At 40.8% G+C, this 144179-nt stretch overlaps 4 protein-coding genes across 6 annotated transcripts; 3 read left to right on the top strand and 1 right to left on the bottom strand.

Annotated features, from left to right (window-relative positions):
- Positions 1-20452: 20452 nt before the first annotated feature.
- LOC131709676 (uncharacterized) lies at positions 20453-31476 on the top strand. Of its 2 annotated transcripts, none has more exons than XM_059012324.1 (3): positions 20453-20630; positions 28410-28491; positions 28935-31476. In XM_059012324.1, exons 2-3 carry the CDS (start codon positions 28412-28414, stop codon positions 30034-30036), a joined length of 1182 nt encoding a protein of 393 aa, XP_058868307.1. In that variant the 5' UTR covers positions 20453-20630; positions 28410-28411; the 3' UTR covers positions 30037-31476. The 2 variants fall into 2 exon arrangements, with proteins under 2 accessions (XP_058868307.1, XP_058868308.1); XM_059012325.1 differs by lacking the exon at positions 20453-20630 and adding an exon at positions 21195-21257.
- A 58982-nt stretch (positions 31477-90458) lies between these two features.
- On the top strand, positions 90459-93220 carry LOC131709682 (CD276 antigen-like). Its single transcript, XM_059012339.1, has 2 exons — positions 90459-90571; positions 90958-93220. Exons 1-2 carry the CDS (start codon positions 90492-90494, stop codon positions 91880-91882), a joined length of 1005 nt encoding a protein of 334 aa, XP_058868322.1. The 5' UTR covers positions 90459-90491; the 3' UTR covers positions 91883-93220.
- A 4774-nt stretch (positions 93221-97994) lies between these two features.
- Positions 97995-128050, bottom strand: LOC117398802 (CD276 antigen-like). Of its 2 annotated transcripts, none has more exons than XM_059012370.1 (3): positions 127153-128050; positions 101929-102010; positions 97995-101463 (listed from the first exon to the last, which is right to left on the bottom strand). In XM_059012370.1, exons 2-3 carry the CDS (start codon positions 102006-102008, stop codon positions 100845-100847), a joined length of 699 nt encoding a protein of 232 aa, XP_058868353.1. In that variant the 5' UTR covers positions 102009-102010; positions 127153-128050; the 3' UTR covers positions 97995-100844. The 2 variants fall into 2 exon arrangements, with proteins under 2 accessions (XP_058868353.1, XP_058868352.1); XM_059012369.1 differs by lacking the exon at positions 127153-128050 and adding an exon at positions 115372-115661.
- Positions 128051-138886: 10836 nt separating this feature from the next.
- On the top strand, positions 138887-140221 carry LOC117967172 (uncharacterized). The gene is made up of 2 exons (XM_059012363.1): positions 138887-138964; positions 139298-140221. Exons 1-2 carry the CDS (start codon positions 138891-138893, stop codon positions 140046-140048), a joined length of 825 nt encoding a protein of 274 aa, XP_058868346.1. The 5' UTR covers positions 138887-138890; the 3' UTR covers positions 140049-140221.
- The last annotated feature ends 3958 nt before the right edge of the window (positions 140222-144179 follow it).

Raw genomic sequence — 144179 nt, 5'->3', positions numbered from 1 at the left:
GGAGAAGGTGAGGTCCAGTTGACGGCCAGCTTTGTGGGTAGGAGGGGACGGAGAGAGACAGAAGTCGAAGGAGTGCAGGAGAGGGAGGAATCCAGCAGAGTGGCTGGGGTTGGAGAGATGGATGTTGAAGTCACCCAAAAGGACAGTCGGGGTAGACAGGGAGGGGAGGGAGGAGAGTAGATAGTCGAGTTCATCCAGAAAGTGAGTGAGAGGCCCAGGGGGGCGGTAAAGAACAATGAGCAGGAGTTGACAGGGAAAGGTTAGTTGGACTGCATGAAATTCAAAGGTACTGACAGAGAGTGAGATGAGATCGGAGGGGACAGAAAAGAGTAAGGAGGGAGAGAGGAGAAGACCCGTCCCACCTCCCCGTCCAGTGAGGCGCGGGGTATGGGACAGGACGTAGAGAGAGGACAGGGCAGCAGGAGTAACAGTGTTATCAGGGGACAGCCAGGTTTCAGTGAGAGCAAGGAAATCCAGCGAGAGGTGGGAGGCAAAGGCAGATATGAAATCAGCTTTGTTAGCAGAAGAGTGACAGTTCCAGAGTGCACCAGAGAGTGTGCGGGAGGGGGGGAGAGGCAGAGAAATGAGGTTAGAGGGGTTGGAGGAGCAGCAGCGGAGGGAGGGCAGAGGACGAGGACGGGAGGACAGAACAGGGATGTGAGAGACAGTCATAGCAGGACAAAAGGCACAGTAGGAGCAGTAGGGTGGAGGGTACAGACCTGACTAGTAGATAGCTTCTTCTAGAGCCCCGGTAGGTTTGGATCTATTGGAACAGTGTCTCAGTGCAGGCCTCCCCTTGCTGGACTCCCACAGCTAGACTCCCGGCTCTTTTGTTGAGGCTCTTCAGTTGGCTGGCGCTTCTGGCTGGCGCTAAAATAGGCTGCTTAATATATAAAAAACAACTGCGTGGAAACCAATCAGATAGCAAAACAACTTCTATTCAATTAAACCACTCACCTGGTACTAATCACACACCAACTCAGCTAATTCAAACACCACCTTACAGAGTTACCAAATGTAGTTAATTAAAGATTACTTGAAGCAGGAGCTAGCCTATCTGCCTCAGTCCCTGGTTCCTGTAGACTGACCACTATTATATGCACACCCTTAAATGGGTTCCACCTCACTTTGCAAGGGGACTGGCACAACTGCTAACTGCTCTATTGACAATACTTTTACACACTTCAAAGGGGATCACACCACTACAGGAGGCTGTGTGGAGACCAATCCAAATGCAAACCACCCTCCCTGAGAAATTACAAATTGCAAATCACCTTAATATTCAAATAACCACACTACCTGGTTTAAAATCACATACACACACTCCTCCCTAAATTGAAACACCAACTAATAAAAATAATACTTAAATAGTTAATTAAAAAATTAGTAGGAGCAGGACCAATTACCTATCTTGCCTCAGACTCTGGTGACCTGTAGACTCCCACAGCTAGACTCCCGGCTCTTTTGTTGAGGCTCTTCTGTTGGCTGGCGCTTCTGGCTGGCGCTAAAATAGGCTGCTTAATATATAAAAAACAACTGCGTGGAAACCAATCAGATAGCAAAACAACTTCTATTCAATTAAACCACTCACCTGGTACTAATCACACACCAACTCAGCTAATTCAAACACCACCTTACAGAGTTACCAAATGTAGTTAATTAAAGATTACTTGAAGCAGGAGCTAGCCTATCTGCCTCAGTCCCTGGTTCCTGTAGACTGACCACTATTATATGCACACCCTTAAATGGGTTCCACCTCACTTTGCAAGGGGACTGGCACAACTGCTAACTGCTCTATTGACAATACTTTTACACACTTCAAAGGGGATCACACCACTACAGGAGGCTGTGTGGAGACCAATCCAAATGCAAACCACCCTCCCTGAGAAATTACAAATTGCAAATCACCTTAATATTCAAATAACCACACTACCTGGTTTAAAATCACATACACACACTCCTCCCTAAATTGAAACACCAACTAATAAAAATAATACTTAAATAGTTAATTAAAAAATTAGTAGGAGCAGGACCAATTACCTATCTTGCCTCAGACTCTGGTGACCTGTAGACTCCCACAGCTAGACTCCCGGCTCTTTTGTTGAGGCTCTTCTGTTGGCTGGCGCTTCTGGCTGGCGCTAAAATAGGCTGCTTAATATATAAAAAACAACTGCGTGGAAACCAATCAGATAGCAAAACAACTTCTATTCAATTAAACCACTCACCTGGTACTAATCACACACCAACTCAGCTAATTCAAACACCACCTTACAGAGTTACCAAATGTAGTTAATTAAAGATTACTTGAAGCAGGAGCTAGCCTATCTGCCTCAGTCCCTGGTTCCTGTAGACTGACCACTATTATATGCACACCCTTAAATGGGTTCCACCTCACTTTGCAAGGGGACTGGCACAACTGCTAACTGCTCTATTGACAATACTTTTACACACTTCAAAGGGGATCACACCACTACAGGAGGCTGTGTGGAGACCAATCCAAATGCAAACCACCCTCCCTGAGAAATTACAAATTGCAAATCACCTTAATATTCAAATAACCACACTACCTGGTTTAAAATCACATACACACACTCCTCCCTAAATTGAAACACCAACTAATAAAAATAATACTTAAATAGTTAATTAAAAAATTAGTAGGAGCAGGACCAATTACCTATCTTGCCTCAGACTCTGGTGACCTGTAGACTCCCACAGCTAGACTCCCGGCTCTTTTGTTGAGGCTCTTCTGTTGGCTGGCGCTTCTGGCTGGCGCTAAAATAGGCTGCTTAATATATAAAAAACAACTGCGTGGAAACCAATCAGATAGCAAAACAACTTCTATTCAATTAAACCACTCACCTGGTACTAATCACACACCAACTCAGCTAATTCAAACACCACCTTACAGAGTTACCAAATGTAGTTAATTAAAGATTACTTGAAGCAGGAGCTAGCCTATCTGCCTCAGTCCCTGGTTCCTGTAGACTGACCACTATTATATGCACACCCTTAAATGGGTTCCACCTCACTTTGCAAGGGGACTGGCACAACTGCTAACTGCTCTATTGACAATACTTTTACACACTTCAAAGGGGATCACACCACTACAGGAGGCTGTGTGGAGACCAATCCAAATGCAAACCACCCTCCCTGAGAAATTACAAATTGCAAATCACCTTAATATTCAAATAACCACACTACCTGGTTTAAAATCACATACACACACTCCTCCCTAAATTGAAACACCAACTAATAAAAATAATACTTAAATAGTTAATTAAAAAATTAGTAGGAGCAGGACCAATTACCTATCTTGCCTCAGACTCTGGTGACCTGTAGACTCCCACAGCTAGACTCCCGGCTCTTTTGTTGAGGCTCTTCTGTTGGCTGGCGCTTCTGGCTGGCGCTAAAATAGGCTGCTTAATATATAAAAAACAACTGCGTGGAAACCAATCAGATAGCAAAACAACTTCTATTCAATTAAACCACTCACCTGGTACTAATCACACACCAACTCAGCTAATTCAAACACCACCTTACAGAGTTACCAAATGTAGTTAATTAAAGATTACTTGAAGCAGGAGCTAGCCTATCTGCCTCAGTCCCTGGTTCCTGTAGACTGACCACTATTATATGCACACCCTTAAATGGGTTCCACCTCACTTTGCAAGGGGACTGGCACAACTGCTAACTGCTCTATTGACAATACTTTTACACACTTCAAAGGGGATCACACCACTACAGGAGGCTGTGTGGAGACCAATCCAAATGCAAACCACCCTCCCTGAGAAATTACAAATTGCAAATCACCTTAATATTCAAATAACCACACTACCTGGTTTAAAATCACATACACACACTCCTCCCTAAATTGAAACACCAACTAATAAAAATAATACTTAAATAGTTAATTAAAAAATTAGTAGGAGCAGGACCAATTACCTATCTTGCCTCAGACTCTGGTGACCTGTAGACTCCCACAGCTAGACTCCCGGCTCTTTTGTTGAGGCTCTTCTGTTGGCTGGCGCTTCTGGCTGGCGCTAAAATAGGCTGCTTAATATATAAAAAACAACTGCGTGGAAACCAATCAGATAGCAAAACAACTTCTATTCAATTAAACCACTCACCTGGTACTAATCACACACCAACTCAGCTAATTCAAACACCACCTTACAGAGTTACCAAATGTAGTTAATTAAAGATTACTTGAAGCAGGAGCTAGCCTATCTGCCTCAGTCCCTGGTTCCTGTAGACTGACCACTATTATATGCACACCCTTAAATGGGTTCCACCTCACTTTGCAAGGGGACTGGCACAACTGCTAACTGCTCTATTGACAATACTTTTACACACTTCAAAGGGGATCACACCACTACAGGAGGCTGTGTGGAGACCAATCCAAATGCAAACCACCCTCCCTGAGAAATTACAAATTGCAAATCACCTTAATGACATACCAAAGGCATGCAAGTATACATGATAAAATAGCTTTTAATTTCATCACTTTTCAGGAGGAATGAAGCATTATTTCAATGAGCTGTAAGGGTACCAACAAATTTGAGTACGTCTATATCTATAATCGTTTTTGCGATATATTTTAATATAAAATGTATACACTATTGCAGTTTTGTTAGAGGATACATTAGTTTATCTCTAATGTAATCACAGTTTTACATATAGACTGCCCCTGTTTTCATTTACGTCCCAAATTCTGGGCCGCTTTGGTTTTTAGATAACTTCCCAAATTCTGGGCCGCTCTGATAACATCCCAAATTCTGGGCTGCTCTGGTTTTTAGATAACGTCCCAAATTCTGCATTTTCGAATTTAGGCCAGTTTTTGAGATATTCTGCTCAGCTGACAGCCGAGTTTCTAGTCATGCATGCACAGTTTACCATAAACTGGACCGTTAATTCATTTAAGAGTAACCCTTAGTACATGAATCAAAGTTAATGTATTTTTTACTCTCCCCAGAAAACATTTAGGAACATGGTATACCAAAAAAGGACATCTCATTTGCTTATGTAATGTCCATCAATATATAGTGAGGTGGAGGGGTTTATCAGAACTTCTGGGTTTAAAAGACCAGTGCCCTTCAACAACTTCAACAACTTTTATTAGCAAAATGAAAAAAAATAAATAAAAGGCTTTTTGCAATTTTAAACTACAGTTCAAAAAGTCTGTGATTTACAAACGTATGATTAACTAAAAATATATAAAAAATAAGGACATGTGGTTTCATCCCAACAGAATTATTAAAAAAAGATCTCTCCTTCCCGACTTCAAAACACACATCATATTACTAACCCTGCCTCGGAGCATGAACACAAAGAGATCAGATTGATACAAAAACAAAATAGAATAGATGTCAAACCTTGAGGTGCTCTTTCCTTTGAAGTGGTTAATGTCATGTTTAATAACTGCTGTGTCTGTGTGCCAGTGTCTGAGTTAATGTCATGTTTAATAACTGCTGTATCTGTGTGCCAGTGTCAGAGTTAATGTCATGTTTCATAACTGCTGTATCTGTGTGCCAGTGTCTGAGTTAATGTCACGTTTAATAACTGCTGTATCTATGTGCCAGTGTCTGAGTTAATGTCATGTTTAATAACTGCTGTATCTGTGTGCCAGTGTCTGAGTTAATGTCATGTTTCATAACTGCTGTATCTGTGTGCCAGTGTCTGAGTTAATGTCATGTTTCATAACTGCTGTATCTGTGTGCCAGTGTCTGAGTTAATGTCATGTTTCATAACTGCTGTATCTGTGTGCCAGTGTCTGAGTTAATGTCATGTTTAATAACTGCTGTATGTGTGTGCCAGTGTCTGAATTAATGTCATGTTTAATAACTGCTGTATCTGTGTGCCAGTGTCTGAGTTAATGTCATGTTTCATAACTGCTGTATCTGTGTGCCAGTGTCTGAGTTAATGTCATGTTTCATAACTGCTGTATCTGTGTGCCAGTGTCTGAGTTAATGTCATGTTTAATAACTGCTGTATGTGTGTGCCAGTGTCTGAATTAATGTCATGTTTAATAACTGCTGTATCTGTGTGTCAGTGTCTGAGTTAATGTCATGTTTAATAACTGCTGTATCTGTGTGCCAGTGTCTGAGTTAATGTCTTGTTTAATAACTGCTGTATCTGTGTGCCAGTGTCTGTGTTAATGTCATGTTTCATAACTGCTGTATCTGTGTGCCAGTGTCTGAGTTAATGTCATGTTTCATAACTGCTGTATCTGTGTGCCAGTGTCTGAATTAATGTCATGTTTAATAACTGCTGTATCTGTGTGCCAGTGTCTGAGTTAATGTCATGTTTAATAACTGCTGTATCTGTGTGCCAGTGTCTGAGTTAACCTCTTCAACTCCAGATTCATAATGAATGTGCACTCCAGGTACCAGATTTAGACATTATTGTAACTGGTAATTTTACCCCTGAAATTGGTATAAAATAATATTTGGAAAAAAATCAATACATATTTTTATTAACCCTTTAGGCTCCTGTGTGCTCGATAGTCATATTCATTAAAGCAAGACAGACACAAACGTTTTTATCTTTTTTTACATTTTATTTTGTAGAACAAACATACATTCTATATATAAAGTTAGCAAAATGTACACTGCAAAATAAATATTACACAAAATATTCAAGTTTTTTTTTTTTTTTTAATGTAAACCACATACGAAATTTTGCATAGAAGGCTGTGTGGTCCAGCGGTTAAAGAAAAGGGCTTGTAACCAGGAGGTCCCCGGTTCAAATCCCACCTCAGCCACTGACTCATTGTGTGAGCCTGAGCAAGTCACTTCACCTCCTTGTGCTCCGTCTTTCGGGTGAGACGTAGTTGTAAGTGACTCTGCAGCTGATGCATAGTTCACACACCCTAGTCTCTGTAAGTCGCCTTGGATCTGCTAAATAAACAAATATTAATAAAAAAAACATTTTTATAAAATATACATATATAAATTTTATGAACAAAAAGTAGTTAGATTGTGAAATATTGCTACACACTTTTTAAGGCTTGGAAATATTTATGTCTTTACCAGTTTAAGCATTGTGAGTGTGTTGTGAGCCCACAGTATAAACTTATTTCTTCATATTTACACAGATTCCTTATTTTCCTATTAATAGTATTTCAAGAGGTTGTTTTGCAATGAAGATGCTTTGCTGGTTCATTTTCCATGGTTTGTTCATGCTTATCAATGTACAAGTTTGAGGCTGAACAATAAATAAAATATGTTTTGATTAAGCTAATACTTATTGCTTTTATAGTTAATTTTAAAAGCATGGTACTGCAAGTGCTCTTTCCTTTGATGTGCATCCTGGAGTTCAAGAGGTTAATGTCATGTTGAATAAACTACTGTATCTCTTTGCTGGATTGTTCTGATATCTTGCAAAGACAACAAGAGTACAGATTATAGTTCAATTGTCTCGGAAACAATGTGATTTTTAAAATTTCTCTTCTACACTGATCACGTTTCCTAATTCAAAGTGACTATTTTGTTTTGGGAGCTTGTATTAAAATGGGTAAATTGAGCAGTGCAGGGGAGCGGTCTGACTTCACTGGGCTCCTTGATCACATCTGATAACGGCACTGCCTGTGCTGGACTAGAAGCCTTGCTGGACTTCCAGCTGTGACCTGCATGTTTTTTATAGAGCCACAGACCGACACAGAGCCCTGCAATCACACAAAGAAGAACTGCTCCTAAACCCCTCCAGTCAGAGCTCGGGACTGTCACATGAGCTGGTGCTGCTGTGGGTGGAGCCGGAACCCCGACTACCGCAGTCAGGGTGGACCCGGACAGTCTGGGAGAGGAAACAGAGCACTCGAGTTTCCCTGAGACTCCCTCCCACTCTTGCAGGAGCGATTTCTATTGGCTCTCGGGAGATCAGTTTAACACACGACGCCTCATTGGCCATGAGAACACCTCTCCTCCCTCTGAGTCTGCTCTGCTGAAAACAGGTCCTAAAACCATCCCATATAGTCTATACAGAATTCCTGTATATACGTTAGTAGTATTTTACCACTGGGCTACATCTGTAAATTTAAGAGCCGCGTTACTTAGCGTTCCTAACTACCCAACTTCAAACTATCCGAAGGGCTTTCAAACTGCAATACAGAGAGGAAAGGGCGTGGCTTAGGAGTGGGTTAGATCTGTGACATCATCCAACTTGAATGACGCCACGCCTCCAACTTTCGAGTCCGACTCAATACTACAGACTATTCAACAATTGTACATGCCCTGATAAATTATAATAAGAATAAGACTCCAATAAATATGTTAGCCAAATAATAATAATTTTAATAATAGTAACTTTTTTCTCTACGTGTATGTCGTTTCTATTCTAATTATGTTAGGGACTATTTTCCTCAGCGGAAGGTTACCTCCCCAAGTTTCTTTACGCACCAGCCAACCCCCCCCCCCCCCCTTCCTGCATGAAGACGCACCGCCTCCAAAAACATGTTTTGAGTCCGACTCAATACTGCAGACTATTCAACAATTGTACATGTCCTGATAAATTATAATAAGAATAAGACCCCAATAAATAAATATGTGAACCAAATAATAATAATTTTTAATAATAATAACTTTTTTCTCTACGTGTATGTCGTTTCTATTCTAATTATGTTAGGGACTATGTTTCCTCAGCGGAAGGTTACCCAACGCTTTATCCAGAGTGGCACGGAAGTCATGCTGGTTTCAGTCAGTCAGTCAGAGTCAGGTATGGAAGTCGTGTGTTTGTGTGTTGTGTGCTCTCAGGTGTTGAAGGTAAAGTGTTTTAAAGTGTATTTGTTTATTTGTAATGTTTGCAAAGTGAATACTGTGCGTCTCGCTGTATTTACTAATTCATTTAGTCCTTTAACACAGAGAGGGAATAATAACGGAGCTATATTTGGGAAAGACGTTCTGTAGTCTGCCCGTTAATCGCAAATAAATCAATAATAATCATAATTCATATTTATCGTGCTGTCAATGGTCTTTGTAAATAAATGTGGATTTGATTTTGTATTGACCTCTTGACGGAGTTTTCTAAGTTGTGTTTTTTTGCTTGGGGGGAGTCGTCATAACATGTATCACAGCATCATAGCACATAAAATCGATGCAATTTGAAGTTATTTATGGTGGGGGATGCACTTCATATAGTATTTTATGTTTTTTTTTTTTTTTTTTAACCGTAATGAAAAATTGCACAAACAACCCCCCCCCCCCCCCCAAAAAAAAAGAAGTGAGTGGACTGCGTTCACCTGCGTTCACCCTCGAGTCTAACCCTGGGTAAATTGTCTGGCAACATTTTTGGCGACTTCACAATGTCTAGTCAGCGACATGTAGCGACTTTGTGGTTTCTCTGGCGACTTTGTGGAATTGGCGAAGCTTCCTCCCTGACTCTCCTCAGCAGCAGTGGGTGCGTTAACCCATTCTTGCCTAAATTTTCTGAATTAAGTTTCCTTTGCTATACTTATGCGCAGATGTGACTTATGAACATTTCTAGTGTTTTTTTTTTTTTTTAAATTAGCCTTAGCAATTTTCAAAGAAGTCATATTTTTTTCTGCGTCCCATATATGGGACGCCAGGCACAGGTGGGTACATGTTTTAATATGCTATATATATCTTACCAATAATAATATTCATGAATACTAAATAAAGTAACAAACCGCAATATTATATAACAATAACTTTTATTTATAAAACAATAACTTGTATTTATTATATATCAATAACTTGTATTGTATAACAAGAACTCTCATTTATTGTAAATCAATTAACTCAAAGTAAACAACTTAATTGTATCAACAAGTATGTGGTAAAAAAAAAAAAAACATAACTCATAGCTAAACCTACTTTACAGCATGTTATAATATAAGTCATTTGATATTTTTACTTCAACCTGATATTCTGTCAAGAGAAATTGAAAACGAACTGGGGACCTCTGACACCACTTTGCCAATTACTGTTGGTGGAATGGTTTGAAACAGTCAATGTACAGTCCAACATGACATTTGCAACATGCAACTTTAGCCTTCTTGCTGCAATGAGCACACCTTCTCTGCGTCTGATTTGTTTTTGGGTAGTGACCTTGTTCATCCCGTCGCACAGCTTTGGGCACTTTCTCCTTTCTTTGGCATCCTGCAGTTAGTGGCTGACCAATGCCAGGAGCATTCATCGCCTCAGCTGAAAACGTTAGCCTGTACACATTTACCACCTCTCTTTGAAAAGCCAGCAGGCCCAGGGATGTATTCTTGTGCCCTGCAGAGTTCCTATACAGAAGCCATGCATTCTGTATGGCCACATCAGGCATGAACATAAAGAAGGACACCCACCACTTCTTTGAGCGGATGGAAATTCTGTAGTAGCTAATGTTTTGGTCCACCCAATGTACTTGTTGTAGCATCAAATTACCTGTGGCTCATCAACTTCAATCACCTTCTTCTCAGCCTGAGAGTAGCCTTTTGCCTTTCCAATAGGCATTACTGGCTGACAATTAGATGACATTGTGACCAAGCTGTTATCATTCCATTGGTAGAATTGGTGAGTATTCAGACACCACAGCTTATAACCAAACTTGATTGGTTTGCTCTTCATGAACTGTTTAGCTGAGTCCTTCCTATAATAGGGAATCATGGCTTCATCTATACACAGATTTTGTTCAATCTGGAAGGCCTTGAGGAATCTCTCACTCATCATTTCATAGAATGGCGTTATCTTGCCAAGCTTGTCTCCAACAGGTAGTCTGCTGTTATCAGCAAGGTGCAAATATCGGAGGATCTCTTTGAATCTATCACGTTTCATCAATTGTGAGACTGCAACATATTACATACATCTTCACTCTGTTATATTACCACAAAAAAAACCTGTATGCATCTGTGCCTGCGACGCTACAAAAACAATGCTCAGTTTAGAAAATATGCAAAAAAAAATTATAAAATGATTATGTACAGCTACGGCACACCCTGACCAACATAAATCCATGAAAAAATAAGAATGAAAGATAATGGCTAAATAGATTTGCATCAATATCTCTAAGCTATCGCTTCTTTGCGTTTTTTGCTCAATTTGAAAGATTGCATTTGGTGCCGAGGGAAGAAAAAACCTGGCAGCCAAATAATAAAAGCAGGAATAATAGAGCTATAAGAGGGGAATATTTTACAGGTTTCATTATTTCATTTCATTCCATATATGGGGCGCTAGGCATTAATGGGTTAAGTAAGTGAGCGGTTCAGAGCGGCTCAGTAAAAGAATCAACTACAGGACTCGCTCAGTTCCGCTCCCGCTGAGCTGTTCCTGAGCATTTCTCATCAGTGATCAGAGTGAGCGGACGCAATGGACACCTGCAGGAAACAAGTGGAGATGACAGGCAGGATTGACAAACACATTTGTCAAGAATGATGAACTGGTTTCGACTTATGAAGTTATGTATTAATTGGCTAAATAAGATAGTATAATTTGTATAATTTAATTTCATTTTTTTTAATGTAGAGCTGTTTTATAGTTATTAATGTATTATTATTAGGCTTGTAGTATTAATATTATTCATAATTATCATTATTAAAGTCGGTATTGCCGGTATTAAACGCAGCCAGATATGAGGTTGTCCAAACAGAGCGCCGAACTCAGCGAGGTCCAGCAGGGGGCAGTAACTTCACACAGGGCCATTTCATCTACCATCACCTCAGAAACACAAACAAGCAAATCATTATTATTCACCATTTTTAAAAGTCGCTCAGCGCTCTCGTGTAGCAGAGCGTAAAGTCATTTAAATCTGCTCAGTGTGCTTTCTGAGCGCCCTCACTTACTTAACGCGCCCAGTGGAGCGTTCCCGCGCTGCAGCTCAGAATCAAACAGGCTGGTCCTGCTCACATACTGAGGGAGCTGATGGGCAAACTGGTCCGTGTTGTCATGGTAACTGTGAATGATGTGGTCCCTTTCTGCTCTTCTCCAGATCACACCTGACTTCTCATTCAAACCCTGTAAAGGGGACAATAACAGGCACGCAAAACAAAGATACAGACCTTAGAACAAGCTCACCCCAATAACAGAGGAATTTAAACAGACGTGTTTAAAAGAGCGAAACAAATGAAAACACGAGAAGAAAAACACTTCCTGACATAAACCTCACAGTGTCGTGTTTGTGTTCAATGGGAGAAGCGAGAGAATTTCACGAGATACCGACCCCTGGATAAACACCTTCCGAATTTCATCTTGTCAGTGAGAAAAAAATAAATAAAATTGGGGACGACTTTGAACCAAGTTTCTACAGCAGCGCAACAAAACAAAACTCAGCCAAAAGAAAACAGCTTAAGAAACGTGTGTGAAATAAAGTGTGTCAGAATATTACTACACAATAATGTTGTGGTTGACCTGTTACTCGTGGCTGCCTGACTCAAAACCATCGAGACATAATATTGTGTGGTAATATATTCTGACCCTGTGCATCCTGTAGCTGAAGTGAAACTGCAAGAGTGGCTCATGGGAAGTGTAGTTTTTCTGGTTGTGAATCTGTAGGCGTTCACAATGACCCTTTCCTTTTGGGTTTAATTTCATGAAACTTTCCTGGAGTATATAGTCTATAACTAAGAGTGCTGTGATGTGTAATAATAATGATAAACAGACAGACGAGTCTTTGAATATTTAGTGACTCCAGTGTGTAACGTGGTATGACTTTAAGATTTCTCTTGTGTGTCGGTACAGAGATGCAGACGGAGCGTGCAAAGAGGATGGACTCTGCAGGAGAAGCGTCCCTGAATTCACCTGAGCTGCCCTGGAACCAGTAAGACCCCCGATCCAGTATTGTACTCCAGGGTTTCTTTTCTCTTGGCTTCAATGTGTGCCCTTCTCGTCCTGCTCTCTGCACTGAGTTTGATGCGTGACTTTCTCCTCTTCTTGTCTTCTGTTCTGTTTCAAGTTTCTGCTCGCTATTGAACTTGTTTCATTGGCACCGGATCACATCAGGCAGCCTGGGAGCAAACTGTCCCAGTGAGTGTCCGAGTCATAAATGTGCTGAACCCTGTGTGTGTGTTTATAACCCTGTGTGTGTGTGTGTGTTTATAACCATGTGTGTGTGTTTATAACCCTATGTGTGTGTGTGTTTATAACCCTGTGTGTGTGTCTCTCTCTCTCTCTCTCTCTTGGTCTCTCCTGTTCTTCTGAACTTTTTGCTCTTCTCCTGTTCAGGCTCTATTTGAAAAGAAGGACAGAGTCCAGGAACCAGTTAAGGAGGAGAGTGTGCTTCACTGGCCCTGCTGCTGCTGCTGTTACCGGGGTATTGGCAATCCTCATACTGGCTGCTGGCAGTGTGAGCAGCGACAGTGAGTTTGTGAAAGTCCCGATCTCAGTGAAGTGTACTGAGGGGCAGGACTGTATCCTGAGCTGCACCTTCTACTACACAGCTGGACACTGGGATGAGAGGTCAGGTGTGATCTGGAGAGAGCAGAAACGGATCACATCGTTCACAGTTACTATAAGAATACAGACCAGCTTGCGGATCAGCTCCCTCAGTATGTGAACAGGACCAGCCTGTTTGATTCTGAGCTGCAGCGCGGGAACGCTTCACTGCTGCTGAGGAGAGTCAGGGAGGAAGATGCTGGAGAATACAAGTGCTCTGTTTACACTCCTAGACTGTCCAGGTCGGGCCTGACTGAGGTAGTCGTGGTTCCGGCTCCACCCACAACAGCACCAGCTCATGTGACAGTCCCGAGCTCTGACCGACATGCCTGGTGGGTTTAGGAGCAGTTCTTCTTTGTGTTATTGCAGGGCTCTGTGTCGGTCTGTGGCTCTATAAAAAACACGCAGGTCACAGGTGGAAGTCCAACTTGGCTTCTAGTCCAGCACAGGCAGTGTCGTTATCAGACGTGATCGAGGAGCCCAGTGAAGTCAGACCGCTCCCCTGCACTGCTCAATTTACCCAGTTTAATACAAGCTCCCAAAACTAAATAGTCACTTTGAATTAGGAAACGTGATCATTGTTGAAGAGAAATTTTAAAAATCACATTGTCTCCGAGACAATTGCACTATAATCTGTACTCTCGTTGTCTTTGCACGATATCAGAACAATCCAGCAAAGAGATACAGTAGTTTATTCAACATGACATTAACCTCTTCAGCTCCAGGATGCACATCAAAGGAAAGAGCACTTGCATTACCATGCTTTTAAAATTAACTATAAAAGCAATAAGTATTAGCTTTATCAAAACATATTTTATTTATTGTTCAGCCTCAAACTTGTACATAGGTAAGCATGAACAAACCATGGAAAATGAACCAGCAAAGCATCTTCATTGCAAAACAACCACATGAAATACTGTTAATAGGAAAATAAGGAAACTGTGTAAATATGAAGAAATAAGTTTATACTGTGGACACACAACACACTCAAAATGCTTAAACTGGTAAAGACATAAATATTTTCAAGCCTTAAAAAGTGTGTAGCAATATTTCACAATCTAACTATTTTTTGTTCCTAAAAGTTACAAAAAATGTTTTTTTATGCATAATTTTGTATGTGGTTTACATTAAAAAAACTTGAATATTTCTGTTATGTAAATAAAATATTTATTTTGCAGTGTACATTTTGCTAAGTTATATATAGATATAGATAGAATGTATGTTTGTTCATACAAAATAAAATGTAAAAAAAAAGAAAACGTTTGTCTGTCTTGCTTTATTGAATATGACTATCCAGCACACAGGAGCCTAAAGGGTTAATAAAAATGTTATAAATGCACTGACTTTTTTCCAAATATTATTTCATACCAATTTCGGGGGTAAAATGACGATTTACAGTAATGTCTGAATCTGGTACCTGGAGTGCACATTAATTTTTGAATCTGGAGTTGAAGAGGTTAACTCGGACACTGGCACACAGATACAGCAGTTAAACATGACATTAACTCTGACACTGGCACACAGATACAGCAGTTATTAAACATGACATTAACTCTGACACTGGCACACAGATACAGCAGTTAAACATGACATTAACTCTGACACTGGCACACAGATACAGCAGTTAAACATGACATTAACTCTGACACTGGCACACAGATACAGCAGTTATTAAACATGACATTAACTCAGACACTGGCACACAGGTACAGCAGTTATTAAACATGACATTAACTCTGACACTGGCACACAGATACAGCAGTTAAACATGACATTAACTCTGACACTGGCACACAGATACAGCAGTTATTAAACATGACATTAACTCTGACACTGGCACACAGATACAGCAGTTATTAAACATGACATTAACTCAGACACTGGCACACAGATACAGCAGTTATTAAACATGACATTAACTCAGACACTGGCACACAGATACAGCAGTTATTAAACATGACATTAACCACTTCAAAGGAAAGAGCACCTCAAGGTTTGCCGTCTATTCTATTTTGTTTTTGTATCAATCTGATCTCTTTGTGTTCATGCTCTGAGGCAGGGTTGGTAATATGATGTGTGTTTTGAAGTCGGGAAGGAGAGATTTTTTTTTTAATTATTCTGTTGGGATGAAACCACATGTCCTTATTTTTTATATATTTTTAGTTAATCATACGTTTGTAAATCACAGACTTTTTGAACTGTAGTTTAAAATTGGAAAAAGACTTTTATTTATTTATTTTATTTTGCTAATAAAAGTTAATAAGAGTTTTTGTTTATTATAGAGTGAAGTAAGTACCTGTTTATTACAAATGCAACTATGAATAACTGAACGATGACAAAACTGCCTCTGAATGTCCCTGCTCAAAATATTCTGGAATGCCCCACTGGTAACTGTATTAACAAAACAAAACGAAGAGGATGCCTTTAATCCTCAAAAATGTGATTTAAAAAATGGATTTCTCATGTGTGCACCGATCCCTGAACAATAGAGCTAATATAACAATGTATATCTTCTGTAACAAGATTTCAGGTTGTAACACAACACACTGTGAAAACATATGCAAGCTGTTTATTTTTATTTTATGTGTTATTACAGTATTATTGGTTTTGTTTTTCTTTGAATAAAATGTAAAAAAAAAAAAAAAAAAGGTTCATAAGGAGCTGTGGGAGGGAGGTGAAATTCACTGGACACCAGCAGGGGTGTACTTTAATAATTCAGCCACAAGGTGGCACTGCGCTGCTGGCTAACTTGAATACCAACAATGATAAACATAAGAACATAGGAAAATTTACAAACGAGAGGAGGCCATTCAGCCCATCTTGCTCGTTTGGTTGTTAAGTAGCTTATTGATCCCAGAATCTCATCAAGCAGCTTCTTGAAGGATCCCAGGGTGTCAGCTTCAACAACATTACTGGGGAGTTGGTTCCAGACCCTCACAATTCTCTGTGTAAAAAAGTGCCTCCTATTTTCTGTTCTGAATGCCCCTTTATCTAATCTCCATTTGTGACCCCTGGTCCTTGTTTCCCTGGGTCGACATTGTCAATACCTTTTAGAAACTCAGACACTAAATAAGGAGCCAATGCTTTCTGCACACACACGCACACGCAGGTGCGTCAAAATAATAATACAAACAAAAGACTAAAGCAAAAAGGGAAAATAAAACACAGCAACCAAACTACAACCTGCGCCCTGCTGTTCTTTTAACTATACATTATGGGGCTGCCCAGGGTTTCCCCGATAACTAATCCACCCCCGTCTGGTCTTTTTCCACGGCTGTCTTGCCTGTCTGTCTCTCCTCCTCGCTTCAGAAGCTGTGTAGGGTCTGGAACGCAGTTTCCAACCACAGCTCCCGCTGTCATGCTTCCTAAAGGGGCAGACCTGAGGAATAGCACAGCATTATTTATATAGGTCGAGTACCCCTCAAGGCCCGCCTCCCGACCACTCACAGAGAGAGAGAGAGAGAGAGAGAGAGAGAGAGAGAGAGAGAGAGAGAGAGAGAGAGAGAGAGAGAGAGAGAGAGAGAGAGAGAGAGAGAGAGAGAGAGAGAGAGAGAGAGAGAGAGAGAGAGAGAGAGAGAGAGAGATCTGAACGCCAGGACAGGCACACTGCCTGACTGTATCAGCACACAGGGAGACAACCACAGATTTGGTCAAAAACCCCTATACTGCACACCCATCAGCTCCCACAGAAACAGTCATGACCGGGAGACAAATAAAAATGGGAGAAAGATACTGCAGCTCTGTCAAGGCCTGGGCCTGTACATTGTCAATGGTAGGTTCCCAGGGGACTCTTTAGGAAGATACACCTACAGCTCGGCTCTTGGTAACAGTGTAGTAGATTACACCATTACTGACTTAGACCCCTCCTGTATTCGTGCATTCACTGTCAGGCCTCAATCCCCACTGTCAGGCCTCAATCCCCTCTGTCAGATCAGGGTCAAACCACTGTGTTCCTTAAAAGAACAGAGCCAAGCTGCAACATGCAGACCCAGCCCAGCAAGCTGTACAACCTCAATCATTCATACAGAGGGGCTCCAAACAGAGCAGAAGAATACCAGAAAGCAACTGGAAACCCAGAAATCCAATCATTAATAGACACCTTTCTGGTCACCCCTTACCCACACAGTAAACAAGGTGTAAATCTGAGTAGATAATCTGAATAATATATATAATCAGACAGCTCTAAAATCTAAATTAAAAATAAATAGGAACACTAAACAGAAAAAAATTGAAAGAAGACAATTGGTTTGGCGAAGATTGTAAGAATTTAAAAAAACAACTTCGACAATTATCAAATAGAAAACATAGACAACCAGACAACCAAGATCTACGCCTCAGTTACAGCGAGACATTAAAAAATTACAAACACACACTCCAAAAGAAAAAGAACAACCACATCAATAAACAACTGACAGAAATTGAGGAGTCCATTAACTCAAACCGATTCTGGGAAAATTGTAACAAACTGAATAAATCAAAACCTGACGAATTGGCTATCCAAAATGGAAATACATGGAAAGAACATTTTGAAAAACTATACAAAACAATGCCACAAAATGAACACATATTAGACCAAAAACAATATTTATGAAAAACTAAAACAAATGGAATTGTCAATTAAAGACAATCCGAACCCCCTGGACTCCCCGATCACTGAGCAGGAGCTAAAGGAGAAACTGCAGGCCCTCCAGAATAGAAAAGCCAGCGGGGCAGACAGCATCTCCAATGAGATGCTGAAACACAGCAGCCCCAAGCTGCAGGAGGCCCTGCTCAAACTCCTCAATATCATTCTAAAGGTGGGTTATTTCCCTGACATCTGGAATCAAGGATTAATTACACCCATATATAAAAATGGAGACAAATTCGACCCCAATAACTACCGTGGCATCTGTGTGAGCAGTAATCTGGGGAAGGTGTTCTGCAGTATCATTAACGCCCGGATACTGGCCTTCCTTACCGAACACAGTGTCTTGAGCAAGAGTCAGATTGGCTTCCTTCCAAAACACCAGACATCTGACCACATTTACACCCTACACACCCTAATAGACAAACATGAAAACCAAAATAAAAAGAAAATATTTGCTTGTTTTATAGACTTTAAAAAAGCTTTAGACTCAATTTGGCATGAAGGATTATTTTACAAACTTATCCAAAGCGGTGTAGGGGGTAAAGTATATGACATCATCAAATCTATGTATACAGAAAATAAATACGGGGTTAAGATTGGCAATAAAAGAACACAATTTTACTCACAAGGGTGGGGAGTGAGACTGGGCTGCAGTCTGAGCCCAACACTGTTCAACATCTATATCAATGAGATGGCCACAGTGTTGGAGCAGTCTGCAGCTCCTGGTCTCACTCTACATGACACTGAAGTTAAATTCCTGCTCTATGCAGATGACCTGGTCCTGCTGTCACCCACAGAGCAGGGGCTGCAGCAGAGCCTGTCACTGCTAGAGCAGTACTGTCAGACCTGAGCCCTGACAGTAAACATGAACAAGACCAGAGTCATGATATTCCAGAAGAAAGCCAGATCTCAGGGAAATAAGTACCACTTCACCCTGGGCAAAAACACTTTGGAACACTGCACACACTACACCTGTCTAGAAATCAGCGTGTCACGGAGTTTCAACCTGGCAGTGAAGGCACTGAAAGAAAAAGCACGCAGGGCATTTTATGCTATTAAGAGAAAAATTCAAAAAAAGATCCCAATTAAAATTTGCCTAAAAATTTTTGAAAGTGTCATCCAACCCATTGCCTTGTATGGCAGTGAAGTGTGGGGTCCGCTCACAGAGCAGGATTTTACAAAATGGGACAAACACCCGACAGAAGCATCCTGCAAATACAAAGGGAAACTCCAAACAATACATGCAGGGCTGAATTAGGCCAATACACACTATTGATTAATATCCAAAAAAGAGCAATTCAATTTTGGCTCCATCTAAAAAATAGTAACATAAACTCTTACCACCATAAAGCCCTGCAATACCAAGAGCAGAGCCCAGAGAAGAGTCCTCTCAGCCAGCTGGTCCTGAAGCTCACTGCACTGAGCCAACATCAACCAGCTTCAGGACAGCTCCACTCTAACACATACAATCAGAGTCAACCAAATTATAGCACAAAACAAGCAAGAATATCTTATTCATTGGGACACACACAATAAAACACAAAGCAAACTGGAATGCTATCGGGCCCTAGAAAGACACTACACCCCGGCTGAATACCTGACCAGGGTGAAAAACAGTAAACAGAGACAGGCCTTAACAAAGGACAGGCTCAGTGAGCACAGCCTGGCCATCGAGAAGGGCCGACACAGACAGACATGGCTGCCCAAAGAGGACAGGCTGTGTGATCACTGTCAGCTCAATCAGGTCGAGACAGAGATACACTTTTTACTGCAGCGCACAAAATATAAGAATATAAGGGAAGCCTTCTTCCCAAAAATAGAAACATCTCTGCACAGATTTCTCAGACTTGCCAGACCCAGAAAAACTCCCCATCCTCCTCAGAGAGCAGACAAGCTGTATAGAAGTGCAGCCCAGGACACAAGCGCCTGCCACAGCCTGAGGGACAAGAAGCGACACTGAGGCTCCTCAGACAGGGAGGAAAAGAAAAAATAAATAAATACATAAATAAATACATGTTATAGAATACATATATAAATGTATATCATTATTCTCATTATTACTGTTGTTGTGATGTGTTTGAAGTACCATGTTGTTTTTGTTTTATTTAGACATGTTTTAAATGTTCTTTGTAAAGATGGAATTTACCCATCATTGCTTTGGCAATACATGTAAAAAATCAGTCATGCCAATAAAGAAATTGAGAGAGAGAGAGAGAGAGAGAGAGAGAGAGAGAGAGAGAGAGAGAGAGAGAGAGAGAGAGAGATAGATAGATAGAGAGATAGAGAGATAGAGAGAGAGAGAGAGAGAGAGAAAGAGTGGTGGACGAGGGCCCGGGAAGATCCACCAATCAGAATGCTGTATCTGGGGACTGCTGTTTGAAAACCATGTGATGTGTTTCACATTTTCCGGGGACTGCTTGTTTAAAAACCATGTGGTGTGTTTCACATTTGCCGGGGACTGGTGTTTGAAAACGATGTGATGTGTTTCACATTTGTGAAGCAAGGCAAGGTCTGGTGGCCATATCTACTAAACAGAGTGCTACACAGCTGGCTTTAAAACCACTTACTAGAGGATAAGTTGATCATAGGAATTTAAGAAGATAACTGCACTCGGACCACGCTACCAAGGACGCACTGTAAGGGGCTTTATAAAAATACTGTTACATTATCACTGTAATGATTTGTTTTCACTTTTCAAGTCTTTACATGAAAGTGGTGATTTAAATGTTATTGAACACATGTATATTCTTGCTTGTCTAGGGGTCTTTGGAGTTGGGTTTATATTAATATATTATTTTCCAGTTTGTATTGATTGTGATGGATTTTGTATCTGACATATTACAGTGAACAAACTATCATGCACAAATGAAGAGTTAGAATTATATTCACAATGGAAAAGGCATTTCGTAGGTGCGGTTGAACTGCAGAACAAAATGCCTAGTTTCCAGAGAAGATGCGGTTACAGAATTGCACACAGCGCGGTCTGCAGTACACACAGATGCAGCAGCACATTTCACTGAGAGTTTAAACCCGACACCTTCGCTGCTGCATTTTATAAAAAAAAAAATAATTAAATAAAATCTAAAACTGTAAAGATTCAACTTTTAGAAATGTGTATTATCTGCAACACAAGAACAACTTGGTTTGACATTACGCAGCGAATGAGCTTTTCAGGGTTTAAGCTTATACAAATTAATGTAAGTGAACAGAAGTGAGGTGCTTCAACACGTAGCACACATGTTTGAATTTCTTTTATATTACCGGTAAGTAACTTCCATTTATAAACCCGGTTTATATCAAGTCTTTAAGAAATCACACTGGTGGTTTTATGGTATAAAATAAAAAGTGCATTGCTTAGATGTTATTAAACTCGACTGTGTTTGACTCGATCGCATCGACAGCGCGGAAAACAAAGTCTGGATCTGCAGCTGTGCTGTGAGCTGCATGCAGCTTGGAGAGAGAGAGAGATGTAAATACTAGTTTATTAAATATTGTGTTTAAAATAGATACCTTTTCGGAACAGACTGTTACGGATGCAAGGTATACCGATATTAAAGTACGTGTTACTTATATAAAGAACATCAAATATGAAGGCTGTGTGTTTGTATCCTAATGTCCTAAAGTGAAGCCGGACTATTTTTGTAAACACAGATTGTGTTCGGAATTAAAACTTAACAAAGAAACACAAACAGCAATAAGAAAACTTCCAGTCTTCCAATAATCTACTGTGCAAAATAACATTCAAACAGATAGTTTCACTACAAACAATCCCGTGTCTATAGGCCTCACAAAACAATATTGTCACTTTCTTTCCACAAACTTCACTGCACGCCGTAGCCCCGCCCTCTCTCTCTCTCTCTCTCTCCTCTCTCTCTCTCTCTCTCTCTCTCTCTCTCTCTCTCTCTCTCTCTCTCTCTCTCTCTCTCTCTCTCTCTCTCTCTCTCATTTCAAAGGTGCTTTATTGGCATGACCATTATTCACAGTATTGCTAAAGCAATGCATACACAGTACATCACCTGAACATTAAATAGACAATAACACTGATGAGAATAATAATAATGGTAAACAAATATAAATAATAACCACGTTATTAATAATTTAACAATAACAACAATGAAATATAACAAGATTTGAACTCCTGTAGAGTGCTCACTGTTTGTCCCTCAGGCTGTGACAGGCGGCTGTGTACTGGGCTGCCAGTTGGACACAGCTGGATTCTCCGAGGAGGATTGGGAGTTTTTGAGAGTCTGGCAGGTCTGGGAATGTTTTGCAGAGATTTTTTATTTGTGGGAAGAAAGTTTCCCTTATTTCTGTGTATTTTGTACACTGCAGTAGAAAGTGCCTCTCTGTCTCTACTTGTTGGAGTTGACAGTGATGACACAGCTGGTCCTCTTTGGGCAGCCAGGTCTGCCTGTGTCGGCCTGTTTCTATGGCCAGGCTGTGCTCACTGAGCCTGTATTTGGTTAGGATCTGCCTCTGCTTGTTGTCTTTCACCCTGCTCAGGTATTCAGCCAGGGTGTAGTGTCTTTTTAGGGTCCGATAGCACTCTAATTTGCTTTATGTTTTTGTGTGTGTCCCAATAGGTGAGGTAGTTTTGTTTGTGTTGTGTTATAATTTGGTTAACTCGAATTGTCTGTGTTGGAGCAGTGCTGTCCTGAGGCTGGTTGGTGTTAGTGTGTGTTAGTGCAGTGAGCTTCAGGACCAGCTGGCTGAGGGGACTCTTCTTTTGGCTCAGTTCTTGGTACTGCAGGGCTTTACTGTGGTAGGAGTTTGGGTTGCTTTGTTTTAGATGAAGCCAAAATTTAATTGCTCTTTTTTGTATTGAGATCAATAATGGATATTGACCTAGTTCTGCTCTGCACGCGTTGTTTGGTGTTTTTCTCTGTATTTGCAGGATGTTTTTGCAGAACTCTGTGTGCAGGGCTTCTATTGGGTGTTTATCCCATTTAGTGTAATCCTGCTCTGTGAGCGGACCCCACACTTCACTGCCATAGAGGGCAATGGGTTTGATAACACTTTCAAAAATTTTGAGCCAAATTCTAATGGGGAGTTTTATATAAAGCTTTTTCTTTATGGAACAGAAAGCCCTGCGGGCCTTCTCTCTCAGTGCATTCACTGCCGGGTTAAAGCAACCCGATGCGCTGATGTTTAGGCCCAGGTAGGTGTAGTGCATGCAGTGTTCTATTGTGGTGTGAAGATGTATCTACTTTCCTGATATCTGGGTTTTTTTTCTGAAATATCATGATTTTAGTTTTGTTCATGTTTACTGCCAGGGCCCAGGTCTGACAGTACTGCTCTAGCAGTGCCAGGCTCTGCTGCAGTCCCTGCTCTGTGGGCGACAGCAGGACCAGGTCATCTGCGTAGAGCAGGAATTTAACTTCAGTATCAAGCAGAGTGAGGCCAGGGGCTGCAGATTGCTCCAACACTGTGGCCAATTCATTGATGTAGATGTTGAACAGTGTTGGACTCAAACTGCACCCCTGTCTCACTCCACGCCCCTGTGAGAAGAATTGTGTTATTTTATTGCCAATCTTTACACCACATTTATTTTCCGTATACATTGATTTAATTGTGTCATAGGTTTTACCTCCTACATCACTTTGGAAGAGTTTATAAAATAATCCTTCGTGCCAGATTGAATCAAAAGCCTTTTTGAAATCTATAAAGCAAGCAAATAATTTATTTTTATTTTGGTTTACATGTTTGTCTATTAGGGTGTGTAGGGAGTAAATGTGGTCAGATGTCCGGTGTTTTGGAAGGAAGCCAATCTGACTCTTGCTCAAGACACTGTGTTCGGTAAGGAAGGCCAGTATCCGAGTGTTAATGATACTGCAGAACACCTTCCCCAGATTACTGCTCACACAGATGCCCCGGTAGTTATTGGGGTCGAATTTGTCTCCACTCTTAAAAACAGGGGATATAATCCCTTGGTTCCAGATGTCAGGGAAGTAGCCCACACTTAGTATCAGGTTAAACAGTTTGCGCAGGGCCTCCTGCAGCTTAGGGCTGCTGTGCTTCAGCATCTCATTGGAGACGCTGTCTACCCCGCTGGCTTTCCTATTCTGGAGGGTCTGCAGTTTCTCTTTAAGATTTAATCATATTTATATTTGCAATTATTTTTCTATTTTTTTGTCTTAGAATTAAACAAAACATTTTGGAGAAGAAGGGAAAAAATATATATATATATATACACATACATACATATTTGTTTTGTAATAATTCACTAAATATTAATTATATTTACGTTTTGCTGCTGAAATCTCTACGTACAATACATATATACTTTTTTCCACCTTTCTCTTTTCCTTTCCTCCCCCTTTTCTCTCCTTTTTTTTTACAATCCTATTTAATTTTTTTTTTAATAGTAGTGACTTAGCTCATAAGTCTTGTGCAGATGAGGTTCAGGAGGTGGTGAATCTCCTCCAGCTCTGTGCTCCCAGTCCCTGCTGGTCTGCTGAGGGCCGCAGCGTAGCTGTGAGCCTGCTGCTGGGATGGCTGGGCTGGGTGCTGGAATGGGCTGGCAGGACCGGACCTGGGTCCGCTGGGCTGGGCCTGGGCTTTCTGGGCTGGGCTGGGCTGGGCAGGTGCCGGTTGTGTTGTCCAGGCTGTGGACGGAGGCTCCTGGGGGCCCACCTGGCTGTCTGTGGGCTATGCTGTGGTCTGTGGACGTTGAGGCCTCTCCTGTTGCCGTGTTGGGGGCTGGCTGGGTCTTGGCCCAGGGTGACGTCTTTCAGGGTCTTGGCAAAGATGCTGACTCCCCGCTGGTGCAGGTGCACGTGGTCGTACAGGTGTTGCAGCCCGAGGGTGGGGTGGTGTGCCAGGTGCACGTTGGGTAGTAGAACGCACCCTTGGGAGACTTCCGCGTTGATCTTCTGGATGGTGTATTGGCGGAAATCCTTTCTGGGCAGCAGGGTGGAGATGATGATTTTTGAATGCGGAAATTCCTGGGTGGCCCTCTCCGCCACTCTCCTGATGGACTTGGCCACGTTCTCCTGCTGGGCCCTCAGATCATTGGTGCCTGTGTGAATGATTATGTGTCCGGGGGAGCCGAGGGTGGACTTACACAGAGCCTCCAGGGCCTTCTCTGTGGTCGGACACCAGATCTTGGACACTGTGTGTTTTGGGAAGAGCCACTTCTCATCGATGTATTTCCCGTTGGAGTCCATCAGCAGGGCGATCTCGGTGTTGCGGTGCTTTGCAGCCGGTCTGCCCGAGGGGGTCGGGGCTGTGCCTGGGTCAGCGTGTGTGTTGGGAGTGTTCTGTGTGCTGTTGGTGTGTGTGTCAGGCTTTGTGTGATTGCCAGTGTGTCTGGCTGGGGGGCTGTCGGTGTTGTCTGTGTGTGTGTGTGTCGGTGTGTCAGTGTGTTTGGCTGGTGTAGTGTGTGTGTCAGTGTGTCCTTGCAGGCTGGGGCTGGGTGGCACTGTGCTGTCTGGGTTGCTGTGCCTCCTGCAGGGCTGTGGGGGACTGTGAGTGTGTGCAGTTGCTCCCTCAGGCTCTGTACTGTTTTGTCTCTGTGCTGCAGCTCCTCTCTCAGTCCGGTCAGTTCTCTTCTCAGGGTTTACCTGTCCTGCTGCAGCTCCTTCACCTCTGCCTTCAGTTCCCTGAATGAGGCTTTATATTTGTTCTTGATCTGACTGGTCTGGTCTTTCAACTGCTGTGTGATGTCTCTCTCTGTGAGCCTGGCCCGGACTAGCTCCCTGAGCTTTGTCAGCTCCATCTCTAGCAGGGAGAGGCTTGCCTTCATGATTGCCACTGTGCTGTGGAGCTCCGGGGGCTGGATGAGGAGGGGCTGGCTATCTCCAGGGACTGTGCTCTCCTCTGCTGGGACAGTGGGGACGGGCTGTGCTGTCAGTGCTGCGGGCAGGCTGTGTGCTGTCAGGGACAGGGCTTGCTGCTGTAGGTGTCCCTGTGTTTTGGCTCTTTGGTTTTGCAGACTCAGCCAGCTCTTTTAAGGCCAGGAAATTCTCCTCAAAAGACACCAGGCTGGCCTCACTGCCCTGTATCATGATAGTGCCGTTCTGATACAGATTTACTATGAACACTGTGTGGTGTGAGTCTGCGTCTTCCCTTATTTTCAACAGTCTCCCCTGGCAGATGCCTCCCTTTTATACATGTATATACATTTTACATATGGCTGTGTGCCAGGCGTCTGTGTGCTCAGTGAAGAGGAGCAGGTTAGTGGTGACAGTGTTTTCTCCAGCCTGGAAGCAGTCAGCAATGAGAGTCTCTGGGCTCTCTCTCAGCACTCTGTGCTTGTGTTGTTTCCTGGCCTGAGCGCTCTTCACCTCCCCAGGGAATTGGAACACAGGGCTCAGGGGGCGGGGCTGCATTACTGCACTGCTCAATGAATCCATTTCCAACCGTCAACCTCACACACCAACTGCCACTTCTCACACAGGCTAACTTTAAAATGGATTTAATTTAATGTATTATTATTATTATTATTATTATTATTATTATTATTATTATTATTATTATTTATTTCTTAGCAGACGCCCTTATCCAGGGCGACTTACAATCGTAAGCAAATACATTTCAAGTGTTACAATAAAAGTAATACAATAAGAGCAAGAAATACAATAATTTTTTTTTTCCCAAGTGTGACAAACCACAATTCAATAATACAGCAGATAATAGTGAAAGTTACATCAGGATATGATTAAATAGTGATAGTTACATCAGGATATGATTAAGTACAAAATACTACAGGTTAAACACTTGGCAGATTACAGTATTCTGAAGTACAGGATTAAATGCAGTAAAATAGGGGGCAGATAAGAGCAAAATAAAGCACATTTACATGAAGGGTGATAGTGTCCCAGGATACAGAGGAGTTTAAAATAAGGTGAGAGGCTTACCTTTTATAAATCAAAGTCCAGATAATTTGCTGTTTTCCTAGCAGTTTTTCTGTTCTTTCTTTGATTGTATACTCTGTCCTTTTTCTTTCTTTTCCTTTCTTTTTCTTTCTTTCTTTTTTCTTCTTTCCTTTCTTTCTGTCTTTCTTTTCCTTTCTTTTTTTCTTTCCTTCTCTCACTTCTCTCTGCTGTTAGTTCATCTCTTCTGGTCCTGTTTTTGTCTTTATAGTTTTACTTTATTTTTTAATGTTTTGAAATATATATTTTTTGTTAAATAGTCTCTAATTGTACCCTTTGTTTTAACTGAAATAAAAATAACGTTTCTCCAGTGTTTATTTCATTCTAAGACAATAAATATTTTGTATATTTAGGAGCTCATGTTAAGCATGTCTCTCTGTCAAATTTCTCTCTCTCTCTCTCTCTCTCTCTCTCTCTCTCTCTCTCTCTCTTTCTTTCTTTCTCTCTCTCTCTCTCTCTCTCCTCTCTCTCTCTCTCTCTCTCTCTCTCCTCTCTCTCTCTCTCTCTCTCTCTCTCTCTCTCTTTGCAATGCCTTGAAACTCTCCCCTCGCTCTCTCCAACACAGCATACATATATATCTGAAAAGACAAACAAGGAAATTAGCTGCCTATTACATAATGAACACATAGTATAAATCCTGAGTGGAGTGAATGAACACAACATGCAGCACGTAACCTGCATCAGGAGCGCCAATTACAAACAATGACACAATCACCTCAGAGAAAAAGAGAAACTCCCGATAGTTAAAAACACTACATCCTTCTATTCTAAGTGACACCAGCCTTCGGTTATTATATAATTAAGCAATGTTTTAGCAGCATGTATTCTTAAAATGCAATGTGAAGCAACGAATACGTTAAAACAGTACCAACGCTAGTCAGTACATACAAAATGAGAGAATATATATATATATATTACCACAGGAGACTCCTCCTCCTCCTCCTCCTCCTCCTTCAGGAGCTCAGCGTGCTTTACTCAATGTACTCAAGGCACAGTGTAATCACACACTCCCTGCACTGCGCTGCACCACCTGTCTTGCTCTGAAAAGCGATCTCCATTCATCATTTGAAAATACTGCATCCCAATTAAACAAAGTGACGTCCCAATTAAACAACGTCAATAGCATTGGGAAGAACCGTCTCCCAGAGTTGTATCCCATTTCAGCAGCAATCCCGATTGCTGCTTTGTACTAAGCAGTGTTGGCGTGTATTGACAAGGGTTCAAAGCTGGCATGTTTGCTGTACGCTCTGAGTCCTTCTGGAGAAATGGGGGGGAGACCCTGTGCATCCTGTAGCTGAAGTGAACCTGCAAGAGAGGCTCATGGGAAGTGTAGTTTTTCTGGTTGTGAATCTGTAGGCGTTCACAATGGCCCTTTCCTTGTGGGTTTAATTTTATGAAACTTTCCTGGAGTATATTGTCTATAACTAAGAGCGCTGTGATGTGTAATAATAATGATAAACAGACAGACGAGTCTTTGAATATTTAGTGACTCCAGTGTGTAACGTGGTATGAATTTAAGATTTCTCTTGTGTGTCGGTACAGAGATGCAGACGGAGCGTGCAAAGAGGATGGACTCTGCAGGAGAAGAAGCGTCCCTGAATTCACCTGAGCTGCCCTGGAACCAGTAAGACCCCCGATCCAGTATTGTACTCCAGGGTTTCTTTTCTCTTGGCTTCAATGTGTGCCCTTCTTGTCCTGCTCTCTGTACTGAGTTTGATGCGTCACTTTCTCCTCTTCTTGTCTTCTGTTCTGTGTCATTTTTCTACTGTGTGTGTATGTGTGTGTGGGGGGGGGGGGGGGTCTCTATAACCCTGGTGCTCTGTGTTTCTGTTTGTGTGTGTGTGTTGGAGGGGGGGGGGTCTCTGTCCCTGTGTGAAGGGCTGTTTGTGTGTGTGTGTAGGGGTGTGTGTGGGGGGGGGGGTGTGTCTGTCTGTCTTTGTGTGTCTCTGTGTGTGTGGGTGTGTTATAACCCTGGTGCTCTGTGTGTGTGTGTGGTGGGGGTCCTCTATCTGTCTGTTTCTGAACCCTGGTGTGTGTTTCTGAACTTTTTGCTCTCCTCCTGTTCAGGCTCTATTTGAAGAGAAGGACCGAGTCCAGGATCCAGTTAAGGAGGAGAGTGTGCTTCACTGGCCCTGCTGCTGTTGTTACCGGGGTATTGGCAATCCTCATACTGGCTGCTGACAGTGTGAGCAGCGACAGTGAGTTTGTGACAGTCCCGAGCTCAGTGAAGTGTACTGAGGGGCAGGACTGTATCCTGAGCTGCACCTTCAACTACACAGCTGGAGGCTGGGATGAGAAGTCAGCTGTGATCTGGAGAAGAGCAGAAACGGGGCACATCGTTCACAGGATCTGCAACAACACGGACCAGCTTGCCAATCAGCTCCCTCTGTATGTGAGCAGGACCAGCCTGTTTGATTCTGAGCTGCAGCGCGGGAACGCTTCACTGCTGCTGAGGAGAGTCAGGGAGGGAGATGCTGGAGAATACAAGTGCTCTGTTTACACTCTTAGACTGTACGGGTCGGGCCTAACTGAGGTAGTCGTGGTTCCGGCTCAACCCATAACAGCACCAGCTCATGTGACAGTCCCGAGCTCAGTGAAGTGTACTGAGGGGCAGGACTGTATCCTGAGCTGCACCTTCAACTACACAGGTGGAGGCTGGGATGAGAAGTCAGGTGTGATTTGGAGAAGAGCAGAAACGGGGCGCATCGTTCACGGTTACCATGACAACACGGACCAGCTTGACCATCCGCTCCCTCAGTATGTGAGCAGGACCAGCCTGTTTGATTCTGAGCTGCAGCGCGGGAACGCTTCACTGCTGCTGAGGAGAGTCAGGGAGGTAGATGCTGGAGAATACGAGTGCTTCGTTTCCACTCCCAGACTGTCCGGGTCGGGCCTGACTGAGGTAGTCGTGGTTCCGGCTCAACGACGCGCCTGGTGGGGTTTAGGAGCAGTTCTTCTTTGTGTGATTGCAGGGCTCTGTGTCGGTCTGTGGCTCTATAAAAAACACGCAGGTTGCTGCAGGAAATCCGACATGGCTTCTAGTCCAGCACAGGCAGTGCCGTTATCAGATGTGATCGAGGAGCCCAGTGAAGTCAGATGGCTCCCCTGCACAGCTCAATATACCCAGTTTAATTCAAGCTCCCAAAACGAAATAGTCACTTTGAATTAGGAAACGTGATCAGTGTTGAAGAGAAATTTTAAAAATCACATTGTTTCCGAGACAATTGAACTATAATCTGTACTCTCGTTGTCTTTGCACAATATCGGAACAATCCAGCAAAGAGATACAGTAGTTTATTCAAGGTGACATTAACCTCTTCAGCTCCAGGATGCACATCAAAGGAAAGAGCACTTGCAGTACCACGCCCTGCCTGCGCACGTCAAGGTTTGCCGTCTGTTCTCTGGGGTTTTTATTTTCAATCTGATCTCTTTGTATTCATGCTCTGAGGCAGGGTTAGTGTGTGTGTTTTGAAGTCGGGGAGGAGAGATGGAAATCATCAGGTGACTTTATTATCCAGTTGCATTTTATGCACAAATCCCTCTCTATCTGTGAAGACATTGACAAGAGCTGGAGACGATCAACGATCTCAAGTATATACAGAATATTTCATTGTATTATTTCTGCAGTTTTGCTTGTCTACCTTTATTTTATATTAGTATTTGATTTCAAAAAATATATGGCAGCGTACATGGATTGTTAGAAGAGGAGCGCTGAAGAGTTTGAGCCGTGTTCGGAGGATTTCTGAAAGCAGCGACAGCACTTGGAGTATCTTTTACAGTGCTGGGACAAAATACTGTGAAGCCAGAAATACTTGAAACCAAAACATTCAGTGAATCACTCCCATAAAACCTATTTTACTCCAGAAATGTGGCGGCCTGTTACATTATACGAAGTATGTATTGTCAGTGAATTTTTTTTTTTTTTTTCATATGTGAAAACCACATAATAAACACAACTCAAGAAAGAAATCTATATAAAAAATCAGAATCAATTCTACAATCATCCTCTTTAACCTTCTTTTTATTATTTTGTATTTGTTTTGTTGTTTTATTATTTATTATGTTTAAATATGAAGGTGAAAAGCCGTAGTTGTTATTGTCACACACGCTTATAAAATGAAGCAAATACAAAACAGTTGCATCGAACATGGATTATATTTTAATTATTATTATTATTTTTTTTTTAACATAGAACCCTAACTCCAAAACCAAAGAAATTCTTAGTCTTAACTCTCTGTACTATTTTAGTATATTTTAAAGAACAGAAAAATATGCTCAACTTGTTTAATAATATACTATGGAGGTTATTTTTTTGTCCTGTAAAGAAAAATCTATTTATTAGAAAAAAAATATATATTTATTTTCCTTGGTCTGTATACATTTCTGTATTCAACCTGAAACTGAACTGAGACCAAATAAACCATTAACCTTAAAGATGTTTTCTTTGTATAATATAATTAAGTACAATATGAACTTTTAGTCAAATGTTTTGACAAACAGTTTATTTCAATTTTGTTTTTATTATGTGTTTATTTAGCAGACGCTTTTATCCAAGGCGACTTACAGAGACTAGGGTGTGTGAACTATGCATCAGCTGCAGAGTCACTTACAATTACATCTCACCCGAAAGACGGAGCACAAGGAGGTTAAGTGACTTGCTCAGGGTCAGACAGTGAGCCTGTTTCTTTAACCACAGGACCACACAGCCTCCCTGAAATTCAGTTCAACTTTATACCCAACTAGTGCATGCACCACCACTAGCATTTACAGTCAATATGCCCTTGCTTTTGAATTTTCATTTTAGGTTATGGTGTAAAAACACCAACATATTCAGTTTTTCTGGTTTTAAGTTTAACTGCAATGGTGTTGAAATGTGACCTGCAGAACTAAAAGCCCGTTCAGATGGCACACTTGTAGCAGGTATGCAGAGGATTTTCTTGGTCAAACTAGCTAACGTTGGTAGATCTGCTGCATGCGTATTCCACCACATCAGAGGATCCTCTTCAGCAGTGATTTGTGGCAAAGCTAAACAGCGAGAGATCTCACTCCTGGCTCTGGTTTCATTGGACTCCTCCACTTCAACACATTTCCTCTGCAGCTGCTGCTGCTTTGTGGTAATGCTCTTCAGTAGCTGACAAAGGCTACCTGGTGCCGAGCCTTCACCTGGGCTACCTTGTGCAGCATTCTCTGTTCCTGTGGGTACTTCTTCCTGGGGCAATTTAACAGAAGCAGTGACTACTGCCTTATTTGCTGTGATGGCAGTTATGTCCTCTACATTTTTAGAGAAGCTGTCCTTGAATCTGGGGTCCAGGAAACCAGCAATATCAATGAGTTTGTTGATGTTGTCTGTTGAGTACCTTGCAATCCGATCATCCTTTATGGCAGGCTTCATGTGTTTGGTCAACTCACTGTCATCAGTCTCTTCTGTGAGCAGATTGTTGGTGAGATGATGAAGGATTGGCTTCAGAGCTGATATAGTGACATGGCTTTCAGCAGCTAGAGAATCTGTAAAGGTTTTCAACAGTCCAACTTTACAGACATAAATTCCTCCCTGTCAAAGCATATGGGAATGTGGCTGCAGCCGTGATTCGATTAATGATTAATGATTAATCAGGCTCCAGCCACAGGTGTATAAAAAGGCTGATCAGGGGTGTTAATTTAGAATGAATGCTGGTGACAGAGGTGGCGGTTTGTGTTGCTGTGTTGTCTTTATGTCCGTCAGTTTTTGTAGACCTTTTGTTTTGGCCCTTGTGTTGTTTATTTTGTTCATGTGGTTTTTGTTTGTTTAGTGTTTTGTTTGTTTGTAATGAATGTTCTTGAAACTGCAGCTTCCTGTGTCTGAGTCTCTCCCTGCTGATAACATCCTGGGCCGCGACGCTACCCTGTCACAGGAATAGAAAAAAAATGTTTACAACATTGCATACCTGTTTTTTTTTTTTCTTAATATGTAGTATTTATTAAGTTGTAAATGCAAGTCTGTGTTTGGTCTGTTTTTGGCTGGTTTAGAAAACACAACTTGGCTCCTTCTTGGCTGGTTCGGTTTGGTGGGGCGTTGCAAACATCATCTGGCAGCCCTGTTGAAAAGGGTGTGTGTGCCGTCATGTACCCTGCAGAAAGAGGCGTTCGCTTCTTCAACAGACTCTCCACACAAAACAGAAAAAACAGAAATATCCTTCAAGAAAGAAAACCCTCCAATCAGCCCACAGATTTCTAGCATCCCTGGTGAGAAGTGATGGGACCAAATCGAGCATGCCAGAGTCAGAGGGGCTTCAGAACGAGACGAGGCGGGACAGAACAACACGAGGCGGGCCAGAACGAGACGAGGCGGGCCAGAACGAGACGAGGCGGGCCAGAACGACACGAGGCGGGCCAGAACGACACGAGGCGGGCCAGAACGACACGAGGCGGGCCAGAACAACACGAGGCGGGACAGAACGACACGAGGCAGGCCTTACCGGACCTCTTCTTCAGGTTCTATTGCTTAAATACTAATCCTTACTTTCTACAGCACATTTAGCAAAAAAAAAAAAAAAAACCCTTACACCTCAATACCAAAGGTCCCCCTGTCAAGTGTTGCAGACATGTCTGGGTTCTGCATTCTCCAGCGCTGGACTGAACATTACAGAAGCCCTGCGTGTGTAAATAGTGTGTGTGTGTGTTTGTTCTGTGTTTAATGGAAGTGCAAGCAGAGTTTTCACTGCAGCTTTCCTGACTCGGAGTCTTATTCCTGAACCGGACGCTGTCGTGTCGCAGCGCACCAATATTTTATTACATGTCCAGTTTGACCACATTTTCATCAACAGATATATTATCTGTTAACTTACTTGGATAATGGATAATTGTGACAGAGCGGTTGCAGTACTGACGTCCCGGACCAGGAAGAAGCAATACAAAAACAAAGGCAAAGGTAGGTAGGGGAAACGAGACGCGTTTGCGCTCGGGTTTTAATAATAAATCAAACAATAAACAAAACACTTTATAACAAAACAAAAGGGCTCGATGGCCAAAAATACATAAAGAAACAAATACCGAGTGGTACAGCGGTAGCAGTTGCTTCGGATGTATGATCTCGTCCTAAACCGTCCTCCTGTCTCTAACTCAAAGGAAAATCTCCCCCCATTACCCTGGAGCTGGTTCTTTTAAGCTGTGGCTGGAGCCTTAATTAATTATCAATAAAACAATTACCTTATTGAGGCTCCAGCCACATTCACACAGGTTTTTTTAAAATAATAAACAAAACGAACAATAAAAAAACACAGCTTTCCCACCGTCAAATACAAATATAATAATAATAATACGAAATATACAAATAATAATACAGGGACGAGGTGTACCCTATCACACACGCCCCCCCTTGTGCGTAGCACACATGGCCTCAATGGCCACCTCCCCCCTCAGTCTCAACGTCCCCGAAGAGGGGGAAGCACAGTGTCCATGGGGGTGGCCATGGTGGGAGGTCCGGCACCCCCCAACTCTTCGTGGCCGGCAGCTCCCTCTTCCAGGGCTCCCGCCACACACTATCCTGCCGCAAACGTGCGGCTGGGGAAGCTGGTCTCCTGACCTCCCCCCCCTTCTTCATGGCCGGCATTTCCCCTCCGTGGGGCTCCGACCACACGATCTCCGGCAGCGAAACTGCTGCGAGGGGAACTGGTCTCCTGACCTCCCCCCCCTTCTTCATGGCCGGCAGCTCCCCTCCGTGGGGCTCCGGCCACAGTATAGCAACTCCAGGCGAAGCAGGACCCTCAACGACCCCAGGCGAAGCAGGATCCCTGGCGACCCCAGGCGAAGCAGGATCCCTGGCGACCCCAGGCGAAGCAGGATCCCTGGCGACCCCAGGCGAAGCAGGATCCCTGGCGACCCCAGGCGAAGCAGGATCCCTGGCGACCCCAGGCGACGGCAGCAGCAGCGGACCCTCGGGAGGCGACGGCAGCAGCAGCGGACCCTCGGGAGGCAGAGGCAGCTCCTGCTCCTCTCGCTCGGGTGGTGGTGGTGGAGGCAGAGGCAGCTCCTGCTCCTCTCCCTCGGGTGGTGGTGGTGGAGGCAGAGGCAGCTCCTGCTCCTCTTCCTCGGGTGGTGGAGGCAGAGGCAGCTCCTGCTCCTCTCCCTCGGGTGGTGGCGGTGGAGGCAGAGGCAGCTCCTGCTCCTCTCCCTCGGGTGGTGGCGGTGGAGGCAGAGGCAGCTCCTGCTCCTCTCCCTCGGGTGGTGGCGGTGGAGGCAGAGGCAGCTCCTGCTCCTCTCCCTCGGGTGGTGGAGGCAGAGGCAGCTCCTGCTCCTCTCCCTCGGGTGGTGGCGGTGGAGGCAGAGGCAGCTCCTGCTCCTCTCCCTCGGGTGGTGGCGGTGGAGGCAGAGGCAGCTCCTGCTCCTCTCCCTCGGGTGGTGGAGGCAGAGGCAGCTCCTGCTCCTCTCCCTCGGGTGGTGGCGGTGGAGGCAGAGGCAGCTCCTGCTCCTCTCCCTCGGGTGGTGGCGGTGGAGGCAGAGGCAGCTCCTGCTCCTCTCCCTCGGGTGGTGGTGGTGGTGGAGGCAGAGGCAGCTCCTGCTCCTCTCCCTCGGGTGGTGGCGGTGGGAACAGCAGCTCATCTCCCTCCGATGGCACTGCTGGCTCCTTCGCCAGCGGGGTTAGAGCTGTTGGCGCTGCCGGCTCCTCCGACAGCGGGGTTAGGGCTGGTGGCGCTGCCGGCTCCTCCGACAGCGGGGTTAGGGCTGGTGGCGCTGCCGGCTCCTCCGACAGCGGGGTTAGGGCTGGTGGCGGGCATCTCCGCTGGGCTCCCTTCAGCAGCAAAAACAGCGGCTGCTGTGGAGCCTGAGCTTCACGCCCTCGTCCCTCCCAAAAAAAAATAGGGGTTTGGGCTTTCAGCTCCTCCCCTCCGGACACAGGACGCACCGACTCCTCCCTCTCGGGCCGTGGACGCACCGACTCCTCCCTCTCGGGCCGTGGACGCACCGACTCCTCCCTCTTGGGCCGTGGACGCACCGACTCCTCCCTCTTGGGCCGTGGACGCACCGACTCCTCCCTCTTGGGCCGTGGACGCTCGGGCTCCTCCCACTCGGGCTGTGGACGTTCGGGCTCCTCCCACTCAGGCGCAGGACGTTCGGGCTCCTCCCACTCAGGCGCAGGACGTTCGGGCTCCTCCCACTCAGGCGCAGGACGTTCGGGCTCCTCTTCCCCTGGCTCCTGCTCTGGGCAGTCCTCGTCCTCATGCCCATAGGCAATGCACATGGTGCACCACCTTGGCTCCCTCTGCTTCCTCCTCACTTTTCCCCCTCTCTGCCTCCTTCTCCTCACCTTCCTCCTTTGGGCTGGTTCCTCCTCCTCTTCCTGGAAGGGGCAGACAGCCACCGTGTGCCCATACACCCCGCAGGCAAGGCACCAACCTTGGTCCTCCAACCTGCCGAGGAGATCCTCCAGCTCACTGCAGCCGTCTCTCCAGTTCCAGCCTTCCATTTTTTTTTTTTTTTTTTTTATTTACTTTTCCACAAAAAACAATTTTCGAAAAAAAAAAAAAAAAAACGCCCTTTGTATTCCTGGTCCGGCTCCTGGAGGCGTTTATCCCACCGCTGCCACCATATGTGACAGAGCGGTTGCAGTACTGACGTCCCGGACCAGGAAGAAGCAATACAAAAACAAAGGCAAAGGTAGGTAGGGGAAACGAGACGCGTTTGCGCTCGGGTTTTAATAATAAATCAAACAATAAACAAAACACTTTATAACAAAACAAAAGGGCTCGATGGCCAAAAATACATAAAGAAACAAATACCGAGTGGTACAGCGGTAGCAGTTGCTTCGGATGTATGATCTCGTCCTAAACCGTCCTCCCGTCTCTAACTCAAAGGAAAATCTCCCCCCATTACCCCGGAGCTGGTTCTTTTAAGCTGTGGCTGGAGCCTTAATTAATTATCAATAAAACAATTACCTTATTGAGGCTCCAGCCACATTCACACAGGTTTTTTTAAATTAATAAACAAAACGAACAATAAAAAAACACAGCTTTCCCACCGTCAAATACAAATATAATAATAATAATACGAAATATACAAATAATAATACAGGGACGAGGTGTACCCTATCACAATAATATATGAAAATGAGGGCTGTCACTCGATACAAATTTGATTGGTTAATTTATGGGCATTAGTTGATTAATCGATAGGTTAATCCGTGCACATTTTTAATAAAGGTAATTATAGCGGCTGTCCTGCACAGTAAAAACTTTAAAAAATCTATAGAATCTAAAAAAAAAAACTGGCTCCATAGGAATTTGGTCTTTTTAAAAGCATTTTTATTATTTTTTTATTTTAGTAAATGTAACACATTTTTACAGAACAACGTCAATCCATGAAAGTTTAATAACAAAATATAATGCACAAGAACTGAGAATTTATTTTGTCTTTCATGCAGACATGATTAACCCTTATGGGCTCCTGTGGCAAAGTGGTTGTGATTATGAACAGGTGCAGAGGTGATGCAGTGCAGGAATAAACACACAGAGATTTGAAATCCGGTAAGGAAAATAGTTATTTTATTTTTGTTATAATCCAGGTCTGGTGACCAAATAATAAACTCTGGTTATACACAGGGATTGCAGCTCTAAACAATAAACACAGTATCTCTCCCACAATATACAACCACGGTCCCCAGTCTTGGGTGTGTGCTGTAGTGCTCGTGGTGGGTGATACAGTTTAAAGAGTGACAAATCGTGCAGTGCTGTTCCGGGTTCAGTGCTGGCTCTTAGAGACAGCTCCGGAATGTGTTAGCCGTGTTCTATAAACACACAAGTAACAATTATAGACAAGACAAACAAACAAACACTCACGATACTCTTAATACAAGGAAAAGATTTACAATTCTCCAGCCCATTTTATGTGATTATGCATGAGCCCTTGGTAAATGATTGCAGCTGACTCTATTGCCTGCAGCTGCTACCTCGTTTACCTTCCGGGTCAATACGTTCCTGCAACGGAGTCTCGCCTTTTTCCAGGCTGACTGTCTTCCTGACCCAGGGAATGAACTGTCAGGCCAACCTGTCCAAAGCCTTTCCCTTTCGCTACTTAGCACCCTCACGTGTTGAGAGGGAGATTTACAACCAGAACTCATTATATTTCCGTCACAGTGTAATAAAACTATTGGGGTGAGAATTCAAAAAGATATTGAAGATCAGGATGAGATACTGTCATGTGCTTGCTGTGATTGAGATTATAAAGACTATGTTCTAATATGAGTCCGTGGGGGTCTCAGAACTCCTCGGATTGATTTATTCTTGTTGAAAGAGCAGGTGAAGGACAGAGGTGAATTGAGATGGGTAAATGGTTGTGAAAATTATTAGAAGTTGTTTACAGACGTGTAAAAAAAATACAGGTAAGGGCAGGGTTGCAGCAGCTTCTTATAAAGCGGAATTTGAGGTGGGAAAGCATTTTCATATTACAGACGCTGTGTCAATTATGACAGCAGAATTGATAGGTTATATTGGCATTGCAATGGATTGTGATGTCAAGGTGAACAGAGCAGTCATCGTTTCAGATTCCTTATCGGGATCACAGGCGGTTTAAAAATGGAGGGGCGGGTGATAGAAGAGATTTAGTGAAGGAAATAAATACATTTCAGAATGCTGCTGTTTTAGGGTTATATGTAGTTTTAGCATGGATTCCGGCTCACATTGGACTAGATGGGAATGAGAGGGTGGATACGTTAGCTAAAATAGGAGTGAAGAAAGAGGAAGTGGGTATGGATGTGCAGGATGGTTTAAATGAATATTCTAGAATTATTAGAACATTCAACATTAAAGGAACACCTGTATAGAATTGGAATGCATGAGAATGGGTTAAGGGTGGAATGTTGTGTAAAGGAAACAGCATCTGATGACTGAATGTGTTTGATTATTGGAGGGGAGAGAAGATATGTGGAAACAATTAAGGGATTGCAATAGTTACATATTTTTAATGGTATAGGTGACGGAAAAAAAATAGAAAAAGGTGTTATTGTATGTATAGCAAAATATATCAGGAACACGGGAAGATTCAAGAATATTTAACATGCAGAGATTTTAAACGGTTAAGTGTGCACAGCAGTTTTAATAGCCGAATCTGAACAGTAGGTGGCGACAGTAAGTTTCTACAGAAACTTGGTGGCTGTTAACAGAACAGAAGCAGTGAAGCTTCGCGTGTTGCTGCTGTCGCCTGTTTTGCACAGCGTGAAGCTCTCCCATCTCTATGGCTAATAATCGTCATTAGTAGTTTATTTTTTCAAAAAATACTCAATTTGAGATACCATTTTCATACCTTATGGTTCGACTTTAGAAAAATCACACTTCGCAAAGACAAGGGGGAGGGGATATTCGTTCTCCAGGATTATTCACATTATTAATATTAAAGGATATTAAATAAGACGGCGGTCCACCGCTAACACTATATTTGCGCCGGCTACTTTATTAAAAACAATTAAGATTATTTTCGGGTATTATCATCGTCTATTTTTTTGTGTCGTATTATTGTACTGTAAGGTAAGAACATAGAACATAAGAACATAGAACATAAGAACAGAAGAACATAGAACATAAGAAAGTTTACAAACGAGAGGAGGCCATTCAGCCCATCTTGCTCGTTTGGTTGTTAGTAGCTTATTGATCCCAGAATCTCATCAAGCAGCTTCTTGAAGGATCCCAGGGTGTCAGCTTCAACAACATTACTGGGGAGTTAGTTCCAGACACTCACAATTCTCTGTGTAAAAAAGTGCCTCCTATTTTCTGTTCTGAATGCCCCTTTATCTAATCTCCATTTGTGACCCCTGGTCCTTGTTTCTTTTTTCAGGTCAAAAAAGTCCCCTGGGTCGACATTGTCTATACCTTTTAGGATTTTGAATGCCTGAATCAGATCGCCGCGTAGTCTTCTTTGTTCAAGACTGAATAGATTCAATTCTTTTAGCCTGTCTGCATACAACATGCCTTTTAAACCCGGGATAATTCTGGTTGCTCTTCTTTGCACTCTTTCTAGAGCAGCAATATCCTTTTTGTAACGAGGCGACCAGAACTGAACACAATATTCTAGGTGAGGTCTTACTAATGCATTGTAAAGTTTTAACATTACTTCCCTTGATTTAAATTCAACCCTTCTCACAATATATCCGAGCATCTTGTTGGCCTTTTATACAGCTTCCCCACATTGTCTAGAGGAAGACATTTCTGAGTCAACATAAACTCCTAGGTCTTTTTCATAGTTCCCTTCTTCAATTTCAGTATCTCCCATATGATATTTATAATGCACATTTGTATTGCCTGTGTGCAGTACCTTACACTTTTCTCTATTAAATGTCATTTGCCATGTGTCTGCCCAGTTCTGAGTGCTGTCTAGATCATTTTGAATGACCTTTGCTGCTGCAACAGTGTTTGCCATTCCCCCTATTTTTGTGTCGTCTGCAAATTTAACAAGTTTGCTTACTATACCAGAATCTAAATCATTAATGTAGATTAGGAATAGCAGAGGACCTAATACTGATTCCTGTGGTACACCACTGGTTACCTCGCTCCATTTTGAGGTTTCTCCTCTAAATAGTCTGTTTTCTACATGTTAACCACTCCCTAATCCATGTGCATGCATTTCCTTGAATCCCTACTGCGTTCAGTTTGAGAATTAGTCTTTATAGAGTAATATATATAGAGTACACAATAGCTATACATATGCACCAAAAAAAAAAAAATAATACACTTCAGGTTTGTGTGTTGCAGACGTCGTGCCATTAACAAAATGCTCTGAAATCAGGAAAATGATTTGAATGAAGGGGAGTAATGCAGCAAAAAGCTTAATAATTAAACCAAAAAAGCAAGATAAAAGGTTATCGGAACAAGCAAACATGTTTTTTGTAAACTTCAATAAACCAACCTTATCTTTGGCCAGTCAAATCGTAATGCCTGAAGTTCCGAGTCCCAGGAAACATGTGTTTTTTTTTGTTTTTATTCTGTTGCGTCTTTTTTAGCAGCCGCAACATTGGCTGGGTTTACATGCACATGAAAACCTACTCTGGATTTGAAGGATGATTTAATTGCGCAGATTTCCCAGTTTAGATGATCAGCTGATAAGATCAGCCAAAGAAGCAAGAGCGGTAATTTATATATATATATAAAGATAGCAAAATGTATACTGTAAAATAAATATTCTGTATACATAAAATATTCAAGATTTTTTTTTTTTTTTTTTATGTACACCACATACAAAATTATACAAAAAAAAGAATCACAAAACATTTTTTATTTTGTAAAAAGTAAAATTGTAAACAATCTCAACTCGGGCGGAAAATCAATTATTTTAACCAGTTGATAGAAATTGAATTCCTACCTATAAATACAAACAATTAAAAGGCAGGTGAGCTGAGTGCCAGAAACCAATACAAAAATGCAGAGTAAGACAGGAATCACTGTGATAAATGTGTTTTGAGGTGTGGAGAACAACAAAACAGAAATAGAAATACTGGGTGTGAGTCTGCCAAAGAAATCAAATAAAGAAAAACACATTCACAATGAAAATAAATATGTGCAATCGATATGAAGAACAAATAGTCCAATTGAGGCCGTCTCCACAGGGCAGAATTCACCCAAAACCAATGCAAAGGTCCAAAAAGAGATAGAAATAATGTCCTCATTGAAATTGTCCTTGCCCAGGACAGAAAAAAAATAAACTCAGCTCAAGAAGTTAATTATAATCGGGATTAAAGTCTTAGATACTCTTTCTTTCCTGAGTGTTCTCTTTCTTCTTCAAAACACAGTCGATTAGAATAGGTTTCTAACAAACGCCACACCCTTCTCTCTCCACAAAAACTGACTCCAGGTAACTAAGAACTGCTGCAAGAAAATAGCTAAACATGGTGTTGAGTAGAAAACACTGGATTGAATAACTACTTTGAATTTTCAGCATTTACCACGAAACCCTTGAAACCATTGCATTTGATTCCTTTATATTTAACAGCTTAAGAATTTGTATTAGACTTGATAATAACCGAGCCAGGTTTCCTGCCACACAATGAAGTGCAGCAGGCAGCCAGCTCTTTATGCTGCACAGGTGTAGCTGATGCTACAAAATAGACCAATGTAATTTTTAATAACAAAAAACTGTTACATAGAGTTATACTGTGAATATTGTTGCACATTTCTTAAGGCTTGGAAATATTTATGTCTTTACCAGTTTAAACATTTTGAGTGTGTTGTGAGCCCACAGTATCAATTATTTCGGTTTCCTTTTTTTCCTATTAACAGTATTTCATGCGGTTGTTTTGCAATGAAGATGCTTTGCTGGTTCATTTTCCATGGTTTGTTCATGCTTATCAATGTACAAGTTTGAGGCTGAACAAAAAAAAATATGTTTTGGATAAAGCTAATACTTATTGCTTTTATAGTTAATTTTAAAAGCATGGTACTGCAAGTGCTCTTTCCTTTGATGTGCATCCTGGAGCTGAAGAGGTTAATGTCATGTTGAATAAACTCCTGTATCTCTTTGCTGGATTGTTCTGATATCGTGCAAAGACAACGAGAGTACAGATTATAGTTCAATTGTCTCGGAAACAATGTGATTTTTAAAATTTCTCTTCAACACTGATCACGTTTCCTAATTCAAAGTTACTATTTTGTTTTGGGAGCTTGTATTAAACTGGGTATATTGAGCAGTGCAGGGGAGCGGTCAGACTTCACTGGGCTCCTCGATCATGTCTGATAACGGCACTGCCTGTGCTGGACTTGCATGTATTTTATAGAGTCACAGACCAACACAGAGACTTGCAATCACACAAAGAGCAAGAAGAGGAAGAAGTGCTCCTAAACCCCTCCAGTCAGAGCTCGGGACTGTCACATGAGCTGGTGCTGCTGTGGGTGGAGCCGGAACCACGACTACCTCAGTCAGGCCCGACCCGGACAGTCTAAGAGTGTAAACAGAGCACCTGTATTCTCCAGCATCTTCCTCCCTGACACTCCTCAGCAGCAGTGAAGCATTCCCACGCTGCAGCTCAGAATCAAACAGGCTGGTCCTGCTCACATACTGAGGGGACTGATCGGCAAGCTGGTCTGTGTTGTCATGGTAACTGTGAACGATGCGGTCCGTTTCTGCTTGTCTCCAGATCACACCTGACTTCTCATCCCAGCCTCCAGCTGTGTAGTCGAAAGAGCAGCTCAGGATACAGTCCTGCCCCGCAGTACACTTCACTGAGCTCGGGACATTCACAAACTCACTGTCGCTGCTCACACTGCCAGCAGCCAGTATGAGGATTGCCAATACCCCGGTAACAGCAGCAGCAGCAGGGCCAGTGAAGCACACTCTCCTCCTTAATTGGATCCTCTTCAAATAGAGGCTGAACAGGAGAAGCGCAGAAAGTTGAAACAGAGAGAGAGAGAAAGAGACACACACACAGGGTTCAGAAACACAGACAGACACGCACAGACACAGAGCACCAGGGTTATAAACACACACACACACACACACACACACAGGGTTATAAACACACACAAAGTGTTATAAACACACACACACAGGGTTATAAACACACACACACAGGGTTCAGCACATTTATGACTCGGACATTCACTGGGATAGTTTGCTCCCAGGCTGCCTGATGTGATCCGGTGCCAATGAAACAAGTTCAATAGCGAGCAGAAACTTGAAACAGAACAGAAGACAAGAAGAGGAGAAAGTGACGCATCAAACTCAGCACAGAGAGCAGGACGAGAAGGGCACACATTGAAGCCAAGAGAAAAGAAACCCTGGAGTACAATACTGGATCGGGGGTCTTAGTGGATCCAGGGCAGCTCAGGTGAATTCAGGGACGCTTCTTCTCCTGCAGAGTCCATCCTCTTTGCACGCTCCGGCTGCATCTCTGTACCGACACACAAGAGAAATCTTAAATTCATACCACGTTACACACTGGAGTCACTAAATATTCAAAGACTCGTCTGTCTGTTTATCATTATTATTACACATCACAGCGCTCTTAGTTATAGACTATATACTCCAGGAAAGTTTCATGAAATTAAACCCACAAGGAAATGGCCATTGTGAACGCCTACAGATTAACAACCAGAAAAACTACACTTCCCATGAGCCTCTCTTGGAGGTTCAATTCAGCAACAGGGTGCACAGGGTCTCCCTCCCATTTCTCCAGAAGGACCCAGAGCCTACAGCAAACATGCCAGCTTTGAACCCTTGTGAATACACTCCAACACTGCTTATTATAAACTAACCTGGATGCACACACACACACACACACACACACACACACCGCCTAATTGGGATTGCTGCTGAAATGGGATACATCTCTGGGAGACAGTTCTTCTCAATGCTATTGACGTTGTTTAATTGGGACGTCGCTTTGTTTAATTGGGATGCAGTATTTTCAAATGATGAATGGAGATCGCTTTTCAGAGCAAGACAGGTGGTGCAGCGCTGTGCAGGGAGTGTGTGATTACACTGTGACTTGAGTACAGGCTCACAGCTGTACAGCTCTTCCCTTTAACCAGCCTCACAAGCCAGTAGCCCTCCCCTGGTTTCTCAGGTATGCTCTTCTTATGAGGGTGTGTGGAGACCCCCAGGACCCAGTAGCCCTTCTCCCCCACCTCCACCTCCCAGTAGCGCCTCCCTGAGGTGAACCCCTCTCTGCCCAGCACACTGGGCCACTCTGCTGATCTGTCCCCTGTGAACCTCACTCGTGAGCCGTCTTCAGAGACTGTGAGGCTGGGGCTGGCTGTGTCGGGGTCTAGAGTCACATTGACTGGGGTAAAGGAATGAGAAGTGTGTGTTATTGAGAATCACAGGAAAAGCAGAGAACTTGATTATTGATGCTTTCTCTCTCTCACGATGATGAACAACACCACTTTCATTCTTTGATCATAACAACTGTATTTAGACAGATTTTAAGTCTATTGTAACTGGAAACACAGAAACATTTAATGTATTTTTTTCTTCTATATATTAAATTATAAATTGCAAGTGATGCTACATTTAAAATATTTTTAAAACACATATTTAATAAAAACCAACCCCCCTAATTGTGTTCAATGAGAATTTTGAAAATATGATTTATTCAATGCAAACTTACCACAAGCTTCAGTTATTGGTTTCCATTCTGAAATAAATGAATAGAAAAAGGAATCAAGTGTAAGAGAATGAATCTGTGGATTCTGATTACTGTAAGTGTATTAATGCAGATTAAAATGTTATACCTCTGCCAAGGGCATAGCCACACGTGTCTGTTTGAGAGAAGAGAAAATACAATTAATGTCCAAACACACTATTAATGGGACTCTAATCTAAATGAGGTCATCCCATGCAGAGCACACAATTCTGAAAAACACTTCTGTTTCATAGTAGTTCGAGAGCTACCTTTACTTTTGTAATTGTAATACATGTGCTTACTGGTATTCCTTCGAAGTTCTTCAAAATCTAGGAATGAAACACAGAAACCATTTCATTAAGTGGAGGCGCATTCCCTCATTTCAGTTTTAAATTTAATGAAACCACAACAGAGTTCTGAACTATTTAATATTTTCCCTACAATTGGTTTTCAGTGTTACTTTATTAAAATAATAACGTATTTCTGATCAATTGCATTTGAAATTGTACAGACTGCCTTCATATGGATTATAATGATCTTACCTGCTTCAACCTTCTCTTTCTCCTGTTTTAAAGACTCTAAAAGATAAAAAAAATGAAAAGTTGAATTTGTATTTCGGCTCATGAACTCATGTGATTCAATACAACGGTTTAATTTAATACAAAGAATAATGAGATGAATGTATTAAACTTGCCATTTTGATCCAGAAGACACTCATTTTCTAAAAGACACAAACAAAGACAGCTTGGTTAGTTTTGCTAGTTTGGAACAGTTGAGATTAATCATGAAGAGTGATATGACTAGATTTCATTGCATTAGTTACATTATTAATATACTTAGAAGACCAAATATGGGCGTTGCCCAATGCATTATTTTGTCGTAATTTCATTAGAGATACAGCATTCCATCATTTTTGTTACACTATCTTTCTTCAAATGATTTATTTATACACTTACCTTTTCCCAGTCTCCCGTTCTGTCTTTTTAAACTGTCAGAATCAGAAAAGAGTGAAAAGTTTACCTTCTGTTCTGGTTCATTAACTCATGCAATTCAACACACACACAGAGAACCAGCGATGATATTATTCATAATGAGAAAATAATACTAACAGGAATCCAATGGTTCATATTATTATACTTCAAGATACTACTGTCTCATCAATGTGAAGAACTGAGGAAAGAAAGAGGAGATTATTAAAAAATAAAATTAATATTCTTACTCAGGTCCTGTTGAAGTTCTTCACCATCTAGGAATGAAAAAGAGAAATCATTTCATTAGCGGTACAGCATTCCCTCATTTCAGTTTTCAATGTAGTTCAATCACAACAGAGACGTGTGTTTGTAACTCTTTAATATTCTCCAAACAAACTGCAGAGCATTTATGATTAGAACTGCTAGGGTTCTGATAAAGGGAGATTGAAATGGAAACTTTCCTTCTACAGATTATTTAAACACTTACCTGTTCTCTGTCTCTTGGGCTCTCGGGCTAAAACGGAAAACAAGGACAGGTTTGTGTTCCGGTGTTCACTCAATTGTTGCTTCTCGTCAGTTTTTGCTTCTTTTTAAACGATGAGTCATATATCATTCGTTTGTGCCGGTTTGTGCCGTTGAAACAAACGTTTGTGCTGCTATAGTTTTTAAGATATTAACGATTCTTTTTTTAGGGTAGTGACGTCACTCAGCCCCCCTACAATGTCGGAATCGAACCAAACTTGTCGCATTCGTTTGTGCTGATCACTGCTGCAAAATGAATGTTAGTGCTGTTTTCCTTCAATATTTATTCACGATTCTTTTAGAGCGAGTGAGGTCACAGTCTCCCTATAATAACGGGTTTAAATGTGGGTTATTCGTTTGTGCTGCGTTAGTGCTGCAAAATTAACGTTACTGCTGCTTTCCTTCAATATGTATTGACACTTCTTCGATAAGAATATGTCACTTGGTAAGCGACGCTGCTTACAGAAGTGAATACTAACAAAATAAATATGAATAGCAATGGAAGAAAGTCCAGTCTTTCTTTCATCACTGGCATAGCTTTATTCCGGTCAGAGCGAGATCCTAACACCATTTTACAAGTGTACACTGAGGATGCAAAGACAATGTTGCAATATTTTTGCTTTTTTGTGCATCTCAAAATTTTCAAGTTCTACTTATTATTATTCAGTCCTCTTGCCTTAAGTGTATGTACATTATGAACACTGATATTCCGTGAAAAACCCCAATATGCACAATTACTTCCCTAGTGCTGTTTACACCCCCTTCTTAAAGGGATACTCTGGAAACACATCACTAACCACCTGACCTAGCACTAACGAATGGTCTTCTTCTTATTATTAACAGTACGTACAAAACAATAAGGCATCTTATAACAATAGTAGTATTACACTATGGCGTCTAGGGATTTTACTGTGTAGCTATGGGTTTTTTTAAAAAAACAAATCAGTTCAAGTAAAAGTCTAGAAATTAAGAAAAATATTCAGAAGTTTTTCAGCACATATTGATTTACATATTTTCAATGCGCTGATATATAGAGGTAAGTCACTAAAAAAAGGTAAATATACAGGTGGGACGATTCTGTTATTGTAAAGGCGCTGTGACATTGCCTCGACTGCCTCGACGTTTGCACAGGTGTTTAAATGCTTGACTGAAACATCTGCCCGTTCCAGGAATTCCTTCTTTATTGCATCTATAATAGTATAAAGGCAGCCGATTCATGGAACCATGTCACATTGAAAATGAAATGCCAATTGAAAATATTATTGAACAGTGCGTAATACAAAAGGAATGTGTATAGCATATAGCAGAAAATCCATCGTATTTATTGAAAAGGGACATGTTTATAAAATGCAAAGGAAATAGATCAAAACTGAAAATATAAAGATAAGAGTATTTAGATTGGCAAAAATAAACAATTGCCTGTGGCTGAGAGTTATGTGCAAAACGTTTTTATTCAAATTCTTATGTTTTCAATATAATAATAATAATAATAATAATAATAATAATAATAATAATAATAATAATAACAACAACATATTTTCCGCGATGATGACGATATCAATTCTATTTATAAATAAATAAATAAACGTTTGGCAGCGACACAGAGGTTTGACTCTTTTTTCCTGTTGTAATCGCAGCCATTACCAATGACTTCATTTTTATAAACTTTATGCTCGTACAGTTGCGTGGTTTCCTGCAACTAAATAAATCATCACAGTGCCGTTCTTTCAATTATTTGTCCATAAAGTTCATTATTAGCAGCAGCAGAGCAAAAGCAATAGTTGATTTGACTTTTTAACACAACTGCAAACTAAAAGTCAGGTAAAACGAGAGAGGCTAGATGGGATGCGGTAGTGAAATACTTATCACATTCTGACGTGTTTCCAAATTAGCGATTCATTTTACATTTCGGCACACCAAAGCTCGCTTTGTTGCATTTTGGGATAATTCTGCATTATGAAATGCATCAAGTAGCCTATTCTGTTTTGCGGTGGTATACCAACATCTGTACAAACAAACACATACATGCATATGTATTTCTCGTGTGTTGTTAATTACTCATTTAAAAAAATGACAACATAACTCCCCAACAAAATAATCGTTAATATCTTAAAAACACAGCTGCACTAACGTTAGCTTCAACTGCACAAACGAAGTTTGCTTCAGTTCCGACATTGTAGGGGGGCTGAGTTACGTCACTGCCCTAAAAAAAAGAATCGTTAATATCTTAAAAACGAACGTTTGTTTCAACGTCACAAACCGGCACAAACGAATGATATATGAATCATCGTTTGTGCTGTTTGTAGGGGAGCCAACTTCACGGAGCTGCAGCAGCAGCAGCGTCATCAGGGTGCTGTTTGGTATGGAATAATAAACACCGCTGACAGGACAGGAAGGAAGAGCAGAACTCGACTTGAGCGGAGAGAGACGCACCTGAGAATACAGGCAACCGTTTAAGGTAAAGTGTTTTAAGGTTGTGTTTTTATTGTTTGCAAAGGCAATGCTTTGTCTCGTTATATTTATTAATGTATGTGTTTATTTATTCATTTAGTTCTGTCTTTATCATGCCCTTGTTTTCTTGATTGTAAAATCTGTATTTTAAATAAAAGCAAAATATGTTTTGTTGATCCTGATTCGATTACTTTTTTTTTGAACATGTACTGTAGTTGGCAAAAGCAACATAATTCAACACGAAGCTATCACTGTACAAAACAGGAAACAACTACCTTGTTTTAGTTTCGATTTCAGCGTGTTCCTGGTGTCTGAGTTCGACTTGTCACGTGACTTATTCAGTGATGACGTATCCGAGCCTGCAGTTATTGGAATTGCAGTCAGCACTCGCATATCGACCCTGTACAATTTTGATTTCCCTGCAGGTTTAACGTGTGTGACGCATATCTGATTATTTCATTGCGGCCCGTTCCTATGGAGGATATTACATGCCAAAATTGAAAATAAATAAATTATTTAGACGCCATTATCCAGGGCGACTTACAATTGTTACAAGATATTACGCTATTTTTTACATACAATTCCCCATTTATACAGTTGGGTTTTTACTGGAGCAATCTCTGTAAAGTACCTTGTTCAAGGGTACAGCAGCAGTGTCCCCCACCGGGGATTGAACCCACGACCCTCCTGTCAAGAGTCCGGAGCCCTGACCACTACGCTACAATGCTGCCTTAGGAATAAATTCATTATTCATTTATTCATTTCTCTTTTGCCACTTTTCATTTCACTGTCCATTTCCTTTTCTGCTTCGTTTTCATTTCGATGTGACGCGAGCTGCTGTTCTTTTTACATTTCACTGTGCTGAAACTACTGCTGTCAATCACAGCCAGTGGGCGGTATCAACAACTCCATTGGCTGACGATTAGCCAATGGCGTTGATGCTGCCCACTGGCAAACACATCAATTGATTGTTGGCTGTGAAATTCGAACGAGTTTGACTAAAGTTACAGTTTATCAAACAGAGCCTGTCCTGTGTTGTATTTTTTTTTGTTGGGAAATACACATACATGTTGGTAGTGTCTCACTACTTAATTTAAAATAATTTGCAAATGAAATGGTCATTCTACGAAAATGGTGACTTTCCTGTCCCGGCCTTAACCACCAGGAAAAACACTTAAAAGTGTCAGATAATGACACAAAATATATGTTTTTTGTTTTAATTGAAGTGTTTTATTGTAGAACACGGTCAGTACCATGAAATTGGCTTGTCCCTCGGGTCAGGAGTTGTGGTTTAGTGACATATTTTGAGTTAAAATATATATTTTTCTCCCCCTTTAAATGTCATAATACAAAGGAAAGTATTATAGTTATTTTGTGGACTACTTAAAAACTAAAATATCAACTAAATATTATAAATAATTTACAGGGAATAGCTGTCCCTCAATTTCATGTCACTGGTGTTAAAATTTATAAAAACCACCACTTTGAAAAAATGCAAATCCTTGCCAACTTCTTCCTGGGTCAAAGGTTCATTGGCAGCGGGGCTGTTTTGAAAAGGACATGGTGAGTGTGCACTCTCTCTTCATATGTTAGCAATTTGATGATTAATTTGGTAATTTCATGCGAGGACTTAAGATGTGTCACTGGTGTTATACAGTTTATAGTAAGGGGAAAGGAAATGTGATTAAAATAATTGATCAAATCGCATGATTAAGTGATTTATTTACAATTTAAGAAGTGGGGTTTGGGCTAATGTGGCCGTCATTTTAGATATGCCATCTTGTCTGCAGATTTGTCACCGGTGTTATCGTCATTGGTGTTACTTTTCCTGCTGGTAACACCAGTGACAATCAATAACACCACTAACTTTTTTTCTCAACGTAAGGTTTTATAAAAGCCTCAACAATTATATTAATAAAGACTTATTAGCATTTTATCACTGTTTCAATATTGTAACCACATAATATGGCTTTCCTTTCGATATATATTGTGAAATTAAGTGCTGCTGAAAAGCAAAGACTCTACAGACAGAGCAGGGATGCTGACCCAGACCGCAGAGCAGCCTACCTTAAACAGAAACACCAGACTTAAAAAAAAGACAAAAAAAGAGTGAAGGATCTCACAGAAAGGGAAAAAAGACGGGAGTGAAGGAAATGGCGGGTCAGACAGGCAAAACACAGAGAGAGATTGAGAGCAAGAAAGACAGTGTTGACCCCCCCATCCACTCCAGACAGTGAACCCAGTACTGCAAGGTCAGAATTTAAGACAATGTGTCTGTAGGAAGACATAAGTACTGTTCACCCAAAGGGATAGTTCACCCAAATTACACTTATCATGTATGCAGTCTATGGACAAGGTATGACAGCAAGCCATGATTTTGTTTACCTGGCCACTGTTTCAAATGCTAACCATTAAGCATTTGTGGCACAAAACCAAAGCATGGATTGCTGTCATACCTTGTCCATAGACAATTCAAAGACATGCGCCTATGGTGAATGCCAAGAATGTGAACACTCCACTGTACCACCGGCCAGACAGAAATCCAACGAAGAGGTGTCGCTTACCCAGTGGTGTCTGGAGAAGATAGAGCACAACAGAGCAAATGAAGAACAAGAGAAAAGTAGCTTAATCACTGTGAAGAAGGATATAGCCATAACAGAGGAAGAGCTGGTGACCCAATTCCAAGACAGGCTCTTTAAATTCAGGAGACATCTGTTCAACATCAAATGGTAGTACAGCATCTACCGGACCCTGAGGGAAAACCTGACCAATGATTGCCTGATCCATATAGACTTTAGTGAGAACTTCACTTGCAAATACGCTTCAGAGATTCAGTCGGTTCACTTCGGGGGGGTCACACAAGCAAGTGACGCTCCACACTGGTGTCCTCTATGAGGCGGAGGAGCCCCCCATCTCCATTTTATTGTTCATATTAAAGCAACACATCTTATGAAATCTGAAATTATTTGTAATGAAAAATATTACTAATAAATTAATAAAATTTGATAAAATTTGTTTGAAACTCCTCTGTTTTTATCCTGGGACACTATCACCCTTCATTTAAATGCGCTTTATTTGCTCTTATCTGCCTCCTATTTTACTGCATTTAATCCTGTACTTCAGAATACTGTAATCTGCCAAGTGTTTAACCTGTAGTACTTTGTATTTAATCATATCCTGATGTAACTATCACTATTATCTGCTGTATTATTGAATTGTATTTTGTCACACTTGTACTTTGCTTGAACAAAAGTTATTGTATGTATCTTGCTCATATTGTATTACTTGTATTGTAACACTTGAAATGTATTTGCTTACGATTGTAAGTCGCCCTGGATAAGGGTGTCTGCTAAGAAATAAATAATAATAATAATAAATAAATAATCTTATGTTATGTCGTTGTTTTCACATTGTTTCACTGGTGTTCCTGCATGGCATATTGGTGTTCTGGCATCAGAGTTGCCCAATTTCATAGAATATGGTTTTTGGATCTACCTACCTGTTACTGCATTCATTAGTAAGCATTTTAAGGATATGATCATTCAATTTTGATGACTCAATTATTTCTAATGTTACAACAAAAAACAGAATGGTAGAAATAGAACAATGTCACACAATAAAACTTTACACATACCTGTTTGAAGTAAATTATTACTAATCAAAACAATTTATTAATATTATCATTAACCTTTTCTGTCTTTGATTATATATGCAAATTAAATAGTCAAATTACATCCTGGAAAGCCTGAATTGTCATCTAAAATATAGGTAACACCAGTGACAAAAAGGCAGCACAAGCATTTTTTAATGTAATGTAGTAAAAATATCAAAATATATTAAGCTGTCATTTATGTTGATTTATAATGTTAAGGGGTTAACTATTATCTGACTATAAGTTTTGGTGTAAAAAAAAGAATTACATTTTTTAAAAGTTGGCTGTTCAAAAAGCCACCATTTTCGTAGAACTGTGTCAGAACTGCGATATATATATATACTACTTTATATAAAAAAATTCAGAACCACCTTTCATTAATTAGAAATAAAAAAATGAATGAACCAATAGTACAGCACTTCACCAGTCAGGGACATGACATAAATGACGTAAAGTTTGTAGTATTAGAACAGCTCAAATTAGACAATGCGACATATAGAAGAATAAAAGAAAGTAAATGGATAAATAGACTGAACACGATTATGCCGGCGGGACTCAACAGAAAAGAATGAACTAATTAACTTCAATAAATATATAACATTTAAATAAATAAACAAAATTCATTCAAAAGTTGTGCATGCTGATGCGCTGGGGAGGCCAAACCTAGACTGATCCTCAGAGCCAGCATTGCATGATATAATAAAAATATAAGTTTATATAAAGTAGTGTTAATTAGAATTAATACAGATTCAAAGATAGAAGTAAAAATGATGTCACAATATACAGAACACAATTACATCATGTAAGAATAAATCATGGATTTGAATGTAAACAATAACAAGAGGTTGTCATGCCGTCAAAAACCTATAAATACCTCCAATGTTTTGATTCAAACACAGGCTCCCTTGAGAAAGATATGTACAACATATCGAAACGTTGGGCAGCTGGATCTTTGAGCTAATATATATATATATATATATATATATATATATATATATATATATATATATATACAGTACTGTGCAAAAGTTTTAGGCAGGTATGAAAAAATGCTGTAAAGTAAGAATGCTTTCAAAAATAGACATGTTAATAGTTTATATTTATCAATTAACAAAATGCAAAGTGAGTGAACAGAAGAAAAATCTACATCAACTCAATATTTGGTGTGACCACCCTTTACCTTCAAAACAGCATCAATTCTTCTAGGTACACTTGCACACAGTTTTTGAAGGAACTCAGCAGGTAGGTTGGCCCAAACATCTTGGAGAACTAACCACAGTTCTTCTGTGGATTTAGGCAGCCTCAGTTGCTTCTCTCTCTTCATGTAATCCCAGACAGACTCGATGATGTTGAGATCAGGGCTCTGTGGGGGCCATACCATCACTTCCAGGACTCCTTGTTCTTCTTTACGCTGAAGATAGTTCTTAATGACTTTCGCTGTATGTTTGGGGTCGTTGTCATGCTGCAGAATAAATTTGGGGCCAATCAGATGCCTCCCTGATGGTATTGCATGATGGATAAGTATCTGCCTGTACTTCTCAGCATTGAGGAGACCATTAATTCTGACCAAATCCCCAACTCCATTTGCAGAAATGCAGCCCCAAACTTGCAAGGAACATCCACCATGCTTCACTGTTGCCTGCAGACACTCATTCGTGTACCGCTCTCCAGCCCTTCGGCGAACAAACTGCCTTCTGCTACAGCCAAATATTTCAAATTTTGACTCATCAGTCCAGAGCACCTGCTGCCATTTTTCTGCACCCCAGTTCCTGTGTTATCGTGCATAGTTGAGTCGCTTGGCCTTGTTTCCACGTCGGAGGTATGGATTTTTGGCCGCAAGTCTTCCATGAAGGCCACTTCTGACCAGACTTCTCCGGACAGTAGATGGGTGTACCAGGGTCCCACTGTTTTCTGCCAATTCTGAGCTGATGGCACTGCTGGACATCTTCCGATTGCGAAGGGAAGTAAGCATGATGTGTCTTTCATCTGCTGCAGTAAGTTTCCTTGGCCGACCACTGCGTCTACGGTCCTCAACATTGCCCGTTTCTTTGTGCTTCTTCAAAAGAGCTTGGACAGCACATCTGGAAACCCCTGTCTGCCTTGAAATTTCTGCCTGGCAGAGACCTTGCTGATGCAGTATAACTACCTTGTGTCTTGTTGCTGTGCTCAGTCTTGCCATGGTGTATGACTTTTGACAGTAAACTGTCTTCAGCAACCTCACCTTGTTAGCTGAGTTTGGCTGTTCCTCACCCAGTTGTATTCCTCCTACACAGCTGTTTCTGTTTCAGTTAATGATTGTGTTTCAACCTACATATTGAATTGATGATCATTAGCACCTGTTTACTGCATTTAATCCTGTACTTCAGAATCCTGTACTTCAGAATACTGTAATCTGCCAAGTGTTTAACCTGTAGTACTTTGTATTTAATCACATCCTGATGTAACTATCACTATTTAATCATATCCTGATGTAACTATCACTATTATCTGCTGTATTATTGAATTGTGGTTTGTCACACTTGTACTTTGCTTGAACAAAAGTTATTGTATTTCTTGCTCTTATTGTATTACTTGTATTGTAACACTTGAAATGTATTTGCTTACGATTGTAAGTCGCCCTGGATAAGGGCGTCTGCTAAGAAATAAATAATAATAATAATAATAATAATAATTGTTTAATCAAACACCTGACTATATGCCTACAAAATCCCTGACTTTGTGCAAGTGTACCTAGAAGAACTGATGCTGTTTTGAAGGCAAAGGGTGGTCACACCAAATATGGATTTGATTTAGATTTTTCTTCTGTTCACTCACTTTGCATTTAGTTAATTGATAAATATAATCTATTAACATGTCTATTTTTGAAAGCATTCTTACTTTACAGCATTTTTTCACACCTGCCTAAAATTTTTGCACAGTACTGTATGTATATATATATATATATATATATATATATATATATATATATATATATATATATATATATATATTTACCATGTAAAATCATAATCATAATGTTAAGCAAGGGGGAGTTTGTGTGTGTGTATCGAGTTCTGGTAATTTACAATACGAGTAAAAAAAAAAAAAAAAGAAAAAAAAGCCTTCTTGCGGGACCCCACCCCCCAGCTTCTAAAGTCTCTATCTGTATATTATTACACAACACTGTGGGATCAGGGGTCGCGTTCTTGTGCGGCTGATTTCCGCAGTTATGCGAGGGCTGCTGCGTGACGTCACTCAACTCCACCCACAGAAATCTGTGCAGATCCTGCGCAGCCCAGCGCAGCTTTGAAAAGTTACTGCGGGAGACTGGCTGTGGCTGTGAACCACAGAGATCACGAGTGAGCTGCTAATCGTAATGCAAATAACTACAGCTGCCCCCTTGTTAACGGAAGCAAACAACATCAATTATTTAAACAAACATAATGTACTAAATCCATGATAAGTGATGCAGAATGTTAATCAAGTTCATTAAACTGACTCTGTGTTGGCAGATAATCCAGACAAATATAACACATTTAAAATGATCAGCCATCATTAACACATTTAATATTGTTTATATGGGTGTTTACTCTGGTTAAGCGATTCCGAGAGGAGTGGTAAATTGTCTAGTGACATTTTGGTGACTTTAGAATGTCTAAATAGCGACATCTAGCGACTTTGTGAGGTTTCTCTGGCAACTTTGTGGAATTGGCGAAGCTTCCTCTCTGACTCTCCTCAGCAGCAGTGAAGCGTTCCCGCGCTGCAGCTCAGAATCAAACAGGCTGGTCCTGCTCACATATTGAGGGAGCCGATGGTCAAGCTGGTCCATGTTGTCATGGTAACTGTGAACGATGTGATCCGTTTCTGCTCTTCTCCAGATCACAGCTGACTTCTCATCCCAGCTTCCAGCTGTTATTATTATTATTATTATTTATTTTTTAGCAGACGCCCTTATCCAGGGCGACTTACAATCGTACGCAAATACATTTCAAGTGTTGCAGTACAAGTAATAATACAATAAGAGCAAGATAAATACAATGACTTTGGTTCAAGCTGTGTTGTCGAAAGAGCAGCTCAGGATACAGTCCTGCCCCTCAGTACACTTCACTGAGCTCGGGACTTGCTGAAGAGGTTAATATCATGTACAGGAGGCTGTGTGGTCCAGTGGTTGAAGAAAAGCGCTTGTAACCAGGAGGTCCCCGGTTCAAATCCCACCTCAGCCACTGACTCATTGTGTGACCCTGAGCAAGTCACTGCACCTCCTTGTGCTCCGTCTTTCGGGTGAGACGTAGTTGTAAGTGACTCTGCAGCTGATGCATAGTTCACACACCCTAGTCTCTGTAAGTCGCCTTGGATAAAGACGTCTGCTAAATAAACAAATAATAATGTTGAATAACTGCTGTATTTCTTTGCTGGATTGTTCTGATATCGTGCAAAGACAACGAGAGTACAGATTATAGTTCAATTGTACAGGAAACAATGTGATTTTAAAAATGTCACGCAATTTGATTGGCTCTTGTAATGCTAATTGAGAAATATGCATATTTCTGCATTCCAAGAGCCCATCAAATCGCGTGAAAGCACAGAGGGTGGAGCTCATTTGCATACAAACTCCAGATTTAGCTGGCCAGTTAGATATTTAGCTAAATATTTAGCGTTGCTAAAAACAAAATACGTAAAAGCTTCCATCAAGGGTTTATGTTTTATTTTATTTTTTCCTTGTTCCCCTTCAGTGCCACTACAGTGAAAAGAAGTGAGGTGCTACAACACGTAAATGAACGCTCCGAATAAGCGGCTGTCCCAATTAAACGAGAGGCAGTTGAGACGACCCGAGTCACATTTTTTTGATTCTTAATGAAAAGAAAACGAATGAAATCACATCACATTATGATAAAATGATAAATTTAAAATACGAGTCAATGTTTTATTATTCCTGAACAAAATGAATCGCACCTGCGATGTTGACACGCCAACTTTCTTTACAAGAGCAGCCTGAGAAACCACAGGAGACTCCTCCTCCTCCTCCTCCTTCAGGAGCTCAGCGTGCTTTACTCAATGTACTCAAGTCACAGTGTAATCACACACTCCCTGCACAGCGCTGCACCACCTGTCTTGCTCTGAAAAGCGATCTCCATTCATCATTTGAAAATACTGCATCCCCAATTAAACAAAGTGACGTCCCAATTAAACAACGTCAACAGCATTGGGAAGAACCGTCTCCCAGAGTTGTATCCCATTTCAGCAGACGCGCGCGCGCGCGCGTGTGTGTATGCGTGTGTGCAGCCAGGTTAATTTATAATAAGCAGTGTTGGCGTGTATTCACAAGGGTTCAAAGCTGGCATGTTTGCTGTAGGCTCTGGGTCCTTCTGGAGAAATGGGAGGGAGACCCTGTGCATCCTGTAGCTGAAGTGAACCTGCAAGAGAGTCTCATGGGAAGTGTAGTTTTTCTGGTTGTGAATCTGTAGGCGTTCACAATGATCCTTTCCTTGTGGGTTTAATTTCATGAAACTTTCCTGGAGTATATAGTCTATAACTAAGAGCGCTGTGATGTGTAATAATAATGATAAACAGACAGACGAGTCTTTGAATATTTAGTGACTCCAGTGTGTAACGTGGTATGAATTTAAGATTTCTCTTGTGTGTCGGTACAGAGATGCAGACGGAGCGTGCAAAGAGGATGGACTCTGCAGGAGAAGAAGCGTCCCTGAATTCACCTGAGCTGCCCTGGAACCAGTAAGACCCCCGATCCAGTATTGTACTCCAGGGTTTCTTTTCTCTTGGCTTCAATGTGTGCCCTTCTCGTCCTGCTCTCTGCGCTGAGTTTGATGCGTCACTTTCTCCTCTTCTTGTCTTCTGTTCTGTGTCATTTTTTTACTGTGTGTGTGTGTGTGGGGGGGGGGGGGGGGGGGGTGGGGGTGGTCTCTGTCACTGTGTGTAGGGCTGTTTGTGTGTGTGTGTAGGGGTGTGTGTGTGTGGGTGGGGTGTTTGTCTATCTGTCTGTCTGTGTGTGTCTGTGTGTGTGTGTTTATAACCCTGGTGTGTGTTTCTGAACTTTTTGCTCTTCTCCTGTTCAGGCTCTATTTGAAGAGAAGGACCGAGTCCAGGACCCTGTTAAGGAGGAGAGTGTGCTTCACTGGCCCGGCTGCTGCTGCTGTTACCGGGGGTACTGGCAATCCTCATACTGGCTGCTGGCAGTGTGAGCAGCGACAGTGAGTTTGTGACAGTCCCGAGCTCAGTGAATTGTTCTGAGGGGCAGGACTGTATCCTGAGCTGCACCTTCAACTACACAGCTGGAGGCTGGGATGAGAAGTCAGGTGTGATCTGGAGAAGAGCAGAATCAGACCACATCGTTCACAGGCTCCGCAACAACACAGATCAGCTTGCCGATCAGCTCCCTCAGTATGTGAGCAGGACCAGCCTGTTTGATTCTGAGCTGCAGCGCGGGAACGCTTCACTGCTGCTGAGGAGAGTCAGGGAGGGAGATGCTGGAAAATACAAGTGCTCTGTTAACGCTCCCAGACTGTACGGGTCGGGCCTGACTGAGGTAGTCGTGGTTCCGGCTCAACGACACCACTGGTGGGGTTTAGGAGCTCTTCTTCTTCCAGTTCTTCTTGCTCTTTGTGTGATTGCCGGGCTCTGTGTCGGTCTGTGGCTCTATAAAAAATGCACAGGTCACAGGTGGCAGTCCAACATGGCTTCTAGTCCAGCACAGACAGTGCCGTTATCAGACGTGATCGAGGAGCCCAGTGAAGTATGACCGGAACCCTGCACTGCTCAATTTACCCAGTTTAATACAAGCTCCCAAAACGAAATAGTCACTTTGAATTAAAAAATGTGACCAGTGTTGAAGAGAAACTTTAAAAATCACATTGTCTCCGAGACAATTGCACTATAATCTGTACTCGCGTTGTCTTTGCACGATATCAGAACAATCCAGCAAAGAGATACAGTAGTTTATTCAACATGACATTAACCTCTTCAGCTCCAGGATGCACATCAAAGGAAAGAGCACTTGCAGTACCACGCCCTGCCTGCGCACGTCAAGGTTTGCCGTCTGTTCTCTGGGGTTTTTGTTTTCAATCTGATCTCTTTGTATTCATGCTCTGAGGCAGGGTTAGTGTGTGTGTTTTGAAGTCGGGGAGGAGAGATGGAAATCATCAGGTGACTTTATTATCCAGTTGTGTTCCGTGCACAAATCCCTCTCTATCTGTGAAGACATTGACAAGAGCTGGAGACGATCAACGATCTCAAGTATATACAGAGTATTTCATTGTATTATTTCTGCAGTTTTGCTTGTCTACCTTTATTTTATATTCGTATTTGATTGCAAAAAAATATATGGCAGCGTACATGGATTGTGAGAAGAGGAGCGCTGAAGAGTTTGAGCCGTGTTCGGAGGATTTCTGAAAGCAGCGACAGCACTTGGAGTATCTTTTACAGTGCTGGGACAAAATACTGTGAAGCCAGAAATACTTGCAACCAAAACATTCAGTGAATCACTCGCATAAAACCTATTTTAGTCCAGAAATGTGGCAGCCTGTTGCAATATACAAAGTATGTATTGTCAGTGAAATTTGATTTAGTGCCAATTTTTTTTTTCATATGTGAAACCCGCATAATGAAATTTGAATCAATTCTACAATCATCTTCTTTAGCATAGTTTGAAATTCACCTTTGTGAATATTAATAGAGATTTACTGAAGTCTTTATATCCAGGCTGTGTTTTCCTTAATCACCTGGATTTTGTACATGTGCTTGTTCTGATGTGTAGTTTAGTCCAGGAGATTAAAAAAATATTACTTAATTTTCTACATGCATTACATTAAAACGAGAATATTTGTTATGTATATAAAACAAATAAAATCGGGGGAAAAATATAAAACGTTTGTGTCTGTCTTGCTTTATTGAATATGACTATCGAGCACACAGGAGCCTAAACTCAGACACTGGCACACAGATACAGCAGTTATTAAACATGACATTAACTCAGACACTGGCACACAGATACAGCAGTTATTACACATGACATTAACTCAGACACTGGCACACAGATACAGCAGTTATTAAACATGACATTAACTCAGACACTGGCACACAGATACAGCAGTTATTAAACATGACATTAACTCTGACACTGGCACACAGATACAGCAGTTATTAAACATGACATTAACTCAGACACTGACACACAGATACAGCAGTTATTAAACATGACATTAACTCAGACACTGGCACACAGATACAGCAGTTATTAAACATGACATTAACTCAGACACTGGCACACAGATACAGCAGTTATTAAACATGACATTAACTCAGACACTGGCACACAGATACAGCAGTTATTAAACATGACATTAACTCAGACACTGGCACACAGATACAGCAGTTATTAAACATGACATTAACTCAGACACTGGCACACAGGTACAGCAGTTATTAAACATGACATTAACTCAGACACTGGCGCGCAGATACAGCAGTTATTAAACATGACATTAACTCAGACACTGGCACACAGATACAGCAGTTATTACACATGACATTAACTCAGACACTGGCACACAGGTACAGCAGTTATTAAACATGACATTAACTCAGACACTGGCACACAGATACAGCAGTTATTAAACATGACATTAACTCAGACACTGGCACACAGGTACAGCAGTTATTAAACATGACATTAACTCAGACACTGGCACACAGATACAGCAGTTATTAAACATGACATTAGCTCAGACACTGGCACACAGATACAGCAGTTATTACACATGACATTAACTCAGACACTGGCACACAGGTACAGCAGTTATTAAACATGACATTAACTCAGACACTGGCACACAGATACAGCAGTTATTAAACATGACATTAACTCAGACACTGGCACACAGATACAGCAGTTATTAAACATGGAGAGGAGAGAGGGGAGGGGGAGAGAGGGGAGGGGAGAGGAGAGAGAGGAGAGGGTTAGAGTTTTATATATATATATATGTATGTTGCAACTTTGAGTAACAATGGACGGAAACTGTGTTCTCCGGTTAATGGTCTTTATTTCCAAGCACACTGAAAAAGCAAAAAATATCTTATTCTTACACTGGCCGATCATACATGAACCATTGGCCTTGTTTACAGCATAAACAACGAGGCACTGCGTGTGCAATGCAGCTTCACCTTTTATTACTCTGCTGCTTGCACACTCGACTCCACCTACTGGCCGGAGTTAGTATTGATCGCCCAATGTACTTCAATGGACATTAATTTTACCACAGAGAGTAAGCAACCAACATCCAGAATTCTGTAGCATTTAAGTATATTATTGGGGGGTAGATTGTCCAGGTCTACAATGCCACATATATATATATATATATAGAGAGAGAGAGAGAGAGAGAGAGAGAGAGAGAGAGAGAGAGAGAGAGAGAGAGAGAGAGAGAGAGAGCGAGCTTAATACAGTTATTGATGAATTCATAAAATAAAAGGAAGGATAATAACAAAAATCAAATGTATCTATTTTTTTTTTTATATATAATATTCGTTATAATATTATATGCTGTCTGCAAGGGGTTAAAACTACTGGGGGGAGGGGGAGGAAAAAAAAGGCGACGCGCCCCCTCTAGCGGCCGCAACTCGGATCACGTGATTTCTCGGAAAAGGAGCGACTTTACACGGGTAACATGGATGCATCGTTTAAAAACAATGTGATGTGTTTCACATTTGTGAAGCAAGGCAAGGTCTGGTAGCCACATATGGCTTTAAAACAACTTACTAGAGGACAAGTTGATCATAGGAATTTAAGAAGATAACTGCACTCGGACCACTCTACCAAGGACGCACTGTAAGAGGCTTTTTAAAAATACTGTTACATTATCACTGTAATGATGTGTTTTCACTTTTCAAATCTTTACATGAAAGTGGTGATTTAAATGTTATTGAACACATGTATATTATTGCTTGTCTAGGGGTCTTTGGAGTTGGGTTTATATTAATATATTATTTTCCAGTTTATATTGATTGTGATGGATTTTGTATTTGACATATTACAGTGAACAAACTACCATGCACAAGTGAAGAGTTAGAATTATATTCACAATGGAAAAGTCATTTCGTAGGTGCGGTTGAACTGCAGAACAAAATGCCTAGTTTCCAGAGAAGATGCGGTTACAGAATTGCACACAGCGCGGTCTGCAGTACACACAGATGCAGCAGCACATTTCACTGAGAGTTTAAACACGACACCTTCGCTGCTGCATTATTATTATTTTTTATTATAAATAATTAAATAAAATCTAAAAACTGTAAAGATTCAACTTTTATAAATGTGTATTATCTGCAACACAAGAACAATTTTTTTTCGACATCGCATCGACAGCGCGTAAAACAAAGCCTGGATCTGCAGCTGTGCTGTGAGCTGCATGCAGCTTGGAGAGAGAGAGAGATGTAAATACTAGATTATTAAATATTGTATTTAAAATAGATAAACAAAGTCTAACAATGAGTTTACATGGCCTATGTTAACTTACATATCTGCAGTATACGTTTCTTTTTCTAATGTCTAAACATCGGCAATTTTGACGTGGGATAATGTAAATGAACGCTCCGAATAAGCGGCTGTCCCAATTAAACGAGAGGCAGTTGAGACGACCCGAGTCACGTTATTTATTTATTTATTTGTTAAATGAAAAACCCTCACAGTGGAGGTATGACACAGGCCAGATTTTTGGGATGGAACCGCGTAACAGTCTCGCGTTTTGATTGGTCCATGTCTGTCACATGAAGATGTCGTCACACGAGTGGAAAAGCGTGCAGGCATTTTTAACATTGTGATCAGATAGAGAGAGTGATCTGCTTTCCACAACCTTACCATTAAAATATAATGTGGTATTACGCTGTACTGATATAACAAACTATGGGTGATTACTTTATATGACTTATCATGTTATCCACGAATGTAAGAATTGGCTTTCTGTGGTGGTGTACTTTTTTCTTTCAAGTAGCATATATCTATAATCGTTTTTGCGATATATTTTAATATAAAATGTATACACTATTGCAGTTTTGTTAGAGGATACATTAGTTTATCTGTAATGTAATCACAGTTTTACATATAGACTGCCCCTGTTTTCATTTACGTCCCAAATTCTGGGCCGCTTTGCATTTTCAAATTCAGCTCAGTTTTGGGAACTCGGCTAACATCCGAGTTTACCATAAACTGGGTCGTGAATTCATTTGAGAGTAACCCTTAGTACATGAATCAAAGTTAATGTATGTTTTACTCTCCCCAGAAATCTTTTTTTTTTTATGAAAAAACAGAAATAAAATGTAAATGTTAAAAAAAACGTATTTCTTATTACATGAAGAAACTACATTGCACTGAAATAGATACATGAAAATTAATTAAAGCAGTCGTTTAACTTTATTAAAGACTAATGTGAAAATAAATGATTGTAGTAATTTTTCTTTTACTCTACCCTTCCCAGTCTTTTCCCCGTCCCTCTGCACTCCAATTCCCCTCCACACACGTGTACCACCATGCAACCCCTGCACGCACACACCACCATGCAACCCCTGCACGCACACACCACCATGCAACCCCTGCACGCACACACCACCATGCAACCCCTGCACGCACACACCACCATGCAACCCCTGCACGCACACACCACCATGCAACCCCGGCACGCACACACCACCATGCAACCCCGGCACGCACACACCACCATGCAACCCCGGCACGCACACACCACCATGCAACCCCTGCACGCACACACCACCATGCAACCCCTGCACGCACACACCACCATGCAACCCCTGCACGCACACACCACCATGCAACCCCTGCACGCACACACCACCATGCAACCCCTGCACACACACACCACCATGCAACCACTGCACGCATACACCACCATGCAACCCCTGCACACACACACCACCATGCAATCCCTGCACGCACACACCACCATGCAACCCCTACACGCACACACCACCATGCAACCCCTGCAAGCACACACCACCATGTAACCCCTGCACGCACACACCACCATGCAACCCCTGCACGCACACACCACCATGCAACCCCTACACGCACACACCATCATGCAACCCCTACATGCACACACCTCCATGCAACCCCGGCACGCACACACCTCCATGCAACCCCTGCACGCACACGCCACCATGCAACCCCGGCACGCACACGCCACCATGCAACCCCGGCACGCACACGCCACCATGCAACCCCGGCACGCACACGCCACCATGCAACCCCGGCACGCACACGCCACCATGCAACCCCGGCACGCACACGCCACCATGCAACCCCTGCACGCACACGCCACCATGCAACCCCGGCACGCACACGCCACCATGCAACCCCTGCACGCACACACCACCATGCAACCCCTGCACGCACACACCACCATGCAACCCCTGCACGCACACACCACCATGCAACCCCGGCACGCACACACCACCATGCAACCCCTACATGCACACACCACCATGCAACCCCTGCACGCACACACCACCATGCAATCCCTGCACACACACACCCACCATGCAACCCCTACATGTATACACCACCATGCAACCCCTGCATGCACACACCACCATGCAACCCCTACATGCACACACCACCATGCAACCCCTGCAAGGACACACCACCATGCAACCCCTGCACGCATACACCCACCGTAGCAATTCTTTGCAAAATATATTTTTGGGTATTCAACCGCATTCATGTCTATGGCAGTGTTAAAAAACACATTTTCAGTCATATCTCTCGAACCAGAGCACCTACAACCACCGTTCGAAGGGTTCTAGACCAGCCTGAATGTAACATGCCCAGTTTCGTAGCAATTATTTGCAAAAAATATTTTCAGGGCGTTCAGCCTCATTCATGTCTATGGCAGGGTTGAAAAACACATTTCAGGCATATCTCTCGAACCCGAGCACGTAGAACCACCATTCAAAGTGATATAGACTCAGGGGAGCACCCCAAACTACCCCCTAAAACGGTGTGGTGGTTCACCCAAAAACTCATGTCATGACGAAAAAATTCACTTTGCCAAGCCGTCCTGGCATCTGAACCATGAAAATGGTGACTCCTTGTGCGGGGCCCCATGGGGCCCCACCGCAAAAAAAAATCAAGTTCCTAACCCCCACAGAACCCGCGATACGCCGTGTCAAAAATGTCCAAAAACTACCCTTTTGAGGGTCATATCTCCATGACCCTGGGGCCTAGAAACCGGGTTGAACTTCCTAGGGTAATGTCTGGGGGCCCTCTTTCACAGGGAGCCATCCGTTTTCAAATGGTACATTTTCAACAAATTTACACATTTTCAGCATGATGGCATGTCAAGGTTGCATTTCCAAAAGCTTTTGAGCAGCAGCTTGGCAAAAAAAAGTCTAAACTGGTGTCTTTTCTAGCTGGGGACACGTCGCTTGGAGGTGGACCTCCGTACCGATTTTCAAGTCTCGGGGACCCCCGGAACCCGAGATATAGCACCCTGAAAAATGTCTATTGGAAATCCCATAATAAAACCCCTTTGGGGCAACGCCCACCATCTGGCGGTGGGGTGGCGTATGAACCCGTGGCCAATGTCTTTGTTTAGCTAAGACTCTTGTGCACGCAAAGAGTGCCCTTCTGAGTTCGTTGGCCCAGGGGTCATGGAGATACAGGTACGATAAGAGACCACCACCTTCCCTATGGCAAATCCCATTATAAAAACACCATTGGGGTAAGGCTCGGCCAATGGCGGTCGTGGGTCGTACGAACTCGAAGGAACCCATTTTCTTTAGCTAAGACTGTTGTGCATCTAAAGAGAGTACTAGCAAGTTTGTTGGCCCAGGATTTGTGGACTCATGGGGTACGACAGGAGGACCCCCCCCCCCCCCACCGCGATTTCCCATATCAAAATACATACAAAAAATGTCCATTATATATAAGACCTGAAATGTGCACATTTTGTAGTGTATTTATGCAACAGAAGCACCCATTTAAGTCCATTCCAAGTGTTTTGTGATCACAGTATCAGCTTGAGTGTATCGGTTCATAGTTTTGCACCAAAAGCGAGCAGAGGCGAAAAAAAGCACTATATACCCTATTCTTTAAAATATCACTTTGCAGTGCAAATTTGAGGAACGCAACCACTTAGCAACTTGCAAATTGGTACTGCAATTTAAAGGCCTGTAGTGTCAGACTGGTAGTCCCTAACTGATTCAAGTGTTTTTGGAATGATTCCTGCAAAGACTAATTTATAAGAAAAAAGAGAGATTGACAAACAGCATTTTGCTTTATATGCAGAAACGGGCAACTACAAGAGGGTGTCAAACAAGCTGTGAATGTCCTAGGAGGCTACAGAGTACCTCTGGGTATGAATCCAGATGCTCGCAGTACCTGTTCTTAGATGTCCGAAACCACTGTATCGCTGTATAACTGTATACCCTATAAATATCACTTTTTATTGTGTATTTGAGGAACACAACTAATTACAAACTTCATTTGAATTGCTGTGCTATCAGAATATCAGTGTATAACCTTGCTGGGTATTGCAGTGTATGCTGGGTATCAAAAGGCCTTCACTTTTACAAAACGCTGTCAAAATTTAAAAAAGGCCGTCAAAGTTACAAAAAAATAGGTGTGCTCCTAACCCAATACTTGTCTTTTTAATTCAGTGCATCCACATACTTGTAGTTAAAAGTTAAGAATTAAGCCTACTGTTTGTTGTTCTGTCCTAAACCAGCAGTTTGTCAACCAAATTTATTAAATAAAAAGGGGGGGGGGGGGGGGGTGGTCATCAGATTATTCTCCATTTTATTGTAACTGAGGTACCGTTCAGTTGAGCGAAAATTGTAAAGGGGTACTCGAGCTGAAACCTCCAGATAGAAGGGGTACAGTTTCAAAAAAAGGTTGAAAACCCCTGACCTACAGTATAAACTATCAGGAATAGATAAGGGAAATGCTGACTAATACAATAGGATTTATTTGAAGTTGTTAAAGGGCACTGGTCTCTTAAACCCAGAAGTTCTGATAAACCCCTCCACCTCACTATATATTGATGGACATTACATAAGCAAATGAGATGTCCTTTTTTTTTGGGTGTACCATGTTCCTAAATGTTTTCTGGGGAGAGTAAAAATACATTAACTTTGATTCATGTACTAAGGGTTACTCTTAAATGAATTAACGGTCCAGTTTATGGTAAACTGTGCATGCATGACTAGAAACTCGGCTGTCAGCTGAGCAGAATATCTCAAAAACTGGCCTAAATTCGAAAATGCAGAATTCGGGACGTTATCTAAAAACCAGAGCAGCCCAGAAGTTGGGATGTTATCAAAGCGGCCCAGAATTTGGGACGTTATCTGCAAACCAAATCGGCCCAGAATTTGCGATGTAAATGAAAACAGGGGCAGTCTATATGTAAAACTGTGATTACATTAGAGATAAACTAATGTATCCTCTTACAAAACTGCAATAGTGTATACATTTTATATTAAAATATATCACAAAAACGATTATAGATATATGCTACTTGAAAGAAAAAAGTACACCACCACAGAAAGCCAATTCTTACATTTGTGCATAACATGATAATTCATATAAAGTAAGCACCCATAGTTTGTTAAGAACATAAGAACATAAGAAAGTTTACAAACGAGAGGAGGCCATTCAGCCCATCTTGGTCGTTTGGTTGTTAGTAGCTTATTGATCCCAGAATCTCAAAAAGCAGCAAAAACAATTATCTGATTTCTGTTCATGTGGGATTGTCACCTTTCAAACCCAGTGGCCCTCAGTAGTTTACCATTAAACAACAGTTTGCCCAAATCTGTTTGATGCTGCCTGCTAGAGACAGTGCCACTGCAGAATCCCAGCTGTGGTGCTCTTTAACTCTCTAAGGGCTCTCTCAACTAAGATCCTCGGACGAGCAATGAAGCCTCACAGAAGACCCACACTACCTGAAGGTCTAGTTATTTCTTTGTCAGAGATGGATCCAGTGTAGAGATGAATGTAATCGCTCCACATAGGGCAATTCCAATCAGTCCTTTGAAAATGGTGTAATTTTTGTAGGTAGAGAAAGCCTCAGACTGTAATGTAGGTGATGATGGGTTTTCACATCTGAGCTCTGTGCAGTCCAGAATGACTCTCAGCTTTGGACAATACTGTCTAAACTTCTCCGGCATTGTAGTGTTTAGTTGTTCTTTGGACATCCAGATAGGCACTGAACCTAACACTAAATACAGGTAGTTAGCCCAGGTGATGATTATACGACTGACAGTGGAAACACTAACTTTAAAAATGTTGGCCAAAACATTCTCTTTCAAACCTGCAGGCAACACGACAAAATATATATATATAAAAACTCATCAATGAGTGGAAGTGTTGGCTGGGTGTTGTATGCCCATCAATTGCTTCCAAGCCCATTTTCTGTACCTTGAACCAGTAGACCAGTCTTCCAGCAGACGGTTCAGTTGAGTCCCGAAAAGCTTTAAAAACATGTTCAGATGAGAAGCGAGTATAATAGCGGAAGTCTTCATCTGATGCACAGAAATTATCGATGTGTAGCTCTTAAGAAAATTAAAACTAAAGATCATTTATAATCCTGGTCTTGCAACTCCTTTATCCTCTCCAGTGCCGTATCCAGTGCACCTAAGATTAACAATAAATAAATACAGAATATTTTTGTTTTATAACATTCTGTGCAGCGCACAATATGAATTACTCTGACAGTGAGAATAAATATGCAACATACTGTATTTTAATAATTTAGTAATCTTGTAAATTGATTTGGATAAACGCTTTAGCTAAATGAATTAATAATAATAATAATAATAATAATAATAATAATATTATGGGGGGGCTTGTGGGGGGCTGGGGTGCTCGTGGGGAGCACCGATTGTGGGAGGGGGGGGTGTCCCCTCTCACTGGGACATTTTTGAAAAAAGGGATTCAAATGGTGCATTGGTGCAATTTTGGATGGTTTAAGCATGTGCTAGACTGGTGACACACGGGGCGCAGGGGCTAGAAACTAAAACCACTGGCTAAGCTGACCGGAAATGACCAGCACTGTCTTAGCCATTTTGTTTTACTTTATTATCCTCCTGTGAAATCCGTGCGGCTCACCCCGACCCCAGAGGAACAACCAAGGAACCCCGACCAGGTAAATCAAATCTGGGTTCACTTTATTACAGAGCTCACACACACTTAAAATAACATTACAACCTCTAGCAACTGTCAATGGATTACACAATACGGATCATATATATAAGAACATAAGAACGTTTACAAACGAGAGGAGGCCATTCAGCACATCTTGCTCGTTTGGTTGTTAGTAGTTTATTGATCCCAGAATCTCATCAAGCAGCTTCTTGAAGGATCCCAGGGTGTCAGCTTCAACAACATTACTGGGGAGTTGGTTCCAGACCCTCACAATTTTCTGTGTAAAAAAGTGCCTCCTATTTTCTGTTCTGAATGTCCCTTTATCTAATCTCCATTTGTGACCCCTGGTCCTTGTTTCTTTTTTCAGGTCAAAGAAGTCCCCTGGGTCGACATTGTCTATACCTTTTAGGATGTTGAATGCTTGAATCAGATCACCGCATAGTCTTCTTTGTTCAAGACTGAATAGATTCAATTCTTTTAGCCTGTCTGCATACGACACGCCTTTTAAACCTGGGATAATTCTGGTTGCTCTTCTTTGCACACTTTCTAGAGCAGCAATTTCCTTTTTGTAACAAGGTGACCAGAACTGAACACAATATTCTAGATGAGGTCTTACTAATGCATTGTAAAGTTTCAACATTACTTCCCTTGATTTAAATTCAACACTTCTCACAATATATCCGAGCATTTTGTTGACCTTTTTTACAGCTTCCCCACATTGTCCAGATGACGACATTTCTGAGTCAACATAAACTCCTAGGTCTTTTTCATAGTTCCCTTCTTCAATTTCAGTATCTCCCATATGATATTTATAATGCACATTTTTATTGCCTGCATGCAGTACCTTACACTTTTCTCTATTAAATGTCATTTGCCATGTGTCTGCCCAGTTCTGAGTGCTGTCTAGATCATTTTGAATGACCTTTGCTGCTGCAACAGAATCTAGGTATTTTACCTGGATTCAGTATAAACAACTGGATAAAGTGATAACTTCTATTTTTGTGTCGTATGCAAATTTTAAAAAGTTTGCTTACTATACCAGAATCGAAATCATTAATGTAGATTAGGAATAGCTTAAGAATAACATAAGAATAATGTTCTTGTGTTCTTATATAAAATAAAGATTGATTGATTGATAACATGTCACTGAGCACTCACCCCATTCTGTTGAGATCCTCAGCCCTTGTGACTTGTGCGGTCCCATTGGATTTAAAGACTGACATGTTAAGCACCCCAACTTTTTATTCTTTACTAGAAGCCATTTGTTCGTGTTGCACAAATATTGCATTCGCTGCGTTGCCCAGCAGTCTGTTGGATCTGTTGCAGGCGCATCTCTGTTGGCTGCATTGTAGCTTTCACGAGGCCTTTCTGAAGCACCTCTTCCCACTTGTGTTACAATGCACTCTGGGAGCTGTAGTCTATGCTGTGTCTCAAGTCAACCGCGCTCTAGTTTGGATAGAGAGGGGGTGGAACTCAAGCCTTTGCTTGTGATCATTTTCAGTGCTGATGGCTATAACCAGCCCACATATATTATAGCACTACATTGGGATTGAGAAACGTGATGGTAGAGAAGTCTTTTGAATTCAGAAATGCCAGTACTGTGTTACACACTCCTAAACTGGGAACAAATAAATCCTGGTATTAGTTATGTTCAAACGCGTTAACATAACATATATTTTTCATATGAGACTCCTTCCTACGTCATCACCTCCTTCAGCATGCAGTGCCTGCCTGGGATGCTTAATCTCAACGGAAGCCATATTTTTCACTGTGAACAGGCTGGCTGAAGGGGGTGACGTCAGGAAATGAATGCAAGACACACAGCAACTGCGGGGCGAAACTGAGGCGCCATGGGGCTCCGCTTTTTATTAAATAAGAAAATAAACAGTTTTAACAAAACACTTTCACAAAATAAACAGCACGTGGGCCAAAACAAACAAACAAATAAACAATAAAGATAACAACAAGCAAGTATCATGCTGGTTTGAAGACAGCGTGAATAGCAATTCTTTACTTTCTACGATTCAGGTTATCTGCGTCTCCATTTCAAGTACTGTGTGTGTGTGTGTGTGTGTGTGTGTGTGTGTGTATGCGTGTGTGTGTGTGTGTGTGTGCAGCCAGGCTAGTTTATAATAAGTAGTGTTGGAGTGTATTCACAAGGGTTCAAAGTTGGCATGTTTGCTGCAGGCTCTGTGTCCTTTTGGATAAATGGGAGGGAGACCCTGTGCCTCCTGTAGCTGAAGTGAAACTGCAAGAGAGGCTCATGGGAAGTGTAGTTTTTCAGGTTGTTAATCTGTAGGCGTTCACAATGGCCCTTTCCTTGTGGGTTTATTTTCATGAAACTTTCCTGGAGTATCTAGTCTATAACTAAGAGCGCTGTGATGTGTAATAATAATGATAAACAGACAGACGAGTCTTTGAATATTTAGTGACTCCAGTGTGTAACGTGGTATGAATTTAAGATTTCTCTTGTGTGTCGGTACAGAGATGCAGACGGAGCGTGCAAAGAGGATGGACTCTGCAGGAGAAGAAGCGTCCCTGAATTCACCTGGGCTGCCCCGCAACCAGTAAGACCCCCGATCCAGTATTGTACTCCAGGGTTTCTTTTCTCTTGGCTTCAATGTGTGCCCTTCTCGTCCTGCTCTCTGCACTGAGTTTGATGCTTCACTTTCTCCTCTTCTTGTCTTCTGTTCTGTTTCAAGTTTCTGCTCGCTATTGAACTTGTTTCTTTGGCATCGGATCACATCAGGCAGCCTGGGAGCAAACTGTCCCAGTGAGTGTCCGAGTCATAAATGTGCTGAACCCTGTGTGTGTGTTTATAACCCTGTGTGTGTGTTTATAACCCTGTGTGGGTGTGTTTAGAACCCTGGTGGTGTGTGTGTGTGTGTGTGTGTGTGTGTGTGTGTGTGTGTGTGTGTGTGTGTGTGTTTCTGAATCTTGGTGCTCTCTCTCTCTCTCTCTCTCTCTCTCTCTCTCTCTCTCTCTCTCTCTCTCTCTCTCTCTCTCTCTCTCTCTCTCTCTCTCTCTCTCTCTCTCTCTCTCTCTCTCTCTCTCTCTCCCCCTCCCTCCCTCTCTCTCTCTGTCTGTGTTTCTGAACTTTTTGATCTTCTCCTGTTCAGGCTCTATTTGAAGAGAAGGACCGAGTCCATGATCCAGTTAAGGAGGAGAGTGTGCTTCACTGGCCCTGCTGCTGCTGCTGTTACCAGGGTATTGGCAATCCTCATACTGGCTGCTGGCAGGGTCAGCAGCAGTGATTTAGTGCAAGTCCCGAGCTCAGTGAAGTGTACTGAGGGGCAGGACTGTATCCTGAGCTGCACCTTCTACTACACAGCTGGAAGTGGGGATAAGAAGTTAGCTGTGACCTGGAGAAGAGCAGAAACACTCTGCATTGTTCACGGATATCGTGACAACAGGGACCAGCTTGCCCATCAGCTCTCTCAGTATGTGAGCAGGACCAGCCTGTTTGATTCTGAACTGCAGCGCGGGAACGCTTCACTGCTGCTGAGGAGAGTCAGGGAGGAAGATGCTGGAGAATACAAGTGCTCTGTTTATGCTCTTAGACGGTTTGGGTCGGGCCTGACTGAGGTAGTCGTGGTTCCGGCCCCACCCACAACAGCACCAGCTCATGTGACAGTCCCGAGCTCTGACTGGAGGGGTTCAGGAGCACTTCTTCCTCTTCTTGCTCTTTGTGTGATTGCAAGTCTGTGTTGGTCTGTGACTCTATAAAAGACATGCAAGTCCAGCACAGGCAGTGCCGTTATCAGACGTGATCAAGGAGCCCAGTGAAGTCAGACCACTCCCCTGCACTGCTTAATTTACCCAGTTTAATACAAGCTCCCAAAACGAAAGTCTCTTTGAATTAGGAAACGTGTTCAGTGTTGAAGAGAAATTTTAAACATCACATTGTTTCCAAGACAATTGAACTATAATCTGTACTCTCGTTGTCTTTGCACGATATCAGAACAATCCAGCAAAGAGATACAGTAGTTTATTCAACATGACATTAACCTCTTCAGCTCCAGGATGCACATCAAAGGAAAGAGCACTTGCAGTACCACGCCCTGCCTGCGCACGTCAAGGTTTGCCGTCTGTTCTCTGGGGTTTTTATTTTCAGTCTGATCTCTTTGTATCCATGTAGTGCTCGTGGTGGGTGATACAGTTTAAAGAGTGACAAATCATGCAGTGCTGTTCCGGGTTCAGTGCTGGCTCTTAGAGACAGCTCCGGAATGTGTTAGCCGTCTATAAACACACAAGTAACAATTATAGACAAGACAAACAAACAAACAAACACTCACGATACTCTTAATACAAGGAAAAGATTTACAATTCTCCAGCCCCTTTATGTGATTATGCATGAGCCCTTGGTAAACGATTTCAGCTGACTCTATTGCCTGCAGCTGCTACCTCGTTTACCTTCCAGGTCAATACATTCCCGCACCGGAGTCTCGCCTTCTTCCAGGCTGACTGACTTCCCGACCCAGGGAATGAACTGTCAGGCCAACCTGTCCAAAGCCTTTCCCTTTCGCTACTTAGCGCCCTCACGTGTTGAGAGGGAGATTTACAACCAACTATTATAAAGAGTATGTTCTAATATGAGTCCTTGGGGGTCTCAAAACTCCTCAGATTGATTTATTCTTGTTGAAAGAGCAGGTGAAGGACAGAGGTGAATTGAGATGGGTAAATGATTTGGAAAATTATTGCAAGTTGTTTACAGACGGGTCAAAAAATACAGGTAAGGGCAGGGTTGCAGCAGCTTCTTATAAAGCGGAATTTGAGGTGGGAAAGCATTTTCATATTACAGACGCTGTGTCAATTATGACAGCAGAATTGATAGATTATATTGGCATTGCAATGGATTGTGATGTCAAGGTGAACAGAGCAGTCATCGTTTCAGATTCCTTATCGGGATCACAGGCGGTTTAAAAATGGAGGGGCGGGTGATAGAAGAGATTTAGTGAAGGAAATAAATACATTTCAGAATGCTGCTGTTTTAGGGTTATATGTAGTTTTAGCATGGATTCCGGCTCTGAGGCAGGGTTAGTGTGTGTGTTTTGAAGTCGGGGAGGAGAGATGGAAATCATCAGGTGACTTTATTATCCAGTTGCGTTCCGTGCACAAATCCCTCTCTATCTGTGAAGACATTGACAAGAGCTGGAGACGATCAACGATCTCAAGTATATACAGAGTATTTCATTGTATTATTTCTGCAGTTTTGATGGTCTACCTTTATTTTATATTCGTATTTGATTGAAAAAAATATATGGCAGCTTACATGGATTGTGAGAAGGGGAGCGCTGAAGAGAGGATTTCTGAAAGCAGCGACAGCACTTGGAGTATCTTTTACAGTGCTGGGACAAAATACTGTGAAGCCAGAAATACTTGAAACCAAAACATTCAGTGAATCACTCCCGTAAAACCTATTTTACTCCAGAAATGTGGCAGCCTGTTGCAAATACAAAACAGCTGCATCGAACATGGATTTTATTCTAATTATTATTATTATTATTATTTTTTTTTTAACATAGAACCCTAACTCCAAAACCAAGAAATTCTTAGTCTTAATTCTCTGTACTATTTTAGTATATTTTAAAGAATAGAAGAATATGCTCAACTTGTTTAATAATATAGAATGGAGTTTTTTTTTTTTGTCCTGTAAAGAAAAATCTATTTATTAGAAAATATATATATATTTATTTTCCTTGGTCTGTATACATTTCTGTATTCAAACTGAAACTGAACTGAGGCCAAATAAACCATTAACCTTAAAGATGTTTTCTTTGTATAATATAATTAAGTACAATATGAACTTGGTAGCAATTTTAGTCAAAAGTTTCGACAAAATGTTTATTTCAATATTATTTGTTTATTTAGCAGACGTCTTTATCCAAGGCGATTTACAGAGACTAGGGTGTGTGAACTATGCATCAGCTGCAGTCACTTACAATTACATCTCACCAGAAAGACGGAGCACAAGGAGGTTAAGTGACTTGTTCAGGGTCACACAATGAGTCAGTGGCTGAGGAGGGATTTGAACCGTGGACCTCCTGTTTACAAACCTGTTTCTTTAACCACTGGACCACAGAGCCTCCTTGAGATTCATTTTAACTTTATACCCAACTAGTGCATTAACACAAGCACCACCACCAGCATTTACAGTCAACATGCCCTTGCTTTTGAATTTTCATTTTAGGTTATGGTGTAAAAACACCAACATATTCAGTTTTTCTGGTTTTAAGTTTAACTGAAATGGTGTTGAAATGTGACCTGCAGAACTAAAAGCCCGTTCAGATGGCACACTTGGAGCAGGTATGCAGAGGATTTTCTTGGTCAAACTAGCTAACGTTGGTAGATCTGCTGCATGCGTATTCCACCACATCAGAGGATCCTCTTCAGCAGTGATTTGTGGCAAAGCTAAACAGCGAGAGATCTCACTCCTGGCTCTGGTTTCATTGGAGTCCTCCACTTCAACACATTTCCTCTGCAGCTGCTGCTGCTTTGTGGTAATGCTCTTCAGTAGCTGACAAAGGCTACCTGGTGCCGAGCCTTCACCTGGGCTACCTTGTGCAGCATTCACTGTCATCAGTCTCTTCTGTGAGCTGATTGTTGGTCAAATGATGAAGGATTGGCTTCAGAGCTGATATAGTGACATAGCTTTCAGCAGCTAAAGAATCTGTAAAGGTGTTCAACAGTCTAACTTTACATACATAAATTCCTTCCTGTCAAAACACGTGGGAATGTGGCTGGAGCTGTGATTCGATTAATGATTAATGATTAATCAGGCTCCAGCCACAGGTGTATAAAAAGGCTGATCAGGGGTGTTAATTTAGAATGAATGCTGGTGACAGAGGTGGAGGTTTGTGTTGCTGTGTTGTCTTTATGTCCGTCAGTTTTTGTAGACCTTTTGTTTTGGCCCTTGTCTTGTTTATTTTGTTAATGTGGTTTTTGTTTGTTTAGTGTTTTGTTTGTTTGTAATGAACGTTCTTGAAACTGCAGCTTCCTGTGTCTGAGTCTCTCCCTGCTGATAACATCCTGGGCCGTGACGCTACCCTGTCACAGGAATAAAAAAAAAATGTTTACAACATTGCATGCCTGTTTTTTTTTTCTTAATGTGTAGTATTTATTAAGTCGTAAATGCAAGTCTGTGTTTGGTCTGTTTTTGGTTGGTTTAGAAAACACAACTTGGCTCCTTCTTGGCTGGTTCGGTTTGGTGGGGCGTTGCAAACATCATCTGGCAGCCCTGTTGAAAAGGGTGTGTGTGCCGTCATGTACCCTGCAGAAAGAGGCGTTCGCTTCTTCAACAGACTCTCCACACAAAACAGAAAAAACAGAAATATCCTTCAAGAAAGAAAACCCTCCAATCAGCCCACAGATTTCTAGCATCCCTGGTGAGAAGTGATGGGACCAAATCGAGCATGCCAGAGTCAGAGGGGCTTCAGAACGACACGAGGCGGGACAGAACGAGACGAGGCGGGACAGAACGACACAAGGCGGGACAGAACGACACGAGGCGGGCCTTACCGGACCTCTTCTTCAGGTTCTATTGCTTAAATACTAATTTCTACAGCACATTTAAAACAAAAAAACCCTTACACCTCAATACCAAAGGTCCCTCTGTCAGGTGTGGCAGACATGTCTGGGTTCTGCATTCTCCAGCGCTGGACTGAACATTACAGAAGCCCTGTGTGTGTAAATAGTGTGTGTGTGTGTTTGTTCTGTGTTTAATGAAAGTGCAAGCAGAGTTTTCACTGCAGCTTTCCTGACTCAGAGTCTTATTCCTGAACCGGACGCTGTCGTGTCGCAGCGCACCAATATTTTATTACATGTCCAGTTTGACCACATTTTCATCAACAGATATATTATCCGTTATCTTACTTGGATAATGGATAATATATGAAAATGAGGGCTCTCACTCGATACAAATTTGATTGGTTAATTTACGGGCTTTAGTTGATTAATCGATAGGTTAATCCGTGCACATTTTTAATAAAGGTAATTATAGCGGCTGTCCTGCACAGTAAAAACTTTAAAAAATCTATAGAATCTAAAATAAAATGGCTCCATAGGAATTTGGTCTTTTTAAAAGCATTTTTTCGATTCGATTAATGATTAATGATTAATCAGGCTCCAGCCACAGGTGTATAAAAAGGCTGATCAGGGGTGTTAATTTAGAATGAATGCTGGTGACAGAGGTGGAGGTTTGTGTTGCTGTGTTGTCTTTGTGTCCGTCAGTTTTTGTAGACCTTTTGTTTTGGCCCTTGCGTTGTTTATTTTGTTCATGTGGTTTTTGTTTGTTTAGTGTTTTGTTTGTTTGTAATGAACGTTCTTGAAACTGCAGCTTCCTGTGTCTGAGTCTCTCCCTGCTGATAACATCCTGGGCCGTGATGCTACCCTGTCACAGGAATAGAAAAAAAATGTTTACAACATTGCATGCCTGTTTTTTTTTTTTCTTAATATGTAGTATTTATTAAGTCGTAAATGCAAGTCTGTTCTTGGCTGGTTTAGAAAACACAACTTGGCTCCTTCTTGGCTGGTTCAGTTTGGTGGGGCGTTGCAAACATCATCTGGCAGCGCTGTTGAAGAGGGTGTGTGTGCCGTCATGTACCCTGCAGAAAGAGGCGTTCGCTTCTTCAACAGACTCTCCACACAAAACAGAAAAAACAGAAATATCCTTCAAGAAAGAAAACCCTCCAATCAGCCCACAGATTTGTAGCATCCCTGGTGAGAAGTGATGGGACCAAATCGAGCGCGCCAGAGTCAGAGGGGCTTCAGAACGACACGAGGCGGGACAGACCGACACGAGGCGGTCCAGAACGACTCGAGGTGGGCCTTACCGGACCTCTTCTTCAGGTTCTATTGCTTAAATACGAATCCTTACTTTCTACAGCACGTTTAGCACAAAAAAAGCTCTTACACCTCAATTGACAATGTCGACCCAGGGAAACAAGGACCAGGGGTCACAAATGGAGATTAGATAAAGGGGCATTCAGAACAGAAAATAGGAGGCGCTTTTTCTACACAGAGAATTGTGAGGGTCTGGAACCAACTCCCCAGTAATGTTGTTGAAGCTGACACCCTGGGATCCTTCAAGAAGCTGCTTGATGAGATTCTGGGATCAATAAGCTACTAACAACCAAACGAGCAAGATGGGCTGAATGGCCTCCTCTCGTTTGTAACCTTTCTTATGTTCTTATGTTTATCATTGTTGGTATTCAAGCGAGCCAGCAGCGCAGTGCCACCTTGTGGCTGAATTATTAAAGTACAACCCTGCGGGTGTCCAGTGAATTTCACCTCCCTCCCACATCTCCTTATGAACCTTTTTTTTTTTTTTTTACATTTTATTCAAAGAAAAACAAAACCAATAATACTGTAATAAAGCATAAAATAAAAATAAACAGCTTGCATATGTTTTCACAGTGTGTTGTGTTACAACCTGAAATCTTGTTACAGAAGATATACATTGTTATATTAACTCTATTGTTCAGGGATCGGTGCACACACGAGAAATCCATTTTTTAAATCACATTTTTGAGGATTAAAGGCATCCTCTTCACATTTTTTTTAATACAGTTACCAGTGGGGCATTCCAGAATATTTTGAGCAGGGACATTCAGAGGCAGTTTTGTCATCGTTAAGTTATTCATGGTTGCATTTGTAATAAACAGGTACTTACTTCACTGTATAATAAACAAAAACTCTTATTAACTTTTATTAGCAAAATAAAATAAATAAATAAAAGGCTTTTTCCAATTTTAAACTACAGTCTGTGATTTACAAACGTATGATTAACTAAAAATATATATAAAAAATAAGGACATGTGGCTTCATCCCAACAGAATAATTAAAAAAAAGATCTCTCCTTCCCGACTTCAAAACACACATCATATTACTAACCCTGCCTCAGAGCATGAACACAAAGAGATCAGATTGAAACAAAAACAAAATAGAATAGACGGCAAACCTTGAGGTGCTCTTTCCTTTGAAGTGGTTAATGTCATGTTTAATAACTGCTGTATCTGTGTGCCAGTGTCTGAGTTAATGTCATGTTTAATAACTGCTGTATCTGTGTGCCAGTGTCTGAGTTAATGTCATGTTTAATAACTGCTGTACCTGTGTGCCAGTGTCTGAGTTAATGTCATGTTTAATAACTGCTGTATCTGTGTGCCAGTGTCTGAGTTAATGTCATGTTTAATAACTGCTGTATCTGTGTGCCAGTGTCTGAGTTAATGTCATGTTTCATAACTGCTGCGTCTGTGTGTCAGTGTCTGAGTTAATGTCATGTTTAATAACTGCTGTATCTGTGTGCCAGTGTCTGAGTTAATGTCATGTTTAATAACTGCTGTATCTGTGTGCCAGTGTCTGAGTTAATGTCATGTTTCATAACTGCTGCGTCTGTGTGTCAGTGTCTGAGTTAATGTCATGTTTAATAACTGCTGTATCTGTGTGCCAGTGTCTGAGTTAATGTCATGTTTAATAACTGCTGTGTCTGTGTGCCAGTGTCTGAGTTAATGTCGTGTTTAATAACTGCTGTATCTGTGTGTCAGTGTCTGAGTTAATGTCATGTTTAATAACTGCTGTATCTGTGTGCCAGTGTCTGAGTTAATGTCATGTTTAATAACTGCTGTATCTGTGTGTCAGTGTCTGAGTTAATGTCATGTTTAATAACGGCTGTATCTGTGTGCCAGTGTCTGAGTTAACCTCTTCAACTCCAGATTCAAAATGAATGTGCACTCCAGGTACCAGATTTAGACATTATTCTAATTGGTAATTTCACCCCCGAAATTGGTATAAAATAATATTTGGAAAAAAGTCAATACATTTATAACATTTTATTAACCCTTTAGGCTCCTGTGTGCTCGATAGTCATATTCAATAAAGCAAGACAGACAGAAACGTTTTATCTTTTTTTTACATTTTATTTTGTAGAACAAAACAGACATACATTATATATCTATATGTTAGTTAGAAAAATGTACACTGCAAAAAAAATATTTTATATATATATAACAGAAATATATATATATTTTTTTAATGTAAACCACATACAAAATTATGCATAAAAAACATTTTTGTAAAAGGTTAAATATACATGTGTAATTTTTATGAACAATAAACAGTTATATAGAGTTACACTGTGAAATATTGTTGCAAGTTTTCTAAGGCTTGAAAATATTTATGGCTTTACCAGTTTAAGCATTTTGAGTGTGTTGTGAGCCCACAGTATAAACTTATTTCTTCATATTTACACAGTTTCCTTATTTTCCTATTAACAGTATTTCATGAGGTTGTTTTGCAATGAAGATGCTTTGCTGGTTCATTTTCCATGGTTTGTTCATGCTTATCAATGTACAAGTTTCAGGCTGAACAATAAATAACATATGTTTTGATAAAGCTAATACTTATTGCTTTTATAGTTAATTTTAAAAGCATGGTAATGCAAGTGCTCTTTCCTTTGATGTGCATCCTGGAGCTGAAGAGGTTAATGTCATGTTGAATAAACTACTGTATCTCTTTGCTGGATTGTTCTGATATCGTGCAAAGACAACGAGAGTACAGATAATAGTTCAATTGTCTCGGGAAACAATGTGATTTAAAAAGATTTCTTTCTTGAGTTGTGTTTATTATGTGGTTTTCACATATGAAAAAAAAAAAAAAATTCACTGACAATACATACTTCGTATAATGTAACAGGCCGCCACATTTCTGGAGTAAAATAGGTTTTATGGGAGTGATTCACTGAATGTTTTGGTTTCTGGCTTCACAGTATTTTGTCCCAGCACTGTAAAAGATACTCCAAGTGCTGTCGCTGCTTTCAGAAATCCTCCGAACACGGCTCAAACTCTTCAGCGCTCCTCTTCTCACAATCCATGTACGCTGCAATATTTTTTTTTGCAATCAAATACGAATATAAAATAAAGGTAGACAAGCAAAACTGCAGAAATAATACTCTGAAATACTCTGTATATACTTGAGATCGTTGATCGTCTCCAGCTCTTGTCAATGTCTTCACAGATAGAGAGGGATTTGTGCACGGAACGCAACTGGATAATAAAGTCACCTGATGATTTCCATCTCTCCTCCCCGACTTCAAAACACACACACTAACCCTGCCTCAGAGCATGAATACAAAGAGATCAGATTGAAAATAAAAACCCCAGAGAACAGACGGCAAACCTTGACGTGCGCAGGCAGGGCGTGGTACTGCAAGTGCTCTTTCCTTTGATGTGCATCCTGGAGCTGAAGAGGTTAATGTCATGTTGAATAAACTACTGTATCTCTTTGCTGGATTGTTCTGATATCGTGCAAAGACAACGAGAGTACAGATTATAGTTCAATTGTCTTGGAAACAATGGGATTTTTAAAATCTCTCTTCAACACTGATCACGTTTCCTAATTCAAAGAGACTTTCGTTTTGGGAGTTTGTATTAAACTGGGTGAATTAAGCAGTGCAGGGGAGCGGTCAGGCTTCACTGGGCTCCTCGATCTGATAACAGCACTGTCTGTGCTGGGGTAGAAGCCTTGTTGACTTCCAGCTGTAACCTGTGTTTTTCTTTATAGGGGCAAAGACCGAAATAGAGCCCTGCAATCACACAAAGAAGAACTGCTCCTAAACAAAGAGCAAGGGGAAAAAGAACTGCTCCTGAAACCCACCAGGCGTGTCGTTCAGTCGGAACCACGACTACCTCAGTCAGGCCCGACCCGTACAGTCTAGGAGTGGAAACGAAGCACTCGTATTCTCCAGCATCTTCCTCCCTGACTCTCCTCAGCAGCAGTGAAGCGTTCCCGCGCTGCAGCTCAGAATCAAACAGGCTGGTCCTGTTCACATACTGAGGGGACTGATCGGCAAGCTGATCTGTGTTGTTGCGGATCCTGTGAACGATGTGGTCCGATTCTGCTCTTCTCCAGATCACACCTGACTTCTCATCCCAGCCTCCATCTGTGTAGTAGAAGGTGCAGTTCAGGATACAGTCCTGCCCCTTAGAACACTTCACTGAGCTCGGTACTTGCACATGAGCTGGTGCTGTTGTGGGTTGAGCCGGAACCACGACTACCTCAGTCAGGGCCGACCCGGACAGTCTAGGAGTGGAAATGAAGCACCCGTATTCTCCAGCATCTTCCTCCCTGACTCTCCTCAGCAGCAGTGAAGCGTTCCCGCGCTGCAGCTCAGAATCAAACAGGCTGGTCCTGTTCACATACTGAGGGAGCTGATGGTCAAGCTGGTCTGTGTTGTCATGGTAACTGTGAACGATATGAACCGTTTCTGCTCTTATCCAGGTCACACCTGACTTCTCATCCCAGGCTGTGTAGTAGAAGGTGCAGCTCAGGATACAGTCCTGCCCCTCAGTACACTTCACTGAGCTCGGGACATGCACTAAATCACTGTCGCTGCTCACACTGCCAGCAGCCAGTATGATGATTGCCAATACCCCGGTAACAGCAGCAGCAGCAGGGCCAGTGAAGCAGACTCTCCTCCTTAACTGGATCCTGAACTCGGTCCTTCTCTTCAAATAGAGCCTGGACAGGAGAAGAGCAAAAAGTTCAGAAACACACACAGACAGAGAGAGAGAGAGAGAGACAGACACACACAGGGAGCACCAGGGTTATAAACACACACACACACGGTTATAAACACTCACACACACAGGGTTATAACACACACACAGGGTTATAACACACACACAGGGTTATAACACACACACAGGGTTATAACACACACACAGGGTTCAGCACATTTATGACTCAGACACTCACTGGGGCAGTTTGCGAGCAATTGCAAGCAGAAACATGAAACAGAACAGAAGTCAAGAAGAGGAGAAAGTGATGCATCAAACTCAGCGCAGAGAGCAGGACGAGAAGGGCACACATTGAAGCCAAGAGAAAAGAAACCCTGGAGTACAATACTGGATCGGGGGTCTTACTGGTTCCAGGGCAGCTCAGGTGAATTCAGGGACGCTTCTTCTCCTGCAGAGTCCATCCTCTTTGCACGCTCCGTCTGCATCTCTGTACCGACACACAAGAGAAATCTTAAATTCATACCACGTTACACACTGGAGTCACTAAATATTCAAAGACTCGTCTGTCTGTTTATCATTATTATTACACATCACAGCGCTCTTAGTTATAGACTAAATACTCCAGGACAGTTTCATGAAATTAAACCCACAAGGAAAGGGCCATTGTGAACGCCTACAGATTCACAACCACAAAAACTTCCCATGAGCCTCTCCTGCAGGTTCACTTCAGCTACAGGATGCACAGGGTCTCCCTCCCATTTTTCCAGAAGGACCCAGAGCCTACAGCAAACATGCCAGCTTTGAACACTTGTGAATACACGCCAACACTACTTATTATAAACTAACCTGGTTGCACACACACACACGCACACGCGCACACACACACACACACCGCCTAATTGGGATTGCTGCTGAAATGGGATACAACTCTGGGAGACGGTTCTTCTCAATGCTGTTGACGTTGTTTAATTGGGACGTCACTTTGTTTAATTGGGATGCAGTATTTTCAAATGATGAATGGAGATCGCTTTTCAGAGCAAGACAGGTGGTGCAGCGCTGTGCAGGGAGTGTGTGATTACACTGTGACTTGAGTACATTGAGTAAAGCACGCTGAGCTCCTGAAGGAGGAGGAGGAGGAGGAGGAGGAGGAGGAGGAGGAGTCTCCTCTGGTTTCTCAGGCTGCTCTTGCAAAGAAAGGTGCCGTGTCAACATCGCAGGTGCGATTCACTTTGTTTAGGAATAACAAAAAACATTGTTTCAATGATGTATTTATCATTTAATCATAATGTGATGTGATTTCATTCGTTTTTTTTTCATTAAGAATCAAAAAAGCGTGACTCGGGTCGTCTCAACTGCCTCTCGTTTAATTGGGACAGCCGCTTATTCGGAGCGTTCATTTACGTGTTGGAGCACCTCACGTCTGTTCACTGTAGTGGCACTGAAGGGGAAGAAGGAAAAAATAAAATAAAATATAAACCCTTGATTTAAGCTTTTACGTATTTTGTTTTTAGCAACGCTAAATATTTAGCTAAATATCTAACTGGCCAGCTAAATCTGGAGTTGGTATGCAAATGAGCTCCACCCTCTTTGTGCTTTCACGTGATTTGATTGGCTCTTGGAATGCTGAAATATGCATATTTCTCAATTAGCATTACAAGAGCCAATCAAATTGAACTGCACCTTCTACTACACAGCTGGAGGCTGGGATGAGAAGTCAGGTGTGATCTGGAGAAGAGCAGAAACGGGGCGCATCGTTCACAGTTACCATGACAACACAGACCAGCTTGCCCATCAGCTCCCTCAGTATGTGAGCAGGACCAGAGGGAAATGTGAAAAGCAAGTGGCAAAAGAGAAATAAATAAATGAATAATGAATTTATTCCTAAGGCAGCAGTGTGGAGTAGTGGTTAGGGCTCCGGACTCTTGACAGGAGGGTCGTGGGTTCAATCCCAGGTGGGGGACACTGCTGCTGTACCCTTGAGCAAGGTACTTTACCTAGATTGCTCCAGTAAAAAACATAACTGTATAAATGGGTAATTGTATATAATATAATGTGTAAAAAATAATGTAATTGTATGTAAAAATAAAGTAATATCTTGTAACAATTGGAAGTCACCCTGGATTTTTTAATTTTGGCATGTAATATCCTCCATAGGAACGGGCCGCAATGAAATAATCAGATATGCGTCACACTCGTTAAACCTGCAGGGAAGTCAAAACTGTACAGGGCCGGATATGCGAGTCCTGACTGCATTAGCAAGACTGTCCACAGAGGGCGCTCGTGATACAATTCCAATAACTGCAGGAACGGATACGTCATCGCTGAATAAGTCACACCCACATCACGTGACAAGTTAAACTCGGACACCCCCCCCCCCCCTCCTCCTCCTCCTCCTCCTTCCGTCCCTCCACCCCAGTTACGCCATCTTTACAATTCCAGGAACTAAATCGAAACTAAAATACGGTCGTTATTTTCCTCTGTTTCGTGTTTAATTATGTTGCTTTTGCCAACTACAGTACATGTTCAAAAAAAAAAAAAAAGTAATCTAATCAGGCTCAACAAAACATATTTTGCTTTTATTTAAAACACATATTTTGCTATCGAAGGGTATTTAGCACGAGCATTACCCCGTCTACAAAACTAGAAAACAAGGGCAGGATAAAGACCGAAATAAATAAATAAACACATACATTAATAAATATAACGCATCTAAAACACTTTACCTTCCACGCTTGCCTGTACCCTCGGTGTGTCTCTCTCCGCTCAAATCGAGTTCTGCTTTTCTTCCTGTCACAGCGGTATTTATTATTCCAAACCCTTGACTCCGCCCAAACAGAACACTGATGACGATACTGCTAAAGGAAATTTAATTGGCTGTCGCGCTGACAGGAGGAGCAGACTCGTCTGAAGCAGGCAGTAACAGCAGAGACAGACTCACAGGGTATCGGCTGATCTGTAGACACGCGTGCAAAGGTAACGTGTTTTAAAGTTGTGTTTTATTGTTTGCAAAGGGAATGCTTTGTCTCGTTATATTTATTAATGTATGTGTTTATTCATTTATTTCTGTCTTTATCCTGCCCTTGTTTTCTTGCGGCGGTCTGGTTTTGTAGACGGGGTAATGCTCGTAGTAAATACCCTTCGATTGTAAAATCTTTAAATACATGATTTATTTATAAAAGCAAAAAGCAAAATGTGTTTTGTTCAGCCTGATTCGGTTACATTTTATATATAAAATACGTTTTGTAATTTCGCTTTTGTGTTTTCTAAATTTTGGGAGATGTTCAGCATACCCACTTGTCTATTTATTTACTGTTAAACATGTCGCATATAATATTAAGGTGAGCAGACTTTAACTTTTGGACGGGACAGTCCCTCTTTCGGAACCTTGGGTCGCTCATTTTGTCCCGTTGTTTTCATAGAGCATCGTCGCGCCGGTAACAAAATATTGTATTTTCATGCAGGCTGCTGTATTTTTCAAAATAGCTGGTATGAGAAACTTTATTTAAATAAAATATCAAATAAATAATATAGCCATTTAATAGCTGGACCACTCAATATAACACAATGTGAACACTCGTATACATGAAACATATTAGTACTGTGTATTGCTTTAAGTACAGGACCTCCCTACTCTTTGTCGTCTGCTTGTGCTAACTTCTCATTGGGCTGCTGTAGACATATCATTTAGGATGAGGGCTGGTGATAGGTTGTAATCGGGGATGGGGGGTTGGACCAGCCAGAATTATTGAACCGCAACCAATCAGATAATTGCGGGCGGGTTTAACCGCGGACTGCTGCTAAACGAACTGACGACGGTCCTCGTCTGACTCAACAAACCTGGAAAATTACTGAGCCCTGAATTGTGGGTGTGTTTGTAGCTTGTCCTGGTTTGAACACGCTGCCCATCACAACAGTAGGACGGGCTGTAAAATACAAGTATTTGGAAACATATTTTCCTATTGCAATAAGTCTATATTCACTTTCAGTTCACCACAGGTACCTTCTAAGACACGTATGTTAGTGAATAATATAAAATAGTTATTTTCACATTTGGAAAATTAATGTTTTAAAAATATTTTACACGTTTTAGAACATGTATTTCATTAAGTATACATCTTCTGTTTTAACAGTAATTAAGTGCAATAGTTTCAGGTCTGCAGGTGCCCATTTCATTTCTTTAGAAACATGAATTACATTGATAGTTGAGGGCTGTATATGATACAAACAGTTTAAAACAATTACAAAAAAAGAACCACGTTCTCGTTTCATTTGACCTTTAAAAAATATGTAAATAAACTGCCTCAGAGGCGGGATAAACCTCCTTCTGATTTGGGGAGCCCGTCTTTTTATTTCTGTGTCATAATTGAACCGGCAAAGTTTAAGGAATACAGAGACAGTGGAGTACTCGTATTAAACATGAATGCTATCTGTTGCATACGTGTGATGGCTATAGAATGTATTTTAGTTTATAACAGCTATTAGTTTAATAGAAGAAGGTCAGGGCTCGAATTACTACAAATAGTTTTATTTCCAAATGTGCTTTTTAACCTGTTAGAAACGTGTTCATTGTATGATGACACTTCCTCTTTGACATTTCCTGGCACTTACAAGGTAGCACTGATTGTGGGAGGGGGGTGTGTCCCCTCTCACTGGGACATTTTTGAAAAAAGGGATTCAAATGATGCATTGGTGCAATTTTGGATGGTTTAAGCATGTGCTAGACTGGTGACACGGGGGGCTGGGGCTAGAAACTAAAACCACTGGCTAAGCTGATCGGAAATGACCAGCACTATCTTAGCCATTTTGTTTTACTTTATTATCCTCCTGTGAAGTCCGTGCGGCTCACCCCGACCCCAGAGGAACAACCAAGGAACCCCGACCAGGTAAATCAAATCTGGGTTCACTTTATTACAGAGCTCACACACACTTAAAATAACAGTACAACCTCTAGCAACTGTCAATGGATTACACAATACGGATCATATATATAAGAACACAAGAAAGTTTAGAAAATGAGAGGAGGCCATTCAGCACATCTTGCTCGTTTGGTTGTTAGTAGTTTATTGATCCCAGAATTTCATCAAGCAGCTTCTTGAAGGATCTTGAAAGAGTTGGTTCCAGACCCTCACAATTCTCTGTGTAAGAAAGTTCCTCCTATTTTCTGTTCTGAATGCCCCTTTATCTAATCTCCATTTGTGACCCCTGGTCCTTGTTTCTTTTTTCAGGACCCCTGGGTCGACATTGTCTATACCTTTTAGGATTTTGAATGTTTGAATCAGATCGCCGCGTAGTCTTCTTTGTTCAAGACTGAATAGATTCAATTCTTTTAGCCTGTCTGCATACGACATGCCTTTCAAACCCGGGATAATTCTGGTCGCTCTTCTTTGCACTCTTTCTAGAGCAGCAATATCCTTTTTGTAACGAGGTGACCAGAACTGAACACAATATTCTAGATGAGGTCTTACTAATGCATTGTAGAGTTTTAACATTACTCCCCTTGATTTAAATTCAAAACTTCTCACAAAATATCTGAGCATCTTGTTGGCCTTTTTTATAGCTTCCCCACATTGTCTAGATGAAGACATTTCTGAGTCAACATAAACTCCTAGGTCTTTTTCATAGATTCCTTCTTCAATTTCAGTATCTCCCATATGATATTTATAATGCACATTTGTATTGCCTGCGTGCAGTACTTTACACTTTTCTCTATTAAATGTCATTTGCCATGTGTCTGCCCAGTTCGGAATGCCATCTAGATCATTTTGAATGACCTTTGCTGCTGCAACAGTGTTTGCATCTGGGTATTTTACCTAGATTCAGTATAAACAACTGGATAAATTGGTAACTCCTATTTTTGTGTTGTATGCAAATTTTAAAAAGTTTGCTTACTATACCAGAATCGAAATCATTAATGTAGATTAGGAATAGCTTAAGAATAACATAAGAATAATGTTCTTGTGTTCTTATATAAAATAAAGATTGATTGATTGATAACATGTCACTGAGCACTCACCCCATTCTGTTGAGATCCTCAGCCCTTGTGACTTGTGTGGTCCCATTGATTTTAAAGACTGACGTGTTAAGCACCCCAACATTTTATTCTTTACTAGAAGCCATTTGTTCGTGCTGCACAAATACTGCATTCGCTCTGTTGCCCAGCAGTCTGCTGGATCTGTTGCAGGTACATCTTTGTTGGAGGCATTGTAGGTTCCGCAAGGCCTTTCTGAAGCACCTCTTCCCACTGGTGTTGCAATGCACTCGGGAGTCTATGCTGTGTCTCAAGTCAACCGCTCTCTAGTTTGAATAGAAAAGGGGGTGGAACTCAAGCCTTTGCTTGTGATCATTTTCAGTGCTGATGGCTATAACCAGACCACATATATTATAGCACTGCATTGGGATTGAGAAACGTGCTGGTAGAGAAGTCTTTTGAATTGAGAAGTGCCGGCACTGTGTTACACACCCCTAAACTGGGAAAAAATAAATCCTGATATTAGTTATGTTCAAACGCGTGAACGTGACGTATATATTTTTCATATGAGACTCCTTCCAAGTCATCACCTCCTTCAGCATGCAGTGCCTGCCTGGGATGCTTAATCTCAATGGAAGTCATATTTTTCACTGTGAACAGGCTGGCTGAAGGGGGTGACGTCAGGAAATGAATGCAAGACACACAGCAACTGCGGGGCGAAACTGAGGCGCCATGGGGCTCCGCTTTTTATTAAATAAGAAAATAAACAGTTTAACAAAACACTTTCACAAAATAAACAGCACGTGGGCCAAAACAAACAAACAAATAAACAATAAAGATAACAACAAGCAAGTATCATGCTGGTTTGAAGACAGCGTGAATGGCAATTCTTTACTTTCTACGATTCAGGTTATCTGCGTCTCCATTTCAAGTACTCTGTGTGTGTGTGTGTGTGTGTGTGTGTGTGTGCAGCCAGGTTAGTTTATAATAAGTAGTGTTGGAGTGTATTCACAAGGGTTCAAAGTTGGCATGTTTGCTGCAGGCTCTGCGTCCTTCTGGAGAAATGGGAGGGAGACCCTGTAGCTGAAGTGAACCTGCAAGAGAGGCTCATGGGAAGTGTAGTTTTTCTGGTTGTGAATCTGTAGGCGTTCACAATGGCCCTTTCCTTGTGGGTTTAATTTCATGAAACTTTCCTGGAGTATATAGTCTATAACTAAGAGTGCTGTGATGTGTAATAATAATGATAAACAGACAGACGAGTCTTTGAATATTTAGTGACTCCAGTGTGTAAAGTGGTATGAATTTAAGATTTCTCTTGTGTGTCGGTACAGAGATGCAGACGGAGCGTGCAAAGAGGATGGACTCTGCAGGAGAAGAAGCGTCCCTGAATTCACCTGAGCTGCCCTGGAACCAGTAAGACCCCCGATCCAGTATTGTACTCCAGGGTTTCTTTTCTCTTGGCTTCAATGTGTACCCTTCTCGTCCTGCTCTCTGCGCTGAGTTTGATGCGTCACTTTCTCCTCTTCTTGTCTTCTGTTCTGTTTCAAGTTTCTGCTCGCTATTGAACTTGTTTCATTGGCACCGGATCACATCAGGCAGCCTGGGAGCAAACTGTCCCAGTGAGTGTCCGAGTCATAAATGTGCTGAACCCTGTGTGTGTGTTTATAACCCTGTGTGTGTGTTTATAACCCTGTGTTTGTGTGTTTATAACCCTGTGTGTGTGGGGGGGTGGGGGGGTCTGTCTGTCTGTGTTTCTGAACCCTGGTGTGTGTTTCTGAACTTTTTGCTCTTCTGTTCAGGCTCTATTTGAAGAGAAGGACCGAGTCCAGGATCCAGTTGAGGAGGAGAGTGTGCTTCACTGGCCCTGCTGCTGCTGCTGTTACCGGGGTATTGGCAATCCTCATACTGGCTGCTGGCAGTGTGAGCAGCGACAGTGAGTTTGTGACAGTCCCGAGCTCAGTGAAGTGTACTGAGGGGCAGGACTGTATCCTGAGCTGCACCTTCAACTACACAGCTGGAGGCTGGGATGAGAAGTCAGGTGTGATCTGGAGAAGAGCAGAAATGCACGACATCGTTCACAGGATCCGCAACAACACAGACCGGCTTGCTGATCAGTCCCCTCTGTATGTGAACAGGACCAGCCTGTTTGATTCTGAGCTGCAGCGCGGGAACGCTTCACTGCTGCTGAGGAGAGTCAGGGAGGGAGATGCTGGAGAATACAAGTGCTCTGTTAATGCTCCCAGACTGTACGGGTCGGGCCTAACTGAGGTAGTCGTGGTTCCGGCTCCACCCACAACAGCACCAGCTCATGTGACAGTCCCGAGCTCAGTGGAATGTACTGAGGGGCAGGACTGTATCCTGAGCTGCTCTTTCAACGACACAGCTGGAGGCTGGGATGAGAAGACAGCTGTGATCTGGAGAAGAGCAGAAATGCACGACATCGTTCACGGTTACCATGACAACACAGACCGGCTTGCCGATCAGTCCCCTCAGTATGTGAACAGGACCAGCCTGTTTGATTCTGAGCTGCAGCGCGGGAACGCTTCACTGCTGCTGAGGAGAGTCAGGGAGGAAGATGCTGGAGAATACAAGTGCTTCGTTTCCACTCCCAGACTGTCCGGGTCGGGCCTGACTGAGGTAGTCGTGGTTCCGGCTCAACGACACCACTGGTGGGTTTTAGAAGCAGTTCTTCTTTGTGTGATTGCAGTGTATGTGACTCTATAAAAGAAATGAAAGTCCAGCACAGGCAGTGCCGTTATCAGACGTGATCGAGGAGCCCAGTGAAGTCAGACCGCTCCCCTGCACTGCTCAATATACCCAGTTTAATACAAGCTCCCAAAACGAAAAAGTCACTTTTGAATTAGGAAACGTGATCAGTGTTGAAGAGAAATTTTAAACATCACATTGTTTCCTGGACGATTGAACTATAATCTGTACTCTCGTTGTCTTTGCACGATATCAGAGCAATCCAGCAAAGAGAGACAGTAGTTTATTCAACATGACATTAACCTCTTCAGCTCCAGGATGCACATCAAAGGAAAGAGCACTTGCAGTACCACGCCCTGCATGCGCACGTCAAGGTTTGCCGTCTGTTCTCTGGGGTTTTTATTTTCAATCTGATCTCTTTGTATTCATGCTCTGAGGCAGGGTTAGTGTGTGTGTTTTGAAGTCGGGGAGGAGAGATGGAAATCATCAGGTGACTTTATTATCCAGTTGCGTTCCGTGCACAAATCCCTCTCTATCTGTGAAGACATTGACAAGAGCTGGAGACGATCAACGATCTCAAGTATATACAGAGTATTTCACAGTATTATTTCTGCAGTTTTGCTTGTCTACCTTTATTTTATATTCGTATTTGATTGCAAAAAATATATGGCAGCGTACATGGATTGTGAGAAGAGGAGCGCTGAAGAGTTTGAGCCGTGTTCGGAGGATTTCTGAAAGCAGCGACAGCACTTGGAGTATCTTTTACAGTGCTGGGACAAAATACTGTGAAGCCAGAAATACTTGCAACCAAAACATTCAGTGAATCACTCCCGTAAAACCTATTTTACTCCAGAAATTTGGCAGCCTGTTGCAAATACAAAACAGCTGCATCGAACATGGATTTTATTCTAATTATTATTATTTTTTTAACATAGAAACTCCAAAACCAAGAAATTCTTAGTCTGAATTCTCTGTACTATTTTAGTATATTTTAGAAAATAGAAAAATATGCTCAACTTGTTTAATAATATAGAATGGAGTTTATTTTTTTTGTCCTGTAAAGAAAAATCTATTTATTAGAAAAAAGATATATTTTTCTTTGTCTGTATACATTTCTGTATTCAACCTGAAACTGAACTGAGGCCAAATAAACCATTAACCTTAAAGATGTTTTCTTTGTATAATATAATTAAGTACAATATGAACTTTTAGTCAAGTGTTTCGACAAACAGTTTATTTCAATTTTTTTTTTATTCTTTGTTTATTTAGCAGACACCTTTATCCAAGGCGACTTACAGAGACTAGGGTGTGTGAACTATTCATCAGCTGCAGAGTCACTTACAACATCTCACCCGAAAGACGGAGCACAAGGAGGTTAAGTGACTTGCTCAGGGTCAGACAGTGAGCCTGTTTCTTTAACCACAGGACCACACAGCCTCCCTGAAATTCAGTTCAACTTTATACCCAACTAGTGCATTAACACAAGCACCACCACCAGCATTTACAGTCAACATGCCCTTGCGTTTGAATTTTCATTTTAGGTTATGGTGTAAAAACACCAACATATTCAGTTTTTCTTGTTTTAAGTTTAACTGAAATGGTGTTGAAATGTGACCTGCAGAACTAAAAGCCCGTTCAGATGGCACACTTGTAGTAGGTATGCAGAGGATTTTCTTGGTCAAACTAGCTAACGTTGGTAGATCTGCTGCATGCGTATTCCACCACATCAGAGGATCCTCTTCAGCAGTGATTTGTGGCAAAGCTAAACAGCGAGAGATCTCTCTCCTGGCTCTGGTTTCATTGGAGTCCTCCACTTCAACACATTTCCTCTGCAGCTGCTGCTGCTTTGTGGTAATGCTCTTCAGTAGCTGACAAAGGCTACCTGGTGCCGAGCCTTCACCTGGGCTACCTTGTGCAGCATTCTCTGTTCCTGTGGGTACTTCTTACTGGGACAATTTAACAGAAGCAGTGACTACTGCCTCATTTGCTGTGATGGCAGTTATGTCCTCTACATTTTCAGAGAAGCTATCCTTGAATCTGTGGTCCAGGAAATCAGCAATATCAATGAGTTTGTTGATGTTGTCTGTTGAGCACCTTGCAATCCGATCATCCTTTATGGCAGCCTTCATGTGCTTGGCCAGCTCACTGTCATCAGTCTCTTCTGTGAGCAGATTGTTGGTCAAATGATGAAGGATTGGCTTCAGAGCTGATATAGTGACATGGCTTTCAGCAGCTAGAGAATCTGTAAAGGTGTTCAACAGTCCAACTTTACAGACATAAATTCCTCCCTGTCAAAGCACGTGGGAATGTGGCTGGAGCCGTGATTCGATTAATGATTAATGATTAATCAGGCTCCAGCCACAGGTTTATAAAAAGGCTGATCAGGGGTGTTAATTTAGAATGAATGCTGGTGACAGAGGTGGCGGTTTGTGTTGCTGTGTTGTCTTTGTGTCCGTCAGTTTTTGTAGACCTTTTGTTTTGGCCCTTGTGTTGTTTATTTTGTTCATGTGGTTTTTGTTTGTTTAGTGTTTTGTTTGTTTGTAATGAACGTTCTTGAAACTGCAGCTTCCTGTGTCTGAGTCTCTCCCTGCTGATAACATCCTGGGCCGCGACGCTACCCTGTCACAGGAATAGAAAAAAATGTTTACAACATTGCATACCTGGTTTTTTTTCTTAATATGTAGTATTTATTAAGTCGTAAATGCAAGTCTGTGTTTGGTCTTTTTTTGGTTGGTTTAGAAAACACAACTTGGCTCCTTCTTGGCTGGTTCAGTTTGGTGGGGCGTTGCAAACATCATCTGGCAGCGCTGTTGAAGAGGGTGTGTGTGCCGTCATGTACCCTGCAGAAAGAGGCGTTCGCTTCTTCAACAGACTCTCCACACAAAACAGAAAAAACAGAAATATCCTTCAAGAAAGAAAACCCTCCAATCAGCCCACAGATTTGTAGCATCCCTGGTGAGAAGTGATGGGACCAAATCGAGCACGCCAGAGTCAGAGGGGCTTCAGAACGAGACGAGGCGGGCCTTACCGGATCTCTTCTTGAGGTTCTATTGCTTAAATACTAATCCTTACTTTCTACAGCACATTTAGCACAAAAAAACCCTTACACCTCAATACCAAAGGTCCCCCTGTCAGGTGTGGCAGACATGTCTGGGTTCTGCATTCTCCAGCGCTGGACTGAACGTTACAGAAGCCCTGCGTGTGTAAATAGTGTGTGTGTGTTTGTTCTGTGTTTAATGAAAGTGCAAGCAGAGTTTTCACTGCAGCTTACCTGACTCAGAGTCTTATTCCTGAACCGGACGCTGTCGTGTCGCAGCGCACCAATATTTTATTACATGTCCAGTTTGACCACATTTTCATCAACAGATATATTATCCGTTATCTTACTTGGATAATGGATAATATATGAAAATGAGGGCTGTCACTCGATACAAATTTGATTGGTTAATTTATGGGCATTAGTTGATTGATCGATAGGTTAATCCGTGCACATTTTTAATAAAGGTAATTATAGCGGCTGTCCTGCACAGTAAAAACTTTAAAAAATCTATAGAATCTAAAATAAAATGGCTCCATAGGAATTTGGTCTTTTTAAAAGCATTTTTATTATTTTTTTATTTTAGTAAATGTAACACATTTTTCCAGAACAACGTCAATCCATGAACATTTAATAACAAAATATAATGCACAAGAACTGAGAATTTATTTTGTCTTTCATGCAAACATGATTAACCCTTATGGGCTCCTGTGGCAAAGTGGTTGTGATTATGAACAGGTGCAGAGGTGATGCAGTGCAGGAATAAACACACAGAGATTTGTAATCCGGTATGGAAAATAGTTATTTTATTTTTGTTATAATCCAGGTCTGGTGATCAAATAATAAACTCTGGTTATACACAGGGATTGCAGCTCTAAACAAGAAACACAGTATCTCTCCCACAATATACAACCACGGTCCCCAGTCCTGGGTGCGTGCTGTAGTGCTCGTGGCGGGTGATACAGTTTAAAGAGTGACAAATCGTGCAGTGCTGTTCCGGGTTCAGTGCTGGCTCTTAGAGACAGCTCCGGAATGTGTTAGCCGTCTATAAACACACAAGTAACAATTATAGACAAGACAAACAAAACAAACACTCACGATACTCTTAATACAAGGAAAAGATTTACAATTCTCCGGCCCCTTTATGTGATTATGCATGAGCCCTTGGTAAACGATTTCAGCTGACTCTATTGCCTGCAGCTGCTACCTCGTTTACCTTCCAGGTCAATACATTCCCGCACCAGAGTCTTGCCTTCTTCCAGGCTGACTGACTTCCCGACCCAGGGAATGAACTGTCAGGCCAACCTGTCCAAAGCCTTTCCCTTTCGCTACTTAGCGCCCTCACGTGTCGAGAGGGAGATTTACAACCAGAACTCATTATATTTCCGTCACAGTGTAATAAAACTATTGGGGTGAGAATTCAAAAAGATATTGAAGATCAGGATTAGATACTGTCATATGCTTGCTGTGATTGAGATTATAAAGAGTATGTTCTAATATGAGTCCGTGGGGGTCTCAGAACTCCTCGGATTGATTTATTCTTGTTGAAAGAGCAGGTGAAGGACAGAGGTGAATTGAGATGGGTAAATGATTTGGAAAATTATTGCAAGTTGTTTACAGACGGGTCAAAAAATACAGGTAAGGGCAGGGTTGCACAGCTTCTTATAAAGCGGAATTTGAGGTGGGAAAGCATTTTCATATTACAGACGCTGTGTCAATTATGACAGCAGAATTGATAGATTATATTGGCATTGCAATGGATTGTGATGTCAAGGTGAACAGAGCAGTCATCGTTTCAGATTCCTTATCGGGATCACAGGCGGTTTAAAAATGGAGGGGCGGGTGATAGTAGAGATTTAGTGAAGGAAATAAATACATTTCAGAATGCTGCTGTTTTAGGGTTATATGTAGTTTTAGCATGGATTCCGGCTCACATTGGACTAGATGGGAATGAGAGGGTGGATACGTTAGCTAAAATAGGAGTGAAGAAAGAGGAAGTGGGTATGGATGTGCAGGATGGTTTAAATGAATATTCTAGAATTATTAGAACATTCAACATTAAAGGAACACCTGTATAGAATTGGAATGCATGAGAATGGGTTAAGGGTGGAATGTTGTGTAAAGGAAACAGCATCTGATGACTGAATGTGTTTGATTATTGAAGGGGAGAGAAGATATGTGGAAACAATTAAGAGATTGCAATAGTTCCATTTTTTTAATGGTATAGGTGACGGAAGAAAAATAGAAAAGGTATTATTGGATGTATTGCAAAATATATCAGGAACACGGGAAGATTCAAGAATATTTAACATGCAGAGATTTGAAAAGGTTAAGTGTGCACAGCAGTTTTAATAGCCGAATCTGAACAGTAGGTGGCGACAGTAATCGTTCTCCAAGATTATTCATATTAATAATATTACACGATATTAAAATAAGACGGCGGTCCACCGCTAACACTATATTTGCGCCGGCTACTTTATTTAAAAAATATTAAGATTATTTTTGGGTATCATCATTCTTTTTTTTTGTCGTATTATTGTACTGTAAAGTGAGATATTTATATATATATATATTACACAATAGCTATACCAAAAATAATACACTTCAGGTTTGTGTTTTGCAGACGTCGTGCCATTAACAAAATGCTCTGAAATCAAGAAAATGATTTGAATGAAGGGGAGTAATGCAGCAAAAAGCTTAATAATTCAACCAGAAAAGCAAGATAAAAGGTTATCGGAACAAGCAAACACGTTTTTTGTAAACTTCAATAAACCAGCCTTATCTTTGGCCAGTCAAATCGTAATGCCTGAAGTTCCGAGTCCCAGGAAACATGTTTTGTTTTTTTTTTTTCTTTTTTTCTGTTGCGTCTTTTTTAGCAGCCGCAACATTGGCTGGGTTTACATGCACATGAAAATCGACTCTGGATTTGAAGGATGATTTAATTGCGCAGATTTCCCAGTTTAGATGATCAGCTGATAAGATCAGCCAAAGAAGCAAGAGAGGTAATTTATATATATATATAAAGATAGCAAAATGTATACTGTAAAATAAATATTCTGTATACATAAAATATTCAAGATTTGTTTTATTTTCTATGTACACCACATACAAAATTATGCATAAAAAAGAATCACAAAACATTTTTTTTTGTAAAAAGTAAAATTGTAAACAATCTCAACTCGGGCGGAAAATCAATTATTTTAACCAGTTGATAGAAATTGAATTCCTACCTATAAATACAAACAATTAAAAGGCAGGTGAGCTGAGTGCTAGAAAGCAATACAAAAATGCAGAGTAAGACAGGAATCACTGTGATAAATGTGTTTTGAGGTGTGGAGAACAACAAAACAGAAATAGAAATACTGGGTGTGAGTCTGCCAAAGAAAACAAATAAAGAAAAACACATTCACAATGAAAATAAATATGTGCAATCGATATGAAGAACAAATAGTCCAACTGGAGGCCGTCTCCACAGGGCAGAATTCACCCAAAACCAATGCAAAGGTCCAAAAAGAGAAAGAAATAATGTCCTCATTGAAACTGTCCTTGCCCAGGGCAGAAAAAAATAAACTCAGCTCAAGAAGTTAATTATAATCGGGATTAAAGTCTTAGATACTCTTTCTTTCCTGAGTGTTCTCTTTCTTCTTCAAAACACAGTCTATTAGAATAGGTTTCTAACAAACGCCACACCCTTCTCTCTCCATAAAAACTGCCTCCAGGTAACTAAGAACTGCTTCAAGAAAATAGCTAAACATGGTGTTGAGTAGAAAACACTGGATTGAATAATTACTTTGAATTTTCAGCATTTACCGTGAAACCCTTGAAACCATTGCATTTGATTCCTTTATATTTAACAGCTTTAGAATTTGTATTAGACTTGATAATAACCGAGCCAGGTTTCCTGCCACACAATGAAGTGCAGCAGGCAGCCAGCTCCTTATGCTGCACAGGTGTAGCTGATGCTACAAAATATACCAATGTAATTTTTATTAACAAAAAACTGTTACATAGAGTTATACTGTGAATATTGTTGCACATTTTTTAAGGCTTGGAAATATTTATGTCTTTACCAGTTTAAGCATTGTGAGTGTGTTGTGAGCCCACAGTATAAACTTATTTCTTCATATTTACACGGATTCCTTATTTTCCTATTAACAGTATTTCATGAGGTTGTTTTGCAATGAAGATGCTCTGCTGGTTCATTTTCCATGGTTTGTTCATGCTTATCAATGTACAAGTTTGAGGCTGAACAATAAATAAAATATGTTTTGATAAAGCTAATACTTATTGCTTTTATAGTTCATTTTAAAAGCATGGTAATGCAAGTGCTCTTTCCTTTGATGTGCATCCTGGAGCTGAAGAGGTTAATGTCATGTTGAATAAACTACTGTATCTCTTTGCTGGATTGTTCTGATATCGTGCAAAGACAACGAGAGTACAGATTATAGTGCAATTGTCTCGGAAACAATGTGATTTTTAAAATTTCTCTTCAACACTGATCACGTTTCCTAATTGAAAGTGACTATTTTGTTTTGGGAGCTTGTATTAAACTGGGTAAATTGAGCAGTGCAGGGGAGTGGTCTGACTTCACTGGGCTCCTCGATCACGTCTGATAACAACACTGCCTGTGCTGGAGTAGAAGCCTTGCTGGACTTCCACCTGTGACATGTGTGTGTTTTATAGAGCCACAGACCAACACAGAGACTTCCAATCACACAAAGAGCAAGAAGAGGAAGAAGTGCTCCTAAACACCTGTTTTGAGGTGTGGAGAACAACAAAACAAATAGAAATATTGGGTGTGAGTCTGCCAAAGAAAACAAATTAAAAAAAAAAAAAACACATTCACAAATAAAATAAATATGTGCAATCGACATGAAAAACAAATAGTCCAACTGGAGGCCGTCTCCACAGGGCAGAATTCACCCAAAACCAATGCAAAGGTCCAAAAAGAGAAAGAAATAATGTCCTCATTGAAACTGTCCTTGCCCAGGGCAGAAAAAAATAAACTCAGCTCAAGAAGTTATTTATAAATCGGGATTAAAGTCTTAGATACTCTTTCTTTCCTGAGTGTTCTCTTTCTTCTTCAAAACACAGTCGATTAGAATAGGTTTCTAACAAACGCCACACCCTTCTCTCTCCACAAAAACTGACTCCAGGTAACTAAGAACTGCTGCAAGAAAATAGCTAAACATGGAGTTGAGTAGAAAACACTGGATTGAATAATTACTTTGAATTTTCAGCATTTACCGTGAAACCCTTGAAACCATTGCATTTGATTCCATTATATTTAACAGCTTAAGAATTTGTATTAGACTTGATAATAACCGAGCCAGGTTTCCTGACACACAATGAAGTGCAGCAGGCAGCCAGCTCCTTATGCTGCACAGGTGTAGCTGATGCTACAAAATAGACCAATGTAATCTGTATAAACAAAAAACTGTTACATAGAGTTATACTGTGAATATTGTTGCACATTTTTTAAGGCTTGGAAATATTTATGTCTTTACCAGTTTAAACATTGAGTGTGTTGTGAGTCCACAGTATCAATTATTTTGGTTTCCTTATTTTCCTATTAACAGTATTTCATGTGGTTGTTTTGCAATAAAGATGCTCTGCTGGTTCATTTTCCATGGTTTGTTCATGCTTATCAATGTACAAGTTTCAGGCTGAACAATGAATAAAATATGTTTTGATAAAGCTAATACTTATTGCTTTTATAGTTAATTTTAAAAGCATGGTAATGCAAGTGCTCTTTCCTTTGATGTGCATCCTGGAGCTAAAGAGTTTAATGTCATGTTGAATAAACTACTGTATCTCTTTGCTGGATTGTTCTGATATCGTGCAAAGACAACAAGAGTACAGATTATAGTTCAATTGTCTCGGAAACAATGTGATTTTTAAAATTTCTCTTCAACACTGATCACGTTTGCTAATTCAAAGTGACTATTTAGTTTTGGGAGCTTGTATTAAACTGGGTAAATTTGCAATCACACAAAGAGCAAGAAGAGGAAGAAGTGCTCCTAAACCCCTCCAGTCAGAGCTCGGGACTGTCACATGATCTGGTGCTGTTGTGAGTAGAGCCGGAACCACGACTACCTCAGTCAGGCCTGACCCAAACCGTCTAGTACCCTTAACAGAGCATGTGTATTTCCCAGCATCTTCCTGCCTGACTCTCCTCAGCAGCAGTGAAGCATTCCCGCGCTGCAGCTCAGAATCAAACAGGCTGGTCCTGCTCACATACTGAGGGAACTGATCGGCAAGCTGCTCCCTGTTGTTATAGTATCTGTGAACAGTGAAGAGTGTTTCTGCTTGTCTCCAGATTACACCTGACTTCTCATCCCAGCCTCCAGCTGTATAGTCGAAAGAGCAGCTCAGGATACAGTCCTGCCCCTCAGTACACTTCACTGAGCTCGGGACTGTCACAAACTCACTGGCGCTGCTCACACTGTCAGCAGCCAGTATGAGGATTGCCAATACCCCGGTAACAGCAGCAGGAGGGCCAGTGAAGCACACTCTCCTCCTTAACTGGATCCTGGACTTGGTCCTTGTCTTCAAATAGAGCCTGAACAGGAGAAGAGCAAAAAATTCAGAGAGAGAGAGAGAGAGAGAGAGACACACACACACACACACACAGAGCACCAGGGTTCTAAACAACACAGGTTTATAAACACACACAGGGTTATAAACACACACACAGGGTTCAGAAATACAGACAGACACACACACAGGGTAATAAACACACACAGGGTTATAAACACACACAGAGGGTTATAAACACACACACACACAGGGTTCCGCACATTTATGACTCGGACACTCACTGGGACAGTTTGCTCCCAGGCTGCCTGATGTGATCCGGTGCCAATGAAACAAGTTCAATAGCGAGCAGAAACTTGAAACAGAACAGAAGACAAGAAGAGGAGAAAGTGACGCATCAAACTCAGCGCAGAGAGCAGGACGAGAAGGGCACACATTGAAGCCAAGAGAAAAGAAACCCTGGAGTACAATACTGGATCGGGGGTCTTACTGGTTCCAGGGCAGCTCAGGTGAATTCAGGGACGCTTCTTCTCCTGCAGAGTCCATCCTCTTTGCACGCTCCGTCTGCATCTCTGTACCGACACACAAGAGAAATCTTAAATTCATACCACGTTACACACTGGAGTCACTAAATATTCAAAGACTCGTCTGTCTGTTTATCATTATTACACATCACAGCGCTCTTAGTTATAGACTATATACTCCAGGAAAGTTTCGTGAAATTAAACACACAAGGAAAGGGCCATTGTGAACGCCTACAGATTAACAACCAGAAAAACTACACTTCCCATGAGCCTCTCCTGCAGGTTCACTTCAGCTACAGGGTGCACAGGATCTCCCTCCCATTTCTCCAGATGGACCCAGACAGAGCCTGCAGCAAACATGCCAGCTGTGAACCCTTGTGAATACACGCCAACACTGCTTATTACAAACTAACCTGGCTGCACACACACACACACACACACACACACACACACACACCGCCTAATTGGGATTGCTGCTGAAATGCAGGGCTGCCAACACACACGCACTGGCCGTGAGACTCACACATTTGAGCATATTCTCACGCTCACACGCATTGGTAAAAAAGTGTCACGCAATTTTTGGGGTCAGTTTCTAACACTCTTCTTGGAAGACACTGTAACTGAATGGCTGCACGTGTAATGTTTTTATTTATTACTGCTGAAAAGTCAGACTGTCGCACTTCATCTGCCGGAATGAACCACCTTGCTAACCAGTCAGGGGTTCGCGGGAAGAATTGTAACAGTCCATCACAAGTCCTCCGCGAGCTTAAGCAGCGGCGAGCGGGAAATGCGACAGAGACAGCAGTGAGAGGTGCAGATACAAACCCAGGTACAGATACAAACCCAGGTACAGCTTGAGAGGTAGGAAAACGGTTACACACAATTTTCTTTTTAATCTTCTTAAGATTTGTGCTTATCTGATCATCCGTGATTATTTATGATGCTAATAATTATGCGTTGCTTTGAAGTTCATAGATATAGCTAGTATCCTTCGCTGCTATTATAAAATCAGATTAACGACATCAATTGTAATTTTAACAAAAAACTTTATTATAGTTTATTTATATTATTCGTGGTTAAGTTCAAATTGCTTTGATGATGGTCTGTCTGCTTTGAGTTATTTTTGACAGATAAACTGTTATATATAAATATATATATATAAAAGCATTCTAGAGCTCGATGTTGAATGATTTATAAATACTGAGCACTAGACACCGATACAAAAAAAGTGTGTTTTTTTTTTTGTTTGTTTTTTTACAGATAAGTAAATCAAACAAGCCAAACCATGCAAAGGGCTCTAGAAGACAGCAACAACCCAAAGTGTGTCCACCAGGATCAAAGCGAAAAGTACCAGAGAGCCAAAAACTGACAGCTTTCTTTGGCCTAGGAAGGCTTGACACACCACTGTCACCAGAACCTGGTCATGCTGATGTACCTGCTGAAAAGGCAGCCAGGATAGAGTGTGTAGGGGAAGATTCAGCTGATGAGACAGAACCAGATGACTCTAGAAAAAAGTCTGTGCCAGCCAAGAAGTCAAATTCTTCTGGAAAATCAAGAACCAAATGTGGGGCAGCCACTTATAAATCCAAATTCAAGCCCGGGTGGACAACAGAATGGCCCTTTATTAAGAAGGGACTCACGCAGCATCATTTTTGGTGCGAGATTTGCAGAACTGAGAATGCTTGTTACCATATGGGCCATGCAGATGTGGAGCGTCACATAGAGAGCGAGTCACACCAGAGGAAGGTCAAGGCAGTGGAGCAATCGCAGCAAATTACCAAATTTACAGTGAACACAGCTCCAAAGGTGGATAACATGACACAACTTGAGGCGAAGGTATGAATGAATAACTTCTTTAACATTTTGTTTTTCCAAAATTATTTTCTTCTTGTACAGAAGATATTGGCAAACACATTTGACTGGTACTTTTCCCATTTGTTACACTGGAAGACTAACCACAGAAACAGCTTTTTGTTCTGACTGTAAAAGTATTCTTTTTTTATACTTTGTTTTCAGGCACGACGAGCTGAGATCAAAGTTGCTGTGACAATGGTAAATCACAATGTCCCCCTTGCAGTTGCTGACCACTTCAGCCCACTGATGAAAGAGTGTTTTAAGGATACAGATGTGGCACAGAGATATGGTGCTGCAAGGACCAAGACTACTTGTATTAGCAACAGGGCGATAGCACCATACCTTCATGATGAGCTGGTCAAAAAGATGAGAAACAGGCCATACACCTTGTCAACTGATGGATCAAATGATACAGGTACATCTCATTTTAGAGAAAAGAAGGACTTTTAATGATTTTCATTAATCCTAGTTTTTGATTAACTGAAGCACAATAACTGTGATGTTTGTATTTATCCACAGTTTATTTTTTTTAGGAAGGGAAAAGATGAACCCATTGACTGTGAAGCTGTTTGATGTAGACAGGGTGGAACACATGTTCCTAGATATGTGCATCACAACTGGCACTAATGCTGCCACAGCAGAGACCATTTTTGAAAAAATGGACAGTGTCCTCAAGAAGGATAACATCCCATGGCAAAACTGTGTAGGTCTGTCAGTGGACAATGCCAATGTGAACATGGGTGTCTGTAACTCTATCAAATCAAGGATCTTAAGCATAAACCTGACTGTTTATGTCCATGGTTGTCCTTGCCACATAGTTCCCAACAATGCCAGTGCTGCTGGGACTCATTATATTGAGGTTTGTACCGACACTTTATACTGATGATATGCATTAAGTTTCAATTCCTTCAAGTTTCACTGTATCATTTAGAGGATTCAAATCAGTGTAAACAATCTAGTTAGAACCTGATAATTATAGAGTGATAATTTTCTGATAAAACAAAAATAATTATGCACAAGAAAAAACAATAATTTAAAAAGATATGTAGATAGAAAACTTTGGCTTAAATTATAAATGTTGAAATTAAATTTCCTATTTCAGTTGTCAGACTTTGATGTGGAGGACGTGGTTGTAGATATTGGATACTGGTTCAAAGCGAGCACAAAGAGAAAATGTAGACTGGATGGTAAGAGTTTTTCATAATATAATAAGCCTTTTTGAAATGATAACAATAAATCATGAAAAGCCAGTCTATACCAGCACACAGTTTCAGGCAATAGAAAAAAGTTTTTTCCTAGTTGTATAAAATGCCACTATCACAGCATTTTAATTTTTTTTTTTTTTCAGAATTCTATGTGTTTTGTGATACTGAGTACATGGCTGTCATAGACCATGTTTCGACACGGTGGCTGAGTCTGGAGACGGCAGTAGTCCGCATTCTACGGCTGTATCGAGCACTTGTCAGCTACTTCAAGTCTAACAGTGAGTACTAATTAGGCTTGCCACCCGTTCTGGTTTTGCCTAGATTGTTCTCTTTTTAAGGCTGCTGTCCCGGGAAATCTCTAAGACTTCCCGGGACATTAAATATTAAATATACTTAAAAGTATACTTTTTTTTTTGTACAAAATGACTCTGGTGGCAGGTGACAACCCTAGCTCATCCACCTAGATATTTAAAATGCCAGTTGCATCTTGCTATAATGCTTGATATATCTTTGTCTCTGTCATTTACAGTTGAGAAACAAGCCCGCTTTAAGAGGCTTAGGAAGCATTTTGAGGATCCAATGACAGAGGTACACCTCTTATTCTACCAGGCCACACTGCCTGTCTTCACAGAGTTTAATTTACTCTTTCAGTGCCAAGAGCCATCTGTGTATCTTCTCCATGGACAGGTAAATATATAATATTCTTCACTTCTTTCCACAACATTATAATTAAAGTTGTTTAATTAAATAATGATTTGTTTTGAACATTTTACCATTGTATTATTATTAATATAATTTGTGATTTTTTTTTTCAGATGAGGTCTTATGTTAAGAAACTCATGTCCAAGTTTTTTACCACAAATGCAATAAAAAATGCCGATGTGTGTGAAGTTGAGTATAAAGACAAACAGAACCAGGTGGCAGGTATGTGCTAAAAATAGAAATCTATGTGAAAATAATTTTAAACATGTGGAATTCAAAGGCACGTATTAAAAATATTTGAAAAGATTAATTTCTAGGAATGTTTACTGTTGATGTTAATTACTCTTTTGGGTAGTCCTAAACTTTGTAAAACAATGTCAAACTGAATCTGACTATAACAAAATAAAAACTTGCATAAAGCAATAAACACTAAAGGGAACAATATATTTATTCTAAGTTTTGTTATTAACTAGATCACAAGCTTAATGTTGGCTGGACAACAAGAACAACCCTCAACCGTCTGCATGAAGCTGGTGAGATCAGTCAGTACCAGGTAGACAACTTCCACAAGGCTGTGAGGGCATTCTTTGTTGCAGCTGTTGACTATGCCTTTAAGAAGCTGCCCTTCAAGGAGCCAGTCCTTGAACATTCACAGTTCATTGACTTTCAACAGAAGATGGACTGTGATGTGAATGATGCCCTATACTTTGTGTACAGGTATGCATCTTAGATTCATGGTAATGTATTTACTAAAGATAGCAACACAGGAAACAGATACAATGTTTTAAAAAAATGATAAAACATGTGAAAGAAACAGAAAAGTAAAGGGTTTTTAATTATATAATGTCTTTCAATCTAAATATTTCAGGTTTAGTCATCTGCTTCCATATGGAGATCCCAAAGAACAGGACAAGTTGAGTGATGAGTTCCTGGACTATCAACTTATGGAGGAAAAGGACATTCCCAGAAGCATTTGGGAGCAGGTGGTGAGCAGAGTCAGTGAGCAGGAGGTGTACCACAGGATGGATAAGGTGTGGGCACACATGGCCACAATCAAGAGTCCAGTAACAGGAATGCCTAAGCTACCCATGCTGAGCAAGGTGGCACAACTGATTCTAACCCTGCCACACTCTAATGCTGATGCAGAAAGAGTTTTTTCAATGATTGGACTAAACAAGACTGACACACGGAATGCTCTGGCCTTGGAAGGCACACTGTCTTCTATAATGACAATAAAGATGTCCGGTATGGAGCCCAACTGCTTCAAGTATGAGCCCCCAGCAGAAGTAATCAAGGCCTCCAAGTCAGCTGCTTCCAGCTACAACTGTGAACATGCAGCAGCTTCAAATGCTGGCTCAGAATGCACCTAAGGTAATGATTTTCCATCTTTTTTTTTAAAAAATGTCTATTTGTTTTGCAACTAAGTCACTCACAGCACTTCACCGCGCACTAAAATTGTACTTGTTCAAAAGTCTCACTCAAACAGTTTCCTAAAAGTTGGCAGCCCTGAAAATGGGATACAACTCTGGGAGTCCCGATAAGGCGACGCAGACTGTATTTATATATATATTTATATATATATATATATATATATATTTACATACAAAAATGTAAAAAGGACAGGGAGATTGTTAACCGCATAATACCGTGGAGAGGGGTACCCGACCACTTTATGGAAATGACCGCACAACCTAATTTTTTTTTTGAAGATTTATATGTAAGAAGTTTGAAACGGATGGTTGCGGTGAGCTGAAATGGTGGCAGAACAGTTTTTTTTTTTTTCACACATTTTCAGGATAACTCCCCTTTTGAAAAAGAACGCTCAATGAATAAAATAATAATTATACGCCGCGCTGTTTTGCGGTTCAAAACCACAAAATGTAGTTTTCCATGTTAACGTTATATATTTAATATGTACAACTTAAAATCCTACCTTTATGAGAGCGTGACACAGCAAATTTCATACTTTCTCAGTTGATGTTTTAAGTTTCACCGTCATGCTGACTTACGTTTTTAAATGTGTGCTCATTTGTGTTCATAAACCGAGTCTACTTGTTTTGGATTACTTCCTGGCTACGGCGACAATGTATTGGTTGGCTTGTTGTGGAGGGGAGTGGTTTTGACGAAAAAAAAAAAACAACATTCCCGCTGTTGCACGTCTGTGTGTTTATTCTCCCTGTCACAGAATCAGCTGTAATTCTGACAGGGAGAATACACGAGAAAACATCGTGTTAAAAGTATGTAACTGTTAGGCTATGCTACATTTAATGTTGTTGAAGCTGACACCCTGGGATCCTTCAAGAAGCTGCTTGATGAGATTCTGGGATCAATAAGCTACTAACAACCAAACGAGCAAGATGGGCTGAATGGGGCCTCCTCTCGTTTGTAAACTTTCTTATGTTCTTATGTTCTTATATATTATATCGTTGTTAGTGATTTATCATATGCATATGAATTAAGCATATGAATTAATATGTTTTATAAATAAGTCAACCTTAATTAAACACTGAATGAATGGATAAATAAATATTGATTCGATACCAGTAATTGTGATGATATACAATACTTAAGAATATTACGCTATATTACCTTGTTATTGAGTTATTTAAAGTTCTAAGAAAATTATGCAGATCCTGTTAAAGTAAATAACATCTTTTAACTGTACATATTATATTATATATATATATATATATATATATATATATATAATGTTAACTTTTATATATTAATATAATATATGTTAACTTTTATATATTAATATAAGTATTATGTGTTATTTTCGATTACAATAGACAGTCATTGTGTGCTATTTTATTTAGCTGAATAATTTACCTCATAATTTGGGTTGCCTGATTTGTATGTTTATGTATTTCTACCAATGGCTTTAAAAGGTTTCTTGTCATTAAAAAAAAAACACCCCTTAATGCTAAAATGTTGATAACAGGTAGCCCTAATTATGTGTTTACACTAAAAGGACAAATTACAACAGGCAACCCTACTTATAACTGTATGTACCAAGTTAGCAGTAGTTCTCTTTTGTTTTGCAGTAGAACAGTGATAAGTGAGGTTGCAAATATGGATCTCTATGAGGAGCCACCAAAAAAAAAAAAAAAAAAATAATTGATACAAAACAATGTATAATATGCTCAGAGCAATTGGAAGGAAATTCAAAAAGAGCTCCGGCTATAAAGACTGCAACACAAGAAGGCCTGAAGTCATTATTAGATGCAGCTGAAGTGAGGCAGGATGATGTATATAAACAAACAGTGTTAGTAAGAGAAGAAATTCTTAATCAGAAATGCAAAATTTCCTATCATAAAACATGTAGGGCAGCATGCACATCAAAAAGTAATCTTCAGCATCACAGGTCTCCCATACCAGTCACAGAAGAAACCTCTTTCTTTCAACCACAAAGGCTTAGCAGATGCTGCACCTCTAACTTTAACATACGTGAACATTGTTTCATTTGTGGTACATCTGAAAAGCGACTTCCTGATAAGCGTAGAGAGAGTCTTACTCCAATCAGCACTGGTACTGGTCAAACAACACATTCTAAAGTCCTGGAGGCTGCAGAGAAGAGGCATGATGAACCTGTGCAATTAAGAATGTTCTCCTGCCCAGATTTATTTGCAAGTGATGCCAAGTACCACCGATCCTGCCTCTCCCACTACGTTTCAGAAAGGAATATCAAGGCCTCACGTATGAAATGTATGGATACAGCCTTTGTTCATGATAGGGCATTTAATACACTTGTGAGTGAGATCAAGCAAAATTTATTTTCTGCACAAAACAAAGTCACTACCCTCTCATACCAGCTCTTAAGGTTAATTGATATCTTGCTGGAAATGGGAGTTTCAAAGTTAGAAGCAGAGGCCTATTCCTCCTGGAAACTAAAACAAAAACTGAAGAACCATTTTCAAGACAGTCTATGCTTTGTTGAGCGGCCAGGTCTTTCTGATCTGTTGTGTTGCAGTGAGGTTAGACTTGGCGATGCACTGAAGAAGGCAGCACAATTGCAAGAGCAGTTGAGTAAGGAAAATGCATCTGACATTGAAGAACTTGGGCAAATGAAAGATAATTTGGATGAAGCTCTGGTCTTGCATAGGGCTGCTGGTATATTAAGGCAGACCATGCAACTAATTAGGAATTCAGAAGAGTATATATCAAGTGGAGATATTGATATTAAAAAGTGCAGAGAGGTTGTACCACATCTTATGTACGACTTTATTTTGTGGATGACCAGTGAAAAAGACTACCAAAATGTTTCCCACAGTGAGGATGAAAAAACACAATCAAGTCTTCCTGTGCTGGCTATATGTCACAACATTATTGCCTTAGGACAGAAAGTAAGAACAACCTTAATACTCGGCCTTGGGGTACAAATGCATCATGATTTTGGTAGCAGACGTCTCATTGATGTGCTACACAGCTTTGGATATTCTGTGTCCTATGATGAGGTTAGACGATTTGTGACGTCCATTGCAGAAGATCAGGTCTCAAAGAACGAAGACATATATGTACCTCGTGGAATACAAACGGTCACTGCTGATGACTCGAGTACCTACATTGATGCAGCCATAGACAACTTCGACCAAAATGAATATACTCTGGATGGAAAGTCTACCACACATTGCATGGCCATGGTACTGTATCAAAGATGTGGCATTCCTGATGATATTAACCACATCCCACGATCAAGCAAAAAGTCACTTGAAGGAGCAGCATATGATCAAGATGAATTAGAAATACACACTAAACCAAACAAAAAACCAGAGCCAACTGCAATAGCTAACAGCTCCATTGTTGCTGTGGATAGAGATAACAAATCCTATCTGAAAGCAATAACAAATGATTTGGTTTGGAAGCTTGCACGGCTCACACATAAAGACAACCAAGCCATCCCTGTATGGAATAGTTTCAACACTGCCACATCAGTTATAAATCAACCTCCGACAACAATCAGATATCTACCATTCCTCCATGCACAACCAACAGACATCAATACCATCTATACAACCCTGCTGAAATTGGTGGCCATGGCAGAGAAGCTAGGACAACCCCACATCCTAGTAACAGCAGACTTGGCGATATACAGTAAAGCACAACAGGTACTGTGGAGCAAACCAGAGATGCTTGATGGAAAGGTAACCATGAGACTTGGAGGGATGCACCTATTGATGGCATTCATTGCAAGCATTGGCAAACTGTTTGGAGATGGAGGTCTCTGGCACCTTCTTACTGCAACAGATACCTATGCCGAGTCAACAGCACATCTTATGCTTCAAGGCAAACAACTGTCTAGGTCAGTGAGGGGAATCATATTGGCACTTGATGCACTCTCTGTTATATCTGTCCTCAGCAAAGTTATGGTCTGAAGCACATGGCCTTGACTGGCTTGATTCTGATACGGAACAAAGATTAAAAGACTTGCAGGACACCCTTCATAACAAGAATGCTGTCAATGCTGTGAAAGTTGCAGGTGTTGCTGATGCAATCGGGAAGTTTCAGGCAGCAGGAAGAGCTCAGTCATCTACATTTGCTTTCTGGGACAACTTCATAGAAGCAGCTCACATCATGTTGAGATTGCTAAGAGCAGAACGAGAGGCAAACTTTGACCTACGTCTCAATGCAGTTGTTGAAACAATACCATTCTTCTTTGCAGGAGGAAGAAACAACTATGCAAAATATACAAACGTGTATGTATCAGAGATGAAACAACTAGAGGCTAAACAGCCAAATGTCTGCAAGCAGATGAAATCAGGTGGTTTTGTTGTTCGCCGATCTGAAAAGCGAAACTTCAACTGTGTTGCTACTGACCAAGCACTGGAGCAAACAATCAATCGTGAGGCTAAAAGTCAGAGAGGAGTGATTGGCTTCACCTTAAGAAAAGGAGCACTTACACGATGGTTGCTTAAAAGACACATAACAGGAGAATATGCAGAGGCAATTAAATCAATGTGTAGCACCTCTACAGAAGTAAAATGGGCCCCGATAGCTCTAGGAAGGCAAGAGATCAGTCTGATGTTGCAAAAATTATTACCACCATACAGAGCCAGTATCAAAACCCATTTGACCTGGATACAGTGCCCATTGAGCTAATCAACATTGTAACAGGACAGGTTGCAACAAAGGAAGTTGAAAAAAGTCTGCTAACCTCACTGGCAGAAGGAAAGCGTCAAATGGAGACCTTCATTTAAAAAAGATTAACAAAAGACAGCAAAACGGCAAGCTTCTGGGATATTCTGCCCCGATTAAAGATGAAAACATTCAGTGACATGAAGAAAACATTACCTGCAGACAAACAGAAAAAGCTTCTGATAAACTCTGAAGTGCTTTTTCGTCATCTGTTTGCAGTGTCCAAACAAAGGAATATTAATTTGAATTCAGTGCTGTCATATGAGCTTTCTGCAGTACCTCCATCACTGTTCAATGATGATGGTCCAATGAGAAAGACAACTAAATTGGATATGGCCAAAGAGCTTGAATCAGTCTGGGAGGAGTTGCATCAGCTACCTTCAATGTCAACGGATAAGACCAGCTCTAGTGCATATATCATTGATGGAATGGCAGTATTGCAGTCCATGAATGAGGCTTACATCAAAACATTCGATGACATTGGAAAGAAAGTCCTGAACAGGCTACTACAGATCCTTGACACAGCAAATTACTTCTGTGATGTTGTCACTGTTGTGTTTGATAGGTATGACCAGGAGAATTCAATAAAAAGAATGGAACGCGAGCGTCGGGGAGCTGGTGAGACAACACCTAGCCACCAAATCTTCGGGGCAAGAATTGTGCCTAACTACAAGTTGTTCCTGAAGTGCTCTGCCAACAAAGCTGCACTTGCTGAGTTTGTAAGCAAGTATCTTGCTTCCCAGGCCCCTGCACATCTTCCAGAAGGTAAATCCATTGTGATTGCTGGTGGATTTGCTGATGGAAAACGTGTGATGCACCTGACATATTTCGGTGGAGCTGCTCTGGAGAATATGTTTTCTACACAAGAGGAGGCCGACACCAGAATGGTGCTACATGCCATTAGCCTGTGCAAAGACCACTACAGGGTTATTGTGCAGTGTGATGACACATATGTTTTGGTCATCCTGATCTATTATTTCTGTCAAGGTCTGCTCGCACAAGAGGTATATATGCATGCTGGACATTCTGGAAAAATTTTAACACGGGAGAGGTTTATTCCTATTCACACTATTGCAGCAAGCCTCGGTAATGTGGTGTCAAAATGCCTACCTGCAGTTCATGCTCCAACAGGTTGTGACACCACCAGTGCTCTCTTCAAAATTGGGAAGCACACAGCTTTCACAAAGTTGTGTAAAAATGCAGATACCCTTAAAGCACTATAAGAGTTTGCCAATTGTTCACGTGATGATGTTTTCTCCACAGCCCGACAGTTTATACTAATGCTGTATGGTCAAACTAGCAAACAATGCACCACACTTGATGAGCTCAGGTACAGCATGTCAATCACTACTGACATATCTGCTGCTCAGCTACCACCAACTGAAAAAGCATTTAAGCAACATGTTCTTCGGGCTCAGTACCAGACTGCGATCTGGTGTCACAGTCATAACCTAACTTTGACATTATAGATCCTGTTGGACACGGTTGGGAATTAGATCAAAAGGGACATCTGCAGCCAAAGATGTTCGAAGGAGAACCTGCTCCCATTAAAGTGAGGGAAATTACACATCTGTATTTGCGGCGGAGTGTCCCGCCCCTATGTATTATTATTTGTATTTTTGTTTGCAGCGCGGATAAAAGCGCCGCGTCTTTTATTATTATATTTAAAAACCCTGTGAGGATGCATGACTGATCAGCTACTGATTATTTAACTAGCTGACAGTCACGCATCCTTACCAAACGCGTGCAGACTCTGGCCAAGGGGTAATAAGATAATTAACAACTAGTTAATCCCTCGGCCAGAGTATATAAACCTGCAGCTCTCTGCACTCGGGGTGGAGTGTAGAGAGGAGAGTACCGGGAGCGGAGAGAAAGAACAACATTTAAAAAAACAATTACTAAAACGTGCTGGATTATCCAGCACGACACTTACTTGTTTGTTTGTTTATTCGTTTGGCCCTCGTGCCCTTTTGTTTTGTTTTTTGTTAAAATCATTTGTTTGTTTATTAAATACGCTGAATGCAACTGCATTCAGCTTCACCCGCCCATCCACTGTTTTGGTTAGAGTTACTTCCTGGTCCATGACGTCATCAACCTCACCACTGCGAGCCAGACTGCCACAGTATTGCACAGACCATGACTGCACACTGAACAGCAAATGTTCATGCCATGCAGCAGGCTTGTCATGTATAGAGTTGTGTGCTTGCAAGGCCTGTTTCAACCCTCACAATGACACCAAAGTAATTGATATTGAAAGTGACGAAGATTAGGAATGTGCAGGCAGCTACAACAAGGAGTTAATACACTAAAGTGTTTTTTTTATTATCAAATTGATGTTATCACTCTTTGAAGAGTAGTTTATGCAGGAATAAATTGATGTGCGAGATGCTTTAGTTAATATCTAGTTTGTTTAAAGTGTAAATGAAATGTTTAAAAAAATAAGCATAAAATGAGGACTATATATATATATATATATATATATATATAATTTTAACACTGAATTTAATTTTAAAAAGGGGCATAATTTCTTAGGGTTTATTAGTAGGACTAAAATGTAAAATGTAAAAAAAAAAAAACATACAAATGGGCTCCATATAAAATAAACTATACCATAAACTACCCTCTGATCTTTAATTGATATATGTATGTATATACATATCCACATATTTATGTATATAATGTGATGTAACTGTTAGCTCATTCTGTCAAATGTAACTTGCCCTGTACACAAGATTACACATGATTGGAATTTGGTCTCTGAGCGTTCTTTTTCAAAAGGGGCGTCATCCTGAAAATGTGTGAAAAAAAAAACTGTTCTGCCACCGTTTCAGCTCACCGCAACCATCCGTTTCAAACTTCTTACATATAAATCTTAAAAAAAAAATTAGTTTGTGGCTTGTTCTACCGTGGGGAGGGGTATCTCAAAAACTAGAAGCCTTTTCACGATTGGCCGCAGCGCTTCCAGTCTGTTTGATTCTGAGCTGCAGCGCGGGAACGCTTCACTGCTGCTGAGGAGAGTCAGGGAGGAAGCTTCGCCAATTCCACAAAGTTACCAGAGAAACCTCACAAAGTATCTACCTGTCGCTGTTTAGACATTCTGAAGTCGACAAAAACGTTGCTAGACAATTTACCCAGGGTTAGACTCGAGGGTGAACGCAGGTCAATAAAATACTATATGAAGTGCATCCCCCACCATAAAAATAACTTCAAACTGCATCGATTTTCTGTGCCCCCGAGCAAAAAAACACAACTTGCAAAAGTCCATCAAGAGGTCAATACAAAATCAAATCGACATTTTACAAAGACTATTGACAGCACGATAAATATGAATTATGATTATTATTGATTTATTTGCGATTAACGGGCAGACTACAGAACGTCTTTCCCGAATATACCTCCGTTATTATTCCCTCTCTGTGTTAAAGGACTAAATGAATTAATAAATATAGCGAGACACACAGTATTCACTTTGCAAACATTACAAATAAACAAATACACTTTAAAACACTTTACCTTCAACACCTGAGAGCACACGATCCACAAACACGCAGCTTCCAGTTCTACCAGACCGACTCACTCGATAAGCGTTCTTATAGCGAGCTCTTGGGGAGGTAACCTTCACCGCTGATGAGCACACGATCCACAAACATGCAGCTTCCTTGTATGTTAAACAGACTCACTCGATAAGCGTTCTTATAGTGAGCTCTTGGGGATGTAACCTTCACCGCTGATGAGCACACGATCCACAAACATGCAGCTTCCTTGTATGTTAAACAGACTCACTCGATAAGCGTTCTTATACTAGTGAGCTCTTTGACAGATCACCGGGACCGGAGGTAACCTTCCGCTGCACAGTCTGGATTCATTCCAAGTAAAGGGAATTAAAAATAGTCTCTAACATAATTAGAATAGAAACGACATACACGTAGAGAAAAGGTTATTATTATTAAAATTATTATTATTTGGTTAACATATTTATTTATTGGGGTCTTATTCTTATTATAATTTATCAGGACATGTACAATTGTTGAATAGTCTGTAGTATTGAGTCGGACTCGAAACTTGGAGGCGTGGCGTCATTCAAGTTGGATGATGTCACAGATCTAAGCCCGCCCTCCCATTCCTACAGTTACGCCCTTTCCTCTCTGTATTGGAGTTGAAAGCCTGCTGGATAGCTAGACTGCACTGACACCTGCCTGGAAGACAGCTAGACTGCACTGACACCTGCCTGGAAGACAGCGAGACTGCACTGACACCTGCCTGGAAGACAGCGAGACTGCACTGACACCTGCCTGGAAGACAGCTACAGACTGCACTGACACCTGCCTGGAAGACAGCTAGACTGCACTGACACCTGCCTGGAAGACAGCTAGACTGCACTGACACCTGCCTGGAAGACAGCTAGACTGCACTGACACCTGCCTGGAAGACAGCTACAGACTGCACTGACACCTGCCTGGAAGACAGCTAGACTGTACTGACACCTGCCTGGAAGACCTCTAGACTGCACTGACACCTGCCTGGAAGACAGCTAGACTGCACTGACACCTGCCTGGAAGACAGCTAGACTGCACTGACACCTGCCTGGAAGGCAGCTACAGACTGCACTGACACCTGCCTGGAAGACAGCTAGACTGCACTGACACCTGCCTGGAAGACAGCTAGACTGCACTGACACCTGCCTGGAAGACAGCTAGACTGCACCGACACCTGCCTGGAAGACAGCTAGACTGCACTGACACCTGCCTGGAAGACAGCTAGACTGCACTGACACCTGCCTGGAAGACAGCTAGACTGCACTGACACCTGCCTGGAAGACAGCTACAGACTGCACTGACACCTGCCTGGAAGACAGCTACAGACTGCACTGACACCTGCCTGGAAGACAGCTAGACTGCACTGACACCTGCCTGGAAGACAGCAGTAGTAATATTACTATAGCTTCTGTCAAAAGTTTGACTGATGACCCTTTTGACCTTTTTTGACCTTATAGGTGTGAATATATGAATATATAATGAGGGAGTGTGGATTTATGAATTAATGAATATATAATGAGGGGGCGTGGATTTATGAATTTATGAATATATAATGAGGGGGGCATGGATTTTATGATGGTTACAAGACAGATATGCTTATTGAATATATATATATTATATATATATATATATATATATATATATATATATATATATATATAAACTTATGGCACGTCTTTTTATAAGATATGGACAAAAAATCCATGTTTAATATGTTATTTATGTAATCAGGGGATAGTGGGCTACCCTAGTTTTTATAAATGCTTATGTTAACTTCTGCTTGGTGCAGACAACATTAAAGTCTTTTTTTTTTTTTTTTTACATAAGACACACTTAATGAAAACAGAAAATTTAAAAAGAAGTTATTAAAAGCATAAAGAAAAAAACAAAAAAAAAAAGAACACCTTATTCAGCATTTAAAAGCATTTAAACAAACATTACACACAGTAATCGCATTGCACTGATGTAATAACCCCTTTTATAATTTATATTTTTTTAGATATTGTCACTTATCTCATTATATATATATATATATATAGACACTTAATGAAAAATAAAGTTTAAAACAGTGTATCACAAAATAAAACAGATATTAAATTAAATATTTATAAAAAAAAAGAACAAAAACAAAACAAATTCTACCAGAGTACAATTTCTGAAAAAGTGCGCTCTCTCTCTCTCTGTCACCGTTTTTCCAAAAAAAAAACCCACCTGCTCTGCACAACTACAGCCCGAATTCTCTCCCTCTCAGACATGTGCCCGCTTCAAGATTCAGCCGCTAAATGACTCCAAAAACTCGTTCTGTGAATAGGGGGGCGATTCCTTTACACCGCATATGCGCACGAAACACACACCCAGCGAGAATATGCGTCATTCGATTTTACACCTAATAAACAGAGTTGGGGGTATATGTGTGCTGAAAGCCGATAATAATTAGATAGGAAGTTACTTTTGCAAAATCATCAATCCTGGAGTCGTGTAGTCTAGTTTTGTTGTTTAGAAAACAGGTGGTTATCTCACTTGAATATACCGCGGCCTTCAAAAGATTAGTCAGAAATGTTTTCACCCGTGACTCTAATCATCTCTGCAGGGTCCTAATGCCCCAAAGTTTTCTATATGTCCTATAATAATAATTATTTTAAACCAATCTTTCTATTTTTTTACTATACCTTAATTTACACCCCATGATCATTTACAAATGTATTCATTAACCCCTCTTTAGTTTAAATCCCAGACACTTTCCATTATATGAGTACTTTGTTCACCATCCAGTTGGATTATATGGCCCTTTCACATTTTTGTTTTCTTAAACCAACACTATATATATATATATCCTAAATAAAGGGTGTGTGCAAGTGTTTGTATGTTTTAATGCATATTAACCTATGTGCATTTCTGTATTTTGGTTGAATAAAAAATGCAATATTGCCTTGAAGTCATGTATACTTCCAATAAATATTTGAAAGGTTCCTTATAGGGTATGCATTAACTACATCCTTACATTTTAATGGTAATGTTTATTTGAAGTACTGCACAAAAACTTGGTCTTATTTTGTCCTCATGTATTCCCATCATAGGGATGTCCCAGGGCCCTAGCTCACAGGCCCAGCATGGAGGCAAGGTAGAACAACACATGGGTGAGGGGAAATCAAAGGAGGTTTTTAGAATGCATGGCTTTATCAGATAAGGCTATCCTGTCTGGGCCCAAAGGAGTGAAGGGAGACACGGAGGATTCACTCTAATGAGTTAACACAGCATTTGACCAGAAGGGTCTCCAGCCCTTTTTACAGGCAACTGGAGAATACATCTGGTCTAAATTAGCCAGAAAGGCAGAAGGCGCAAAGGTCATTGAGCCAAAATGACCGGTATGTGTGTGGGGCTGTTTCAGAGCCTAAGAGATGCAGAGCCTTCCAAATAGGTATATTAGAGTTTTGGGTTAAATTAAATAAATACAACTGAAGGGGTTATTTGGGGAAATAAACATTATCATTAAGGAGATTGCTTACTTTCGTTAAGATTAAAACCTGGAAACAATTCTATAAACAAAAACTGTTTAATCATGTTTGTTTGTTTTTATTTTTTTTTAAAAAAAGCTAAAAATGAGAGAACATTTTTATCCTGAAGCAAATAAAATTAAAAATGCTAAAATGAAAGACATTTTAAAAATATACCGCATGAACATTAACAAAATGCGAGAATATTTTTTGCATGTAATACCGCGTAAAGAAAATAGAAATAACTAAGCCGACGTTTAACTATAAACAAACAGGTATATGTATTTGCTTTTGCAATTCTTGTTTATTCTCGTCATACCAATAAAAGCTTATTGAATTGAATATACCTGAATAAAACAGAACAGAGTTTAACATGTTCTAAACATGTTAAATATAGAGTAAAGAAAATATAAGTAAAGTATAGCATTCCACTAAAGAATAAGGCCTACGGTTTTTGTAATGTATTTAGATTCCCTGAAAAAGGCACGGAACAGCTTTTCAGAGAGAGAGACCCCAGCTCTAACCAAAGATCTTTTCAGAAATGAGGGACATCCCTTTCTTCGGGGGAGTGGTCTGGTGAACCTGCCTATATCTTTCCAAAGAAATGGGGTCAGTCTCCAATACTTTATTGTGGATTTATTTTCTTGAGGTACATGTTTTACAATATTTGGTATGCTCTATATACACCCAAAAAACACAAGTGCATTATTTTTACTTTGTGTATTTAAGAATCATGAACAAACCCTGGTATTTGTGAGATGATAGGTGCAGTCATCATGTACCTTAAATTAGAAACTCCTCCTTTATAGATACGTTTTCAATGTGTTATTTTACTGAACATAATTACAATATGCTTTTACAATGTGCTCCAGGTGCTATGTTTTATTTTTTTAATGCATGTGGATATACAGGTTTGAACCTTAGGTGTCAATAATTACATAAATAAATACATCCTTATTTACATGATAAACGCAGATATCTATACGCCCAGAATGCCTTATTTCCTTAAATTATTGTATACACTCTTTATTGTTGAGCTCTCATTAAATTGAATTTATTCATATAAAAAATAATTAAATGCTCCCCGGTATTGTGAATGTCAGAATATGACAGGTCGCCCCAAAGTTTGTGTTAAAAATTTCCATACTTTAAGTTATACATACTTTAATTTTTTAATGGATTGATGCGTGGATTTGTTTAACTTCATATTCCCCCAAAATTGTTATGTTGGTAGGTTTGTAACACCGGGTTGGTGTTATTTTGGGGGTAGGTGTTTAAAAATGGTCCACCTTGTACTGTGCTTGATCTGGGTATGTGTAAATGATTTTAGCTCAGAAAACAAGCAAATGTCCACCTGAAAGGGGTACGATGTACTGAGTTGGTCCCTTAAAGTAATTTTTATATAATATTTCACTATTCATCAAATGTATGTGACTTTAACTGATGAGCAACAAATAGGGTACATTGTAAACATCTAGGATTTGGGAGATGAACTATAATTTGGCTTGTTCTTAGTGACTTATGCAGTAGTCAATCAAAGCAAGGACAGCGTCCCATTTTCTGACGTTACACAGGTCAAGTTGTGGTACACATACCATATTCTGATTATATACCACTTACTAGTCCTATGCCAGAGCCACAAAAATAAAGAGGGGAACAAGGAGAAGAGTTATGTGTATATTTGAATAATAATAGTAGATTGTAGTCTACTGTCTGTTTAAACTTCCCAAATGGTACTTTGTGATGTATTATTATGAAAGAAAAGTTTTCTTTGACACCAGTCGGTACCAAAAAATCTTATGTAACGTCGGGGCCATGGTTATCTTTATTTGATGCATATCAAACATGTACAGTATAGAACTACAGGAGGTTTCTCTTTTACTATTTGCTTATGTTTTACTGTTAAAAATAAGGTATAGATTTATCTTGTTCAGAAGCAGGTTCAGATATCTGCTGTCTTTATACATTATGCATATTGTTTCATATTGTTTCTTTCTGTTCATATTCAAATAAAAGCCTAAACCTTAATGTATCAATCCAACATTACAAATACTATAGTCTACCTATTTAAATATCTTAAGAGTTATTTGAGACGGAAGCAAAATAAACACATAATAAGCAATAATGAATAAATAGATTGGGTGTTTTGGGGTGTTGAGCTGGGAGATACAATTGTATTTGCTTTTATTTAGTATGAAAACAGCTCCTTGGATAAAGGCAGCCGGTAAATAATAATAATAATAATAATAATAATAATAATAATAATAATAAATAATCATAGGTCATCAAGTTATCGATTGTAGTATGCAATGAGAGTAATAATATGCAACTAAATTAAGGAATACTAACTTATTGTTGAATAGCTTCAGTATAAAAAGATAATAAATTAATTACAAAGGATAATTTCTGAAAGACAATATTTAAACTGTTGATTATATAGAGTTGTTAACTACAAGTAGCCTACTAGGCTAGTACATGTCTAGCACCTGAACATGTCTCGTCTTAAAAAATGTTATCGTGGTAAGGTCATCGGGCAAGTTAGTACCACAGCGTCTTCATTAACACATCCCTTTTTTAAACTGCTTTAATAATACATAGACAGGTATATAACATCTAAATGGCAATAGATTGTCTATTTGTCTAACCTGCCTTTTATACATTTAACATGTTTTTGGTCACGTGACAATAGAAAGACATACAACAATAAAGTGTTATGATCTGTAGTAAATACATCTCACATGTTGTCCCTAAATGAAAATGTTTAATTGCTTTATTCACCATATGCTTTTACTAATAATTATTGTAAGACAATCCATATTAGAACTATTACTTGTAGGGAATTCTACTTACAAGACAGGGGGCCCAGCTGAGAGGAGATATTTTCCCTTGACCTATTTAGAGGTCTGGTTGAATGTGTTAAATTGTTTATATTTCAGGTTAATAGAATGATTGTATTGGGAAGTGAAACTGTTGCTGGAATATGTTTTCGGTGCAAAATCTAATTGCAGAGATTACAGTTTCCTCAATTGCTAAAGTTAAATAAGCAGGCATGTGACACTGGGATCTTATTGGGTTTTACATTTCACCACAACCCACTGGTCCTTATTATTATTATTATTATTATTATTATTATTATTATTATTATTTTTTTTTTTTTTTTTTTAACACAAGGGTACGTTTTGATCAAAACCTAATGTTAATGAGACAATATGGTGTATGGCAAGGCTGCAAATCTAAACACCATCATGTAGATAATTCTTTCTATTTTATTTATTTATTTATTTGGGGTGTATTATTTGTCATCCTTAAAAATCCTTTGGTATATTGATAATATACCCCTAATCCATGCACTGTGTCTAAAAATAGTTTTTTTGCTGCTGTGCTTAAGACCAAGCATTCAACTTTCAAGTGGTTCTAAGAATTCCAACTACTTGCTAAATTCGGTGTAAATGGATCTCAATAAAGAGGGTGAAAACATATATGAATCTAAGATCTCTTTGGATTCAATAGAATACTTTTTTTGCATCAACTGAAGAAAATATAAAGACAATTGATGAGAATAACAAAAAACTGTGTGATGCTCCCCTATCACAAGAGGATGTTGTAGATTGCATTAGAACCCTTAAAAGTAATAAGTCACCAGGTAATGATGGGCTCACTTCCGAACTTTATAAAGCATTTTCCAAAGGACTGGCTTCTTTCCTTCACAAAGTATTTTGGAGAGCATTGAATTGGGTTGTCTTCCTGCTTCTATGACACAAGGCTTAATGAATTTAATTCCAAAACCCTCAAAAGAGGACAATTGGCATCCTATTTGTCTATAAAATCATGGCTCTAATATTTGCAAAGAAAATTAAGAATGTTCTTAATAATATAATTGACAAATCACAATCTGGTTTTATGAAACATAGACACATTGCAAATACTATTAGACTAGTCCTTGATATTTTGGATTACTCTGATGTTGTATCAGAAGACAGCCTTGTTCTTTTCTTAGACTTCTATAAAGCCTTTGACACATTCTATTTTTAAAGCCCTTGATCTTTTTGGTTTTGGTGAAGGCTTCATTAAAGCCATTCATAGAAATGGTAATTGCTCCATCAAATTACAACATGGAACCTCTCAATGATTCAATGCAAACAGGGGTATTCGGCAGGGCTTATTCTTATTAGCCATGCAACTATTAACAATTCAAATTAAGAAAAGCCAAATAGAAGGAATCTCAATTGCCAATAAAATTGTCTTTATTAGTCAATTAGCTGATGATACAACACTTTTCTTAAGAGACAAAACACAAGTATCAAAAGCTATTGATGCAATATTCCTCTTTTCAAAAGCTTCCAGTTTGTTCCGCAATATAAAAAATGTGAGCGCCTCTCTGTTAATATTTTTATTATTATTTTTTAGCAGACATTTTTTAGCAGACATATTTTTATTATTATTTCTTAGCAGACACCCTTTTCCAGGGCGACTTACAATTATTACAAGATATCACATTATACATTATTTCACATTATACAGATATCACATTATTTTTACATACAATTACCCATTTATACAGTTGTTTTTTTTTTTACTAGAGCAATCTAGGTAAAGTACCTTGCTCAAGGGTACAGCAGCAGTGTCCCCACATGGGATTGAACCCACAACCCTCTGGTCAAGAGTCCAGAGCCCTAACCACTACTCCACACAGCTAATAAATGTACAGATGCAGAGATTGTAAAAGAAAATGTAAAGTACCTGGGAATCAACATTAATAAAGACCAACTCTCAAGAATCTCCAGAAACTTTAACCCACTCATTATCAGTGTACAACACAAACTCAATGTATGGCTGCAAAGAGATTTATCATTGAGGGGAAGAAGTTTAGTGGCTAAGGCGGATGATTTATCCAGACTGATCTACACGGCACTATAACTTCATGTTTCTGATGAAATATGCCAAAAAATTGATAGAACATTGTTTAATTTCCTTTGGAAAAACAAGACCCACTATATAAACAAATCTGTTTTAATGAATGATTATAAATCTGGGGGTCTAAACTTTTTAGACTTTTCCTCCCTAAACAAGACTTTTAAAATTAAATGGATTAAACCTATTTTTTTCCTGCCTCAATTTAGAACTGTATTCCTGCCCACGTCTTTAATAATTTAGGTGGCTTAAATTTCATACTCTTATGTAATTATGATATTAATAAAATTCCTATAAAAAACGTTCAAATTTCTGTAAACAGATTATTTTATGCTGGTCTCTAATTTATAAACATAACTTCTCACCTCATAAATATTTCCTTTGGAACAACAGAGATATTAGATACAAAAATAAGTCTTTATTTTTTCCCAATTGGTTTGATAAGAATATACTCTTACTTAGTCATCTTCTTAACCTTACAGGCCAACTTTTCAGTTCTGCAGAGTTTTTATCCGAATTTCCATTTCCTGTCACAGTTAAGGAATATGCTATTGTTTCTGATGCCATTCCCAGTGCTGTTAGAATGCTTTTACAGAGTGCAACCAAAGGTGCAAATGATATATTTATAGGACATGATTACCTTTTTCATAACAAAAAGAATAACAATAAGAAGATCAGGTCTCTTATTCAAAGTGACAATGTCTCTGTTCCCTCTGCTGTTGCATACAAGAATAGCATTTTTGTAGGTGTTAACTGGGAAGACCCCTGGGCCCTGTTCCTCGTAGCTGGTTTAACTAATTCAGGCTAATCAGATGTTAGTCGGATTCAATTAACCCAATAATCTACTTGTTCTCTAGTAAGTGGTTTTAAAGCCAGCTGTGCATGTGCAGGTGATGTCATAGACATGCCCTCATCACACCACCGAATGTACTCTCATATATTTATTTGTATGTCCTTAGATGGTGTGGAATTATTGTTATTTTTTTTGCATTTCATGTAAATGTATAGTTTTGCAGCTGAAAGTGAACAGGGGTTACTATAGGACAAACAAGACAGAAGCTTGCAACTGGAAACACAAGACAGACGGCAGTTTAAATCTATCTCTCTCTCTATCTATATTCCTTTGTAACAAAGAAATCAATCAAGCTAAAACAAATATATTTTGTTTCATTTATGTATGTGGTACAGTATACATCTCATTCTAACAGACCATTCTATAAACTGCTCGCTCCTACAGCATCACCATCAGAATATGCACAGACCAAGTGAGTTTCATAAGGAATAAGACACAGCGGCACAAAGTTGCAAATCAGAGGTTACATGAATAAAATCCAATGACATACTAAACACAGCCTGTTTTGTGCTGTAGATGTCTTTTAAAATAGTAAAATGCAAGTAAAATACATTCTATAGTCTTCGGTGATAAACTGCTTTCATTCTATTTGACATGTTTTATAGGTCTAATCACAAACTGAACAGTTGTATAAATGCCATTGCAGTCGACTATTTGCAATTATGTAGCCTGTTCAGAAACGACACGTATTTAAATGTTTGCAATAACTACGCTATATAAAAACAATATCCAAAAAGCTAACGTTTTGATTTCAAACAAAAACAAAACAAAACTCAAATATATATTTTTAGGCTTTATCTGCTCGTAATTGAACTGATTTCTTACCGCACACCAGGTCTGTTCAGTTAGTTTTTAAACAGGCGAGATTACACCGTTAGTAGTTCTGTATTACAGAAGCTTATTATTATTATTGTTGTTATTATTATTTATTTCTTAGCAGACGCCCTTATCTGGGTCGACTTACAATTGTTACAAGATATCACATTATTTTTACATACAATTACCCATTTATACAGTTGGGTTTGCTCTTACCCTTGCTGAAGGGTACAGCAGCAGTGTCCCCCACCTGAGATTGAACCCACGACCCTCCGGTCAAGAGTCCAGAGCCCTACCCACTACTCCACACTCAGGTCAATCAAGTCAAAATGTAACAATCAACAATGGTCACTGGAAAAAAACTATTTACTGCTGGAGGCTACACAGTAAACGTGCAGTTCGTCATCCATTGAAACAGACGTATCTTGTTAATCTGACTTCCTTTAACGGTTGAGCGTCTCTTCTTCAGTTCTTATCGAAAAAATAAATGTCACTTTCTACTTGAAGCCATTATTAAAGAAAAAAAAATCACAAATACCGTACTAGTACTGCTGGAAATAATCGTGCGTCATTTACCTGGGCTGTTGCAGTAACAGTTACAAAAGGGTATAGTGAATAATAATAATGATAATAATAATAATAATAATAATAATAATAATAATAATAATAATAAAGATCATGACACAGAAGACAGCAGCACTAACAATACAAAGTTAAAGTACCATTTCTTTGGTTTAATTAAATTAAAATAAGGCATAGGGAATGCGGATTATCCTTACTACTATAAAGAAACGCAGGAAGGTTATGGTTTGTTTTATTGAGAAATATATTGACATGTTTTAAAAGTGGTTCTAGAAGTTGGAGATTTTTTTTTATGTTTTGCCATCCGACATTGTTAAGCACAGTTATCATAGCGAAACCGAGGCTGCTAGGTCAGGATCTGTAAACACTGTCTCTCACATGACAGTGCTTGGGGCTGTCTGCCCTTGCATAGCAATGCCTAGTGCTAATTGGTTGAAACATTAAAAGCCAGCACCCACACTGCAATACAATTGGTTGAAACAGTTCATTCCTGACTTTCTTGCAGACAGTGCAAATGCTCATTCATAAACTAGTTAAATTCCCGGTGCGGCCGCACCACCAGCACCCTCACTTCCCGCTGTTCTGTAATAAGTTAGATATGGCAACAGTAGCCTGCATGAAAATACAATATTCTGTTACCGGCGCGACGATGCTCTGGGAAAACACCGGGACAAAATGAGCGTCCCAAGGTACTGGGGACAATGGGACCAGTGTTCCAAAAGAGGGACTGTCCCGTCCAAAAGTTCAAGTCTGCTCACCTTAATATTATATGCGACATGTTTAACAATAAATAAATATATAGAAAACACAAAAGCGAAATTACAAAACGCATTTTATATATAAAATATAATCGAATCAGGCTGAACAAAACACATTTTGCTTTTTGTTTTTATAAATAAATCATGTATTTAAAACACAGATTTTACAATCGAAGGGTATTGAGCACGAGCATTACCCCGTCTTCAAAACTAGACCGCCACAAGAAAACAAGGGCAGGATAAAGACAGAAATGAATGAATAAATAAACACATACATTAATAAATATAACGAGACAAAGCATTGCTTTTGCAAACAACAAAAACACAACTTTAAAACACTTTACCTTTCCACGCGTGTCTGCAGTGTTCACACAGCCGATACCCTGTTACAGTCTTCTGTCACTGCCTTCTTCAGACGAGTCTGCTCCTCCTGTCAGCGCGACAGCCAATTCAATTTCTTTTAGCAGCAGCAGCATCGTCATAAGGGTGCTATTTGAGCGGAGTCAAGGGTTTGGAATAATAAATGCCGCTGAACAAAAGTATGAAGACTCCGCCCAGACACGCAGGTAATGAACGGATATTAACCAATGAAATGGCTCCTCTAGCGCTGACATGACAAGAAGGAAGAGCAGAACTCGACTTGAGCGGAGAGAGACGCACCGAGAGTACAGGCAACCGTTTAGGCAAAGTGTTTTAAAGATGTGTTTTAGTGTTTGCAAAGGCAATGCTTTGTCTCGTTATATTTGTTAATTTATTTTTGTCTTTATCCTGCCCTTGTTTTCTTGCGGCGGTCTGGCTTTGAAGACGGGGAAATGCTCGTGGTAAATACCCTTCGATAGCAAAATATGTTTGAGTCTAATTAGATTACATTTTTTTTAACATGTACTATAGTTGGCAAAAGCAACAAAATTAAACACGAAGCTATCACTGTGTACAAAATACAGGAAAATAACGACCTTTTTTTAGTTTCGATTTCAGTGTGTTCTAGAGGGGATGTCCGAGTTCGAATTGTCACGTGATATGGGTGTGATGACGTATCCGAGCCTGCAGTTATTCCAATTGTATCATGAGCGCCGTCTGTGGACATTCTTGCTAATGCAGTCAGGACTCGCAACTGTACAATTTTGACTTCCCTGCAGGTTTAACGAGTGTGACGCATATCTGATTATTTCATTGTGGCCTGTTCCTATGGAGGATATTACATAGCAAAATTAAAAATAAATAAATTATTTATTTTTTAGAAGACGCCCTTATCCAGGGCGACTTACAATTGTTACAAGATTTCACATTATTTTTACATACAATTACCCATTTATACAGTTGGGTTTTTACTGGAGCAATCTAGGTAAAGTACCTTGCTCAAGGGTACAGCAGCAATGTCCCCCACCTGGGATTGAACCCACGACCCTCCACTACTCCACACTGCTGGCTTAGGAATCAATTCATTAATCATTTATTTATTTATTTGTTTGTTTCTCTTTTGCCACTTTTCATTTCACTCTGCCCGTTTCCTTTTCTGCTTTGTTTGCATTTCGATGTGACGCGAGCTGCTGTTCTTTTTACATTCCACTCTGCTGAAACTACTACTGTCAATCACAGCCAGTGGGCGGTATCAACAACTCCATTGGCTGATGATTAGCCAATGGCGTTGATGCTGCCCGCTGACTCTCCCATTAGTTGATTGGCTGTGAAATTCAAAACAAGTTTGACTAAAGTTACAGTTTATCAAACAGAGCCTGTCCTGTGTTGTATTTTTTTTCGTTCTTGCGGGACCCCACCCCCCAGCTTCTAAAGTCTCTATCTGTATATTATTACACAACACTGTGGGATCAGTGGAGGCGTTCTTGTGCGGCTGATTTCCGCAGTTCTGCGAGGGCTGCTTCGTGACGTCACTCAACTCCACCCACAGAAATCTGTGCAGATCCTGCTCAGCCCAGCGCAGCTTTGAAAAGTTACTGCGGGAGACTGGCTGTGGCTGTGAACCACAGAGATCACGAGTGAGCTGCTAATCGTAATGCAGATAACTACAGCTGCCCCCTTGTTAACGGAAGCAAACAACATCAATTATTTAAACAAACATAATGTACTAAATCCATGATAAGTGATGCAGAATGTTAATCAAGTTCATTAAACTAACTCTGTGTTGGCAGATAATCCAGACATATATAACACATTTAAAATGATCAGCCATCATTAACACATTTAATATTGTTTATATGGGTGTTTACTCTGGTTAAGCGATTCCGAGAGGAGTGGTAAATTGTCTAGCGACATTTTGGTGACTTCACAATGTCTAAACAGCGACATCTAGCGACTTTGTGAGGTTTCTCTGGCAACTTTGTGGAATTGGCGAAGCTTCCTCCCTGACTCTCCTCAGCAGCAGTGAAGCGTTCCCGCGCTGCAGCTCAGAATCAAACAGGCTGGTCCTGTTCACATACTGAGGGAGCTGATGGACAAGCTGCTCCCTGTTATTGTTACTGTGAACGATGCGGTCCGTTTCTACTCTTCTCCAGATCACGCCTGACTTCTCATCCCAGGCTGTGTTGTAGAAGGAGCAGCGCAGGATACAGTCCTGCCCCTCAGTACACTTCACTGAGCTCAGGACTTGCTGAAAAGGTTCAAAACCCCTGACCTACAGTATAAACTATCAGGAATAGATAAGGGAAATGTTGACTAATACAATACAATAGAATTTATTTGAAGTTGTTAAAGGGCACTGGTCTCTTAAAGTTCTGATAAACCCCTCCACCTCACTATATATTGATGGACATTACATAAGCAAATGAGATGTCCTTTTTTTTGGGTGTACCATGTTCCTAAATGTTTTCTGGGGAGAGGAAAAATACATTAACTTTGATTCATGTACTAAGGGTTACTATTAAATGAATTAACGGTCCAGTTTATGGTAAACTGTGCATGCATGACTTAGAAACTCGGCTGTCAGCTGAGCAGAATATCTCAAAAACTGGCCTGAATTCGAAAATGCAGAATTCGGGACGTTATCTAAAAACCAGAGCAGCCCAGAAATTGGTATGTTGTTATCAGAGCGGCCCAGTATTTGGGACGCTATCTGCAAACCAAATCGGCCCAGAATTTGGGACGTAAATGAAAACAGGGGCAGTCTATATGTAAAACTGTGATTACATTAGAGATAAACTAATGTATCCTCTAACAAAACTGCAATAGTGTATACATTTGATATTAAAATATATCGCAAAAACGATTATAGATATATGCTACTTGAAAGAAAAAAGTACACCACCACAGAAAGACAATTCTTACATTCGTGCATAACATGATAATTCATATAAAGTAAGCACCCATAGTTTGTTATATCAGTACAGTGTAATACCACATTATATTTTAATGGTAAGGTTGTGGAAAGCAGATCTCTCACTCTCTCTGATCACAATGTTAAAAATGCCTGCACGATTTTCCACTCGTGTGACGACATATTCATGTGACAGACATGGACCAATCAAAACGCGAGACTGTTATGCTGTTTCATCCCAAAAACCGGGTCTGGGTCATAGCTCGAAAGAATGTTAAACAATATAGTTGATAGATGATATATATTATATAATTAAATAGTAATCACCTGAGCTCAATCTTGAGTGGTCCGTCTCAATCGCCTCAGTCTCTGGCACTCGCGAGCTGCTGGTGTTAAGAAAATTGGAACCGAAAACTCACGCGCCTTGTGTGAAGCACGAGCCGGTCTGCTGAACACTCGGAGCGTTTAGAGGCACGAGCTGCTTTAAACACCGGTGTATATTCTGACATGAGACCAGAAAGGAAATGCTGGACATGGCTATAGCAGTTTATTCGTACATGTTTCTTAGGAAATACACACATATCTTTGCTAAATAACATTAGATTGGTGTTATAGGGCTATTAATTGAATAATATAATTAGGTTCTAAAACATAATGGAAATGATTAACCATACCATCACTTTGCTAACCACATATATTGCTTTACTGTAATTCAATTATTATTTTAATTGGATGCAGGTCAACTAAGCTTCTTTTACAATACATATTTTGTCCTCCAGCTACTTTCTCTTAGGTCTTCAGGTAGTATTGTACATGACTTCTGAAAAGATAAACACAGCTGTTTAAGAGTAGAACACATGAGCTGCACTGTTAAGCACCTGCTGTTCCATTTATAAACCCGTCACACGTTCCCTGGCTTTAGAGTGTACAATATTTTTCCCACCTGAAAATGAAGATTGTCTTTTACTATTATTTATTTCTTAGCAGACGCCCTTATCCAGGACGACTTACAATTGTTACAAGATATCACATTATTTTTACATACAATTACCCATTTATACAGTTGGGTTTTTACTGCAATCTAGGTAAAGTACCTTGCTCAAGGGTAGAGCAGCAGTGTCCCCCCCACCTGGGATTGAACCCACGACCCTCCGCTCAAGAGTCCAGAGCTCTAACCACTACTCCACACTGCACCCTTGAGCAAGGTACTTTACCTAGATTGCTCCAGTAAAAACCCAACTGTATAAATGGGGAATTGTATGTAAAAATAATGTGATCTTGTAATCTTGTAACAATTGTAAGTCACCCTGAATAAGGGCGTCTGCTAAGAAATAAATAATAATGAGGTGTCAGTTTGAATTATGGCCTTAACGTCGCCTCATATAACGGGACCGGAAAATTAGCTTGAAAATTCCTAAATTTGTGAGGACTTCTCATTGAATTCTAATTAGACAAAACTGCACACAGGGTGAAAGTCGAAAACAAACTAAATATTTTGGCACTTTTTTTTGAAGGCATATTTCGTTCTACAAAGGTGTTTTACAAAGTCCGCACAACGTCGTTTCTTCAAGAGATACTATCTTTGTGGAGACATTTTCTCAAATGTTGTCCCCACATTGATATTAATACATAGACTTTATGAAGCACAATTAGTTCATTCTATATAGAGGGGGATGCAACGCGTCTGGCCGGAGCTGTATATTGTATTCTCGGAGGATTTATGAAACCTAAACATGTGGATCGAGAGCTCTTATTATTCATCCAAATATCAGCATTTCATTTCTCGTTCATTATAGTGACACTCTCCGCTCGCTCCTCCCTCCTCTCAACTCCTGTTACGATGGCACTGATAGAGTGAAAGTGAAAGTGTTTTCGCACAGAAATGCCTCTCGTTTGCCTAGCTAAAAACAAGAAAACCGACCTTTTGAGCCACTCCCGAAAAGAACAAAACCTTTGAACGACTGAGGCAACGAGAAGCACGAGAAAGGTACAGAGAGAGAGAGAGAGAGAGAGAGAGAGAGAGAGACAGAGAGAGAGAGAGAGAGAGAGAGGGGGGGGGCAGTTTGTGATAGTTGAACTGAAATACTCATTTCTAAACCGCCAATGAGATGCATGTTGAATATATTATTGGTGTTCTGAAATAGACAGAGATTTATTTATTTTTTGTCACTAACCAGGTCCGGTTTCTGTGCAACTTGCCACCCAATATAAAGTGAAAGTCTATGGCGACACGACGCCAATCACGTAATTATTATTATTATTATTATTATTATTATTATTATTATTATTATTATTATTATTATTAGCATGCTTTTGATTCAGCTTGTATTGTGCCATTGTTCTGTGTGCTCGTATGTAACCTGGTTTCTGTTTTGAAAATGGTCTGAACCATGTACAGAACTTTCAATTGGGTTTCTCCGCGGTATGTGGGATTTTGAAATTACCTTTTTAGGTTTACATTTGGTCAATACACTAAGCACTCCAGCAGCTCCAGCTGTGGCAGCGACAAACGGAGTATAAAACAGTGACAGGATTTGCAGAACAATCACTTCACACCGGCGCAATACCGCTTTGTATCATTATGCTAACAGAGTCACCACTGGGAAGAGTAACGGGATCCTGAAACCCAAAATCAAAGAACAACACAAGCAAATCGAGTGCGTGAATAATTCCCATACATGAAAACAGAATCCATTATACTACTCCGCGATACAATATAAATACACAAATGAAACAACGCGAGTGTAGAATTTTAAACACACAATAAGAATGTAAAGCAAAGAGAAGAACCCGAATTTAAATGTGACTGTGGCTGTAAAATACATCGCCGGAAGCGACTCCCAGCACTCGCGATAGTATGGAGGATAATTTGTGCCAAAACTAAAAAATAAAAAAATTAAAAAATAAAATACGAAATAAATAATTAAATAAATAAAAAACGAAATAAATACATAAATAAGTAGAAACTGAAATATATTTAATAATTTATCTATTTCTTTATTATTATTATTATTATTATTATTATTATTATTATTATTTATTTCTTAGCAGACGCCCTTATCCAGGGCGACTTACAATCATAAGCAAATACATTTCAAGTGTTACAATACAAGTAATACAATAAGAGCAAGAAATACAATAACTTTTGTTCAAGCAAAGTACAAGTGTGACAAACCAAAATTCAATAATACAGCAGATAATAGTGATAGTTACATCAGGATATGATTAAATAGTGATAGTTACATCAGGATGTGATTAAATACAAAGTACTACAGATTAAACACTTGGCAGATTACAGTATTCTGAAGTACAGGATTAAATGCAGTAAAATAGGGGGCAGATAAGAGCAAAATAAAGCACATTTACATGAAGGGTGATAGTGTCCCAGGATACAAACAGAGTTCTACAGGTGCTCTTTGAAGAGGTGAGTCTTAAGGAGGCGCCGGAATGTGGTCAGGGACTGGGCAGTCCTGACATCTGTAGGAAGGTCATTCCACCACTGCGGAGCAAGGGTGGAGAAGGAGCGGGCTTTGGAGGCAGTGGAGCATAGCGGAGGTAGAGCTAGTCTTCTAGTGCAGGCGGAGCGGAGAGGTCGAGTGGGGGTGTAGGGAGAGATGAGGGTCTGGAGGTAGCTGGGTGCAGTCTGGTCAAGGCATCTGTAGGCTAGTACAAGAGTCTTGAACTGGATGCGAGCGGTGATCGGGAGCCAGTGGAGCGAGCGGAGTAGTGGAGTAGCGTGGGCGAAGCGAGGCAGAGAGAACACCAGGCGGGCAGCAGAGTTCTGGATGAGCTGGAGCGGACGGGTGGCGGACGCAGGGAGGCCAGCCAGGAGGGAGTTGCAGTAGTCTAGGCGGGAGAGTACCAGGGCCTGGACCAGGAGCTGGGTAGCATAGTTGGTGAGGAAGGGTCGGATTCTTCGGATGTTGCTCAGGAAGAATCGGCAAGTGCGTGCCAGAGTGGAGATGTGCTGGGAATAAGAGAGGCAGGGGTCCAGGGTGACTCCAAGGTTCTTAGCTGAGGAAGAGGGAGAGAGTGTAGTAGATTCCAGAGGAACAGAGATAGAGAGATCAGAGGAGGGGGAGGAGGAGGGAAAGAAAAGGAGGTCAGATTTAGAGAGGTTGAGTTTGAGGTGATGCGAGTGCATCCAGGAGGAAATAGCAGACAGACAGGTAGAGATACGGGAGGAGATGGTGGAGTCAGAGGTGGGGAAGGAGAGGAAAATCTGAGCATCATCAGCATAGAAATGGTACGAGAAACCATAGGATGCAATGAGGGGGCCCAGGGAGCGGGTGTAGAGAGAGAACAGGAGAGGACCCAAGACTGACCCTTGGGGGACTCCAGTTAAGAGAGGGTGAGGTGTGGAGGTTGCTCCACGCCAGGTTACCTGGTAAGTGCGGTTGGAGAGGTAGGAGGAGAACCAGGCCAGAGCAGTGCCAGAGATCCCCAGGTCAGCAAGAGATGATAGTAGAATAGAGTGATCAACAGTGTCAAAGGCAGCAGAGAGGTCGAGGAGAATTAGGGCAGAGGAGAGAGAGGCAGCTCGGGCACACTTAAGTGAGTTGGTGACAGACAGGAGGGCGGTTTCAGTGGAGTGAGCAGAGTGGAAGCCAGATTGGAGAGGGTCAAGCAGAGACTGGTTGGACAGGAAAGCAGAGAGCTGGCGGTGTACAGTCCGCTCGAGGATTTTGGAGAGGAAGGGTAGGAGGGAGACAGGACGGTAGCTCTGGAGGGAGGTGGGGTCGAGAGTAGGTTTTTTGAGGAGGGGAGTGATAGAGGCTTTTTTGAAGGCAGAGGGAAAGATACCAGAAAGTAGAGAGGTGTTGAGGAGGGAGGAGACGAAGGGGAGTAGAGCAGGAGCAGCAGCTTGAAAGAGGTATTTATTTCGTTTTTTATTTCTTTATTTATTTCGTCTTTTCATTTTGGCACAATCTTTTCGAGCTACCGTCAATCATGCTCGATGGGCGGGACAATAGGTGATCTTCTACCTTTGCCTGGTAGTGGTGCGGAGCAGTGATGGGCAGTTCTCGATTCTTTTTAGTGTCTCGATTCATTTGATTCAGTTCAGTTTGGTGAATCGATTCATTTCATTCAATTGATTCACTGATTCAATGACACAAAACCAATCAATGTAGACGGCATTAGGATTGTTTACGTAGGTTTATTTGAACCAGAAAGAACGAGACGAACTGCACATCACAAAAGCTAGGGAGAATCTATATTTGGTTGACTGGGTTCATAAACATTAAATATAGTTTGACAAAAAATAATAATATATATTTACAATCCTAGAGATAACATAACAGTTTGAACCATTAGCATTGTTTAGCCATCAGTATCAATCTAATTTAATTTCATCTTTTAAAAAAGTCAGTTGCATTTCTTATGTGTTTTTTTTTCTATACATTTGGAGTCACTCATTGTTTTTTACAACAACAAAAATGAGAGGCTCGAGCGAGTGGTATTTGTGGAACTAATTCGTGGTATTTATTCAGCACAGAGTAAAACGCTGTTTGCCTAATTCCTCTTCTATCCAGTAAACCTTTAGGGATTAGTCATGTGATCAATCACACGTTGAAGCACACCCATAACCGCAACATGTACATTTTATATAAAGAAAGTTTAAATGTGTATATGTTTAGTATTTACCACAGTAAAATAACATTTAGAAAATGTATATTTAATAATGTAAAATATAATAGACGTTTAAGAACGTCATCCGTTAGAATGTGCAATATCCTCCTAAAAGGTTGTTGTATCGTAGCTGATACTACGTGTCACCTTGTGGACTAAGAGGAATCGCCGTCATTATTGAATTATAAAATATTTATCCGTAGTTGTAAATCGTCATGTAATCTTTGTAATCACAATATGTAATCACAAGTTATATAATTAAGCCTTGGGTACAATAACGTTACAATAGCAGTAGATGTTTGTATTTATTTATTTTGGAAATTAGGTGTATATCTCTATTATTATTAATATTATTAATATTATTATTATTATTATTATTATTATTATTATTATTATTATTATTTAGTAATTTGGCTGACTTTACTCAAGATGACTTAGAAGTATTAATCATAATTTGTGCAAAATAGTTAACTATAGATATGATTAATTTTGTATGTGTATAAAAAATACCAAACACACAGAGGCTACAACTAGTAGTGATTCATTTTATTATTTATTTGTTTGGCAGACTTACACAAGGTTACGTACATAGTAAACTAAGAAGAACTGTAAGAAATTATGGTGCACAAGCTTATAATCTGATTTTCTGACAGCGTGAAGCAGCTCTCTAGAAAGTACACACCGTCTGGATCATAGCTATGGTCTGGAGGATGTAACTGACGCCATTTTGGCTCACACAGAGTTCTTATCCTGCACTAAGTAAACGGGAATTTGGATCCAACATGGCACACACGGTCTTCAGTTTCATAACACTCAATGAGTTGAGAGACAACCCAGTTTCCTTGTTACAACGAACAAATCAGCCAGACTCGAGAGGTAAAGAATCACTTCATGAGTTTTGATAGGCTGGTAACTCGTCTCCATGTTAACAGACTCCTGTCTAATGCGCAACTCAACACAATCGTTCTACGTTTTTAACTGAAACTACAAGTCTGTAGAGCAAGTTCCCGTGCTGTTTGCAATGCACTCTGGGAGTTGTAGTCTATGCTGTGTCTCAAGTCAACCGCTCTCTAGTTTGGATAGAAAAGGGGGTGGAACTCAAGACTTTGCTTGTGATCATTTTCAGTGCTGATGGCAATAACAAGCCCACATATATTATAGCACTGCATTGGGATTGAGAAACATGATGGTAGAGAAGTCTTTTGAATTCAGAAATGCCGGTACTGTGTTACACACCCCTAAACTGAGAAAAAAATAAATCCTGCTATTAGTAATGTTTAAACGCTTGAATGTGACTTATGTTTTGGGTGGGTGGCTGGAGGCGCAGCTCTGTCCAACCCACAGGAAAAGTGCAAACAAGATGAATTCTAGTGCCACAAATCACTCAAATAAATAAAGATATAAACCTTGTGTAGGTAAAATAATCAAATAAACCACCAAAACTCAACCAGATAATTAAGAACAATAACAAAGGAAACACAAAATACTATTACTAATCTATTACTAATCAATAAAGCGTCCTGTGAAGTTGTCAGGGGTGTAGTACCAGCCCAAGCCACCGGAGGAGCAGCCTGCAAAGGATCTGACACAGCTGCAGAAAATTAGGTTTATACTTTAAATTGTAGTTTTAGAAATTACATTTATTCTATAATTAAGACAGTACACAACGTTTAATGAACAAAAACAATAAACAGGCAAGATAGTTAAAAGCACATGTTCTAATAAAATACAGCAACAAATACACAATTAAATCAATAAAGAAAAGTACCGAGAGTGAGGAATCGCAAGGGCATCGGGCTTCAAACAGCAATTACACAGACCCCACACAAACAGCAATTACACAGACCCCACACAAACAGGTCGGCCGCCCTGCGGTGGATTGGTTAAACTGAATCTTAACAAAGAAACACAAACAGCAATAAGAAAACTTCCAGTCTTCCAATAATCTACTGTGCAAAATAGCATTCAAACAGATTGTTTCACTACAAACAATCCGGTGTCGATACGGCTCACAAAACAACCAGAATCAATATTCTCACTTTCTTTCCATAGACTTCACTGCACACTGCAGCCCCACCCGTCCTTTCTCACAGACAGAAATTGCAATGCCTCAACCTCTCCCCTGATTCTCTCCAACACAGCATACATATATATCTGAAAAGACAAACAAGGAAATTAGCTGCCAATTACATAATGAACACATAGTATAAATCCTGAGTGGAGTGAATGAACACAACATGCAGCACGTAACCTGCATCAGGAGCGCCAATTACAAACAATGACACAATCACCTCAGAGAAAAAGAGAAACTCCCGATAGTTAAAAACACTGCATCCTTCTATTGTAAGTGACACCAGCCTTCGGTTATTATATAATTAAGCAATGTTTTAGCAGCATGTATTCTTAAAATACAATGTGAAACAACAAATTTGTTAACAGTACCAACTCTAGTCAGTACATACAAAATGAGAGAATATATATATTTATATATATATATTACCACAGGAGACTCCTCCTCTTCCTCCTTCAGGAGCTCAGCGTGCTTTACTCAATGTACTCAAGTCACAGTGTAATCACACACTGCCTGCACAGCGCTGCACCACCTGTCTTGCTCTGAAAAGCGATCTCCATTCATCATTTGAAAATACTGCATCCCAATTAAACAAAGTGACGTCCCAATTAAACAACGTCAACAGCACTGGGAAGAACCGTCTCCCAGAGTTGTATCCCATTTCAGCAGCAATCCCAATTAGGCGACGCGCACGTGTGTGTGTGTGTGTGTGTGTGTGTGTGTGTGTGTGCAGCCAGGTTAGTTTATAATAAGCAGTGTTGGCGTGTATTCACAAGGGTTCAAAGCTGGCATGTTTGCTACAGGCTCTGGGTCCTTCTGGAGAAATGGGAGGGAGACCCTGTGCATCCTGTAGCTGAAATGAACCTGCAAGAGAGGCTCATGGGAAGTGTAGTTTTTCTGGTTGTGAATCTGTAGGCATTCACAATGGCCCTTTCCTTGTGGGTTTAATTTCATGAAACTTTCTTGGAGTATATAGTCTATAACTAAGAGTGCTGTGATGTGTAATAATAATGATAAACAGACAGACGAGTCTTTGAATATTTAGTGACTCCAGTGTGTAACATGGTATGAATTTAAGATTTCTCTTGTGTGTCGGTACAGAGATGCAGATGGAGCGTGCAAAGAGGATGGACTCAGCAGGAGAAGAAGCGTCCCTGAATTCACCTGAGCTGCCCTGGAACCAGTAAGACCCCCGATCCAGTATTGTACTCCAGGGTTTCTTTTCTCTTTGCTTCAATGTGTGCCCTTCTCGTCCTGCTCTCTGCGCTGAGTTTGATGCGTCACTTTCTCCTCTTCTTGTCTTCTGTTCTGTGTCATTTTTCTACTGTGTATGTGTGTGTGTGTGTGGGGGGGTCTCTGTCACTGTGTGTAGGGCTGTTTGTGTGTGTGTGTAGGGGTGTGTGTGTGTGGGGGGGGGGGGGGTGTCTGCCTATCTGTCTGTCTGTGTGTGTCTGTGTGTGTGTGTGTTTATAACCCTGGTGCTTTTTTCTGAACTTTTTGCTCTTCTCCTGTTCAGGCTCTATTTGAAGAGAAGGACTGAGTCCAGGATCCAGTTAAGGAGGAGAGTGTGCTTCACTGGCCCTGCTGCTGCTGCTGTTACCGGGGTATTGGCAATCCTCATACTGGCTGCTGGCAGGGTCAGCGGCAGTGATTTAGTGCATGTCCCGAGCTCAGTGAAGTGTACTGCGGGGCAGGACTGTATCCTGAGCTGCACCTTCAACTACACAGCTGGAGGCTGGAATGAGAAGTCAGGTGTGATCTGGAGAAGAGCAGAATCGGAACACATAGTTCACAGGATCCGCAACAACACAGATCAGCTTGCCGATCAGTCCCCTCAGTATGTGAGCAGGACCAGCCTGTTTGATTCTGAGCTGCAGCGCGGGAACGCTTCACTGCTGCTGAGGAGAGTCAGGGAGGGAGATGCTGGAAAATACAAGTGCTCTGTTAACGCTCCCAGACTGTACGGGTCGAGCCTGACTGAGGTAGTCGTGGTTCCGGCTCAACGACACCACTGGTGGGGTTTAGGAGCTCTTCTTCTTCCAGTTCTTCTTGTTCTTTGTGTGATTTCGTGTCTCTGTGTCGGTCTGTGGCTCTATAAAAAACACACAGGTCACAGGTGGCAGTCCAACTTGGCTTCTAGTCCAGCACAGACAGTGTCGTTATCAGACGTGATCGAGGAGCCCAGTGAAGTCAGACCGCTCCCCTGCACTGCTCAATATACCCAGTTTAATACAAGCTCCCAAAACGAGATAGTCACTTTGAATTAAAAAATGTGACCAGTGTTGAAGAGAAACTTTAAAAATCACATTGTCTCCGAGACAATTGCCCTATAAACTGTACTCTCGTTGTCTTTGCACGATATCAGAACAATCCAGCAAAGAGAGACAGTAGTTTATTCAACATGACATTAACCTCTTCAGCTCCAGGATGTACATCAAAGGAAAGAGCACTTGCAGTACCACGTCCTGCCTGCGCACGTCAAGGTTTGCCGTCTGTTCTCTGGAGTTTTTATTTTCAATCTGATCTCTTTGTATTCATGCTCTGAGGCAGGGTTAGTGTGTGTGTTTTGAAGTCGTGGAGGAGAGATGGAAATCATCAGGTGACTTTATTATCCAGTTGCGTTCCGTGCACAAATCCCTCTCTATCTGTGAAGACATTGACAAGAGCTGGAGACGATCAACGATCTCAAGTATATACAGAGTATTTCATTGTATTATTTCTGCAGTTTTGCTTGTCTACCTTTATTTTATATTGGTATTTGATTGCAAAAAAATATATGGCAGCGTACATGGATTGTGAGAAGAGGAGCGCTGAAGAGTTTGAGCCGTGTTCGGAAGATTTCTGAAAGCAGCGACAGCACTTGGAGTATCTTTTACAGTGCTGGGACAAAATACTGTCATACCTCGACGTTAGAAATAATCAAACTACGACACTCCTCGTAAAGAACGCAGCATAACCAATGAAATCGTATCTCGTGCTGTCAGGACGTCGGAATATTAGCTGATCTTGAAGCGGAGTTCCACACTAGAAAATACAGACCACAGAAAGTCTGCTGAGTGAACGCTGTGGACAAACTGAAGGTAAAGTGTTTTAAGTTGTGTTTTAGGGTTTGCAAAGGCAATGCTTTGTCTTGTTATATTTGTTAATGTATGTATATATGTATGTATGTATTTATTTTTGTCTTTATGTTGCCTTTCATTCTTTGAAGACGGGGTAATAAGAACATAAGAACATAAGAAAGTTTACAAATGAGAGGAGGCCATTCAGCCCATCTTGCTCGTTTGGTTGTTAGTAGCTTATTGATCCCAGAATCTCATCAAGCAGCTTCTTGAAGGATCCCAGGGTGTCAGCTTCAACAACATTACTCGGGAGTTGGTTCCAGACCCTCACAATTCTCTGTGTAAAAAAAGTGCCTCCTATTTTCTGTTCTGAATGCCCCTTTATCTAATCTCCATTTGTGACCCCTGGTCCTTGTTTCTTTTTTCAGGTCGAAAAAGTCCCCTGGGTCGACATTGTCAATACCTTTTAGGATTTTGAATGCTTAAATCAGATCACCGTGTAGTCTTCTTTTTTCAAGACTGAATAGATTCAATTCTTTTAGCCTGTCTGCATACGACATGCCTTTTAAACCTGGGATAATTCTGGTCGCTCTTCTTTGCACTCTTTCTAGAGCAGCAATATCCTTTTTGTAACGAGGTGACCAGAACTGAACACAATATTCTAGATGAGGTCTTACTAATGCATTGTAAAGTTTCAACATTACTTCCCTTGATTTAAATTCAACACTTCTCACAATATATCTGAGCATCTCGTTGGCCTTTTTTATAGCTTCCCCACATTGTCTAGATGAAGACATTTCTGAGTCAACATAAACTCCTAGGTCTTTTTCATAGATTCCTTCTTCAATTTCACTATCTCCCATATGATATTTATAATGCACATTTTTATTGCCTGCGTGCAGTACCTTACACTTTTCTCTATTAAATGTCATTTGCCATGTGTCTGCACAGTTCTGAATGCTGTCTAGATCATTTTGAATGACCTTTGCTGCTGCAGTGTTTGCATCTGGGTATTTTACCTAGATTCAGTATAAACAACTGGATAAATTGGTAACTCCTATTTTTGTGTTGTATGCAAATTTTAAAAAGTTTGCTTAATATACCAGAATCGAAATCATTAATGTAGATTAGGAATAGCTTCAGAATAACATAAGAATAATGTTCTTGTGTTCTTATATAAAATAAAGATTGATTGATTGATAACATGGCACTGAGCACTCACCCCATTCTGTTGAGATCCTCAGCCCTTGCGACTTGTGCGGTCCCATTGATTTTAAAGACTGACATGTTAAGTACCCAACTTTTTATTCTTTACTAGAAGCCATTTGTTCGTGCAGCACAAATACTGTATTCGCTGCGTTGCCCAGCAGTCTGCTGGATCTGTTGCAGGTGCATCTCTGTTGGAGGCATTGTAGGTTCCACAAGGCCTTTCTGAAGCACCTCTTCCCACTGGTGTTGCAATGCACTCTGGGAGTTGTAGTCTATGCTGTGTCTCAAGTCAATTGCTCTCTAGTTTGGATAGAAAAGGGGGTGGAACTCAAGCCTTTGCTTGTGATCATTTTCAGTGCTGATGGCTATAACCAGCGCACATATATTATAGCACTGCATTGGGATTGAGAAACGTGATGGGAGAGAAGTCTTTTGAATTCAGAAGTGCTGGTACTGTGTTACACACCCCTAAATTGGGAACAAATAAATCCTGATATTATTTATGTTCAAACGCGTTAACGTGACTTATATATTTTTCATATGAGACTCCTTCCTACGTCATCACCTCCTTCAGCATGCAGTGCCTGCCTGGGATGCTTAATCTCAACGGCCGCCATATTTTTCACTGTGAACAGGCTGACTGAAGGGGGTGACGTCAGGAAATGAATGCAAGACACACAGCAACTGCGGGGCGAAACTGAGGCGCCACGGGGCTCCGCTTTTTATTAAATAAGAAAATAAACAGTTTTATCAAAACACTTTCACAAAATAAACAGCACGTGGGCCAAAACAAACAAACAAATAAACAATAAAGATAACAACAAGCAAGTATCGTGCTGGTTTGAAGACAGCATGAATAGCAATTCTTTATTTTCTACGATTCAGGTTATCTGTGTCTCCATTTCAAGTACTGTGTGTGTGTGTGTGTGTGTGTGTGTGTTTGTGTGTGTTTCTAAACCCTGGTGCTCTGTGTATCCTCTCTCTCTCTGAACTTTTTGCTCTTCTCCTGCTCAGGCTCTGTTTTAAGAGGATCCAGTTAAGGAGGAGAGTGTGCTTCACTGGCCCTGCTGCTGCTGCTGCTGTTACTGGGGTACTGGCAATCCTCATACTGGCTGCTGGCAGTGTGAGCAGCGACAGTGACTTTGTGAAAGTCCCGAACTCAGTGAAGTGTACTGAGGGGCAGGACTGTATCCTGAGCTGCACCTTCAACTACACAGCTGGAGGCTGGGATGAGAAGTCACGTGTGATCTGGAGAAGAGCAGAAACGGATCACATCGTTCACAGTTACCATGACAACACAGACCAGCTTGCCCATCAGCTCCCTCAGTATGTGAACAGGACCAGCCTGTTTGATTCTGAGCTGCAGCGCGGGAACGCTTCACTGCTGCTGAGGAGAGTCAGGGAGGAAGACGCTGGAGAATATAAGTGCTCTGTTTACACTCCTAGACTGTCCAGAGTGTCCTCATCTGACAGAGGGGATTGAGGCCTGACATAATGCATGAATACAGGAGGGGTCTAGGTCAGTAATGGTGTAATCTACTACACTGTTACCAAGAGCCGAGCTGTAGGTGTATCTTCCTAAAGAGTCCCCTGGGAACCTACCATTGACAATGTACAGGCCCAGGCCTTGACAGAGCTGCAGTATCTTTCTCCCATTTTTATTTGTCTCCCGGTCATGACTGTTTCTGTGGGAGCTGATGGGTGTGCAGTATAGGGGTTTTTGACCAAATCTGTGGTTGTCTCCCTGTGTGTTGATACAGTCAGGCAGTGTGCCTGTCCTGGCGTTCAGATCTCTCTCTCTCTCTCTCTCTGTGAGTGGTCAGGAGGCGGGCCTTGAGGGGTACTCGACCTATAAATATATTGCTGTGCTATTCCTCAGGTCTCAGGATGCATGACAGCGGGAGCTGTGGTTGGAAACTGCTGTCCAGACCCGACACAGCTTCTGAAGCGAGGAGGAGAGACAGACAGACAAGACAGCCGTGGAAAAAGACCAGACGGGCTGGATTAGTTATCGGGGAAACCCTGGGCAACCCCATAATGTATAGTTAAAAGAACAGCAGGGCGCAGGTTGTAGTTTGGTTACTGTGTTTTAGTTTCCCTTTTTGCTTTAGCCTTTTGTTTGTATTATTA

The sequence above is a fragment of the Acipenser ruthenus genome, chromosome 44 (assembly GCF_902713425.1).
Source record: "Acipenser ruthenus chromosome 44, fAciRut3.2 maternal haplotype, whole genome shotgun sequence".
NCBI lineage: Eukaryota > Metazoa > Chordata > Actinopteri > Acipenseriformes > Acipenseridae > Acipenser > Acipenser ruthenus.
This window is presented reverse-complemented; position numbering and strand designations above follow the sequence as displayed.

Excerpts from the sequence above, each read along its gene's own strand:
- LOC131709676 (XM_059012324.1), top strand. The coding sequence starts at position 28,412 with ATGCAGACGGAGCGTGCAAAGAGGATGGACTCTGCAGGAGAAGAAGCG. Across the intron at positions 28,492-28,934 it reads CCTGAGCTGCCCTGGAACCA|GCTCTATTTGAAGAGAAGGA; the intron begins GTAAGACCCCCG and ends CCTCCTGTTCAG.
- LOC131709682 (XM_059012339.1), top strand. The coding sequence starts at position 90,492 with ATGCAGACGGAGCGTGCAAAGAGGATGGACTCTGCAGGAGAAGAAGCG. Across the intron at positions 90,572-90,957 it reads CCTGAGCTGCCCTGGAACCA|GCTCTATTTGAAGAGAAGGA; the intron begins GTAAGACCCCCG and ends TCTTCTGTTCAG.
- LOC117398802 (XM_059012370.1), bottom strand. The coding sequence starts at position 102,008 with ATGCAGACGGAGCGTGCAAAGAGGATGGACTCTGCAGGAGAAGAAGCG. Across the intron at positions 101,464-101,928 it reads CCTGAGCTGCCCTGGAACCA|GCTCTATTTGAAGACAAGGA; the intron begins GTAAGACCCCCG and ends TCTCCTGTTCAG.
- LOC117967172 (XM_059012363.1), top strand. The coding sequence starts at position 138,891 with ATGGAGCGTGCAAAGAGGATGGACTCAGCAGGAGAAGAAGCGTCCCTG. Across the intron at positions 138,965-139,297 it reads CCTGAGCTGCCCTGGAACCA|GCTCTATTTGAAGAGAAGGA; the intron begins GTAAGACCCCCG and ends TCTCCTGTTCAG.